This window comes from Lepidochelys olivacea, assembly GCF_965140295.1.
Source record: "Lepidochelys olivacea isolate rLepOli2 genome assembly, chromosome: 11".
In the NCBI taxonomy this organism is placed as follows: domain Eukaryota; kingdom Metazoa; phylum Chordata; order Testudines; family Cheloniidae; genus Lepidochelys; species Lepidochelys olivacea.
The window spans coordinates 31489929-31611824 of record NC_140421.1 but is presented as its reverse complement, the minus strand read 5'-3'; the positions used below and the strand labels follow the sequence as shown (position 1 = coordinate 31611824).

General features: G+C 42.0%; 2 protein-coding genes across 2 annotated transcripts; both read left to right on the top strand.

The window, feature by feature from the left end:
• Nucleotides 1-421: 421 nt before the first annotated feature.
• Nucleotides 422-49816, top strand: ACVR1C (activin A receptor type 1C). Its single transcript, XM_084642674.1, has 10 exons — nt 422-446; nt 26440-26670; nt 32492-32560; nt 39161-39406; nt 43359-43589; nt 44710-44877; nt 45794-45950; nt 47827-47951; nt 48829-48959; nt 49587-49816. The coding sequence occupies exons 2-10, from the start codon at nt 26517-26519 to the stop codon at nt 49710-49712; spliced, it is 1407 nt and encodes a 468-aa protein (XP_084498800.1). The 5' UTR covers nt 422-446; nt 26440-26516; the 3' UTR covers nt 49713-49816.
• Nucleotides 49817-81937: 32121 nt separating this feature from the next.
• Nucleotides 81938-104661, top strand: CYTIP (cytohesin 1 interacting protein; the record flags this gene model as incomplete). The annotated part of the gene is made up of 8 exons (XM_084643922.1): nt 81938-82108; nt 87385-87434; nt 87859-87913; nt 95101-95203; nt 95350-95443; nt 98055-98124; nt 103099-103165; nt 103909-104661. The coding sequence occupies 8 exons, from the start codon at nt 81938-81940 to the stop codon at nt 104376-104378; spliced, it is 1080 nt and encodes a 359-aa protein (XP_084500048.1). The 3' UTR covers nt 104379-104661.
• Between the last annotated feature and the right edge of the window lie 17235 nt (nt 104662-121896).

Here is a 121896-nt window from a genome sequence, read left to right as displayed (position 1 = left end):
GGTCGTGGTGCGCTCCCCGCCGGCTCTGAGCCCCTGCCCGTGCCGCGCTGACGGCGGGTCAGCCCCTCTTGTTTCGCGGGCAGATGAGACGCTCAATGCGTTTTATTATTATCCTTGTCCGCATGTCTGCGCGCACCGGCGCGAGGTCGGGTAGGGTTTGGAATAAGGAGACCAAAGCTACGAACTGACGTGTTCAGTCCAGAACCCTTATGGTAACAGAGAAGTTTGCGCCCTGTGGCTTTAAGAACTGTTGCCTCGTGTGCAGGGATTTGCACATGCCAAGGCACTGCCAGGGCGCCCCGCTTTTCAAAAGATGACTTGAAGCGAATTGTTTGTCCTGCCGATCAGAGTTTTTTGTGTGTATTTGTCTGTGGCTCCGCGCTGTGAACTTCAGGACATCACAAGTTTGCGACTCCTGGTGTGCGCCCACTTGGGATACTTTAGAGGTAAGGTTGCAAGATGTCACAGGTCTGTGTATGTATATTATGGCGCAATGTTTCAAAAGTTACTAGGGACTTTTGGGTGCCCAACCTGAGACATCTTGAAGAAGCCTGATATTCAAACTCAGCACTAGCGAAAAATCAGACCATGGGGTCAGTTGGGAATTCAAAAAAAAAAAAAAAAATTAAGAATCTTCAAGTTGGGAATTCAATTTGGTAGTCACTTTTGAGAATTTGTGCATACTGTTTTCAGTATTTATCAGTTTTTCTCATTCTTTCAAATGTGGATTAGTACAGTTACTTAGAGTGGAGAAAAACATATTTAAATGACTTTTGTATTGCAGTGCAGGTTGCAGCAGATATGCACAAAGAACCTAATCCCCTATTCTATGTGAGCCAGAGTTCCTATTGACTTCAGAGAGAGGTTTGGATACAATACAAATGGGGCCCAGTCTGTTCTCTAGAAATATTTCATACATTTTTTATTTAAGCACACAGAAAAATATATTGCCATCAGTTACAAAAGCTGGCTTTTCTCTTTCCAGTCACCTCTTGGATAGTAGTTTGTTAGGCTGATGTTCCTTATGTTACACAGTAAATGGAGACACATGGTTAGCAAATGAAAAGAAGCTCTACATGGGCTCTTGATAAACAGCCCAGTAATTGAGTTTAAAAGAGCCCAGTAATTGAGTTTCTCTTTCTGTATGCTGGTATGCTTTTTAGTACTATAGTGAAATGAAATGTACTGTGCCTCACCTTTTGGGTTTTCCATTTTTGCTCATGTTTTAATATTTGCCTAAACTTACTGTTCATCTAAGTATGGTATTGAATCATAAAAATTAGGGCAACGAAGGATTGTTCCCTATAGCATGTTTTTTCCTTTAAAACTAAAATGTCTCATTGTATGGCTTTCATCAGTTCCCTTGGGAAGACTATTCCACAGCCTAATAAATCTCACTAGTCTAGATTGCCATCTATATGGGGGAAGTCCCCATACTTTTCTGGACCCTTAAAGTTTAAACTTGTGGTGTTTCTTCCTAATCTTCCTTTCTGGGGACCTGATCAAGAGCTGTGCTTCCTGTCCAACTACTCTTTAGAGCATTGGTTCTCAAACTGTGGGTTGTGACCTCAAAGTGAGTTGTGACCCTGTTTTAATGGGGTCGCTAGGGCTGGCATTAGACTTGCTGGGACCTGGGGCCGAAGCCCGAGCCCCACCACGCGGGGCCAAAGGACAAGGGCTTCAGCCCTGCATGATGGGGCTCAGGGTCCAGGTCCTCCACCTGGGGCTTCTGCTTTTGGTCCCTCTTCTGGGGCGGTGGTGCTCAGGCTTTGGTGACCCTGCCTGGGGTGGCAGGGCTCAGGCAGGCTCAGGCTTCAATCCCCCCTCCTGGGGTTGTGTAATAATTTTTGTTGTCAGAAGGGGGTCATGGTGCAAGGAAGTTTGAGAACCCCTGCTTTAGAGGCTAGATTCTCAATGTAGGGAGCAGCGTCAGGATCATTTTGTGCTGCTGTACCTTTACAAGTTTGAGGTCAAAGAAGTGGCTGGATCTTTGAGGGAGTGGCCTTCGTTCTGCTTCAGGTATCCAGTCTTCACAATCACCAAGCCCTGATCCTGTGCACTTGGCAGAGACACCTCTATAGGTATGTCTACATTGCACTAAGAGCCAGCCCCCTAGCCCAGGTAGACATTCATGCTAATGGGGCTTGAGCTAACACATATTAAAAATGGCCATGTGGATGTTGAGAGCTCAAGCTGCCACCAGAGCCACAAATCCACCCAACTGACCCCCTGGTCTGAGCGCGGGTGATTAGCCCATCTCCACTGGAGCCGGAACATCCCTGCTGCTATTTTTAATTCCCACACAAATTTTAGCTCTGGCAGAGCTAACACAAATCTGTCTACCCAGGCTGGGAGGCTCCTCCTAGATGCAGGGTAGTCATACCCTGTGGGATCAGGAAGAATAATGCATGACACATGCTGCTGACCTGATGAACCTTCCCCCATCCTGTCTGTGTGCCTCGCACCTCAGGCTGGCCCTGTTTTAGATCCCCCTCAGACGGTGACACTGCGGGGAGCACTGAGAGCATCTATCATATTTTTTTTCTGATATTCAGCCTACCTCCTCCTCCTTGTACCCACTCATTGCCAACTTCCTATAATTCTTCTCCATCCATGGTATATACTTAAAAATGTGTTAGAAATGGTTAGCTACCTTCCCCTCTTCCTTCACGACCTGAATAGATGCTTAGTCTCTCCTCATAAGTTAGCCTTTCCAGACTCTCTATTGGTCTTCTTTCAGCAAACTTTGGATTATCAGTATTTATTTTGGTGGGAGTTGGGGGTACGCAGCCTATTGCAGGATTGGGCCCAATATTTGTACATCAGATCAAAGTCCGCTACCTGTTAATATTTGGGGTTTATAGAGTGTCTGAGGCATGTAGTGTATGGCTTATATTACAGTACATGTTGGCAGTGCATGGGACTTAATTATAGAAGTGAATATAATGTATTTATTAAAAGGGATACATTAACCAGATATTTCCTTGCTTTTAAGAGTTTAAGTGCATGTGTAATCTACACAGCTGCTGGGTGTGGTGTTCTGTCACATCTAGTGACATTTAGAGAGAGAGATCAAATTAGTGTGCTCTACAGCCTTAGCTAACAGCGAGTTGGCTTTTAGCTCATGTGGTAGAGGTTCACGCATTAAGATCCAGAGGTGCGGGGTTTGATCCTGCCTGCTGATTGAGGTCTGTTGGCATTACACATGCTCCCCTTAAGACACATTGTTTTTTTAATTAAGTTTTTTTCTTTATAGGAATTAATAATAAAATGTGAAAACCACAAGATCATCCCTGTAGTTGTTATGAAAGACATGGCTGTTTCTGTGGATGCCATTTTGTGTGTGTATATATGAGAAGGTGTGAGTGTAAAATAAACATACAGGAGCAGATCTTCAGTTGGTGTAATGGAGCTACATCAATTTACACAGCTGGAATCTGGTGCACAGTAATTGTCTAAAATATCTTTTTCTTCAGAATAGGTATGTTATTGGCTTTCTTTATGAGAGGACCAGAGGCAGGACAAGCTGCTGTTGAGAATAGTCAAATAAGAGACACATGTCAAAATACCAAAAGAGAAAATCTGTTTGTTATGAAAGAAGTAGCTATGTTGAAGCATTATCACATGACAATCTTTCTATGCCACACGATTGCAGTCATAGTGAGCTTCAAACACAGTGAATCTTGAGGCTGAATTCTCTGTCACACCCCTTGTGTTCTGAACAGAGTGTTACCAAGAAGTTGAATGATAAAATACAAGCTTAAAATATTGAACAAGGAGAAAATATTGTGTCATTTGATTAACAGACTGGTGTATGTATGTACAGTGTGTGAACGAGCCTTTCATTCAGCTTGTTAATTACCTTGCACAATTAGTAATTTCTAACTTGTATTGTGCTTTTTTATATATGATACATGCACAGATATAGCTTACATATATATACACCCATATTTTTTTCCTGTCCATCTCTTTATGTACTTAGAGAGAAGGAAAGAAACTAAAGAACCAAGTAACTGAGCTATTCACACCATGTAATTTACTATTAAAATCAGCTACTACCTTGAGGGCCTTAAAAGTGGTCAGTATAGTGCCAATCTTAATGATAATAATAATTGATAATTAATAAAAAGCTAAGATGAGCTAAGGACTGTAGAGAGTTGGGCCTTACATCAGTAAGAAAATAGTTGAGAAGATAGTTAACTCAAATTATAAGGGATTGTCTTTTTTCTTCTGTGTTGGTAAAGCATCTAACACATTGGGGTCCTGGTCCATGTTCTAGGGCCCCTAAGGGCTACAATAATACAAATAACACTGTGTCTAGATGAGAAATATGAGCATAATAAAAATGAATTAATATGGTCTTTGTAAGGGTAAATTTTGGCTCTTTGACCTATTAATTTCTGCAATCCGGTCTAACAAAATAGTAGATATGAGAACTGGAGGTACAATTTATTCTGACTTTTTTGAACAGGCCTTGGATAGTTGCTTGCAAGAGGTTGCTAAGGAAGCTTAGTATCCTTACCCCCTACCCTCCCCCGCCCCCCAATTTGGATGCAGTTCTATTGATATAAAGGTGTTTATGCTGGAATAGCTATTCCTGTACGGAAAGAGGAATGAGGTATAGCACTGTAAGGCACCTTTGTACCCATATACCAGCTTTCTCCCAACGGCATAGAGCGGCTATATGGGAGACCTTACAGTGGTGCAGCTGAAGCAGTACAACAGTGCTGCTCTAGGGTCTGTAGTGTAGACATAGCTTTAGTACTAGAGTGTGAGAGGTAGACCTGTTGTGGAATAAAAGCCTGTTTAAATGTTAGGAATCAGATTAGGAATAAATGGCTCCCAAGTCTGACTTTGGAGTAGATGTTAACAATAAGCATCTGAAGTAGCTCTACTGCTAACATTGGTGTCAAATATTTTTATTGACAGCTTGGAAGATCACAGATTTTTGTTTCTTTGAAACCTCTTGGAAAGCTCAATATTGGAGGCCATAAAGGCCATTTGGTGTTCTTGCAGGTCAATTCCTATGTTCCTGTGAGAGAGACTGCAAAGATGTTTCATTAACTTCCAAGTTCCTTGATACAACACTGAGGCCCGGTCTACACTGCTGGTTAAGTCGATGCAAGTTACATCGCTCAGGGGTGTGAAAAAAATCACCCCTCTAAGCAATGTTTATATTGACCTAATGTGGTGTCTACACTGCGCTATGTCGGTGAGAGATGCTCTCCCATCGACTTAGCTCACACTTCTCAGGAGGTGAAGTACTGAAGTTGCCAGGAGAGTGCTCTGCTATCGACTTATTGCATCTTCACCAGACCTGCTAAATCGATGTGACTATATCAATCTCAGAAGTGCCAATTTAATTTAGCAGGCCAGTGCAGACAAGCCCTGAGACATCAGACTCTGATGACAGCGTTGGAACTTCTAAAAGAAGGGCTGGAGCTGTCCTGTCAACAGGGATGAAAGTAAGTCTAGGGACTTACCAGTACGAGGCTGGGCTGGGGCCAGCTCTGGCCCCTGGAAGGGGCTGGGCTGGGGCCAGTCCTGGTCCACCCTGTACAGGCAAGTGCCTCCTTCCCCCTCCCCGAGGTTACAGCGGCAGCCGAGGGCTCTGGCAGCTGTTTAAAGGGCCTGGGGCAGTAGCGGCGGCCAGAGCCCTGGTCCCTTTAAATTGTCCCTGGAGCCTGCCGGAGCCCTGGGGAAGTGGTGGTGGGGCTCCGGGGACGATTTAAAGGGCCTAGGGCTCAGCCGCCGCTACTGCCCCGGGCCCTTTAAATCCCCGCCCCAGCCCTGCCGCTGCTACCCCAAGGCTCCGCCAGCGGGGCTGTGGCAGCAGTTTAAAGGGCCAGGGGCTCCAGCCGCTGCTGGGAGCCCCAGGCCCTTTAAATTGCACCTGGGGAAGCCGATCCACGCTGGTACTGGTGCACACCGGCTTACTTTCACCTCTGCCTGTCAAGGAACTTCAATACTTGAGACTAGTATAATAGTCTTCTCTGCTTGCTGTTGGCCTGGTGAGGGGGTAGAAATGCTACTATTGCCAACTGATAGAAATTCACCTTTATCTTAAAGGTAACCTGTATGGGGAAGGGAAAAGGTATCTTTTTTTTTGTTTTGTTTTTCATTATGGTGTATAAAAAAAGACCTGAAATGTGTATTTTTAAAGGTTTTGTTTTCTGCTTATTTTGTACATTAGAAATCAGATCTGATCTAGTCTGGAAGACTGATAACTGGAGAACTAGTGAAATGATGACATAAGAGCAAAGAGAATAAAAGCTGAGCAACTGAAAAAGGAAGAGATTTGCAGACACAGGCCATGATTTTTAAAGGTATTTAGGCGTTGCTGTGCTCAGTGTTTGCAACTCCTACCTGATTTAGGAGCCTAGCTTTTGTTTTTGATTTAGGCACTGGCCCCTAAGTGCCTAAAACCCTTTGATAATGACATTTAGATTCCTAAATCACTTAGCCATGCTCAGCATTGTAGCACCTATGTCTAGATACCTTTAAAAATTTGAGCTACATTGTCTAGAAGTCTTCACTTTTGTTTTAACAAAACAAACAATTTAGCATAGACAACTAAAACATCGAAGAACAAAAGCCTCTGTTAAGGATCCTGTCCTCCTGCCCCTTAAACTGAGCTGTGAGAATTAACAATATACATAATCTGTGATCCCCCAACAAATCTTCCCTCAGAGCCAGTGAAGCCCAAAAATTGACATCTGATTGCTTCTAAAGAAGCATAAAAGGGTACAAATCCACCTTTTTAGAAGATTCTTGCAGGCTACTGCTTTCATTTGTTGTTGTTTTTGTTCATGGTTAATTGTTGTTTTCTTCTTCTGCTTCAGGTGACAGATTTTTTTTTTTTCTTATTTAACTTTTCCATATACAGCTCTCGGCTGACTTCTTTCCTTGAATTTTTCTGTCTTTGATGTAAGCTTCTTCCAGAGGTATAAGTGTTTCTTTTCATTAGCTTAAGACTTCACTCTAGTACGAGCTCTATTTTTTGTGGTAGTAAGGGTGGATTTAATTTAAATCAAATTGATTGAAATCATGATTTAAATCATTCATCAGGAAGACTCTATTTAATTATGGTTTTCTACATAAAAGTGCATTCTTGTTGGTTGTTATAACCTTAATACATATTCTTCACAACTCATCTCAGAGATAGATGTAGGTTTCATTTTTAGAAGGTACACACTATACATTTTTAAACAGTGATTTATTTTGAAAACTTTTCAGATTATTTTAATCTATATCAGAAAACAAATGATTGTTTGGTTATTTCATTTACCAGAGGTAACTGAAGCAGATATTTATGAAGTCATTGGGAGGTGAACTATCTTCAATTCAGCAGGTTAATCATTAATATTTGGAGGATTTTCTTGCCATGCTGTATTAGGAGGAGAACATCACCAGACAGACATTTAAATTGTTGTATTTAACTAAAACAACAACGTTAGGTATTCTGGATTTTTTTTCTTCAACAGCAAACATAATATTTTAATTAAACAAGCATATATCCCTCACTTCTCACATTTATCTCCAGACTTCTTCCCCTTGTCCAGATCTATTCTGCCCCCAACGATCTTCTATTCATTGAACTTTTTGAAACTTTGCACTTTTAGAGAGAGGTAAGGGATTGACTGTGTGTACACAAACTTGCAGAGGGACAATAGAGTTGAGGTCTGTTATTTCTCACCTCTATATATTTATTTATTTTAAAACATTTTTGCTGTTAACAAGCATGTTACCTCTGGAGACACACAACCACAGTTTGAGAACTGCAAAACTAAGCATCTCTGATGGTATCTTGAACACTGAGTCCCATTGGGTAGATAGAAAGACCAACCTTAATTATCTGGACAGAAGCCTGTGGAACCTCATAAGATTGGGTCCCTAATCCATGAACTATTGGATCTCATTTACAAAACTTTTCTTAAACATTACATGAATATATTGTCTCATATTATAGAATTAGAATTTATAATCCCTATTCCATGATGAGATACCTTTGAGCCATAATGTATCTTTAGATAGCTTTTTTCCCTCAAGAAGCATTTTATCAAAAAAATCTGATTTTTTTAATTTAAAAAAAAATCATTGATTTTTATCCACCCTGGCTAGTACCGCTCTCCATCCAAGGGTATGTGCATTTCAGTCATGGATGTAGCTTGTGAAACACTGAGATCCTGCAGGATAAAAGATAAATGCAAATACAGTTTTTCATGATTAAACCATAAAAATTGGCTTTGCGGTGATTCATCTGCAGTTCAGTTTTCTGACTCAGATAGTTGAGCCTTTTGTCATAACCACCACTATCTCCTGTCTATTTTCTATAAGGAAGCTGATTTCTTCTAGGGAAAGCAATGCTTACCAGGATTCATGTCCTGGTCAATTCTTCCATGCACTCACTTTTGAAGTGTATAACCTAGAGGTGCACAAAAACATTGGAAAATTTTCCAAAGCATTTTTTTGCTGCTTCATTTCAGGCTATTTTGGGGGCTTCATATTTTGCTTTTATGCTACATTTGACAAACTAGCAAACACTTTTTATTCTCAGAAAACAGCATTCTTGCAATGGAAAGAAGCCCATTTAAAATTAAAATACATTGAATATGGCATGGGTTTTTTATTTTCAGAATTTTAAGTTACTACAAAAGAACTCAAATATTGAGCGTATTCATCTCTCATTGTGACTATTTCACACACCTTTTTATATAAGCCATTTTAAATTTTATTGAATTCATAAAATTTAGCTGCTTACCTGGTAGCATCTTGTTATAATCCTCCGTTATAATGTCTCTTCTCTTCTTCCCTTCAGTAGCTCTCTTTTCATGGATATATAGAGTTTTAAGACCAGAAGGGACCATAAGATCATCTAGTTTGACTGGATCTAGTCATAGACCATTTCATTTCACATTGTTACCCCTGTATTAGGGTTGCCAGGTGTCCAGTTTTCAACTGGAATGCCTGGTCAAAAAGGGACCCTGGTGGCTCTGGTCAGTATCGCTGACTGGGCCATTAAAAGTCCGGTCAGCAGCACAGGTAGGCTCCCTACCTGGCTCTGCGTGACTCCTGGGAAGCTGCCAGCATCTCCCTCTGCCTCCTAGGTGGAGGGACGGCCACAGGAGCTCTGCACTCTTCCCTTGCCCCCAGTGCCAGCTCAAGTGCTCCCATTTGCCAGGAACTATGGCCAATGGGAGATGGGGGCGGTGCCTGTAGATAGCCCCCAGCTAATTAGGCTGGCAGCTGTTTCCCCTTCGCCAATCAGGCACAAGTTTCTCTAGCCAGCCCCAATTTACCTCTCTTAAAGGGAGTGGCATGACAGAGGGCTGGCTCAGGAGTCCTAGCGCAGTGGCAATGCAGAGAGCCATTTGGTTGTGCCTCTGTTTAGGAGCCAGAGGGAGATGCCGGAAGCTTCCTGGGAGCTGCCTGAGGTAAGCGCTGCCTGCAGCCCACATGTCCTCCTGCACCCCAGCCCCCTATGCCAGTCCTAAGCCCTCTCCTGCACCCCAAACCCCAGCTCCATCCCAGAGCTCACACCCCCAGCCAGAACCCTCACTCCCCCCCTGCACCCCAACCTCCTGCCCCATCCCAGATTCCCCTCCCACACCCTGAATCCCTCATTTCTGGCCCCACCCTGGAAACCCCAGCCCAGAGCCCGTACCCCCTCTGAAACCCCAACCCCCTGCCCCAGCCTGGAGCCCTCTCCTGCACCCCAAACCCCTCATCTCCAGCCACACCCCAGAGCCCGTACCCACAACCAGAGCCCTCAACACCTCTCTCCCCGCACTCCAGCTCTGCCTCAGCCCAGTGAAAATGAGTGAGCGAGCGAAGGTGGGGGAGAGCAAGTGATGGAGGAAGGGGGGTCTGGCCTCAGAAAAGGGGCAGGGACAGGTGTTTGGTTTTCTGCAAATAGAACGTTGGCAACCGTACCCTGTATTGAGCCCAATACTTTGTTTGACTAAAACATATCTTCTAGAAAGGCATCCAGTCTTAATATGAAGATATCAAGAGATGGAGAATCCACCTCTTCCTATGCTAGTTTAGTTAATCACTCTCACTGTTAAAGCAGAAATAAGGCACACGTTTTTAAATTTGTCTGGGCCCTGTGTCCAGTCATTGGTTCTTTCTTATGCCTTTCTCTGTTAGATTTTAAAAGAGCCTGTTAGTAACAGGTATTTTCTGCCTGTGAAGGTGCTTTTACACTCTGATCAAATTACCTCTCAATCTTTTTTTGATAAATTAAATAGATTGAGCTTTTTAAGTCTCTTGTTATAAGGCATTTTCTCCAGCCCCTAAATAATTTTTGTGGCCCTTGTTTGTTCCTGCTTCAGTGTTTCAATATCCTTTTCTGAAATGTGGACATCAGAACTGTATGGCACTATCTGTCTCACTAGTGCAGTACAGAGGTAAAATCAACTTCCTACTCATTTCTCTCTGTTTATTTATCCAAGGATTGTGTTAACCCTTTTTGCCACAGCATTGCACTGGGAACTAATGTTGAGTTGCTCATCAGCTATGACCCTTCAATCCTTTTCAGAGTTATCTCCATCTCCTCAATACATGAAGAGCACTTTACATTCATTTTAGGAGTTTTAAATCATCAATCATAGCTTCAAAAGCCAGATTTAAAAACTTATTTTTACTTTTCAATCATGAAAACTTGTAGAATCTTGAAGAAAATACATAATGTGAGAAGAAAATTTAACTAGTTTTGCAATTTTATTTGACTTCTTTTCTTTTGTATGGTTATTTTATGAGAGTCACATTCTTCCTGGTCCTTCAGCACGTGTGCAGTGATAGGGAACTGTGACAGGGTGCTGTGCTGGGACTCCTGAGCCAGCCCTCTGTCATGCCACTCCCATTAAGAGAGGTAAATTGTGGCTGGCTAGAGAAACCTGTGCCTGATTGGCAAAGGGGAAACAGCTGCCAGCCTAATTAGCTGGGGGCTATCTACAGGCCTAGAGGAAGGAAGCAGGGAGGAAGCTAGAGAGTAGAAGGAGAGGGGTAGCTCAGCTTTCATTCTCTTTGCTCTCTTATGTCATCATTTCACTAGTTCTCCAGTTATCGGTCTTCCAGACTAGATCAGATCTGATTTCTAATGTACAAAATAAGCAGAAAACAAAACCTTTAAAAAAACACATACATTTAAGGTCTTTTTTTATACACCACAATGAAAAACAAAACAAAAAAAAGATACCTTTTCCCTTCCCCATACAGGTTACCTTTAAGATAAAGGTGAATTTCTATCAGTTGGCAATAGTAGCATTTCTACCCCCTCACCAGGCCAACCGCAAGCAGAGAAGACTATTATACTAGTCTCAAGTGTTGAAGTTGCTTGACAGGACAGCTCTAGCCCTTCTTTTAGAAGTTCCAATGCTGTCCTCAGAGTCTGATGTCTCAGGGCTTGTCTGCACTGGCATGCTAAATTAAATTGGCACTCCCTGTGTGCTGCCCCTTCTCCTCGAGACCCCGCCCCTGCACTACCCCTTTTCCCCAGCCCCCACCATTATTCTGCCTCTTCCCTGCAAGACCCCACCCCCCACTTGCTCCCTCCCCCTCACTAGCCCTTGTGATATGGCTTGCCGCTGTGGGTGCGGACATATGTAAAAGATGGCTAGTGGATCATGGGTCAGATCGTAGGTTGATCCTGGTGGATGCTGTGGAAGTATAACATTGTATAAGTATAACATTGTATAAGGGGACATGCTGGATACATTGTATATGAGAGGGCATGCCAAAACATGTTACAAAGTATCTGAGGGAGCACATGTAGGGACAGTTAGCTTTTGAATGGAGAAGCAATTAAGATAGAGCCAGCACATCTAAGAAGCAGGCATCAGAAGGGAAGGTGTGAAGGGCAATTAGTTAAGTTAACTGGAAGCTGTTAAAGGAGATTGTTAAGGGTGGCAGGTAATTGAAGATACGTGACTGGTCTCAGGGATCTCGAAGGGTGGTGACTAAAATCTTTTTCTTCTTTTGTCTGTAACTTCTTTGTAACTTGTTCTCCAAAAAACTGTATAAATTAAGAGACACAAGCCCCACTCGGAGGGCTCACTTCTAAATGTATTAGCAGAGCAGCTTTGCTAATAAAACAGAGTGGTCTGATAAATTGTGAGTCTGAGTCAAACTTTGACAATTGGAGGTCCCACCGAGATGGCAAGCGGCTTCACTGAGGCTGTGTGATCCCTGACTGCCTTGCAGGACGATCGTGGCAGCCGGCGCCTGGACGCTTAGTCCAAGCAATCCTCCACAAGACAGAAAGGTACACAGCAGCAGCGCAGTCTACGCCATTGAACTTGTTGGTTCCCACTCTGTTCGGGTAGGGGTCTTTGGATCCAGCTTCTGGAATCAGACGTCTCAGGTAATTATTATTTTTGTGCTTTAACCGGTTTGAGGACTGTCTTGTCTTTGTGTCTATCCGTCTTCCCCGTGGTGTGTGTGTGTGAATCTGGGAGCCATCTCTGTCCGGAGACTGGCTGACCAAGGGGTCCCCGTCCCCACGGTCTGAATAAGTGGAATCTGCACAGCTGCAGCCGCTGCACCACACCTTGGGTATAACCCCTGGTGTGAAAGCAAGGGCAGTTGAGGCAGTAGCCTGTGGGCTCCTTTCTGTGTGTTGCACCAGTTACCGCTCTGCTGAGCCCGAATTTCCTTCTTGTGTGAGTGCTGTGTGAAGTCCTCCTTGATGGGTAATCAGAAGTCTAAGGTAGAACAGTTCCCTAAGGGAACTCCAGCTTATTTTATGTATTTTAGGAGGGGTCCGGACTCTTGTAGGTTTCTTGAAAAATGGTCCAAATTAGCTCTAGAGAACCCCAAATTACAGTGGCCACTGTTAGGTCCTTGGGACAAGGATCGAGTGGACGCTTTAAAAAGCAAACTCATCCTCCCAAAAACCAAATTGGAGAGAGGAGAAGTAGACTGCTTCATGCAGTGGTGGGAAGAGGCAAGTCGTAGATGGACTGAGTCAAAACTCACCTCTCTTAAAAATTCTATCAAAAAACTAACAGTTCAATTGGATGCAGTCTCTCCCACCACTAGTCCGAGCGCTCCCCTTTGCCCAGTCCTGTGCAATGTTCCGGATCAAACCCGACCCCCACCATACTCCTGCGCAAATAAGAAATCAGAAAAGGAAAAATCTTCAGTGACTACAGATAATGAAAGTGAAGAAGATACCCTCATTGGCCTCGCAGCTCTGCAAAATATTATGAAGAAGAAATCCAAAGCAGACTGCAAAGATTCTCTTGACATTTCTTCTTGGAAAAGAGAACCTGATGGAAGGTTAATGAGACTCTGATCAAACTGTTGTGGCACCCTTACAAGTCCTTAAGATGGGAGAAAGTGAGTCCATATGGGATTATAAGCCCTGGACTCGTACGGAACTTTTATCTATAGTTAAAAGTTTTCCCAAACCACAGGAAAACTCTGTCAAATTTGCTGAGGAGTTTCTGTTAATCTGTGAAACCTATGAACCCTCTGAGACAGATCTCCTCCAACTGTGTAAATTGTTAGCTCCTGCCAGTTATTATGAAAAATGGTTGGCTGTCGCAGACTGGCCAGCTGAGGCACGCCACTCAACCATAAAAAGTACTGGCCCAGATTCGGCATACAGAGACCAGTGTATGGCTCTTTGGAAGCGCTTGCATCAAGCCATTCCCAAAGTGTGGTCTCCTAAAACAAACTGGACAGCAATACGTTGCTGTAAGCAAGGGCAAGGAGAAAGCCCAGGTGACTATAGGTCCCGGATAACTGATATTTTCCCTACAACATTCAGGAATACAAGAGCCCGATGTAAATGGGCAGGGGGCCTTGGCACATGCATTTGTTGATGGTCTTCTCCCTGCCACAGGCAGCATGTTAAAACGAATAAGTGTGGGATGGGAGACTGAAACCATGGACAAATGGGAGCCATCTCTGGGTCGGTCCCCTCTCTGAGGAGCATGCATTCCTCCTCTCTAATTTCACCCCTGCAAACCTTCTGGGACGGGACTTGCTATGCAAACTTGGCTGTTCTATTTACTGCTCCCCAGATGGTGTCTATCTGCAAATCCCTCAGTCTCCCTTATGTGATTCTGTAGCCTCCCTGCTATCTGAAACTTCCCTCTCCACTCCAGTCCCTTGCTGTCCCTTAACTCCGTCCCTAGAGCACCTAATCTCTCAGGTTCCTTCCTCCCTATGGCCATCTCACCCATCTGAAGTGGGCCGATTAAATACTGACACAGTTCGGATTACTGTAGACAATTCCAAACCTATGCCTCGCCTGTCTCAGTATCCTTTGAATCCTGAGGCAGAGGCTGGGATTGCTCCAGTTATATCTGCATTAAAAGAACAAGGAATTATTGTCCCTTGTTCCAGCCCCTGTAACACCCCTATCCTCCCAGTTCAAAAGGCTGATGGCAAATTGTGGCGATTTGTTCAAGACCTTCGAGCTATTAACCGTATTGTCATACCTTCTTTTCCAGTGGTTCCTAACCCTGCTACAATACTAGCGTCTATTCCTCCAAATGCAACCCACTCTACTGTTGTAGATTTGTGCTCCGCTTTCTTCTCTGTCCCAGTTCACTCTGAATCCCAGTATCTCTTTGCCTTCTCCTACAAGGGTCAGCAATATACATGGACTACCCTTCCCCAGGGTAAAAGAAGGGTATACAGAGAGTCCATCCTATTTTTCTCAAGCCTAGCCAGGGATCTCGCTGATCTGGTTTTCCCATCAGGATCCACACTGATCCAATATGTGGACGACTTACTCCTGTGCTCCCCCTCTCTGTCTGCCTCAGAAACTGATTCACTAACACTTCTCACAGCTTTAGCAAACAAGGGTCATAAGGCTTCTCACACAAAATTGCAGCTCTGCCAAACTTCTGTCACATACCTAGGCTTCCTTCTCTCCCAGGGCTCCCGTACACTCTATCCAGCCCGGGTACAAGCCATCCTTAGCTTTCCCCAGCCTTGCTCTCCACGCCAGGTCAGAAAATTCTTAAGCATGACAGGGTTCTGTAGGCAATGGATACCTCAATATGCTTCTCTGGGTAAACCACTCCAAGAACTCACTCGATCCTCTGTACCTAACCCCATGCCATGGCCACTTGAAGCAAATGCTGCTTTCATCTCCCTTAAGCAGAATTTAGCCCCTGCCTTAGGGTTACCTAACTATGACAAGCCTTTTACCCTTTTCTGTCACGAACAATCTGCTTGTGCCCTCGGGGTTCTTACTCAGGAGCACGGTGACAGAAATCGCCCGGTGGCTTATTTTTCTGCAACCTTCGACCCTGTAGCCCAGGGTTTACCCCCTTGCCTACATGCTGTAGCTGCTGCAGCGCGCCTGGTCGAGATGTCTGAGTCCCTTGTCCTCTGCTCTCCTCTCACTTTCATGGTTCCCCATTCTGTGGAAACTCTCCTTCTGCAACGCAACACTGCTCCACCTCTCCTCTGCTCGCCTCACTAGGTATGAACTTTTTGCTGCTTTCAGCCTCACATATCACTATTAAGCGCTGCTCCCGGTTAAACCCTGCTACCCTCCTTCCTTTACCTAGTTGCAAGGCAGTCATGGGGTTCACCATCACTGTCTCTGCTATCACTGTCCCACGCCCCGACCTTTCAGATGTACCTCTCCCTAACTCTGACCTGGTATTATTCACTGAGGGGTCCTGTTATAGAAATGACCAAGGCCACCTTCTTGCAGGGTACGCTGTGGTCTCTCTCTGAGACCATAGAAGCTGCACCCTTACCCTCTGTGACCTCTGCCCAGGTGGCTGAACTGATTGCTCTAACCCGTGCCTGCTTTCTAGCCGAGGGGCTCTCTGCCACTATTTTTACTGATTCTCGGTATGCCTTTGGGGTTGTGCATGACTTTGGCACCCTCTGGCAGGCTCGAGGTTTTCTTACATCTACTGGTACCCCTATCAAGAATGGCTCCTACATTGCCGCCCTCCTGTATGCAGTTTTACTACCGTCTGCGTTGGCAATTAAGTGTACTGGCCACTCAGCGGCAGACACCGAGGTGGCAAAAGGTAATGCACTTGCTGATGTTGCTGCAAAACATGCCGCCACTATAAAACCTTCACCAGAAGCGTTTCTTGGTCCCCTCTCTGTCTCTGTAACGCCACCATCCCTGTCTCATCTCACTCAGCTCCAGGATTCTGCCCCAGAAACAGAGAGAGACTCCTGGAGTGCTTTGGGTTGCTCTTTGCATTCTGATTCCCTTTGGCGATCGCCCACCGGTACCTTTGTAGCCCCCCTCTCACTCTACCCGTCTCTAGCCGCCCTGCTACATGGTGTTTCGCATGTCAGCAAGGAGGGGATGGTCTCTGCTATGAGTAAGGCGGGGTGGTGGGCTCCCCATTTCAGCTCCTTTGCAACCCGCCACTGTACCGCTTGTGTTACTTGTCAAAGCCACAATGTAGGCAAATATGTAAAAGTAACACAAGGGTTCCGGGGTTTGCCTCAAGCACCTTTCCTACACTGGCAACTTGATTTTGTACAAATGCCAAAGTGTCAGAAATATGAATTCATTTTAGTTATAATATGTCTGTTTTCGGGCTGGATTGAAGCCTTTCCCTGTCGCAAAGCTGATTCATTGTCCGTTGCAAAATGTCTGTTAAACCACATTATCCCTACCAAGGGAATTCCTGCCACTTTGTCTAGTGACCGGGGAACACATTTTACTGGAAAAATTGTTCAACATCTAAACCAGGTATTACATGTCACCCATCTGTTGCACTGCCCTTACCATCCACAGAGTGCAGGGGCAGTTGAAAGGCGAAATGGTGTGCTTAAAAATAAGCTGGCAAAAATCTGTAGTTCCACAGGGTTAAACTGGCCAGCTGCTTTACCGCTGGCCCTTATGGAAATTCGGTCATCCCCATCCCAGAGACACAAATTGAGTCCATTTGAAATCATCATGGGACGCCTTATGCGAACAATGGCTACTATTACCCCAGCCCCAGACCTAAACCTAATTCACAGCACGCTCCTCCAGTACTGCAAAGGGTTAATGCAAGCTGTGAGCTCCTTCCATTCGCAGGTGCGAGCAGCTTGGCTGACGGAACCCACCTCTGCTGCCTGTCACACTCTTGAGCCTGGTGATTGGGTCTACCTGCGGCACCACCTTCAGAAGCACGCCTGGGAACCCCGTTGGAAGGGTCCATACCAGGTGCTGCTCACCACCCAGACAGCAGTAAAATTATCCGGCATCGCTGCATGGATCCATGTCTCACAGTGTAAGCCAGCGCCACCTCAAGGGGACCAAGCACCTCTGTAAGACCACGCAGAACCAGCTTCAACCCCAGAAGACAAAGAGGAACAGCCTGCAATACCTTACAATCTGCGCTCTCGTAAGGGTTGCCAGAAGCAGAGGGTAAGCAGACAGCAGGACCCAACAAACAAGAAGCAGTAGTGAGCCTAGCGCCTGCTGCCTGGTGGACGTAAAACCGTGACTGCGGTTCCCTCAAAAGGGGTTGTCGGAACCAGAAAGGGTCCTGCTTCCAACATGTGTCCTTTGAGAAGCTTAGTCCTCAGCTACTGTGTCCTGAGGGTCTGGGGAATCCAGAGTGACAGTGACAATTCTTTCATCCAACAACAGGTGCAGATAGCCCAGATCCTGAATATTTCTAATTGCTGGGTCTGCAGCCACATCCCAGCTCATTCACAAGCTAGTATCCCCACCATGGCAATCCCTTTGAATTCCTCAGAGCTTGCTGGAGAACCCTATCCACTTAAAAGGACATGGAAGGAAAATGACACTTGGGGGCTGGGAAAAACATATGTTCCTAAACTTATAAGTGTGGTGAAAGGAAAGGGCCACTGGTGCTGGGTGTGTAACGGGACAGGGCTGAATCTAGGGAGGAGCAGCTGTCTCCAATACATCGAGTCCCATGGTGTATTGGACTATTCAAACAAGGTTGGAGAATGGCGAACCGGATATGGAAAGATAAACTTCCTCTCAACCTGGGACCAAACCAAAGATTCAATCTCTTGCTCCCCCTACAGCCTCCCTGAGAAAAACGGCACCATCTACAAATGTCATGTGAATGCTACCTCTTCTCCCAGTGAAAATCATCCTGTGCCCTTTGGGGGATACTATTCCTCCTTCGTAAATTCTTACATGTCAAAGGGTTGCGGTCAACCCTTCCCAGCTTTAATGGGACATCATTGGGTTTGTGGGGAAAATGCTTACACTGTGTTACCAGCAAATTGGTCAGGTATCTGTTATCCTGCTCAGCTTTTCCCACCATTCCGGGTGCTTCAATCCCTCCCATGAAATCGCCTCCGTAATTTCAGGTGAAAAAGGAGGGACTTGCCAGATGCTAAATGGTATGTGGATAACATAAGTCCCCTAACTTGGGAAGAAGCTGTTGGCATTTCTTTAGTCCCAGTAGGGGGGGTAATCCACCATGCAAAAAGGCTTTTAAGGTTACAAGCGGTGGTTGAGATCATGGCCAATGAAACAGCAGAGAGCTTAAAAGCTCTAGCCAAAGAAGCAGGAGCGGTCCGACAAGTGGCCCTCCAAAACCGTCAGGCATTAGATATAATACTGGCAGGCAAAGGAGGGACCTGTGCTCTAATTGGAACAGAATGCTGTGTATACATACCTGATAATACTAATGAGGTAATAAATCGTGCTAGCCATCTGGAGCAAATTGCATACCTTCCCCACGAATAACCAAGTTCCTTGTGGAAATGGATAAGTAACTTATTCAATTTCTCTAGTCTGGGAAACTGGTTGTTTCAAGGAATCCTGACTATCCTATTTGGAATTCTAATAATCTTTGTGTGTTTTCAATTGATTTCTTGTTGTATCCAAAACTGCACAAGACACACCATCCATCAGGTTACCCCTAACCAGAGTGCTAATCTAATGTTGTTAAATGTCACCAGTGAAAGTAATGAAAAAGAACGATTGATGTATGGAATCCAGTAAGTCATTGGTCATCGGCGTAGCCTTGACTAAAAGGGGGGATTGTGGAAGTATAACATTGTATAAGTATAACATTGTATAAGGGGACATGCTGGATACATTGTATATGAGAGGGCATGCCAAAACATGTTACAAAGTATCTGAGGGAGCACACGTAGGGACAGTTAGCTTTTGAATGGAGAAGCAATTAAGATAGAGCCAGCACATCTAAGAAGCAGGCATCAGAAGGGAAGGTGTGAAGGGCAATTAGTTAAGTTAACTGGAAGCTGTTAAAGGAGATTGTTAAGGGTGGCAGGTAATTGAAGATACGTGACTGGTCTCAGGGATCTCGAAGGGTGGTGACTAAAATCTTTTTCTTCTTTTGTCTGTAACTTCTCTGTAACTTGTTCTCCAAAAAACTGTATAAATTAAAAGACACAAGCCCCACTCGGAGGGCTCACTTCTAAATGTATTAGCAGAGCAGCTTTGCTAATAAAACAGAGTGGTCTGATAAATTGTGAGTCTGAGTCAAACTTTGACAATGCAGATCAGATGCGGATTCACATTTTTGTATCCGTGCAGGGTTATACAGATCAAGCCTCAGAAACTTCCCCTGGCTGCAGGAACCTCTGCACAGTGTGTGTGTGTGTGTGTGTGTGTGTGTGAGAGGGTTTAGGTGTATGTGTGTGTGAGAGGCTCGGGGGGGAAGAGGGGGTCTGGGTGCGGTGGAGTCCGGATGCGCGGGGGTTGGGTGGATAAGGGGAGCAGCTCCCTGTACAGTGACCTCCCACATGATCCCCCTAAACCCGCACTTGCTGAGCCTCAACCCCTGTGTCAGGAGCCCCCAGAACCTCCCACTGAGCCCCACAAACTCCCACCCTGCAGAGCCTCATCCCCTGCCTCAGGAGCACCCCACCCCACTGAGCCCTAACCTACCAAGCCCACCCCAGCCTCCCCCAAGCCCTAACTACCTTCTCTGGGACTGCCCTGCAGAGACTCATTCTCCTGGCACCCAGACTCCTCACCAAGCTGCCCACACCCACATTGCACCACACAGAACCCTGGTACTCTTGAGGGAATACTGCACCAAAAAATTAAAAAATGTAAAATTCTGTGAAGTTCTACATATTTTAATTGTCAAAATAACATAGAAACACTAACTATATAATCACACCATTTTCAGACAGCTGCTACTCTGAAACTTGCCTACAAATGGCTGTGTGCCTCAACTCCCATTGAAATTAAAGGGACACAATTGCCTTAAAGATCATACTTCTATCTGAAAATATTTCCCTGCTCTTGTTAAAAGTTCCTCCAATGTTTCTATACCTAAAAGATCAGAGAGCCTGTTCTCTGTTTTCGTTCATTTTGTGCATGTGACAGAATTTTTTGTGTGTTCAATTTCCCTGTTTTCCCTGTGTAGGCATGTAGTCAGTTTTCTCCGTTGTTTGTATGGGTCTTTCACAAATCAATGCAGAAGAGAGACAATTTTTAATAATTTTAAAAAAGCTATTGTAAAACTGCAAAAAATGGCTGAGGTATGGAGAAGCTGGTGGTGTATGTGAACTACTATTTTTTTCTAAATTAACTAGAGTTCAAGTTGGTGGTGTCTTTTTAACCTCAGTGAACCAGAAACATAAAATCAGTAACTCTGTCCTGAAGAACAAATATTTAACGACTACAAAATGTTGTCCTTCAGAGAGTAATTAATGATTTTATGCTTCTCTAGCCGGCCCCCCCATGGTGGCCTTGTCCACCAGACTTTGCTGGGCCATAGTACTAATCAGAATGTGGTGTGGAGGGGGATGCACAGGCACTTTATATGACAGCTGCACTTCCTTATTTGCATAGAGGTGTAGGGCTTGGTAGATAAGTGCTGCTAGAGAATTGCATCCTTAAGGAATTGGGCAACCAGGACTAGATGCCAAACAGCTGTTTGAGGCCAGGACATATTTCAGTCTTGTCGCTTTTCTCCTAATTTCCCAAGAACAAGAGAATGTAAAGTTTTAAGGACACATTGTTTTGCTTGCTTTCTCACTTTCCATTACTAATTACATAATCTTTTCTATCAAAGCTGAAATAAACAATTTCCCCTGCTTTGGATTTGTCTTTTTCCAGTTCACAAGTATCTTATTTTGCTACGTTAGTTCTAATGTTGCAAAAATTCTTTTGCTTACATCTCCATCAGTGCACCATCAGCAACATGCATATCAGTATCTATGGGAAAGCAGTTGTGTTGTAGGGGAATGCTATGCATTTGTTTGGGTGATTCTTGGGATGATTGTGCAGGGTTTGCTAGATATAGCTGATGCTAGCACTGAGGAAATAAGCATCGTGTTCAAACCATTATGAAGACAACTCTTCTCTCCCCTTTCTTCCTCACCCCTAGAATTTTTAAAGAAAATGTGTGTTGAAAATTTCCCAGCCTCTCTGTGGAAGTAGGAGATACAATCTGTCGCAGAATTGTTGTAGTTCTGTATGTAAGCCTTTTGCCAGGTGGAGTTGGCAGCAACGGGGCTGGGTTTAGTATGTAGGGGTTCCTCTTAATAATACAGAACAGAACTGGCTTGAGCCACAATCCAGTAATCTGGGAAAATTTACCACCACCTTCCCCACACGCAGGCACTAGTCTGTGTAGAACAAAAGGGAACTTTGATTAGAAGCAAAAAGGAACCAAACATTAGTTTGGGAAAAAAACACTACCACATTCAAAAGCATGCAATCATAAGCAAAAACTTGACCCTGCAGTATATTGGGCAGTGTCCTTTGCCTCAATTTCCCACCTTGTGGTGGGAGAGTCTGACAAATCCCTTTTATACATCACCCATCTCTGCCTCTGCTGCACCCCACTCATAGTTGGCTTCACCCAGAGTTCAGAGGTGTGTTCATAGGAGTTCACCTCCCAACTCGGAAAGGGTGGCGGGACAGTGTGTGTGTGGCATTGAGCAATGTCTCTCTGGTCGCTGAGTGCCTCTGCAGTTGCTGTTTGCCACTCCTCTGCTGTTTTTGTCAGCTGCTGCTTGCTTGCTTGCTGCTGTTGGATACTCACTGCTGCTTTTGTGGTGCATGTTCTGAGGTTCTGCCACTTGACTCAGGTCTTCAGTGATTTCACTGGGTATCAGGGAACCTCACTGCCAGTATGTTTGGAACATATCAAGTGGGTCTAGTGGATCAGTACAGGTCACAATTGCAAACCCTGGCTGTAGTAATAGCTGTAGCCTGGCCACATAAATGTCCTTTCCCCTGCCCCTAACTTGGGTGGCAGGATTTAACTCACCCTCTCCTAGACCATGTGTTGGGTCATTTAGTCTGGTTTTGTTGCATGGGAGACCAGAATTTCAGCCCTTAGCATCCATGAAAAGTGTCAATTTGGTATCTGGGTATTTTGTTAAATTCTAGTCAATAATCCTGTGATTAGAAGACAAAGCAAAAACTAACATTAACTGTGGTAAAAAACAAGAACATCACCCTAGCCCTTTAAGAAGGGAGGTGGGAGGGAAAGGATGAGCTGCAGACTAGAATCTTGTTTTCTACCAAGAGCACAGATATTTTTTTCCCCTTCCCTGAACAGGAAGATGTTGAAATTGATTTTTTGGCTTCACAGTGCTGACAGCTGAATTAACCTTTCTTCCATAACTTTAGTTGTTACGGGCTACTGGCCTCTAGTAATTCTATTGAATTATTATTATAGGCCAACGTGGGGCTGCTGAACTACTTTTTGTTAAGGTTGCCTAGCACTTATTATAAGACCCTGTTTTCAGTTACTTATAATTTTGCCAAACTAACTATTTGGGATGAAAATGTAGATGCCAGCATGCCTCAGTCTCTGTGGGTGTAGAATTTTTTTTTATTTCTTTTTTTAAAATTTCAGTCCAAATTGTTTGGCTGTTTTTGAGAACAAGGCTAGGAAGCATAAGTTATTTTGGCCATGTTAAAAAAAAAATGCAACCTTTTCTTTGAACAGCACGAAGACCCCCATGATTTGGAGCAGGGACCTAAAATTTGGCAGGAGGTGGCCTTTATGTCAGGATGTATCTTTTTGCCATCTCCATAAAAATCAACCCAAGGTTTGGCCTAGTTATGAAAAATCACAGTTTGCACATGCTCAGTAGAGACTTCTTTGATTTCATCAGCTAAAATCTGTGAAGCTTCCATCCTCACTGAGTGTGCTTCACCTCTCAGCTCCTACATATGATTGGACATGCACCATCCTCATGGAGAGACTGAACATGCTTCCTCCAGGTCAGGGCTTCATAGGTGAACCCAGACTTTCCCTGTAATGGCTGCTCCCAGATGCTCTGGTCTGAGTTGGGGCAGGTGTCCTTTCTCTTTGCCCTCTATGACCCCCCCTGCTGGCATACAGGCAGCGTAGAGGAGAAAGATGTCTGATTGGAATGAATTCAGCATAAAACTTGGACAGCGGGAGAGGAAAAGGAGATTTGGACAAGGCCTCTGATGAGCCTGGGACAGGGGAGAGGGTGGAGAGAAACTGGGACCGGCTGTGCAAACAGACTCCGACTGGGAGCTGGAGGAGTGGTGAGGGGAGACTGGGAGCTGGGATGTAGGGGAGGCTGGAACAGGGAGCTGGATGGGGAAGGGATGGAAGGAACTGGTTGGCAAAGATATTGGAACTGGAAGCTAGTGTAGAGACTGGGACGGAGCCAGTGAGGAAAACAAGTTGGGGAGGACGACTTGGGATCCAGTTGGTTGGGGTAAGAATGTTGAGATCAGATTCGGGGAGTAGAAGGAGAGTGGCTGGGACTAGGAAACAGTGTGGGGAAAATGGAGGCAGGGTAAGTCAGAAGTTTGTCTAATTCAGAGCAGGGTAATTAACTTGCATCTTCCACATCCTACTTGTGTGCCCTAACCACAGGCTATTGGCTATTCTGGGGTGAGTCTCTCTGCTTTTTTGGGAAATATTTTGGAAAGTCTCTGGTTCATCTCTGTGGAATGGGAATCTTGGACATTTTTGCAGGATAGGAAAACAATTTCCTGCATATTTCTAGTCCTATGGCAGACTGAAGCAGTGCCTGAAGTACGGCAATAGAAAATACCACTTTGCAAGTAGTAGCTAGAACAAGTGCTGAGGCAAGGTCCTTAGCTGCCCTTAGAACTATCTACATGATTTCCAACCAGCTGCATTTGGAGTCATACCCCAACTGGTGCCAAGTCTTTGGTCAAAAGGAGGAAACTGGACATTGTCCAGAAAGGGAACTGTGCAAGAATCACAGGAGCAGCTTTGTCCCATTCCCAGTCTCAAGCAACCATGGAAATGCCAGGACATGAACGAAACCATCCATCCTCTACTTCAGATTACAGCAATACAACATGTTCCCATCCTATTTTTAGCTTCAGAGAATTAGGAATAAACAGAGCAGGGCTCCATCTGAAACATCTGAATCAATTGCTAAAGAAGGCTTTCCTTTCACATTCCCATTTTATAATCCCGCAGACAAATGTTTCATTTTGCATATGAAGGCCATCTTTTTTTATTTTCTGTTTCAGTCATTACCACTTGATCTGATAAATGCTACTGGGGTCTCTTCCAAGATTATGGTTGAGTTAATATTGGCTTTAAGGCAGAAGGAAATTCACGTGTATTTCCTCCTGCACAATTTTTCTGATCAGCCCTCCATACAGAGAGAACACTGAAATGAAAACACCATGTTCTTGGAGCATCTTGAATTCAGGACAAACACAAACATATAATGCCAAGGAAGTCAGTTATGGCCAGGGGCTGAGGATGACTACTCTCATGAAAATGAAGGTGACCATAAAAGAAAAGTGACATCAAAGAAAGAAAAATCTGGTTCTTATTGAAGTTTATTGAGATTGCTGATCTCACACAGACCTGCTTCAGTGAACCAGAGTTCATATGAAATTTAGCCAGCAATTCTTATCTCCTTTGCATCTCACTCTATCACCTCTGTTGTCAGAAATCAAGGTTCCATTTATGTTCTCAGATTATTAGATTTTTTTTTTAAAGAGGTCCATCCTGTAGTGAGCAAGGCAGAGCTATTCTTATGTCAGATGCCAACTGGGGGCAGTGGAGGGGGCTCATTTGAGTCCCAGTTCAATCCAGGGAATGGTGTCAGAAAGGGCACAGTATCCACCCTAACCTAATGATTCACTGATGTCTCGGTGCATTATTCCCTCCCTGTTTATCAGACTTGTTCTGATCATGCCATCAGTGTGTCTGATGGAGTTTTCATAAACAAAAGAAGAAGAACCCTATCTGCCCTATCGCTGAGAAAAATCAGCTTCTCTTATCCTGAGTAGAGCAAAGGTTGCTATCTCTATGTGTAGTGCCCACAGAGGAGGAGATGAACACCAAGACCTACCTGGTAAATGTTGAATTAAGCAGAATGGAATCTGTACTCCAAACTATCTTCACTCATTGTAAGTCCATTTGATGGGCTAGTGATTGACTCTCTGTTTTTGGACACTGCAGTAAAAAGCCCTGAGGCTTCTCCATGCGTCAAGAGCTGGGATGTGATGTGGTGAATGATCTCCTGCAAAGATGGGCAATGTCTCTGCTATATGCCTTTCCCACCTTTTCCAGTGCTCCCCAGGACCATACAAAAGATAAGAAAGAGAGAAATAGTGGTACTCTTTCAGACTTTCTGGCTGAAAAGGCTATGGCTCTCGGGTCTGATTAATCTAGCCCTGGACCTTTTGAGGTCTCCTTCTTTCAGAGGCCTGCTATTGCAAAAACCAATCCTCCAGACAGGTTCAAAATGGACACATGAAAGAAGTGATTCATTCTCATGTTCCCTAGAAGGAAGTCAACAAACATAACATATTGTTCCTGTGATACAAAGAGCATAGCTTAACTACCAGTGCACTTGCATAAGGATGTCCAAGCTTCTGGGGACAACGACTGAGAGAACTGGAGCCTCTTGTTCCCCCCCGCATGCTTGGCCCTTGTTCCCAGAAGCTGAGCCCTGGCAGAGAGTGAGAAGCCGCTGCTGCCCCTCTCAGGCAGCTGGCTACACTGCACAGAGCAGTGAGTGAGAGCAGTTCCATCCCGCTCCCTGCCCGGGCCTGGCTGCTGCGGGAGCTGCTGACCATGTCGCGGGGGAGCCAGCGCAGTAGGAAGGCAGAGCCCCTTTCCTCTCCCCCTGCCAGCAGGTAATGTGGGGCGGGGACAGCACGGGGGCCCCGGGCTGGGGTTGGGGCTGGGGTGGAGACACGTGGGGAGGTCACAAGTCCTCCCCTTTAGCTTGTGCCCCAGTATGGGGAGGCACCAGTCATCTATGCCCAGGCTTAAGTGTCTTGCTGAATGTGAGTGTACTTAAGCACATGTATGAAGTTAAACATGTGCTTAAGTCTTCTGCTTAGTGATGGCTTAGAAACCTTGGCAGAGGTATTGCAATGAATCCATGGCACAACTGAGAATAGAAATCAGGAATCTTGACTCCCAGTCTCCTTATCTAAACAAAAGTCAATCTTCCTTGCTCTGAATTACTAAATAAATGTACATTGTATGTGATGAAGTTCTATTGTGTTTAGTGAAAAATAATACTTTTTAAAATATTTTTCAGGTCTGAAGTGTGTGTGCCAGTTGTGTGAGCATACAAACTTCACCTGCCAAACTGAAGGAGCATGCTGGGCTTCCGTCATGCTAACTAATGGCAAAGAAGAGGTGATAAAGTCTTGTGTATCCCTGCCAGAGCTGAATGCTCAAGTCTTCTGTCATAGTTCTAAAAACATTACAAAAACAGAATGCTGCTACACCGACTTCTGCAACAATATAACACTCCACCTGCCCATAGGTAAGCAGTATCTTATGAATAGGCTGTGTTTGAATTATCATGACAGGAGAAAAGATATATTGCAATTTTAAATAGGTCCACATTCTTCCCTCGGACACTTGTGTAGCTCTCACCGTAGCCAGTGGAAGGTGTGTGCACAGCTGACAGTGGAACGTTGATGAAGGAAATAAAAGAAATTTGGTTGCTTAAAAAATCTTTCTGATGGAGTATCTTAGTTTAGAATTCAAACTGCTTTACTGGTGTCCTATTGAGACCTTTCCTAAAATTGTAACCAGTATAATGGAGACATTGTACTGTGTAGCAGCAAAGAAACATATTTTTTGTCTGTGAATTAAAGATTGCTTGGTCACAGAGAGCTGTGTGTATGTTTTGCCAAGGGAATGGGCCCTGCAGAAATTATTTCATTTGTGTCACGGGTGATAGTGTCACAGGTGATGATACTTTACAAATAAATGGTAAGACTGAGTTCCTGTCCCCAAGGATTTTACAGTCTAAACTGGACATACAAATATTTAAAGGTTGAGGTCTAGAATTAAATGTCTTGGATGTACAAACAGGATAGAGAGGTTGGAAAATGTTTGTATGCTTCCAATTAGGGGGATAATTAGATACCCATTTTTATTTTGCTAGTTGTTAATTCTGTGACTGAAAGTCCCCTCCCACCTGTGGGCAGGGGGATATCTGCATTTGTTTTTTTATTCTAGCCATTGGTACGGGCCGCTGTCAGGACCTGTAACATCTTTCTCCTCATTTTGACTAGTTACTTCTAGAGTCCTGTAATTTTAAGTAGTATCTCATATTTGATATATGTGGTTGAGAAATTAGTAAAGCTCATGTTGGAGTCTGTTAATATAAAGATCAGAAGGGCAAAGATGGGAGCAAGTGTGTAGTATTGCTTTCTGTACAATTCAGGGCCAGTTTTGCGTATTATGTTTATTTGGGACAATAGAATCACCTTACATTCTAAGACCTCGCTGTTCAGTACATAGTGTAGCATATGAGAGTGAAATCGTTTCTTTCTATAGCATTGGCAAATTTGTTTGTAAGTCTTGAGTTTTCAAATTCTGCAAAAGGCTTGTAGCAGCTGATTGAACAGTTTTTAGCCAGTGTTATATTGGTGTCATTGAACCTTGCCAAATATGGATGGATTCGTGGTTCCAATTAGAGAGGCAAGCGTGAGGAAAAAGGTTTACTCTTCTAGGAACTCTATACCATAAAATTGGTGCCATATTTGAGTCTGGCATTCTCAAAAGTTATTTAACAGTGAAAAGATTATTTATTGCTTTTTCCATTTGGGATTTAGTTACAGAAAAACATTGCACTTTTCCCCTTCAGTTTTTAGTTAATCCACTCCTATTTCAATAACCTTTCAGGTAGTATAGCATTTATTTGTAAAGCCTGTTACTTTTATACAAGATGTTCACATATTCATAGTGTGTATTATAATTAGTCATGTCTGTTGTGATGTTACACAGCACTTTACTCAGCGAGTTGGATAAGTCTATTGCTCGGAAGATTTTGTAATCCAGCATAAAATGAGATACGGGACAGCACTTCAGGGAAGGCAGAGGAAGGAGGAATTACTGATGAAATGAACAAAGAGGGAAAGATTCCTGGAACCTGTGGGTTAAAGATGTAGTATGAAGGAAGTAAGGTGGGTGGTTTCCAGGGAGGCTTAGTAAATGAGAAATGGGAGCTCCATGTATAGGGAGCAGCATAATAGAAAGACAAAGATGAAAGTATGTGATAAAGAAGGGAGTAGTAAGAGGAGTAGAGTAGGAGAAATGTAGGGAGAAAGTGGGACACTTGGAAATAAGACCAGAGGCAAGGCCTTCTAAGTGAGGATGAGGAGCTTGTATTTGATTCAGTAAGATGAGGCTAATGCACAATCAAAAGGGGTGTGTGTGATCACTTTAGTAGCAATATTTTGGACACACTTAAGGTGAGTGGGAGTATTTCATGGTTTTCTTACGTAAAGATGTGTGAGGATATAATAAGCAAATCTGACCTCTGGCCTTTTCCACACCAGCATTTATACCTCTGCTTTTCCAACCTCCACCATCTTTCTGGCTCTAGCTGTAGTCTATATGCTTGGGAGATGTCTCCTATAGAATGTTTTTCCCATTTCGTCTGGGCCTGCAGGTCATCTTTGTCTCCCGAGAGACGGGGTTTGGGCAGACAACAAGGAAAGCAGATGCTGTTGCAGAAGTTTTCACCTGCAGAAGAGAGAAAGATGGGGCAGGATTCTGTAGAAAATTCCAGAAGGAAGCAGGAGTCTTGCAAGAGGGAGGTGCTGTCTTCCCCAGTAGTTTAGGGGGAGAACTTTCATTTGGAGTTGAGGGAAGGAAAAAGAGCTTTGGAGAGGGAGGTGAGATTGACTGACGAAAGAGGAGAAGTGATAGGTGGGTATACTTTTCTCAGCTCCCAGTCAATCACTCAAATTAGAACCTCCGGAAGAAAGAGTATATTCCTTCTTTGGGAGTCTGAGATAAATCTACTTAAATTTACATAAACATTTACAGCCCTTAAATAACGACATGTTGCAGGAATGATCCTTTTCAGTTGATGCTTGCAGATAGCTATTAGTAGTAATTATGTTCTTGTCAGCAGCTTTACTACATACATACATAAATACATAGCACAGAGAATCAAAATACTCTTGATTTAATAAAAAGTGCAGCTATTGGAAAAATGGAACAAATTTAACAATATATTCATAGATGTGCTTTCCATAGCCTTTGTGTCTTTCCAACATTTGAATGGGTAGTTGCAAAACATTTGGTTTCTTATTACTGTTAGCAGTGAGGGTAATCTACTTGGGCTAAAAACTGAGCCCTTTGCCCTACACATTTTGGAAAGTTCATGCTAGTTGCAACTACAGAAGTGCCAAGGTTACTTGATTGCTAATCTTTTCTGACAGTCCTTTTATATATTCTTCATATTACAGGAAGAACATTGTCTAGGTCCAAGTGAAAGCAGGTTTCTTGGAAATTGCTGATTTGTAGGCCCCAAACTCTGGATCCCTTAGGGCTGCTTTGCTCCATATTTCTGGTGCAGTGTGTCCCCAAAGCTGGTGTGTCTGTCCCTGGAAATATTAGAGACACAAGGTGGGTGAGGTTATATCTCTTACTGGACCAACTTTTGTTGGTGAGAGAGACAAGCTTTCAAGCTAAGAGTTCTTTCTCAGGTCTGGGAAAGGTCCTTAGAGGATCACAGCTAAATAAAAGATGGAGCAGATAGTTTAGCATAAGTAGTTAGCATGTATTCTAAGGGTATGTCCACACAGCAAAGAAAAACCCACAGCTGGTCTGTGCCAGCCGACTTGGGCTTGCAGGGCTCATACTGTGGGGCTATTTCATTGCTATGTAGGCTTCTGTGCTCAGGACAGCTCCGCAGTCCAAGCGCTGGGAGCCTTTGTCTGCTGGCACAGGCCAGCTGCAGGTTTTTCTTTGCTGTGTAGACATATCCTAAGGGACCATTCAAGGTGAAGTGGCCCATTAATACTCCTGTAGTCATAGGACAAAAATGGGGGGTTAGTGGGTTTCAGATTGTTATAAGAAGTCATTAAACCAGTGGCTTTATTAAGACCATAGTTTTTAGTGTCTAGCAAAGTTATGAATTTATCCTGGCTCTTAGACAAGCCTGGAAGCTTAATGGCTTTTGTGCCAACCATGTTCCTGTGGCTGGCATAAGGAGTGTGTCCAGGGGAAGGATGTTGCTGGAGTTTCCCTGAATCTTAGCTATTTCCAGCTGCCATAATGACACAATGAAACCACTGGCAGTTACTGTGTAAAATAGCTTCTTACTCAGCAGATCTGCAGACTTCTGAATGCAAAGCAATATTTGTTTTGCCTCCATGACTAAAATAAACATTACTGGTCTTTACTCCCATGAGCATGGCAGAACCTACACTGCTGAAAGAGTAGAACTTTTAACTCTGAGGAACAAGTACCTAAGAGGTTGAGGGCTGAAAATTTACAAATACTTGTGAGAAGTTTAAAGGGAGTTTGGTGAGTAGTTAATATTTTAAGATGATTAACATTTTTGTCACAGTATCAATAGGAATTGGCCATTGTCTGCTACTAATTTTCTTTTTGACTATGAAGGCTATTATTTAAATGAATGGGGAAAAGAAGCTGTTTGCATAGTGCAAATGAGAGCATAATCAGGAGCAGGCATATGTTAATGATCAATTTGTCATTGCTGTGAAATTATGAACACAGTGTTAAAATAAAAAACAAAATTGGGGATAGTTTAATGGTTTGCCAATGTGATTTAGTGCCCAACTTGTGCATCCACAAGACCTTATTTCCATTGGCATTTGGCATTTACTGCATGCGAATATTTGTGTGCACAATTTCATGCTTAATTACACTTTATTGAAAACTTAAAATGTATTCTTTGAAATTATAGCCCTGCTTGTAACCATGCAATGTCACAAACACATAAATGGGTATGTTTTCAGATCAAGGTGGATGGGGTGAACAAATTCTCATTTAAACAAAAAATTTAAAAGCAGAGCACAAGAAATATATAAACTTTGCCCACAAATATAAGATTAGTTCAGTAGGAAGAACAAGTTTTGACTGATGATGTGGGTATGCCATACTTCCTACATCAAAAGCTCATGTTCTACATATGTCAAAAGTGGCTTTTTAAAAAATTGTGTTAACTGATGACTGATGTGTTATGAGGGATGCTTACCAGAAGGCAGTTTGTTTACTTTGTGCAATTTGCCTGTTCATGAATTTCCTTAGTAAAGGCAAAAATGGCAGCATGTACTGTTCAACAACAGAATCTTTGTCAATTCTCTCATTGTTTTTCTTCCTTTTGGCTGAGACAGACAACTTGATTTTCTTGCATGAGCCAAGACTAATAATTCTTCTTTTGCACCTGAGGAAGTGGAAAGGTGTGACAATAAAAATATGCAAACACTAACACATTCTGGATAGCTAAATTTTGACAGAATAACAGCTCCTGGCAGTGACTTGATTTATATCCCTTTATAAAATTTGCCCTGGGTTAATGTTAATACAGTGCAAAATTAATTTGCATTGATCAGTATTGTCTAGGTTTTTATGTTGCTTGGAGTTTTTTGCTTCTGCTTAATATTTCTAATTCTAGTTTTTCCTGCACAAATCTGTGACTTGAGTTGACCTTTCTCTGCCAATAGGTAGAGTCCAAACAAATCTTGGTACACTGCTTCCTGATTGGTCTTCTTTTGCTTCTATGTACTTTCAGTGTGTAACTGGTTATTTTGAGGAATTGCTAATAAGATCTGTGAGGGGTATTTTTGTTGTGCTTTTTTCCCCCAGGTTGCAAACTCAGTTAATAGGTGACTGACCTTCCTAGTTTATCAGGTCATATTCCAACTTTGCAGTAGTTGATGTACAGCTACTAGGCTAGTGTATAATTTGGAGAGACTTTTGGCCAGGTTGATGTATAATTGAGGAAGAAAAAAATCTGTGACATGGGAGAAAGGAAAGAGAAACCATGTAATGTGCATCTCAGATGTACTAAATATGTCACCAGATCATGGACTGATAGTACTTAGAGACGTGTTCACTGAATAAAACCCATATTCCCTATCATCAAAGATACTTGGAATATTAACTGAGACAAGGCTTTGGTAACTTGTCTTGCTGCCATGGTTCAGGGGCAAGCTGCATCCATGATCTTTCCCCCCAGTGTGTCCAGTGGGCGTTGTTTCCAAGTGACAAACTGCTGGGTAAACACCATTATCCCCAGTTTACGATGGAGAAATTCATGCTCAGATTTGTGTACAGGTTTGCAAAATTGTCATGAAACTTTATCTGCCCAGGTGCAAAATTGACTGGCTTGCCCTTTTCCATGATGACAAGAAAGAAAAACCCAATAACTTTTTGGCATGGTAAGTTATATTAGTATTTCCTAACCTAATATACTTGTGTTCATAGTAATAGGATAGATCGGTCTTAGGCAATGTATGCAGCTTGTAATGTTATCCATTTATGATTTGGTGACAAACTCACACATATGATGAGATACAGACTCTACTTTTAAATGTTTAGTTTCTTCTTCCCCAGACATGCTTCTGGGATTCCAGCTTCAAAGAGGGGGGAAACTGGGAGAAAGAGTGCAGAAAAAATTGACAGCTCTCATGTGCACTTTTTTGCTTGACATCAAAGCACTGAAGGGAGACAGGATATCTAGCTAGACTTTGTGCTTGGAACAGACTTTTTGCAGAAATTACATTTTCTGTCCTGTGTCTCGGGTACTACAATCTAGGAATAGAATAACGAGGATTTATTGGATGAGATTAAAATAACAATAGTGTCACAATTTCAGGGTAACTGCACCTGTATCACCACCTCTGTGGACAGGGCTGGCCTTATCATGAGGCGGCCACCTCAGATGCCGGACTGTGGGGGGGCACCACTAGGACCCAGAGTTTCAAAGCTTTGGCCCAAGTGAGGGGGCACTGGGGCGTCATTTGAGCTCCCCGCCTCAGGTGCAAAATGTTGTGGGACGGCCCTGTCTGCGGTCCACTCTAGGAGTGCCCAGATAGGTCTAAGAGTTCCAGCCATCACCTGTCTCTAGGCAGGAACCCTTGTTCCACTCCCTTCTTACTGGGAGTTTTATCCCTTGCAAACCAGTCTGCCTATGAGCCAGAACCTGTGTGCAGTTTTCTCTCCGAGGTCTATGAGCAGTGTATTGCCAGCATTTACAAGTTACCACACAGCTCTTGCTAAGCAAGCACATTTATTTTTAAGGTAAAAGCATTTTAGATAATACATAATAAAAATAATAGATTTAAACACCCACACTAAACATACGAGGAATCACCCTTCAGTCTTATGGGGCCCTAATAGGTCAAAATCTTTTCAACCCTTTGGCAAAGGGTGGAACCCTCCTTGGACCAGAAGGTTCTGTCCATTCGCTGGATTACAAGGGAGGCCATGAGTCAGTTTAAACACACAGCTTTTCTATGTCAAAAGCTCTTTTTTTGTCCGCTGGTTTCTGGAAAATTCAGTTTGATCCTATATACGCAATTTTTAGACCCACAGCCCAAGCCCTGAGAGTCCAAGTCAGCTGACATTGGCTAGCCAGGCCGCTAGTGTTTTATTGCAGGGTAGATGTGCCATTAGTCTAGTTTTCTAATTGTCTGGCTTGATGGAATATTGTAGGGAATGCTCCTACTCTTTATGTACTGATATATGGATGATCCCATGAAGTATCCAGCTCCAGCAATGTTGTGACTGTATTTACTGCATTTCCTATGGGATCCTATTTCTCATTCCCTGAAGGAACTTCCAGAAGTCCAGTTGTTTCAAGGAACAGTGAGGAGTTGGTTTGGGGACAAAGAGCTGATTTAGTAGTTCTTTTGCTCTTCTGATACACTTCTAGCTGTGGCTACAGTGGACCCATTTGTGTTGAGTTTCCTGAGATTTTATCTTAGTTTACTCTGAATACACAGAATGAGATGGTGGGAAGTGTGTGAGCATGAGGTGGGGGGTTGGGAAGCTATTATTTGTGGACTGTTTGTGTTGCATGGATTTTTAAATGAATTTTTTGTACATGCAGCCAACACTTTGTATTGATTAACTTTAATTAATTGATATATTGAATATATTGAAATTTGGGGCCCAATCCTGTAGTCCTCAGGGTTTTGTGGACATTCTTCAAAGGTACATTATGAAGTTTACTTGCTTTTGATATTTATAAAGTATAAGAATAAAAATTGTGTATTTTCAACTGTTTAATATTAAAATAGCATTCTCTTCTGTTGCTTAAAAATGCCCTTTGTTAACAAAAGTGGGAAGATACCTCATAGCGTAGTTTGAAATCATTAGGCAGCTGCCAGATGTGCTGCTCTGTTTCATACATATTAATTTATAGACAGCTTCTTTTTATATAGTAAGTAGTTGTTTTAAATAAGGGTTGCAACTTTTTGATTCAGGTTCACTTAATGGCTTTAAACAGTTAAGAAGAAAATCCTTTTCTTAGGTTCCCGAAGAGATTAGCATTACACATTTATTTTGTCCATTTAGGTTAGAATTGCTGATTGCGTCGTCTTTTTTCCACATATATTTTGAAAGTTTTTGTATTATTTGTCCTATTTGTGTGAGTTCATACCCATTGTGCTCTTTTTCTTAGGACCTGTCTGATAGACTCACTGTGTGTTTGGGCTTACATTGGTTAAAATAATTAACCAATCATTAAGTTAATAACAGACTGAATTTTGCACTTCCCATCTCTTGCTTCCTGGTTGGCAGCAGAGGCTAGTTTCATTTCTCTCTGATGCAACAAGTAGAAGAGAATAAGGGCTTGTCTCCACTAGAAAATTGTATCACTTTAACTATACTGGTAACCTTCCCACTCCCCCACCAGTGTGGATGCAATTGCGTGTAGTTGGCAGAATTCTATTTTTATTTTATTTTTATAATTTTGACTGATAATATAGAAGTTTATTAAGCATTTTAAAATATTTTTATCTCTTTAAATTTTCAATCCTACAAAACTATGGGTTTAAAATATTTTTTTTCTATTTTTATCAGTTTTCACAGTTGTGGGAAATTATGGGTGATCAGAGAATTATTTAATGATAGATGTTAAGAGTCAAAAAGTTAAAGCTTTATAACTTACCTTTGTCTCTCTCATAGCTACATACAATATAGATATTATATATTTTTCAAAGTGGGCCAGCCAGCTTCTCCCTCTATCTTCATCTCTTCCCCTTTATCCTAAGATTTTGGATGTACTGTATCCTGAAACCCTGAGGTATAATTTGCGCTGTACTGTATGTGTACCTTCACATTTTCATAAACTGAGATCAAGACTTTTGTCTCTAAAACTCTAAATGCTATAAATGCCTTAAGATTCTGGTTCATTCAGTGCTCTTTGTCAAATTTTATCTCTGGGGGTCTGATCAGTGCTTTGGTTCTACAACTGAGCGATTAGCTTATCTAATGTCACGGCATACCTGGTGGCTGAACTCTGACTTTGTCCTCACCCACAACTATTTCACATTTGGGGACAATACATACCTTCAAGTCAGCGGCACTGCTATGGGTACCCGCATGGCCCCACAGTATGCTAACATTTTTATCCTCAGCTCTCGTCCCTTAATGCCCCTACTCTACTTACGCTACACTGATGACATCTTCATCGTCTGGACCCATGGAAAAGAAGCCCTTGAGGAATTCCACCATGATTTCAACAATTTCCATCCCACCATCAACCTCAGCCTGGACCAGTCCACACAAGAGATCCACTTCCTGGACACTACAGTGCTAATAAGCGATGGCCACATAAACACTATCCTATACCGGAAACCTACTGACCGCTATACTACCTACATGCCTCCAGCTTTCATCCAGACCACACCACACGATTCACTGTCTACAGCCAAGCTCTACGATACAACCACATTTGCTCCAATCCCTCAGACAGAGACAAACCCCTACAAGATCTCTATCAAGCATTCTTAAAACTACAGTGCCCACCTGCTGAAGTGAAGAAACAGATTGACAGAGCCAGAAGAATATCCAGGACAGGCCCAGCAAAGAAACAGAACGCCACTAGCTGTCACCTTTGGCCCCCACCTTAAACCTCTCCAGCGCATCATCGAGGATCTACAACCTATCGTGAAGGATGATCCCTCACTCTCACAGAACTTGGGAGACAGATCCTCGCTTACAGACAGCCCCCCAACGTGAAGCAAATGCTCACCAGCAACCACACAACAAAAACACTAACCCGGGAACCTATCCTTGCAACAAAGTCCATTGCCAACTCTGTCCACATATCTGTTCAAGGGACACTGTCATAGGACCTAATCACATCAGCCACACCATAAGAGGCTCGTTCACCTGCACATTTACCAATGTGATATATGCCATCGTGTGCCAACAATGCCCCTCCGCTCCATGTATATTGGCCAAACCAGACAATCTCAATGCAAAAGAATAAATGGACACAAATCTGACATCAAGAATTATAACATTCAAAAACCAGTTGGAGAACACTTCAACCTCCCTGGTCACTCAATTTCAGACCTAAAAGTCGCAATTTGCCAACAAAAAAAACTTCAAAACCAGACTTCAACAAAAACTGCAGAATTGGAATTAATTTTCAAACTGGACACCATTAAATTAGGCTTGAATAAAAACTGGGAGTGGATGAGTCATTACACAAAGCAAAAACTATTTCCCCATGCTATTCCCCCCCCTACTGTTACTCACACCTTCTTGTCAACTGTTTGAAATGGTCCATCCTGATTATCACTACAAAAGGTTTTTTCTCCTGCTAATAGCTCACCTTAATTAATTGGTCTCGTTACAGTTGGTATGGCAACACCCATTTTTTCATGTTCTCTGTGTGCATATATATCTTCCTACTGTATCTTCCACTGCATGCATCTGATGAAGTAGGTTTTAGCCCACGAAAGCTTATGCTCAAATAAATTTGTTAGTCTCTAAGATGCCACAAGTCCTCCTTGTTTTTTTTTTTGCTGACCGAGACTAACATGGCTATGATGTTATCTATGATGACATTGTTTACAAAAGCTGAGCTGTTGACAAAACTCTGCTGCAAGGAATTTGCTAGATTTAGGCTAGTAGGTGTCACTGTAGCAATGTATTTTCTAGGCTTGTTTTACTTGAAAAGTAAGTTGACCTATAACTTTGGACTTTGGCCTCTCAATATTTGTGTTGCATTCATGAAAACATGCATTTTACACGTTTTAACTGTATTCTAAACATTGTTATGAAGATTATATATACACTACAGTAGCATGTACTACACTTTCCCCTTGTGAACATATACTTGTGTTTGCAACTTCCCACGATAAGATTGTGTCTTCCCTCATGTACAAAATTATGTGCAAGTCTACAGATTTATCATAATTGCAATATCTTGACATGTTATTTTGATGAGATTTTTTTTTCTACGACTATTGTAAGAAATTTATAATGGCATAAGTTTATAAAGCCTACCAGTCTGCAGGCTCTTAGAAGTTATAAGAACAGTGCTTAATAGCTAGAGTATATTACAAAAGCCTGTAAATTGCATCTTTCATTGAGTGCTTGGTGCAGCCTTTTGCTCTGAGATAAATTTCACAGATGTCCGAATGCTTAGGGTATGTCTATGCTGCAATTAGACTCCCGCAGCCGAACCATGCCAACTGAATCTGGCTCCTGGGGCTTAGGCTAAGGGGCTGTTTAATTGCAGTATAGATGTTCAGCCTCTGGCCGGAGCCCAAGCTTTAGGACCCTGCGAGGTATTTGCAGTGTAGACATACTCGGTGTGACACATTCTACTGCTAGACGCATCTCATTGATTTGGAAGGGAATTGTGTAAATACATCCAAGGTCAGAATTGGCCACTACATTAAAGGGCTCTGAGGGGAACCAGGGTGAGAATTTTGCTGTTAAGAGTATTCTGTACAACTGGCTTTCATACACATGCTGTAGTGATTTTTACTGTGGTTACCAGGATTTATATAATTCTAGAGTTACAACTACAACCTATGAAGATGCAAAATTGTGATGTTGCCTCTGTATTTGGAACTGGATTTTTTTTTTAAACCAGACAAGTATTTGCTCTGATTCTGAGTAAATTAGAGAACAGACACATTTTTCTGGAGTAAAAATGATTAATACATTGATCCAAAATAGGAGATGAAAATAGTGTTGGGAGAGACAGATTAAATTTCACCTTACTTTTTACCTCATGAGTGACAGTAATTTTATATAAACTTTTCTGCACCCTTACATGTGAATGTACATTAACCTGTGATGATGTAATTATAGGATATAAGTCTACAGTGCAATGTAAACCCTGGGTTAGTAGAACTCAGGTTAGCAGACCCTGGGTTTGTTAAGCTTGGGCTTGAATGTCTATACTCATTTGCAACCCTATGTTAGGAACTGTTGAACCCTGGGTCCCCACCTGGGGCTCCAGTGTCTACACTGCATTATGCAGGTCTGAGTCTAGCCACCCATTTCCAAGACTTCCCAGTGCCCTCCCAAAATGTGGCTGCTCTAGCCCTTTTTTTGTGGTGCAGTGTAGGAGAACTTGACTGTCCACCAAATATGAGTGTCCAGAGGACCAAAAAAGTCATCCAGCAGGACTATGGGATCCTGTTGGTAGACTCCCAGAACACGAGTCCAGTGGGGCTGCATCTACACTGCATAGCAATAGGGCGCGACTCAGGCTCTCCACCCTCATGGGGTCCTAGGACCCTGGGTCCGCGCCTGGGTCAGTGTAATTTGTGTGTAGACAGAAAGGGGGTTAGGTCTGAACCTGAGTTTGAACCCTGGGCTTCCACTGCAGTGTAGACACACCCATAGAAAGTAGGGCTTTTACCCACTGCCCATTGTGTATTCAGTAATTTGAAAAGACACTCTTATTGACTTCAGTGTATTTTGGGTCATGCCTTAAAAGTAAAATTTTAAAACATTTACAGTACACTGTATATTGATTTGTTGTAATGTAATTTTTCTTTAAGCTTCAGAATCTTCAAGCAGACCAAACCTAGGACCTGTGGTGTTGACAGTGATAGTTACTGTGCCAGTTTGTATCTTGTCTATAGCTGTAATGCTGACTGTATATACATGTCAAGGCCGTCATTGTACATTCAGAAAGAAGAAGCGACAAAATATTGAAGAACCTCTATCTGAGTGCAACCTAGTAAACTCTGGAAAATCTCTTAAAGATCTTATTTATGATATGACAACATCTGGGTCTGGATCTGGTATGTATGCACTCCTAAGCAGACTAAAACGTCTATATTTATTAATGAATAGCCAGGAGAACAGAATCACAACATTGTGTTCCTTTTTCGTAGTTCAATAGGCGAAGTGATGGCAGTTAAAGTTTCCACTGTCAAGTACAGTACTATTGGTTTGTGTGGGTATTCCTGTCACTTGGAATGGGAAGTACTACTAGAACCTATAGTATCTTTCTTATGATAAGGAGGTTAAAAAACTGTGCCCACTGCATGAAATGTGTTGTCTTATGGAAAGAAATGTGTGTCATAGCTTTAGGAGTTTGTCAAGACAAAGTATTACCTAAAGAGATTTCATGTTTATCAGGGTAATTGCATGGTATGCTAAGTCAATTGATGTGGGGATCTTGTTAAGTTAAAGTGATATGAAAAGATGCCACAATGCCAACGCTATACTTCATAATTATCATATTGGGCTGTTGTCTGTATGGGCCAGATTTCTGTAACAAGAATGGTTTGTTTAGAATTGAAAATAAATAAATGGTGCTTAAAAAAACAGATTTAATAAAACATATATTTTAGACAGCTCGTTGTTGAGTGCAGTCAATAGACTTAGGCCTTGTTTACATTGGGGATTTGTCACAGTTACAGCTAGCTTTGGCTAGCTAATTGTGTAACTATTATTGCAAACCCCTAACACAGAGAGAGCCACAGTATACACTGGTGCAGCTTACCACGCTTTCAAACAAATAGCAGTTTTGCCTGTCCACATTATAGGGTGTTCTCCAGTAGCTGGCCACTCACAGCTGTAACGGGGGGCAAATCTTGAGTGTAGGTAAGGCCATAGCAGTTATGGCATGAGAGCGGGATACAGGGGTAACAGGGAACAGGCAGAAGAAAGAGAATCTGAACCAATGTAAAAATTACAGCTGTTTAAACCTAAATGTCACTGTTTCTAAAAACAGGCCTTTGATACTGTTCCTCTGGAAAGATTGGAATACTTGGTACAAAATGTATTCACACATTAGAAGCATTCTTATGTGTACTGCCAACAAAAATATAGTTTTTCATTGAGGTTAGTCAGATTAATGGTGTCAGAGAGAGTGAATCTTTTGATAATCCAAGAGAAATCTGACAATAAACCAAGTGAAGCAGGAGTCACTGTTAGACGATCCAAACAATAATAGAATTTAAAGGTACTTTGTAAGGTGATTCTTTTTGTATGCATGCTTATGCTTATCAAGGATATATGTCCTAAATTCAAAGGTCAGTCTCATGATGGTGATTCTTGGGTGTTTCTTGAGCAAAACAACCAAAACTATATTGAAATAAATATAGTTTTAGATTACTAAAATTGCTTAAATCTAGCTCCACAGTAAGACCAGTTTGTCATTCTTTTATTATGGGCGGACCAGGTAGCACCTCCTATCATTAAGGTAGTTTGGCTCTTCCCATTATAAGACCCAGTTTTTGGTTGCTTATAGCTTTTGCTGGATTTTAATCATTTTAGGCTGAAATTTTCCGTGCTGGGTATCTCCATCAGGCTGATTTTTTTTTTTAAATTGTAGTCAAAATGGTTCAGCCACTTCCAAGAAGGTGGCTAGGGAAAAATACATTGTTTTACCCACGTTTTTTAAAAAAAATGTGGCCATTTTTTTTTTTTTTTTGGTGGAAAAGCTCTAACCCTGCTTCTTCCCACCCTCCAGTTTGTAGCAGGGACTTAAAATTTAGCAGGGACATGGCCTTTATGTGAGGGACATGCCTTTTCCATTCCCTTCAAAATCCATCCTCATTTAGCCAAGTTAATATTGTAGTTTGCACATACTCAGAGACTTAGATTTTAACTACTAAATTCCCAGGAGGAGTCTGTCTCACTGAGCATGCTATCTTCTGTGGCCAAGCAGGACTTTCCCTGCAGTTGCAGTTTTGGGATATGCTGCAGGCCATGCTGGGTCTGGGCACCTGCACTGAGAGCAGGGAGACTGTTTCTCTTTTGCTCTCAGTGACTTCCCTACTAGGCCCAGGCAACATGGAGGAGGAAGCTGCCTGATTTGAATACAAAGGGGACAAGAGCTGGACATACCAGAGTGACAGGGGGAGAAGGTTGGGAGATGGAGTTTTGTAGAGGAGACTGGCACTGGAGGCTGGTGAGGAGAGAAAATTTTCCTTTTCCCCACCAGGACGCAACCAAGACCTTTTTGAAGATTTATGTGAAAAATGAGGCAGGCAGGCAGACAAGCCCCATCTCCAGAATAGCCAACAGGTTGGTGGTTAGGGCACTCACTGGATGTTGAAAAGGCAGGTTTAAGTTCCTACTCTAAATGAGGCAGAGCAGGGACTTGAATCTTTCTCACGTCCAGGATGGAATTTCTGATAAAAAAAACATTCTCTGTGAACATTTTGTTGCAGCTGGTATGTACCCGTGAAAAGTTTAGTATCAACGAATCAGTGTTTTCTGCTGAAAAGCTGTTTGATTGAAATATTACTGACCAGCTTTACTTATTTTTGAGCCAAATGATTTATTGCATTGCTGCTTCAGCATGTGGACGTCTGGAGTTAGTAACATCGCTAGGATAGGTTTCAGAGTAGCAGCCGTGTTAGTCTGTATTCGCAAAAAGAAAAGGAGGACTTGTGGCACCTTAGAGACTAACCGATTTATTAGAGCATAAGCTTTCGTGAGCTACAGCTCACTTCCTCAGATGCATATCGTGGAAACTGCAGCAGGCTTTATATATACACAGAGAATATGAAACAATACCTATTCCCACCCCACTGTCCTGCTGGTAATAGCTTATCTAAAGTGATTTCCAGCACAAATCCAGGTTTTCTCACCCTCCACCCCCCCACACAAATTCACTCTCCTGCTGGTGATAGCCCATCCAAAGTGACAACTCTTTACACAATGTGCATGACAATCAAGCTGGGCTATTTCCTGCATAAATCCAGGTTCTCACATCCCCCCCACCCCCATACACACACAAACTCACTCTGAAGGTCGCTATCTTAAAACAAAAAAACTTCAAATCCAGACTCCAGCGAGAAACTGCTGAATTGGAATTCATTTGCAAATTGGATACTATTAATTTAGGCTTAAATAGAGACTTGGAGTGGCTAAGTCATTATGCAAGGTAGCCTGTTTCCTCTTGTTTTTTCCTACCCCCCCCCCCCCAGATGTTCTGGTTTAACTTGGATTTTAACTTGAAGAGTGGTCAGTTTGGATGAGCTATTACCAGCAGGAGAGTGAGTTTGTGTGTGTATGGGGGTGGGGGGGATGTGAGAACCTGGATTTATGCAGGAAATAGCCCAGCTTGATTGTCATGCACATTGTGTAAAGAGTTGTCACTTTGGATGGGCTATCACCAGCAGGAGAGTGAATTTGTGTGGGGGGTGGAGGGTGAGAAAACCTGGATTTGTGCTGGAAATCACTTTAGATAAGCTATTACCAGCAGGACAGTGGGGTGGGAATAGGTATTGTTTCATATTCTCTGTGTATATATAAAGCCTGCTGCAGTTTCCACGATATGCATCTGAGGAAGTGAGCTGTAGCTCACGAAAGCTTATGCTCTAATAAATCGGTTAGTCTCTAAGGTGCCACAAGTCCTCCTTTTCTTATCGCTAGGATAGTTTAGAGAAAGAAGTCATGCTTATCCCTATGTCCATATGTGGAAGATTGCTCACATTCTTATAGTAAAGATTCAACTGAAAATCATAAAGAACCATGATAATATACATACAGTTCAAGGAATGTTTGAGGTAGATTTACAATCCCTCACTCTGTCAAGGATTGTGCATAATTCATGCCTTCTCTGTTTATCCACTTTGGTTAGTCAGAATTGGAAAAAAGTAGTCACAGGAAAGTATGTGTATGTTACTTGTAAGGCCATGGTAATTACAACATATTAGAATATATGTTTTTAATTTGAATTTAATAATAATTACTAATGCACTCTTTTACAACTATCCTCATTCTGTTCATTAGGTTTACCTCTACTGGTCCAAAGAACAATTGCAAGAACAATTGTTCTTCAAGAAATAGTAGGAAAAGGCCGATTTGGTGAAGTCTGGCGTGGAAAATGGTGTGGGGAAGATGTAGCTGTGAAAATCTTCTCCTCAAGGGATGAAAGGTCTTGGTTTCGTGAGGCAGAAATCTATCAGACCATTATGCTGAGACATGAAAACATCCTGGGTTTCATTGCTGCTGATAACAAGGGTATATAGTGTTTCCAAACATAGTTTCACAATGTTTGTTCTCTGCACTATGGCAGCCCAATGAAGTTGATTTTTCCACAACCCCTGCTCTATTTTGCTAAAACAGAGGGATGTGTGTTTAATGATTTGAGGAGCTGATTAGAAAAACTTATTTTAAATCTGATCATTAGGATTGTGAGATCAGTTTACAATTTTTAGGCTGCAGTCCTTCGTTAAGCAGACCTCTGTATCTGCATGGAGCCATCAGGCTCTGCTCAGATGCAGGCTTGAATGGAGTTCAGTGTGGGATTAGGGTCTCACTGATTTAAGTGAAAGTTTAAATGAGTCCTATTTCTATAAGGTAGTTCATTAATTAGAATAATGCTTGGTAAAATATTACTGAAAGATTGACTATTTATGCTATCAACTTGATAATCAAGCTGCAACAATGCTTTATACCCTCCACTTTAAGCCATACATCTATAAAAATAGATCACTTTATACAGATAACATTATAGGAGGAAAAGAACTAAATATGGCAATACATCGGAGGAAGTAAAGTATGATATGAGAATGTCTTGAAATTCAAGATTGCTGTACAAAAACCTTGTAAAAACATTAGTTCATCTTTAATTCCAAGAGCTACAAGAATTGATGATGATCTTGCTATCACTGGAAAACAATGAGCTGCATTTCCTTTGGTTCTCTGGTTGTTGGTACTGTCACCAGCTCTTGTGGGGGGAAACAGAGCACCCCTCATTTTTGGTGGCCATATATTCAAAAGGACTTAGCTTCCAGAAGCTCCCGTTGTTCTCAGCAGGAAGACTAGTGCTAAGCACTTTTGAAACTCAGGCCATTAATCTGCTGGGATCTCTGTGCTGCATAACATACCAAATATACAATGTAAAATGCATGCAGTGCAGCCTCCCTTAGCGGGTATGCATATCCACTTTGAAATTCTGGATTTGAAACCACTCCTGTGGCATGGGGGCTAAAAAAGAGTGGTTAAATAGGGGTGGTTGTTTTTTTTTTAAATCGGCTCACCTTGAATATTCTGATCCTTTTGTGTTTTATATATATATATATATAAAAAATTTGGCTAGTTCTTTACAATGTTAAATAAGATTATTTTCTTTTGGTAGATAACGGAACTTGGACTCAACTGTGGCTTGTATCTGAATACCACGAGCAAGGCTCCTTATTTGATTATTTAAACAGAAATGCTGTGACCATTGATGGTCTGATTAAGCTGACACTTTCAATAGCTAGTGGTCTAGCACACCTTCATATGGAGATAGTTGGTACACAAGGTATTTGTATTTCTCTTTAATATATCCTTTTTTAGGAAATATGAGTGGAAACTTTGGGTGGTATTTACAAAAATGCTTTAGCTTATTAGTCACAAGGAACGGTAAAAGACTTCTTTTACAAACAGCTTGCTATCTTAATAGCTGTCTTTAAAGATTGTAAAATAAATTAAATAGAACCCTAAATGTAGATGGTGCTTTATAAATAGAGACAATTAAAAAAATTACCTTATTAAATAATAAAATTAAAAAATTACATTTTTAGTGGTGCTTGCAGTCTACACAGCCACCAAAACATCTAGCAGTACAAATTCCACAGCACACTGAAAATAGAAAATTCTGGAGTGGCATAAAATTAATTGAATTTAATATCAAACAATGTAAGGAATATTGTACTGATTTTCATTTTCATTTCATTGTCATTATCATTTTAATTAAATTACACAATGGAGGTTTTTATTTATCTGAAGCTGCCACAAGTTCTCCAGTCCACTCCACTGGAGTGTCACAGAATCCAGGGGATTTTGCTGTAGAATTCAGTTACTTGAGGTTTTGGAATATACTCAGCGGAGTCCATCTGTCTCCAATGTTGACTAGTTTTTTTTTTTTTTACACGTCCATTGGAGAAGCTGGGATATAAGAGGCATGCACCAGCCAATGCATATCTGAGTAGAGCAGGAGCATGGAAAACAGGATATTTTTGGTTCCTGAAACATGACTACAGTTTGGGAATAAATGAAATGTATGAACAAAAGATGCCTTGGTTAGGCTCCTCTGGTTAGCATTGGCACATGTCCAGAAACTATCTTGTGCTAAATACAGCCCTAATGTTTTTCTATGTTGAGATGGGAGATGTCAATAAACAAGCTGTGTTTTAAGATTCACAATAATGCTTTTAGTTGCCTTTTTGTCTTAACAGGCAAACCAGCTATTGCACATAGAGATTTGAAATCTAAGAACATCTTAGTGAAAAAAAATGAAACCTGTGCCATTGCAGATTTAGGACTTGCTGTGAGACATGATGCTGTATTGAACACAATTGACATACCTCAGAACCCTCGAGTGGGAACGAAGAGGTAAGACATCTTAAATAGACAAGATAAGTATTTTTCCTTAAATATTAGGAAGATCTTTTCAGCCTGATTTCCATTTCTGTGCAATTTCTGAGCACTGTATGAAGCAGGCATGCTCCTTCTTTTCCCAGCCCGTTCCCCTTTCTTTTTGACCTCTGCCTGCAGCATTTTGCCAATTGGGGCAGATCTTAACCCTTAATCTAAGATATCCATGTTTTGTGATAGAGAACACAAGGTGGAAATGGTCCAACCCTTCTTGTGGACATAAGAGTATTTTGGGACCTCTCTGGATTTAAAGTAAAAGTTTCCAGTGACTTGGTTATGATTCTGTTTACAAATTCAGACATCAAATTATAGGTAGTCAGGTGCTCCTGGTTTGCCTGTGCGCCCCATGGCTTTAAATATTTGGTTAATATGAATATTAAATACTAAAGTTAATATGAATACCAAAGCTAGTGAATGACTAGTTGTTAAACACCTTATTACAGGGTGACACTGGTCCTTTAAGTGGGAGCCAGGCCTGTGCACTTGTGCCTTATCAGCACACTGCAATTTGACCAGGGCTAAGAGGGCACCTCGGTGTAGAACAAAGAGAAAAGAGACTTGGTGAATCAAAGCTGCCTGAGTGGGAGTCAGGGGCACGGGAGAGATGTCTGTGGAAGGTCGCAGAAGGAAGCAGAAGGTGTTTCCTGGGGGAAGTCTGAAGGCAAGGAGAGCCTCAAGAGGGGTTTGCTGGCTGGCATCCCCGAGCCAGAGAGCCAGGGCTGAAGGCAGGAGCCACAGCAGAGGGGAGTTTCCTGCCTGCTAGCTCTAAGCTGGAGAGCTGGAGCCAGGCCAGAGAGGGTGGAAGGTGGGGGAACAGCAGAAGAGCTTACCTGCTGACATCTCCAGGACTGGACTTAGGAGCCAGGAGCGAGCCAGGGGAATTGAGGGATGCTTCCCTGGCAAGGATGCTCCCAGCAGAGAGGCTCTGTGTGGGGGTACCTGCTGGGAAGAGCAGGGTTGCACTCCATTTTGAAGGCCTGGAATTGCTGTCATGGTACAAGGACAGAGGAGAGCTGACACGGAGTCCAGCCATGGTCAAAGGGGCCAGTGTGTGATATGTGGGGCATCAAGAGACAAGATGTCTGGAGTTTTAATGACTGCTTGCACTGGCCTGAGAAATGTACTATATGTTTGGGACTTATGTTTTGGACCATTTGTTATAACCAACCCTAAAGAAGGTGGTGGTGTAGCAAGAGAGCCTGAAGTAGAGTTAGGGACTCTAAAAAGGGAAACTGAGGCAGGTGTACCTGTCATGCTGCAGCCTGTTGCAGGACCACGCTCCAGGCAGGGCTGCCGCCTTATGCACACCACATATCTTTAGGTCCTCCTGCCCGTGGTGATGACAGCCACATTGCATCCTGTCAGCACTCATGGGGGTAGTAACTGCAACATGTTTTCACCCTTGACTGCATGCTCAGCTGCTACCTTTACTCCACTCTTTACTGTGGTTAGAATTCATTTTCATTCTCTCTGAAGTCTTTGATGGTGCTTTTCCACACTAATTTCATTAAATCCAATTAGTTTGTTTTGTAGAGCACAGTTTATTAGTGAAAAGCAAAATAAGCATTGAGATGAAATATAAATGGAGGTAGAATAAAACTCTTTGGCTGGAGTAGCTACCTACCTCTTGCATTTTCATGGCTATTAGTCATTTAACAACATGTAAGGATTTTCATCATAGAAAGTCCCTTGTTTGACACACAAGTCAATGACATGCAAGTCAATGGAAATTGAGGGTGGCTCTCCAACATGTTCCAAACCCTCTCCATGTCAGATATTAGAATTTTTGTTAGAACTTTTGTAAATTGTGCACATGTGTGTGACTTTTTTAAAGGTACATGGCTCCTGAAATACTTGATGATGTAATGAACATGAGCATCTTTGAGTTCTTCAAACGTGCAGACATATACTCTCTTGGTCTGGTGTACTGGGAGATATCACGAAGATGCTCAATTGGAGGTAAAATTTTTGGCTGTTTTATGTTGCATTCCAGACTTGATAAAAATAATTTAAAGGAATTTAAAGGAAATACGTTCATACAATGTATGTACCAATTTTAACTGAATTTTCCATATTGTGGAAGGAGAAAGAGTTGCAGGACTTAAAAATTTCCTGTTGAGCAATTATTGATATGAAAGAGTTAACAAGTGAATAAAGTACAGTTAATGCCCATCTGATTTAATTATTCTGAAATATCAAAAGCAACAAAACAGATATGTAAATTATTTTTCAGTTCCCCTGTCAAAGAAACTAATGTATATAGTAGAACTCGTTAGAAAACCAGTTCCTCCCATGCAATTTCCCTATTGATCGGTTTCCAGTCTGCAGGAAGTTTATCTTTCAAAATCTTGATCTGAAAAAATCCACAAAACTAACCTCAGATAATGATGAACTTTTGTGCTGGCAATATGAAAATAAGGGACCCATATTGTCAGGGAATGCAGTAGACCTGCTCACATTCTGTAGTGTTTAGGTCGCAAGGGTTGGCAACAAAGAAACCTCTACTAGTTTGGATTTTACATGGTTTTGAACCAAGAAGATGAAACTCCATTCTCTCCGCACTTCCACCAGATCTTCTTTACTCCTAAGCTCCCTTCTCCCAAGGCCCCAAGACCACTCACCTTATCTTTGTTATCTTTAGTGGCCTTCTTCCCAGGGCTGCCTCCAACCAGGTCTTTTTGGCCTACCCACTGCTGCAATTCAAAGGGGGTTGGTGAAGGGGGTAAGGCTCTTCTATCCTAGAACTCCACAGGTGTATCTAAATGAGTGAGCACAAGGACAGTGATGTTTAGTATGGAACCTAGTTAGGGAGTATGGTTTCTTTTTTCTCTTGTAGGAATCATTGAGGAGTACCAGTTGCCTTATTATGATGTTGTGCCTTCGGATCCCTCCATAGAAGATATGAGAAGGGTAGTTTGTGAACAGAAACTGAGACCAAATATCCCAAACCAGTGGCAAAGTTGTGAGGTGAGTTTCCCCAACCCCCATTTTTAGAAGCATATTTAAATTTATTCTTTAAGGCTGGGATTTTCAAAGTAGCCCAAGGGAGTTAGGTGCCAGACTTCCTCTCTATTTCAGTGGGATTTGAATGCCTAGCTTTTTAGCTGGCAAAAGCAAGGAGCTTTTGAAAAGCCTGGAAGAACTTAAATGTGCAGGTTGGGTCACTCTGGAGCCAGTCGCTAACCCGAACCCCTCTCTGTAGTGTATGGGGAGGCAGCAGGCCTTAGGGAGGTGGGCAGTCCTACCTCCACCTTGCATGCACTCTTGTACCCCTTCTCCTGCTCCTCCCACAAATACCCACCGCTGGGCACTGTGTGGCATCCCCTGATGCCCATTCAAAATCCCTCCCCTGCTGAGTGCAAGAAAGGGGCACTTTTAAGGTGAATATGGTGAAATGGGCCTGACGGCACTGCATATCAAAGAACTCTTTTTCTCTTTGACCGAACCAAAACAAACCTTTCTAAATTTCTGTAATTTCTGCTGGAATATTATTTCAAAGTATTCTATTATATCTTGCATTGGAGTATTTTTAATTGATGCTGCACTGAAGCAGTGGATTTTTTTAATCCTAAACCTCTTTTTCTTTGTCTTAAGGCACTCCGAATCATGGGTAGAATAATGCGTGAGTGCTGGTGTGCTAATGGGGCAGCTCGACTAACTGCGCTCCGCATTAAGAAGACCATTTCGCAGCTCTGTGTAAATGAAGATTCCAAAGCCTAAATGGGTGATTTGGGGGAAAAGAAGGAATCATTCTCTCCATCTTTTTACATGCAATTTTTTTTCTGTCTACCTCACGTATATACAGTGCAGTATTTAAGTGCCAAAACCACAGCACTGAAAAATAACTTCATAGTTGGCTACAACCAGCTGCAACTTTTGGTTGGTGTTGCTGTTTTTATAAAGCAAATCACCAACTCATGTTGTTTTTTTAAATTAAAGTTCATATTAGGAAAATAGCAGAACTGAACTACGAAACAACATTCCATATTTAAACTATTTTATTATTCTTAAGCTTTTTATTCTAGTTAAAACCAAAATACACTGTTGATGGAATGCATGGGTTTAAAGACAGGTATGTAAAAGAAACCACATCTGTGTTATCCTCTAACTAAAACCTGACCAAATTCATTGAGCTTCTTAGGTGTTTTCCCATAGAATCCTGTACAATATTATGACAATGAAGTGCATTTATATGTTGTATTAATCATTTAGTAACCAATCAATTAAGAATATTCCACTGAAAATGTGTACTGTGAAGCTAAACATGTGAGTCAGTCAGTCTCTCTCTCTCCCACCCACCTCTCTTTTTTAAAAGATTTGTTATTACAGCTCAATTTGCAACACCGTAGTTAAGGTTTGGCAGTATTTTTGTTATCTACCCCTATTTCAGGGATTAATCAAACTGCCATAAACACCTTCTCTGAGCTAACTGTTTCAAAATCTCAACCAAGGACCAGTTTTTCTTTTTATCAAATTGGAGGAAAAGTAATTTGGGCAGTATTTCCTGGTATTTGTGGGGGGAAATTATAGGAATGCTACAGTGTAATCTAAAAAGCATGTATTTTTTCACCAACCTTTTTATAGACCATTAGTCAAAGTTTTATTGTCTTTTGGTATTTTGCAGAGTGAGAAGATCTAACAAAGTTATTTGCTGTAAAAGCACAATTTATTGGGTGAAATTGATCCAGATGCAGAGACTCATACAAGCTAACCTGTACCCTGTGTACACCAGCACAGATAGTTGTGTTTGAAGGGGGCCAAGGTGAAGTCCACAAGATTTGTAACTCTGAACCAGCAGTTCCCACACTGAGGGTGAGTGGTATAGACAGTGCTCACAGAGATGGTGCTAGCCCATTGGGGCCCCAAGGCAGGAATATTTTGGCCCGCCCCCACACAACACATAATAAAAAGTGAATAGGAGCACCCCCTTGATCTGCTCAGAGCACTAAGCAATTGCTTAGTCTGTTTAAGCCTAGTGCCGGCTCTAAACGTTCAAGACTATAGGCTGGAGCAGTAGTACTCATGAATGGTTGTATTGCGGTTCCTGTGTTCTGACCTGGCTTTGGGGGATGTATTTCCCTCCCACAGACCACTTCCCCCATACTTAAAATATTTTTAAAGAGTCCAATCCACTCTGCAGACACAGGAACTTTTTCAATGTTTCTAGCACAGGAATGTAATACGCATGTGCAACAGTTGAAGAAAATCTGTGGATTTAAAGGGCCAAAGACAAGGGTGCCAGAACCTTTGCAGAAGTGTGTGTGTGTGTGGGGGGGGGGGGGAGCCGCACTGGTGCAGGAACTGGAAGGTTCCGGGGACCATGCCCCCCGCCTCAACTTTTTAACATGAGTATAGTTTGGGGGGCAGGGACAGCATTTCTTCCCCCCCCCCCCAAACACACACACACACACAGTAAGCCTGGTGCAGGTGTAGAGCAATGCTGGCAGGGGCTGCGCTTTGTGCTGCTCCAAGCCTGCCCAAGGTTTGCCTTTGAGGGGGCAATGCCACCCCTACCCCTCCAATTACACCCATATTAAAAAGTGTGAGGGGGGGCACAGCCCCCTGCCTGTCCCGGTTCCGGCATCATTCTCCACAAGTGCTCATTGACATAAGGCTGTACTGGCTTCTTCAGAAGGGTCAATCAAATATGCATCTCATTAACGGCCCCAGGGTATCAGGTAAACAGGACATCAAAATGACCCCTAAATAGTTATTTTCACAATAATGTTAGCTTACAAAAGCGTAGTATCAATAGGCGTTTTAAAAGGTTTGTAAATATTCTGGTATTTCATGATTTCCTGTAATGGATTGGCAGGCATGTGGATAAGTAACTCTCATACACTTTGAGACAGATTTTGTTCATATGTCTTTGATTTTGTTTTATTACAAAAATAATTTCTTATACCCACTATAACCACAGTTTAAAAATATATATATCAAACCCACATAATCCAGGAAATACAAAATTAGATCTACAAATCTCTCCACTCATCACTGATTTTGGGCAATATGGTCTTTTATTATGGTTTAGGGAGAGGAGGAAGTCTTTACAAGAGTGGGTGATCTTACATAGCATAGATACTTGATAGTTTTTGTGAGTGTGACTAATCTCTGTCATTGGGTCTTTTGACTTCTGGTTTACGTGGTAAAACCAGGAATGTAGCTTTCAGTCAGCAGTGTCAGTGATCCATGTTTTATCCTGACATGTTGACTTCTGGTGCAGTGGATGTTGTTTGTTCTTTAAATCGATACTAGTGAGATGTAGCATACATGTTTGTAGAACTTATACAGTCACTTTACACTGCTTAAAGTGAGGTGAAGATAGTTATTTGTGGCCCTTTAATTAGATTGTAGGTTAGACCCCAGATTTGTAAAGGTATTTAGGTGTTGCTCCACTCAGCATTGCAATGCCTAAGTCACTTTTTAAAATAATTTTTAGCATGAGGTAGCAGGGTCTACATGGTCAGATAGTGCATGGCAGGCTAGACCATTGTAGATTTACACCTGGGCTTGCTGCACACTAACTGGCGATGTAGATAAGCTCTAAGTCTCCTTTTAAAAAATGACTCAGTCAATGGGACTAGGCTCCTAAATCAGTTGGGTATTGCAGTGTGGAGTAGAACAATGCCTAAATACCTTTAAAAATCTGAGCCTGTCTCTAATGAATAGCTAGTAAGTTTTATTTCTGTATGTTTTGATTTACAGTCAAACTGAATATATATTTTTAATATTTTTATATCTTCTATATGTATAAATTATACCAGGCAGTTTTGTCACATACACACACTTTCTAATGTACAATATTTATTTGAAAATTAAATGAAAAGTAACCAACCACTACAATTCTGTTAAAAGATAATCTTGTTAGTCTTGTGTTTTATCTGTTTACAAAATTTAAAGATGATTTGGATCTTTTTAATATCAGTGAATGTGCAAAAACAGAAGAATCCAGCATATGAGCTCATATACTGTAATTCAAAACTATCTTGCATTTAAAAACAAAAATTGTCAAGGAATTTCTTTGTGAAAGGGCCTGATCCACCTCCCACTGAAGTCAATGAAAAGGCTCCCATTGACTTCAGTGGGAGCTAGATCAAGCTCAAAGTACTTCCAACTACTTTTCAGATACGTTTTTATTTATATGAGGCTGTATTTTCAACAGTGATCAGGGCCTGCAATTGGGGCTAGATTTTCCAAAGTGTTCAGCATCCAGCAACTCCTATTTATTATTTTCACTATTCCCTTAGGCGTTATCCATATAAAAAAGAAACAAAATACTTGTGAATTTCCACTGCAACACACCTACACCAAGTGAAAAAATTTAAAATGGTCTATAGCATAAAAATAATCTATTAAAATATATTTAAAAGATGTCTAATATTCTTACTCAAAATCACTTTTGGTATTCTGAAATCCAGTGTAAACCCAATTATTTGAAGTAACTTTAAAAAATGGTTCCAATGCAATTTTGGATTCCTACTATTCATTCTGTACTAATATTACTCTTCTGTGTACAGTATCTGATACTAAAATAAAAACTGAACCCACAACTGCCTTCCCCATAAGTTTTGATCTTGCAATTTCCCTTTTTTCATTAACAAGAGGTTGTGCTAGACCTGTTGCTGCATCAAAGCTAGGCAGTATTTTTAGTTAATTTTTTAGTTAAACTATGGAATTAAATCATGCACAGAGATAATTTTAAAGAAACAAGGCTGCTGCTGCTATTCTTTGGAGTGTGACTTAGATGTGCATTGAGTTCTACAGCTAATGAAGATAGTATCCCTGCTAAGGATTTTCTATTCTAAGTAACTGTCCTTCATACATAAGTATAACTCCCATGTTAGAGTTCTGTTATAAATATTATGTGCTTTTTAATTCTATGCTGCAGGTTGACTACTAAATGCTATAAAATCTCACCTGCCCCAGTCTAATTTCTACCCCACAAAATCCTAACATTTAGACTACATTAAATACAGTGATTCATAGAATAAGATTACAGATGGCGCCAAGCACTTGCGGGATTCTGTAGTGCCCTAGTGAAAATATAGGCAACAATGAATTTATCGTGACATAGTAAATGAAAGGAAACAAGTTTGATAGGAAAATTTCTTAATACAAAGAAAAACAAATAATTATATAATTCTACCTTTCCCACATCTGCTTTCATCTTCCAATGTGCAAAATAAATTGCCCTGCCTATTACCAACTCATTTTATTCAAAATTGGTTTTCCAAGTCATGTCACTTCATTTTTTTTTCATGCTCTCACTCTCCATAAAATTATATCTATCTATCTATATAGGTTTATCTCTTTTCTTAGCTGCATTTTCATGATTCTCTATTTGTTTCCCTACTTCTTCAGTTTTTCATCCTCTTGCTCCTATCAGTGTAAGTCCTTCTTTATTTATTTATATTATTTTCTCCTTTTTGTTTCCATTTCCCTTATGGAAAAATCCTATAAAGTTTAATAGAGGATTAAAAACGTTTCTGTAGAATTATTGAACTATCCTGGAATTTGAATTATATTCCTCCTACAGAATTGTATAGGTTGCTTCAAAAAGATTTCATCCCTAGTAAATCCATATAGAAGTTTCCCATGAAGGTCCCACTGCCTATGGGGTCATGGCCTCTACTCAGCATTCCCTTGGACTCAAGCATGTAATTGCTTTTTGCATCACATTTATTTTGATTGTATGTTCTGGGTAAACTGGCCTTGAGCCAAATAGCATCATATTAATTGTTTTGATAACTGTAGTATTGGTTTAAAAACATTTCCATTAAAACTCATAAACCATACAACTTTCCTAAATTTCCAACCCAAGAGGAGACCTTTTTTTCTTTTTTGGTTTCTGCCCCAAGGTAAGCTCATTCTCTCGCTCTCTCTGTTTTTAAATCTGAGCCGATTGTGTATTATGTTTTGAGTTACAGTGGGGAAAACACTACTTGTTTGTGGGAAATGATTGATTCTCCTGGTATTCCACATTTCTGGGACAGGGACTATCTCAAATAAGTAGAATATTTCACAACTGAAAATTTTTTTTTAAAGTGTGGCTGACATAAAGAGGCACAATTTACCATTTTGTGCTGCCTGTTTGTGGACCCAGGGACTCATTTTCCTTTGAATAAAAACCCAGAAAATGAAATGTAAAAACTTACATCAATGCAACATTAAAGTCGCATGGTTTAAATCTTACCTGCTGCAGCACCTGGCTCTTTTTTTAAAAAAAGTTTCCTCTGTGAATATTAACTCTGCCACACACTAAAACCCTGACAGTGTTTTAATGTGGGTCTTCCCCTCCCCCACCCCACTTTGCTATCTTTATTTGTATTAAACCAAATTTATCTGAATTAATCCTATGTTGAGCCTATACTTTCAGCCCTTATTAAATACTAGCCTTCTCTTTGTTACTTCACTGTTCTCTGTAACAATTCTTTATTATCTCATTTCAGTAATTATAAATAATCTAGGAATGAAGAGTATGGAACTTGTATCAAAACATTTTACAATAATAATGTGAAATTCTTCTCTCCAGTTTGTAGTGTGTGCCTTTTACCATAGCAAAGGTCTGCATTGCTCTGCAGCTAAACAATGTAGAATATACAGTAGATATTCACATTGCAGATTGGACAGAATCTGGCCCCATTTTCATCAGCATTTGAAACACGGTCTCAGACTTGCCTTAAAACACCCTCTGTTTAACTTTACAGATGTTTACAACATTACAAATAAAAGGTTAACTCCTGCCCACCTCGGGCAAAGCTCCCAATTCTATGGAATTCCTTAAGAGTTTTTCCTTTGACTTCAGTGAGGCATGGATCAGGCTGCTACTGATTGCCAGGGCCAGGGCCGGCCCATTTTGGCATCTGAGGTGGGGAGCTCAAATTACACCCCCATGTCCCCTCGCTTGGGCCAAAACTTTGAAAAGTCTCAATTCTGCCTTCTTCCTGTCCTACTTCTCTCATGGTACTGGTCTGCTACCTACCCCAATAAGGGAGAGCTAACAAAATGCCTTGTTCAAAAATTTTAAATAACACTTAACTTTCAAACACCTGAACAGCAAATGTAATTTATCTTGTCTGCGTAGTAAACACTGGCATTTTTATCTGTTTGAATAATCAAAGTGGTGATTTCCGTGCCGCCTTGGTTGCAAAGATTTGGACTGCTTCCTGAAGGTCCACAGTCTGGTCCAGCTCATGCACTATTGAGATGGTTGCAAGGCTGACCAGCCTCTCCTGTGTCATTGTGGAGCGTAGATGTGTTTTTATTAACTTCAGCTTGGAGAAGTTGCGTTCTCCACTGGCAACTGTTACAGGAAGTGTTAGAAGTATGTGCAGAGCAACAAAAGCATTTGGAAAGAGGGTGGTCATTTTATTTGTGCACATATATTCCAGAACAGCCTTTGGAGTTGATCCTGCTGAAATGTATTTTGAAAGGGCTTTCAGTTCATCACCTAAATCACTTGCATCAATATTGCACATGTCGTCATGTGTCAACACTGTCTCTAGTGCCCCGCATTGCTGGTGTAGGTCTTCTTCAGGTATAGTGAGGAGTTTCGGAATATCATACAACATCCCAAATATAGTGCTGTGTTCCTTGAGCTGCATGAAACGTTCTTCAACTGACTGTATTGCACAATCTAGCACCTGGTTAAAGAATTCAACTTTGAATTGTTGTTTGGGGGTCTCTTATGGGATTATCCCGTGCCTCGTAATCAAAATGTCATTGTCTTCTTCAGTGACTCTTGTATTCTTGAATGGGTGGGAAAATAGCTTCAGTGTGAAGTTCCTCTGCCAACTTCTGTGCACTCTTCAGAATGTTTTGAAATCCCTCATCTGACCGGTAAGACTGTAGGTCTGACTTCGCTTTGTCCAGTTGTTCCATTGCGCCAGATATATCAAGGTCAACACTCTGGAGTCTCTTGCTTACAACATTTATTTCAAACAGTATGTCATGCCACAACACTAAGCCACACAGAAATTTGAAGTTATGTATGTTTCTGGTGATTCCATTTCCCTCTGCCACTGTTCTCCCACGAACAGTTCCTGTCATAGCATTATCCTCCATAATGACAACTATGGCATCATCTATCTTCCCAATTTGGCGTTTGATAGGCTTTATCGCCTCCACTCGACTTTCCCATCTTGTGGCACTCAGTGGTCTCAGTGTCAGAGAGGATGTTCCCAGATGTTGCTTCAAAATTTGCCATTGATGAGTTGATGCAGAGAAAAATACAAAGATGCTTTGAATTGCATTAAAAAATTCAGCAGCCTCACTAGAAGCTGATGCTGCATCACTGACCACCAAATTCAATGAGAACTTCATGGAACAAAAAAAGCTTGAGGGTTTAACTCTCGGATCCGTGCCTGCACTCCTCTGTTCTTTCCTCTCATGTTGGCACCATTATCGTAGCCCACACCTCTCATGTCAGCTATCGCAATTCCCGTATCTTCCAGCTTTTTAAGAAGCACATTTGTTATACCAGCTCCTGTAGTATCATCAATGTCAATAAATTCTAGAAAATGCTCTCTGACAGTCACCATTGCAGGGGCATTTTCACTAGTTTCTGTTACAAAACACACCATTCGAGCCATTTGTTCCATATGGCTGATGTCAGGTGTGCAGTCCAGAATAACAGAGTAATATCTTGCTGACTTCAGATCTGCCACAATCTTCTGTTTGACTTTTGTTGCCAGTAACTGTATGATCTCATTTTGAATTGTTTTTCCAAGGTAGTGGTGTGTATACATTTCTTGGGTGGTGACTCTTCTTATATACTCCTGGAGTACAGCATCAAACTCAGCCATCAGCTCCACAATTTTAAGGAAGTTTCCATTGTTTGGCGCACAGGGTTGATTTGAAGTGCCACGCAGTGCTAGGTTTTGGGTAGCAAACATTCTTACAATGGCAATGTACCTTTTCAGAACATTTTGTCAGTAAAGAGACTCTGATGCAATCTTCTCTTGATGCTGATCACCTTAGTGTCATCTCAAGCTCTTTCCGCCTATGGAATGCTCTCTGATGATTTGCTGCCTTCCATGGCATGCTAGATTTCTAGCCAGATTTTTCCAGTCCTTTGTTCCTGTAGAACCCATATGGCTGGAACATTAGACTGGAAGAGTTTGCAACAAAAACAGTATGCAGCATTCTGGGTTTTTGAGTACATAAGCCATCGCCTCTCCACTTTGTCACCATGGGGGATTTCAAACCAGAAATGTGTTGGATGGAAACTTCTATTTTCATTGTCTTTGGGGAACATGAAGTTTTTTCTCTTGTTGTGGCCCAGGCAGTACAAGGAAGTCCCTCAGGCTACTGCTCAAGTGGGTCCACAGTCCTGGATCTTCTAGACTTAAGGAACTAAACTCAGCAGCAGCTGTTTCTTGCACCTCCACCACACTCTTCTCTGATCTACACTTTGCTTCAGGAATGTGCATGGTTACATCCATTTGAAATGGAGATATGGATGCTGCAGTAGCTGCCAGGTCACCTGCACTCTGACTAACGGGAAGATCAGGCATCTCCTCACCACTCATATAGTCACTGGGGCCGGAAGGCTCACCATGAACATTTGTGTCTGTGTATCTCAGGAGAGCTCCTTCCTGCTTAGATAGAAAAGCTTCCTTTGCTTTTTTTCTTTTTTTGAATGCTGCCCCAGAGGGGCATTTTCTTCTTTCACTCATGACTACTGTTCTGTGCCAGCTATAGTGGCTCTCAACACTCAGTTGAAGGGGAGAAATAAGCAGGCTGGTAGCAGGGCCTGAATGAGGGAAGATATCAGCATCTTAAGGGCCTAACTGGCTCCTACTACTTCAGTTGACTACCTGTTCTCCTCAAGTGGGTTCAGGGAAGCAGCAGGAAACAGGAAGCTCCCTGAGAAGCTGGAGTTAATCAGTCCAGGCTGCTGGGGTGCTAGAGAGGTACATAAGAGGCTCCTCCTCCTCTCTGTCCCTGCAGCTCCTGCTGCTTTCTGTTATTCCCTTTCAATTTTTCTCCTGCCTGCCTGTTATGTCTCTTGTGCCCTCCTTCCTCCAGCACAGCACTCCACCATCTCTGTGCATCTGGAGCAGAGAGAATACATATGTACCAGCAGCAGACACAATTTTCTACACTCTGGGACCTCGTGCCCCCCCCCCCCCGTCCCTCCCACAGTCTGGCACCTGAGGCGGCCGCCTCAGTTCGCCTCATGGTAAGGCCAGTCCTGCTGATTGCAGTAAGGTAACTCAGATGCAGTGAGCAAGGTTTGGCCCAAAGACCTGAGCTGTCTTCAGGCAAATCTTTCACTAAAATTAGTGGGACTGATTGTGATCTCAGTAACACCAGCATACATCAGGAGCAATTCCATGGCAGTTAACAGATCAGAATCAGAATCTTGTATAAGATCAGAATCAGACCCAATGGGAGGCTTTTGAGTAGAGAGTTCAGGATTGCAACCTAAATAAAATAGAATTTACTGTGAAAATGATGCCGGCAGAATACATCTCTATATATGTGAAGATTGTGGCTCACAAAAACCCCATTCTTCAGGTTCTAGTTTTATAAAGTTGTTTTTGCTGGTTTCTAAAGCATCATGCTACCTATGGTATGTTCTATATAAGAAATAGAACTAATTATTAGTTACCTTGTATAAAATAAAACCATCTTAACTGCATATTGCAAGCTGCATATTTGTGATTTGAAATACTGTGGTAGGGATCATCTCTTGAGACACATTTGTCTTCATGAAGTTTTTAGAAAGGAATGTAAATGTTCCTTTTATTAGACTGCACCAGTTATGAATGTACAGGGAAATAAGCATTAAAAAGTACAAAATATTTCTACAGTATGTGACGTGCAATAAATTGTATCCAAAGGCTTTGAATGTATTTTGTGGATAAATAGACTGAATGCATTTTAAACATAACTCTTGAGTTTTAGTGACTAACTTTTATGGAGCTCAGTCCCCAAAGAGAAATGTGCAGTATTTGTCAATGTACAAGTCTCTGTATAAGCTGTGCATTTTATAGAAATATTAATATGTTATCTAGAAGTAACAGAATATTTTAGAACTTGGTATAGTACTTAAAAGTGATTAAATCAACCTTCACTGTAAAATATTTAACCTAGCATATACTGAAGCAAGTACAAATATTTATTTTTTAAAAAATTGGTTAATGTTATTGCTTAATATTGCAGCTGCCTCTGGATGTAAATAATTTGTTTAAATGTTGTATTTTATTTGCATAATTCACATATTTTCAGAAAGTGGCAATTGTAATAAATTAAGTACTTCACCATTGTTTCTGTGAAGCATAAAATTCTATTTTAAATTAATTTTAAAAAGTTGTATTGTCTAAAGCTTGGATAATGCTTTCTGCGTTGTTGCATTCTCTTTCAATAATGGGTCCTGGAAGCCTTCTTTTTACTCAGCAGGCAAAGGTCTTAGGAGTCTGAGCAAACTGGCATGGGAAACTTAAATTAAAATATTTGTATAAGGTGCAGTGTCACCTGTCTTTTTGCCACAGCTTCCTCTCTAATAGAGGAGATTGTGTATTGGGCCCCACACACCTCACTCTGGTGGATCCTAAAGCTCATGCTCTGTGCATACCCATAGATTTTAGGCTCTAAATGGGGACGCTCCGCTCTTCCCCAGGCTCCAGTGGCAGATTGGCTAAAAAGGCTGCCAAATTGCCACCGGCTGCCTTTCTGCCCACTCTCTGTGGTCTCTGAATGCTGGGGGTGGGTGGGTTACTGATGCAGTGAGCAGCAGTAACTTATTATTTTGCTTCCTCACTTCTGGGGGGGGGGGGGGGAGGGGGCGACGTGCTGCAGAGAGTGGAGGTTCCTGTGGTTCTACCACTCCTTTCCCACTCTGCTCTTACCTGGAAATTTGTATAGTGGCCATCAAGAGGACAGACAGCTCCACATTTGGGAGACCAAACCATGTATCTGCCTTCCTTTCCATGCAGTATCTTCTTTGTGATTAGGGCTCTTTGCTCCTCTCTGTAGGTCATAAGTGGAGGGGAGAATGTCTTGCATTAGGCGCTTCTTGTTTTAGCCAAGGTATTCTACTTTCCCTAAAGCATCACCCATGAGTTTTGCACATTGTTTGGGCTTCAGTATGAAGCTGATGAGCCAAATTCTCTTCTCAGTTATAACAGTGTAAATCTGGCATACTCCATTGATTTCACTGGAGTTGCTCTGGAGTAAGAGTCTGTTTAGCAGAAATTAGCCTCAATTTAGAAGCACTTTTTAAAGTTTATGCATATGAGTCCCTGGACTCTGACACTATTGTCCCTGGTTTGTACTAGGAAGAATAAGCAGAGAAGGGGCCCATCCGTGGGAAAGGAGAGAACCAGGAGTAGCAAAGGTTAAAGAAGGTGTGACAAAGTCAGGCTGGACGGCTGCAAGAGGGCGCTGGAAGGCCAATCTGTTAACCCTAGAATGTTAAAGGCCCTTTTCCCCTACAAGCTGAGAAGGGGTTACCTCAGGTCAATTAGGGACACCTGAATCCAATTAAGGGCTGCCTGAGACCTTTTAAAACCCCTCCTCTGGTGAGAGGAGAGGGAGAGAGACAAGCTGTGGCCAGGTTAGTGGCAGCAGGGATATAAGTTTCTCCAGGGTGAGAGACACTGCTCCTTCTCATTGGGGAAACAGCCAAGCCTGAGTGTCTGTTATGGGAAGGACTGACACCCCGGGGGCAAACAGGATAACACTCTGCCCCCAGTGAGGAGACAGGGGAAAAGATATCCCCTTGTGTTTTTGTGTTTGTGAGGCTGTTTCCTTTTTTGTTTGGTGCAGGATCACCCCTTAGGCTAGCGTTGTCAACTTTCTACTCACACAAAACCAAACACCTCTGCCCTGCCCCACCCCTCCGAGGCCATGCCCCCCCACTCATTCCACCCCCCCTTCCCTCTGCTGCTGGCTCTTTCCACCCTCACTCACTCACTTTCACTGGGCTGGGCAAGGGGGTTGGGGTGTGGGAGAGTTGAGGACTCTGGCTAGGGGTGCGGGCTCTGGGATGGGGCCAGAAATGAGGAGTTCAGAGTGTGGGAGGGGGCTCCAGGCTGAGATGCGAGAGGTGATGAGGGCTCCAGCTGGGGTTGCAGCCTGTGGGGTGGGGCCAGGGATGAGGAGTTTGGGGTGCAGGAGGGGGTTCTGGGCTGGGGAGGTGGAGTGGAGGGGTTTGGAATATGAGAGGGGACTCTGGGCTGAGGCAGGGGGTTGGGGTGTAGGAAGAGGTAAGGGCTGGGGGTGCGGCTTCCGGAGTGGGGCCAGAAATGAGGGGTTCAGAGTGTGGGAGGGTACTCTGGGATGGTGCAGGAGGTTGGGATGTGGGAGGAAGTATGGGCTTTGGGCTGGGGGTATGGGTTCCAGGGTGAGGCCAGAAATGAGGGGTTTGGAAGGTGGGAGGGGGAACAGGCCTGCGGCAGGGGGTTCGGGCAGGGAGGGTGAAGGTTCCAGCTTGGGGGGGGGGGTGGACTCTGATCTGGGGATGAGGGATTTGGGGTGCAGGATGAGGCTCTGGGCTGGGGCTGAGGGGTTCAGAGTGCAGGAGGAGGCTCTGGGCTGGGGCAGAGGGTTAGGGTATGGTGGTGTGTGAAGGGGCTCTGGCTGGGGGTGTGGGTTCTGGGGTGGGGCTGAAGGGTTTGGGGTGCAGGAGGGATCAGGGCTGGGGCAGGGGGTTGGGCCTGGGAGGGCGTCAGGAGTGCAGACTCCATGTGGCACTTACCTCAAGCAGCTCATGGAAGCAGTTGCATGTCCCCCTCCGGCTCCTATGTGGAGGTGTGGCCTGGTGGCTCTGCACGCTGCCCCCTCCACAGGCGCTGCCCCCACATCTCCCATTGACTGCGGTTCCTGGCCAATGGGAGCTGCGGGGCTGGTGCCTGGGGCAGGAGCAGTGTGCAGAGCCCCCTGGCTGCACCTATGCTTAGGAGCCAGAGAGGGGACATGCCGGCTGCTTCCTGGGAGTTGCGCAGCGCAGGAGGCTAGCAGGGAGCCTGCCTTAGCCCTGCTGTGCCGTGCCACCAACCGGACAGTCAACGGCCTGCTCAGCAGTGCTGACCTGAGCTGCCAGGATCCCTTTTTGACCGGCTGTTCCTGTTGAAAACCGGACACCTGGTCACCCTACCTTAGGCCGACATTGATGCCCACCCTGAAAATACTGCGAAAAGGGGGGAGACACACACTGTCCAGAGGTGGGGCTGATTTACCCCAGGCCTGCCACTGCCAGAGGGGGAAATGCTAAGTCTGGTGAGATGAAGGAAGTGCCTTGCCACAAAGGGAATTGATTTACTGACTGTGGAGGCTGTGCCTATGAGTGAGTGACACTAATGAGGCATGACCCAAAACAAAATGCAGAACATTTAGCATGGAATTCAGTGAAATCTGCAGAAGCATGAGAGTAAGGATAATGAGTAGGTACAATAATGACAATTTCCAAGTGACAACAAAATATGATGGAACTTTGTAATTGCTGGCAAACATGAACTAAGCAACGTTAAAGAGGCAACTGGTGTCAAAACGTTTAAGGCAAAGTTTTTCAAAAATAGCCACAGGATTTAGGAGCACATGTCTAATTGACTTTCAATAGGATTTGTGCTCTTCAGCCCCTTAGGTACTTTTGAAAATTTCCCCCTAAGTAACTATTGTGACTGCCTGCAATTATCCATGATTTTAAAAAAGTCTAATTCAGATTTGTAGAGCTTGTGTGTATGTGTAAATATGTATTGTGGTAAACCCAGGACAAACACCTACAAAAGGGGGGTAGTAATTAGTTCCAGGGGATTAAAAGACCCCTCCCTATCCACCGAGGAGAGAACCAAGGGGCAATAAGGTTCAGCTGGAAAAGGGGTTGCTTGGGAAACAATTAGGTTCAGCTGACTCCAGCTACTTGGGACCTTTTTAAACCCTTCCCTGGGTGGAAGAAGGCAGGGAGTGAGAGGAGCTGCTAGTGGGCTGTTTGCAGCAAGACACCAAACCTTCCTAGCAGGGAGGCTGCACTTGCTCCCCAGAAGGGAAGGAAAACAAGCACAAGGGACTGACTGAGGAGAGGAGTAGCAGAACCCTGTGCCACCTATAAGGATTCACCTTGCCCCAAACCTGAATCTCCAAGGCTAAAAAGGACTGAGCCTACTGAGGTGAACAAGATATTTTGCCACAGTATGTCTGTATATTTACCAGCTCTACAAATTTATATGTATGTATATAAAAACAAAAAGGCAGGACATAGCTCTCTCTGATATCTGGAAAATGCCAACCATGCTCTGGGCACTCTCCACACAATCATAGTAATAATCACACCCTACATATTTTAGGGAACTCTTTGCTTGCCATATATGCCTCTGTTTTAAAAACCGTTTTTTAAGTTCTTAAATGGAGATGGGAGTTCTGAACAGTCTAATCTGCCTTTGGTAGCTTGTTAGTGAGAGCAGTCTGCCATCTGCTGGACTACAGTAAGATGTCATCCTATCTGTTTTCAGACTGCTGTTGGGTTAATGATGGATTAAAAAATCTTGTGTGTAGAGGAAATCAAGTTTTGCCCTTTCACTGCGTGTGTAAATTCTTTCTCTTTCAGATTTTTTTTTTTACCATGAAGAAAAAACAGTAGCTTTGCCGTTGGTGGAATGAAGCCCTACGCTGTTGTAGCGTATGTATGTATGTACAATGTTTTTTCTGAGTATAGCTCCTAAAGCAAAATAATCTATACTGGAAAAAACATTTTTGGTGGGATAGTTACATCTATAGTGAGGGCTTTTGCCTATATAAAAATGTCATAAAAACCATCATACACCTACAGACATTACTATACCAGCAAAAGTTTTAAGTATAGACCTGGTCTTAATGGTTCTGCATGTAAAGTGTTTGTGATGGAAGGTGTTGGAGAGGCTTTTTTTTTTTAAAAGGCTGAGGGGCTGTGTACAATTGTGTGCCCTAAAGTAGTGTATGCAACCACAAATCAGGTATGTGTTTGTCAGTGACCCTGAGGTTTTAAAAACTGTCTATTATTAATGCCATTTTTGTTTTTCTTTTAATTTGTATGGTTTATTTTTCAGGATTTTTCAGGGACTGATGGATAGTGGGATTTAGGGAAGTGTGCAAGCTTAAGAGTGCCAGCAAAAGAAGGAGGCGTAAACCTCCAAAGAAAATACAAAGGGACAAAAGAGCAGAACTAAAGCAAGAATTATCCAGAACCAATGGGTCTATACGATGTCTTTATTGTGCTCTGGATATGGATTCAATTTTCTTTCCTCAAAATTTATTTCACTTGCTTTTAAATGAATTGTAGCATTTCACTATGGGCTTTATAAATGCCTCTGTATCCTTTGCTGAATTTAACTTATTCCAACAATATAAATCACAAGACAGCAACTTATGAATTTGTCTCTTGGCCAGTACACTCTCCTATGCCTTTGGAAGTTAGAGTCGGGTGACTACATTTTAAGATTTGGTCACTTACTAACAGAGTTCAGGGACAGGACCAGATCCTGCACTCACTTATACCGGTGTGACTAAGAGCAGGATCTGGCCCATAGTTGTCCCGTGTTTGGGACCAGAAGAAATAAAAACTAACTCGAAAGAGAAGGCAGGAATTTTCTTTAAAATCTTTCTACACTTGTGGTTTTCTAAAGTGTAATATTAATTTCTTCCAGAGGTTTAAGTGAATCTGTAATAACTTAATTAACTCAATGTTCCACATACTATATATTAAGTCTTGCAAAGGTGTTCTTTTAATATGCCACAACCTACCTTTTTAATAGAATAATCTCTCAAAGGCAGGTTTCTGAGCACATGGTTGGCACTCAATAAATAATCATGATGCCACTGAGTTGAAAAATTCAGAGCTGAATCCAGATCGAGCCTTAGGGAATGGGGAAGTGTTTGAAGTTGGATTTGGCTCAAGCCAGTCTGAGAAACTGAGGGATGGTCTGTTGAAAACTGCTCTCATGGCACAGGTATGTTGCGGCATCAACAACAGCATTAAATTTCCTGTTTAGAAATTTATTTCTAGAGACATAAGGATTAAAAACGTAGTAGGAAAAAAGAAAAGGAGTACTTGTGGCACCTTAGAGAGACTAACCAATTTATTTGAGCATAAGCTTTTGTGAGCTACAGCTCACTTCATCGGATGCATAAATGTGGAAAATGCAGTGAGGATGTTTTTATACATACAGACCATGAAAAAATGGGTGTTTATCACTTCAAAAGGTTTTCTCCTTCCACCCCACTCTCCTGCTGGAAATAGCTCATCTAAAATGATCACTCTCCTTACAATGTGTATGATAATCAAGGTGGGCCATTTCCAGCATAAATCCAGGGTTTAACAAGAAAGTCTGAGGAACGGGGGTAGGAAAAAATAAGGGGAAATAGGTTACCTTGCATAATGTCTTAGCTGCTCCCAGTCTCTATTCAAGCCTAAGTTAATTGTATTCAATTTGCAAATGAATTCCAATTCAGCAGTCTCTAGCTGGACTCTGGTTTTGAAGTTTTTCTATTGTAATATCGCAACTTTCATGTCTGTAATCGCATGACCAGAGAGATTGAAGTGTTCTCCAACTGGTTTATGAATGTTATAATTCTTGACATCTGATTTTGTGTCCATTTATTCTTTTACGTAGAGACTGTCCAGTTTGACCAATGTACATGGCAGAGGGGCATTGCTTGCACATGATGGCATATATCACATTGGTAGATGTGCAGGTGAACGGGCCTCTGATAGTGTGGCTGATGTGATTAGGCCCTGTGATGGTGTCCCCTGAATAGATATGTGGGCACAGTTGGCAATGGGCTTTGTTGCAAGGATAGGTTCCTGGGTTAGTGGTTCCGTTGTGTGGTATGTAGTTGCTGGTGAGTATTTGCTTCACGTTGGGGGGCTGTCTGTAGGCAAGGACTGGCCTGTCTCCCAAGATTTGTGAGAGTGATGGGTCGTCCTTCAGGATGGGTTGTAGATCCTTGATAATGCGTTGGAGAGGTTTTAGTTGGGGGCTGAAGGTGACGGCTAGTGGCGTTCTGTTATTTTCTTTGTTAGGCCTGTCCTGTAGTAGGTGACTTCTGGGTACTCTTCTGGCTCTGTCAATCTCTTTCTTCACTTCAGCGGGTGGGTATTGTAGTTGTAAGAAGGCTTGATAGAGATCTTGTAGGTGTTTGCCTCTGTCTGAGGGGTTGGACCAAATGTGGTTTTATCGTAGAGCTTGGCTGTAGACAATGGACCGTGTGGTGTGGTCTGGGTGAAAGCTGGAGGCATGTAGGTAGGAATAGCAGTCAGTAGGTTTCCGGTATAGGGTGGTGTTTATGTGACCATCACTTATTACCACCGTAGTGTCCAGGAAGTGGATCTCTTGTGTGGACTGGTCCAGGCTGAGGTTGATGGTGGGATGGAAATTGTTGAAATCATGGTGGAATTCCTCAAGGGCTGCTTTTCCATGGGTCCAGATGATGATGATGTCATCAATATAGCGCAAGTAGAGTAGGGGCATTAGGGGACGAGAGCTGAGGAAGCGTTGTGCCACTGATTTGAAGGTATACATTGTCTCCAAATGTGCAATAGTTATGGGTGAGGACAAAGCCTGAAAGTTCAGGTAACGTTTGTGACTTTGTCCTCACCCATAACTATTTCACATTGGAGACAATGTATACCTTCAAATCAGCAGCACTGCTAAGGGTACCCGCACGGCCCCACAGTATGCCAACATTTTTATGGCCGACTTAGAACAACGCTTCCTCAGCTCTCGTCCCCTAATGCCCCTACTCTACTAACAAAGAAAATAACAGAACGCCACTAGCCGTCACCTTCAGCCCACATATCTATTCAGGGGACACCATCACAGGGCCTAATAACATCAGCCACCCTATCAGAGGCTCGTTCACCTGCACATCTACCAGTGTGATATATGCCATCATGTGCCAGTAATGCCCCTCTGCCATGTACATTGGTCAAACTGGACAGTCTCTACGTAAAAGAATAAATGGACACAAATCAGATGTCAAGAATTATAACATTCATAAACCAGTCGGAGAACACTTCAATCTCTCTGGTCACGCGATTACAGACATGAAAGTTGCGATATTACAATAGAAAAACTTCAAAACCAGACTCCAGCAAGAGACTGCTGAATTGGAATTCATTTGCGAATTGGATACAATTAACTTAGGTTACCTTGCATAATGACTTAGCCACTCCCAGTCTCTACTCAAGCCTATTTCCCCTTGTTTTTTCTACCCCTTCCCCCCCCCCCACCCCGCCCCATTCCTCAGACGTTCTTGTTAAACCCTGGATTTGTGCTGGAAATGGCCCACCTTGATTATCATACATATGGTAAGGAGAGTGATCACTTTAGATAAGCTATTTCCAGCAGGAGAGTGGGGTAGGGGGAGAAAACCTTTTGAAGTGATGAACACCCATTTTTTCATAGTCTGTGTGTATAAAAACATCCTCACTGCATTTTCCACTTTTATGCATCCGATGAAGTAAGCTGTAGCTCAAATAAATTGGTTAGTCTCGCTAAGGTGCCACAAGTACTCCTTTTCTTTTTGCGAATACAGACTAACATGGCTGCTACTCTGAAACCTGTCAGTAGGAAAAAAAGTAGGGTTAGATAGCTGCAGGCCATCTGGTGGATTGACCCAGGCATTGCAGCAGTAGTTCTATACAGAGAAGTTAGAAGAGTTTAGCTCAAACTAGCTTCAACAGGGAAAGAAGTGAGATGAGACAGGCAAGGCTTGTGCACGGTCATGCTCATTATGCATTTTGTAATGGTATTAACATTCTTTGAATACCCACAATAACATCAACAGGCTGGACTGTAATGTGGTTTTTCGTTTCAACCGCACAAGGAAAGGAATAGAGGTAATGGTCGAATAAGCCAAGATCCAATATGTATAAAAGGGCAAACACCTTTTGGTATTAAGCCAGAATTGCTGAGTCTGATTCACTAGCAACAGAAAAGAACATTAACAGGTACACTACAGCAGGTAAGGAAATCCTGAACACCATATGAAAAACATTTTGTTGGCATTTGCCCATGAACACAAAGCTATTTCCTCCTTCAGCTGACTCCTAACGATATGGTAAAATCTTCAATTTCCTGATCCTGTTTTATTTTCCAAGTTCCTTCTTGAGTATCTGGTAGGTATTTGCTAAGACACAAATATAAACTTTCCTGCTGTGGAAGTGAAACTTCAAATGACTAGGAGACTAAATGGAGGGCAATTTTTTTCTTTTTAAAAGTGCTACACTAAGTAATGAAAATGAGTATCCACATTTTCTATTCTTAATATTGTGTTATATAGCAGGTGCTAGAAAATATAACTACAGGAGAGGAAACAGCTAAAAAACTTATATGGGAAGTGAAAGATGGGGTGCAGAAAAGTTACATGAAAAATTACTGGGGTTGGTATGAAATTCAAGTTCAGATGGACTTTCATAGCAGGGGAAAATTCAAATATATTGAGTTAAAAATAAATCTATTTACCTTTCAGATGTTTCATGATATTTTTTTGCCATAATTTTCATGGCCCATATCTTACTGTATTTCCACCTCATCACTCAACTTCTCCTGTTTTGTCTTTCAATCAAGTCACAATGCTGAATCATTAGATTATATTCTTACATTGAACTAATGTCAGGGACACAGGGCTGTGACAACACTGCAAGAACAAATAGGAGAAGGTGGACACTAGAGGAAAATTTTTTTTGAAACATTAATATACAGATACTATATATAACACAACAATACTGAAACTGACTCATGACATTCATCTTGAGTAAACATTGCAATGAACTAATGTGTGTGTGTGGAGGGGTGTACATGTGCACACATGCTCTTGCCTGCTCTTGGGTGGAATCAGAACTGTTAAGCCATGTGTCAGTAGGTCTATACTGCCAGCCGCTGACACGGATTGTGGTAGGGAGCTGTGCTTTTAGACCAGGATCTAAGTTCTATCCCTGCTGTTAAAAAAATGGTTACAATCTCTCGTCCTTTCTGTTGAAGTTCAATGTAGCCATGGCGTGCAGCATAGTGACAACAATCATGAAGTTCCTATGTGTCTATAGATTTGTTACAGTATTAGTTTGCTCCACTTTGGAAGCCTTTCTTTAGCTTTATACATATTTTACTTGGCAATTTCTATGAGATGTTCTAAAATCATTTATGAATTGTGAAATCATGATACACTGATCAAGCTTTCACTCTGCAGCATTGATCTAGATTCTCGATTGATTTCAATGGTGTGACACCAATTTATACCAGCAGGGGATTTGGGGGGTTGCGTTTTGATGCAGCTGTTGCCTGTGGGTGTAAATCATCCAGAAGTTTAATTATTTCTCCAAGTTGTGCACTTGAGTTGGTTTGTATTAGTTTAAAACTGAATTACACGGGTTGTGTGAATTGCTGCTGAAGCCCTTGGTAAAACCCCGTCTTAGATTTATTTTGAAATGACTTGGTTCTTTCTTTTTAAATGTAAAGCTCTGTTTAAAATTCACTTACCATAAAAGACCTGACAAAAACATCTCCTTGTACTTTTATAGATATTTGAAAATCTGAGATGTAAACATAAACCAGAGTTGTGTGGAGACTAGTGACCTGATTTTCAGAGCACCTGCAATTCTTATTTAAGTTAATAAGATTGAGGGTGTTCTGTGCCTCTTGAAAATCTGGCTATTTGACTCATATCTGTTGTTGAAAAGTTCTAAACTTGATTGGGAAAGAAGATATGGCTGCAGATGTTAAATATCTGTTGTAGAATTAGTTGGCATGCTCTGGCCTGAACTGCGTGCCACTTGACTTACTCATTTAGGTACTTAAACCGTTATTCTGAGTCATTGCATAGCTCATATGTTACTTATGAGATGGAAAATTTTGTGGTCCAAGAGACGAGATACCACTTTTTGTAAAATGTGCTTCTGAAGCTGAAATGTGACAGTTTGAGTTTAGATTTTATACATAGACAAAACCTTATAGGACACTTCTGTTGGTTTTTTTTTCTACATTTAGAACATGATACATGGAAAATAGATATCTTTCTGATGTTACACAGCAGTTTTCAGCATATATCCACTGCAGCAAAACTAGACTGTTTGTTTCACAATGGATAGAATTTTTCAGACTAGACCAACTAACTGGCACATTTTTATTTTACCTTTCCAATAAGATCACTTAGGAGCTGAATTGTTCTTTCAGTTACAGGGTTCAACTCAAACTGAAGTCAATGGGAGTTGCACCTAAGAAGTTTAATGCAGAATCTGGCCTCTAATGTCCCAATATTTCTCAGCTTTGTTGAGGAACAACTAGAAATAAGGCTCAGTAAAGAAGACCAAGGACACTGGAGAAAGAAAAGGATGAGCGAGAAATAGAATATGGATGGGACAATACAGGCAGCTGATCTAGAAGTAATGGTACAGAGAAAGAAAATGATAGTTCTTTTGATATACTTGTGATAGAGCAGCAGCTGGTTGCAGCTGGCTACTGGTCAATATCAGATTATTTCAAAGGTTTCAGATTCCATAGTTTACCAGGATTATATTTGGCCCCCAACCCTCCAAAATAGGGCTGGCTACAGAAATCAGAGCTGGTCCTGCAACTGACTGGACTCTGACCTCTGGCACTGCAGAGTCTGTAGGATTTAAAGCTTCAGACTATCTGGAGCGCCCAGGAAGCGCCAGATGCAAGAAATTGCTTTAAAGTGCATCTAAGGAGCCCTGAGGAGCTAGCAACACTTGCAGGTGATTGTAGGAATTGGAGTTGCCACAAACAGGACTAGATGGGACAGCAGGAGATGACAGAAATCACAAGTAGCCTTTTGAACACAGAAGACACACTCAGAGAAGCCTGAACTGATGGGAAGGTCACAGTGTGTCAGGGATCATTATGAAGAAGTAGGGTAGTGCAGAAACCGTGTGAAACAGCCAGGGCTGTGGAGAGAAGAGAGAAGTTGGAGGGCGAGGGGGAGAGCGCACACAACCTCGGAGCATCCAGGCAAGTGTAGCTGGAGAATCAGATCTCTGTGAAAGAGAGAAGTAGTTAATGGGTGAGGCTTGGGGAAACAAACATGTTTGTGACTGATTTTGATTTTTCTCTGTAGTTGGAATCTGCAACAACACACACAAACTAATTGTGGAGCCAGACCAGGGCTAAGATGTCAAATTTGCTTCTCGTAAAAAGAAAAGGAGTACTTGTGGCACCTTAGAGACTAACCAATTTATTTGAGCATAAGCTTTCGTGAGCTACAGCTTATGCTCAAATAAATTGGTTAGTCTCTAAGGTGCCACAAGTACTCCTTTTCTTTTTGCGAATACAGACTAACACGGCTGCTACTCTGAAATTTGCTTCTAAAACTTCTAGAAAAGAGAATTCTTTCAGGATCCACCATGTGTGTGCGCAAACACACACACACACACACAGCAATGAAACTAAATGATTCTGAAAATCTTAATGTCTGTATATTTGTGTTGCTTAGTTACTGGGCATTTTGTTGTCTCCCGTTAATACTGAGTTGCCAGAGTTGCAAGTTGACCTAACTTATGTGTGTGTTTTTCTGGTGGCAGATCTTAATTTTTTTTCTCCAGTGTGTCAGGAGATGAGTCACTTGGTTTTAAAAAGGTAAAATAAAATCACTTAAGGAACTGAAATGCAGTTTGTTTGCAGAGATAATCAGCAAAATAATGACAAAGAGGAAAAATACAAGAGGTTTGAGTCACAGAGGAACTGTACATTACATGCTAAAAGCAAGATAAGTAAAGAGATGTCATTGCTGAGATAACTATCTAGTTTGTATTAAGAGAAACAGGCTCTTTCTGGTCTATCATAATTTGTTTCCTTTTACTCTAGCTGCATTCATCTAATCAAGTGGTGTGGAGGAGGAAGACTGGAAGATGTGTAAACTGCTCTTAATAAATGTAAGTGGAATGAGTGCTGGTGAAAGGAACTAGGATGAAGAACTCTATTAACCACAGAATAGGGCCAGCATGGACAGTGACGATGAAAGTTGTTTCACCCCTTCAACCCCAATCTTGATCTAGAGAGACAACTTCAGAGATGGGAAGTAATTTCAGCTTTTATGCTTACTCCTAATACCTGTCACCTCCCTTTTCTGGGGTGAAGGGCCTGAATCTGATATTTTATTTTGTTTTGTTGTATAACGTGCACGCTTGTCCGCTAGAAAAAGGACAGAGACCACAGTGAGTCATTACACAGCAGCCATTGATCAGCCATCCAGATGCATTTATACAGTGCTTTTCATTTGGAATGATCTCAAACACTTTATAGCCTATTGATATACAATGAAATGCAGCAACCTCTAGGGTTGAACACAGCCACCACCGAATTGTAAATCTGATTGAAAATGTTCCATTGGAACTGTTTTGGGACAGGAAATGGATTTAGACTAAATTAATTTATTTTTGTGTGTGTGGAAAAGTGTCTGCTTTCCATGGAAACATTAGGTATTTTGGTTGAAAAATTGAATACCTGAAAAACAATATTTCAATTTGGAAATGCAGCTGCAGAGGCTCAGGGGAGTTTTACTTTGGATGCCTCATGTTCCCCCTTCTCCTCTATGGGCTGGGCTGCATCTTCCACCGTGACCAGGGTTTCCAAGGTATTTCATTTCCCCTCTCCAAAAGGGAGCCCATAGTGCTTCTTGGGAGATGTAGTTTGACGAGGAACCCTGGTGTATAGAGAAGAACAGGAATTAAGGATCTGAACTATAACTCCCACTAGGTCTTGCAATAGCACTTCCAAATTGAAATATTTTGGGTTTTGGACAAAATATTTAGGTTTTCAGTTGAAATTGTTTGATGTTTGAATTTCTGTAAAAATTTCCCATTGGAAACCAACCATATTTCTGGCCACCTCAACTTATTAATGTAGAATAATACTATATAAACCTTTAAGAAAAGACATGAAGAAAATGATATCCAATAGGAGCTTCAGGGAGATTTAGATAAGCAAAATTATCTAAACTAGGACTTGATCAGGAGACTAAGGCTAACTCCCTGGTATTGGGAAAAGAATGTATAGGATGATTAATGAACACAGGAAGGACTTCAATTTTATTTTTCATTTGAGAGATGCACTTCCTTCAGCACACAGCCTCCATACACCAATCTGGAATGTTATTTTGGCAATGACTTAGAGGGAAGAGTTCTGTTTCCATCTAGTGAATCACCAACACGGTTTTCTTTATAACTTGGGTTTTCCTTAGGCCCTGTCATGACTAGAATTTTGGTCATGTTTTATCTCTAGTTAACTGATTTCCAGTTAACTAGCACTATTGTAGACAGTCTACAAACATTAGTTCTATGACACGCAGATTTGTTGTGGGTCTGTGGTTCATGTGGCCCTAGCTAAGCATGAGGATGATTCTCAACTAGGAACAAACCTTTGTGGAGTGTTACATTTGCATTTAGAATCAAATTAGTAAATTCAATAAGATTGAAAGACAGCAAATTCAAAACCAATAAATAGAAATGATTTTATGCACACTAAACGATTAGACTCTGGAACTCATTGCCATAGGATGTTGCTGAAGCCTGCGCTTAGCACGATTCAAAGTGATATTGGACATTTATATGGATAATAAGAATATCCAGGAATAAAACCCTGTATGCTTCAGGTTTTAAATCAATCTCTAACTATTATGGGTTAAGTGGAGACTCTCCTGGAGGACAGATTATTTAAAATCTGTCTATAGCATGTTATCTTGCACTTTCCTTTAAAGCATTTGATGCTGGCCGCTGTTAGTGTCAAGATACTGAACTGATACTAGCTGGATCTCAGATCTGAGTCAGTAAGGGAATTTGTATGTTCCTATGAGTTAGACATTAACACAAAAATACAGGTTAGACAGGACCATTAGAAGTTTTCCAAGTAATGAGTTGTTCTAACCTTGCATCACTTGTGAAATCTGACTAGGTTGCATAGGAAAACTGTGGCAGAGCCAGGAACAGACCTCCACTCCTTCTGCATTCTAGTGCTGTATCTTAATCACAGATGTATCCTTTGTCTCCATCTTGTTTTCAGAGTATAGTCAGGGAAAGGCCACTTCTGTATTAGAATATTAGCAGGCTAATTATCTAATGGGTTTTAAACTGAATGAAATGTTTGTACTCTGGGATAAATTAAGATCTAATCAGGATTTGTTAGTTCAGTTTGCTGCCATTAATGGACCTATATTTCCACTAGTTTTTGACTGGTTATTTTTCAGTGTTTCATTTATTTCTATTTACTGTTTGTATTAAGATAACATATAGGAGCCCTGTCATGGATCAGGACCCTATTGTGTTAGGGGCTGTACAAACACAGAACAAAAAGAGTCCCTGCCCTAAAGATGTTACACTCTAGATAATTGTAGAATCCAGCACTACTGAGAGAACAGCATTCATTCAGACCCATCCTATCATTGATTTTTGTTGGTCCACTGGCAAGGACTGAACACTAAAAGGACTGGTTTTTTTAGACTGCTAGAAATCTCTCTAATCTGAACTATTAATACTATGCTAAGACCTATAGAAAACACGTGGAAAAACCTGGAATGCCAGCACCAGCACTTTCTTCAGAAGATCCTCAACATAAAATGGGAGGATCGCCGCACTAATGTCAGTATCCGCACAGAGGCCAACATCTTTGGTGTTGAGGCCCTGATTATCCTGCGTCGAATGAGGTGGAGTGGGAACCATGTACGCATGCCTGATGTACGCTTACTAAAACAACTGCTGTGCGCCCACCTCACCAAAGGAGAAAGGAAATAGGGAGGCCAAAAGAAATGCTTTAAAAACATCCTCAAGATAAACATCAAGAGATGTAAAAAGAAAAGGAGTACTTGTGGCACCTTAGAGACTAACCAATGTCATCGACACCACACACTGGGAGACAGCAGCCGAGGATAGGGATAACTGGCAAAGACAGAGAGGGAACATCCACTTTTGGGGAAAATCACCTTGCCCTGGTTGCAGAAAAACACTAGAAAAGCAAGGACCAACTACTCTCATGCAGCAATCGTGGCCCAACCCTGTCTTCCAACACCACCTGCAATATCTGCCTGTGGCTCAAGGAGTGGACTCCAGTCACCAAAGCACCCATGAAAAATAAAACCCGTGAAAGAGATTGTGACATTGCACTCCATATGATTTTATGAAATTATAATGAGTGTGAATATAATGTAACTGGAATATGCTTATGCAAAAGGTCTCTTGTAAGGTATCATTACAAAGCTTATAATCTAGTGAGTGTGGTCATCCTATTTGTATAAATGTATCATTCTTGTATCTGAAACTAGAAATATGAAATACAACTCTGAGGTCCTATTGTAATTATGCAAAGTGTGGGCCATTAATGGTGGTTTGGAATCTTGTTGGCTCCCATCAACTAGGACAATTGGTTGAAAATGGCTCTGTTTACTTGCAAACCTTCCTGTTAGTCAGACGAGGAAGAATGAAGGCTTGCGGTCTCACAGGACATGTGGCTATGTCACCTGGTACTGGAATCCATCTTAAACCTGGTGCTTTTCCATTTAGAAGGAGAAAGACACAAGATTCCCACCTTGTGCCAAAAGGGGTAGAATACAACAAAGAAGTTTCCAGTCATGAGAACTCCCTTAGTTATCACCTGAGCTGGAGCTAACGAGAACTGTACCAGGGGAAAGGATTGGGCCCAGAGTAGGAAGGAGTACAGTCTGTGAAAGAAGCTTATTGGAACATCTGTGAGGGTGAGATGTATCTGTAATCAGTTTCTTAATGTATTAGGCTTAGATTTGTGTGTTTGTTTTATTTTGCTTGGTAACTTACTTTGTTCTGTATGTTTATTACTTGGGACCACTTAAATTCTGGAGTTTGGAGTACATGGAGTTTACCCACTTCTCATTTGGTGAATGTGGTGGTTAGGTTAGGTTAATTTACTTGCTGCTGCTTTTACCACTATGCTACTGAGTAGTAGGTATTATGGTAGAGCCTTACAGCTCTAACCAAAATTAGGGTACCATTGTTCTAGGCACTGTGCAAGTAAGAAAAAGTCCATGCCCTAAAGAGCTGTCAGTCTAAATATATGAACCAGACAATGGATGGGAGAATGGAGTGGTTATTATCTGGGTCCGGTTCTTGTATAGCCCAATATGGAGATAAGGGTTCACTGCAAAACTCAATCCAATCTGGATCCAGCTTGTAACCCCACCAAAGTTCTGTGTTCTGCTCTGGGCAATGATTTGGGCCCATCTCTATCCACATTATACATAAAGGGAAAAGACTCCATCTGCGCCAAGTACAACAATGCCAAGGTTAGAACACCATGAAGAAACTTAAATCTGCAGGAAGGGTTTCTGTGACACAGTCACCCTTTGGTAATGCTGGGAGAGCGGGAACTTGTAGAAGACAGGGACTATGAAGTGGCTGAAACAGATGAGCTGTATCGTGCACCTGGGGAATATCTGATTTGCTTCACACATTTTTCTGAATTAAAACTGCAAACTTGGGCATAATTTTGTGAAACTGGTTAAAAAACAAAACCCCACAAGTAATTGGTGGATTTCACCACTGTGCAGATCCAGCATCTGGGCTTGTGCAGGAAACTTAAGGCCTGATCCAATGCCAGGGAAAGTCTGTGGAAAAATTCACATTGGACTGGGATGATGGAGTTCAACCCCCAACTCATGGGCAGGGCATGGTACTGTAGTACAGTTATTCCATGGTCTCTGTTTCAACCTAGGGGTTGGAACAGCAGGACCTGTGTGGAGAATCTGGGTCAAGAGCAGATTCATTATCATTATTTTTGTTTATTTTGGCAGTGTTAGGGACTAACCAAGATCCAGACCTCACTGTACTAGGCACCATATAAACACAGAGTAGCAGACAGACACAGAACGGGGGAAGGGGTATAACACACAAGCAGAGTGAATAATAATATGGCAGCAAATGTCATGATAATGCCACCATTTAAAAACAAATTTGGGGTCGGGTTTGGAGCCAGCATAAAGACCTCTTCCATGGCACATAGGGATCTGCTTTGCACCTTTTGCAGCTGCTGTGCAGACCCTGCATGGGACTTTAAAGGGTGTAGATGGTCTTGTGTAGGCTATTAGTACTTGGGGAAATCTCGCCCTTTTAGAAATTTTACATTGATTTAAATAAAAAAGTCAATTTGTGAGGATTCTGGCACCTTTTTCCAAAGCATCAGGAACAGGCCGCTTGTAGCCCACTGGTAATTTTACCAGTCTGGCAATTCCTATGGGTCTGAAATCTGATTTCACGGTTTTGTGACCTATTTTGGTGATTTGACCACCTGCCTTTCAAAAACTTTGTGCTACTGAAACTTGCCTTTGCTGGTGTTCGTTTTGAACAGCACCAGTATACAAGCACCACAGGAAAGGATTTGTCAATGTGAAGGACTTTAGAATAATGTCTGGGAAGTGGCTGGGTGAGGCTTCAAACCTCTTCAGTACGTAAAATGAATGCTAGGTAGTTCAGGTCATACTTCAAGCCATTCAATGTTTCCTGCCTAGCACAAAAGATTGTGTGCTCTACATTGCTGCAAATTTTAAAAACAATACAGTAATTGTCCAAAAGCATATAATGACACACTTGTAACCTGCCATGTTTTGTACTACTATTGCAGAACACTGTGGGGTTGTCCTGAAGTCACTGGGAATTTTGCTTGAGAAGGAATGCAAGATCAGGCCCTATATTATTTTTTAAAAATTAGAATAAGTGTATTCCCTAGCAACCCTAATGGTGATTATGTGAAGTAGATGTTTCCCTGGCTATCCATTAGAGCATGGTTCTCCACCTTTTTTCATTTGCAGACCCCTACAAAATTTCAAATGGAGGTGTGGACCCCTTTGAAAATCTATTGTCTGTGGAGCTGAGTTCTGTTCGGTCAGTTTTCAGTCTATCTTTCACAGACCCCTTAGACATAGTCTGTGGTCTCCTTGGGGGTCTGCAGACCACAGGTTGGGAACCACTGTGTTAGAGTAGCTTGAAGAATTCACATACATGCTGCCGTGCAAAGAACATCTTGAAGGCGGCCTTACTGCTCTTCATGCTCTGGTGCTTGTGGCCAGTTGTCAGTTGATTCACAGTTGTACAGGAAACCAGAGCTAAGGCAAATCTCCTTTTGAGCTAGACACCGGAAACAGCTGAGTTCAGTATCAGGGGGAAAATGGACTTCTACATCTGAAAAGAGATTAACAGCTAAGAAAATGAATTGTGCTAGCAATTACATTCTACTTGCTTTATATTTTTGAAAGGGGGGCCCCTTTCACCACTTCCCAAATACATTGTTATTGATTATAAGCTTCTGTTTTGTCGTCCTAGTTTTCAGGATGATAAAGGGAGCAGGTCTCTGCTTAAAAATGAATATATGGCTGCTGTGTACTCCACAGTGCATCATTTAGAGTCAGTTATCTTTTTGAGAGATTCCACTCTCGCTCCACTCCCACCCCCAGGGTGTTTTACTAAAACTGAACAAGTAAAAGGGAAGTACAAAACAGATCTGTATCATATCCCCCCTGCATAATATGGACACTAAAAAGAACGCACTGAAAATCCATCTGGCTAGCAGAAGATGAGAGGAATTAGAATCTATAATTTCTGCCCTATTTTGAAGTTTTGGCAGAGGTCCTCTAAACTTTCTTGCACTTTAATTATCCATATCCACCACTATCCATATTCTGTGTGATCCATGACTCCTGTGATTTTATGTGCTGGAATTTCCTTTTGATGGCTGGGAATTCAAGACATATATAGCTTTTTAAAGGTACATAGGAAGAACATGTTGAGAAATAAATATATATAACTTCTGAGATTCTGTGATAGTCTGAAGCCCTAAATCTTCTGTTCAAGATCTCAAGAGCATGCCTGTACTAACCACTATAGATGACAAATCCTGATGACTTTAATGTTCGTTTGACACTCATTCATGAGTCTCAAATGTTCATCTTCATATACTGAATGAAAATGAAAGTGAATTTCAGAGAACTTCCATCAGACCATTCAGACTCCCACAGAGGCTGGTTTTGGCCATCAGAAAATGGCATTCTTGGCAGAGCAGCAGCAGTTCTGTGCTGGCAGGCTAGATAGGATTTCTTGTGTTAATCAGCTTCAGAACTCTGAAGCATAGGTAACTCCTTGTTTTCTCTCACACTCATTTTAGGCTGTTAGGGTCAAAGGAGGTGAGGCTGGTGGATCTGGCAAGCATTTCAGGCTTGTGTTATACTTGTATTGGCATCTTCACACTCCATCTTTCTGCTTTGCTGATGTCTGAAAGTGGTAATGTCAACTTTTATACAGGAGCTATAAGAAACACAAAGAGCTGCGTGTTTGGAAAGTTCCTGTATTCTATCTCCTTTCTCTTCTTGAACTGTTTAACTGTAGCCAAATGGTAGCTGGTCTCTCTCTCAAATTTGGATTTATGGCACGTTATTATTTGCCCCTTTTCTATTTGTGGCATACTTCTGAAATTGTGGTCTATGGACTTCTTTGTTTGCCCATAGAATAAAATATTTGGAGAACCAAGCAGTGAAGAAGCTGCACTAAGACCTTTAAAAAAAACAACAACAAAGAGAACAAAAAACCCCCAAACAGCTGTGACCCATTCACATGTCCCAGCAGCAAGTGGAAACAATACCAGGGAAAATGTGCAAGGAAAAGGAACCAGTCATAGAATTCCATCTTCGAGCTATGGATATTTATAAAAATCAACCATCTGTGTGGTGGCCTACGTAAGAATGGATGGTGGTCCCAGTCCTGCTCTGACTTTACACTAGCGGAGACATCCTCTCTATCAGGTGAATTCTCATCTGGCCACATACAACCAGTATCGTGCCCTTTTGTATCACGAGAGAGGCATAAAGGAGTCAGATCAGGGGAGAGAGTCTGACCCATTGTTTGCAATATGGTGCTCAATATCTTGTGAGTATGCAGTGTGTGTAGTGACAGACTGATGGTTGATATGTGTGGTAGAACCTCCTCAGAGGTGCTGAAACTAGGGGTGTTGGCGTTGCTGTTACACCCCATGGCTTGAAGTGGTTTCCATCACATACAGGTTTTATAGATTGGTTCAATGGCTTTCAGCACCCTCACTATACAAATTGTTCCATCCCCCCCTGCCTCTGGGACCTCTGGAGTGCCTTTATCAGCTACCGTGCTGCCTGTCCATTTGAGCCCACTTGCTGGGGGACCAATTTGGAACAGTTTTCTGACTTCCTTGTCTGTCTGGCTTGCCTGGTGTCACCATCTTTCTGAGGCCCCACCTACTGGCAAATTGACCGTCACCTGTGAAATACCTCACTTCATTCTCATGCCATGGCCCTCTCTGACTGCGAACTGACTGGCATGCTCCTCCTCCCCTCATGGCTCTGTCTATGGGCTACCCGGTATCACCTTTCTGCTTGCCTGGAATTACGTTAATTTTTCTTTTTGGAACAGAATTGATAATTAATTAAAAGCAAAATGCAATTTCTCTTTTAAGAGCATCACTGAGCTGGAATAGTGCTTTCTTGCAGTGAATACTTTCTGACAAGTCCTTTTAATTCTTTCTGATGTCCCTAACTCTTCACTGAAGTCATTATTTGCAAAAGCACGATTTTTTTTGTCAATGATAATTTGAGGAATATGAAGGGACACAGAGCAAATGTAAGAATGAATGTCAAATTCAGGGACATTTTTAAAGCAAGATGGTCTTTTAAACACAAACCATCACAGAACATAAAAACTGCATGATGTGAGTTCTGCTTGTATCCAGGAGTGGAAAAACAAGCTGTTTTCTTTAATTGCAAAATGCATCTCCTAGCTCTCCCATGAGCTTAAAAAAAACATTGAGTAATGTTGCGATCTGCAAGAAGTGATTTATGTAACATGCACCTAAACCACAAGTCACATGGGCTCTTTCTGTTTGCTACTTTTGATTGCTTGGCTGAGGAAACAAACTATAACCTCCTCTACAAGCAATGTTCTTTAGCAATGCCAGTCTAAGTGCCCTTCATCCAACATGTCCTTAAGAAAGCTCATTCAGCAAAACCGCAATGCCAATTTTGTGGGCTACTGTGTTAGTCCAAGTTACACACCTTACTTGGATCCAATGTGCAGTCCCCAGATGGATAATAGAAGAGTTCAGAGTCTGGCAAACACAGTGGGGACATTACCCAGGGGACGCAAACAGGTACGTTTTCAGTTTTTGACATTGTGGAAGGTCCGATTTTTGCAGGACAGATAATTGTTTTTCTGTGTGGTTTTTTTTTATTTCTAAATGTATGCTACAAGGTTATCAACATGTGATTTTTAATGGTTGTTGTAGAATGTAGCAGGCCACATTCAACCTTGATTTAACTTTAATACAGTCAGTGGAATTACACCAGGGGGAATTTGGCCCGGCATGTTTTCTTGGATTGTGATTATAAAACCTTTAAAACAAAACACCAATATGGCAAGTTTTTAGGGCAACTCGGAACATAAAGTTCTTTTTCAGCTAAAGAAAAGGAGTACTTGTGGCACCTTAGAGGCTAACCAATTTATCTGAGCACAAGCTTTCGTGAGCTACAGCTCACTTCATCGGATGCATGAAGTCACTAACTTCTAAGTCACTAGCTGTGCTGCATTAGGGTTTGTTCTGTTTACAGCTGTGTTGAGAAGACTCTCTTGATTTCTGGGTGTTTCTGATCATTTAATTCACTCTGCTCTGGTATAATGGCTTGTTTAGGGCTTTTGGTTCCCTCATGAACTGCCTTCCCCATTTATGACTGAAAGCACCTCTCATTAGTTGTGTCCATCTGGTTTGAAGTATTTTGCTAGAAGCGATTCTGATTTGAATTGTTTCTCAATACAATATTCTTTGTTTTTCTTTCTTTTTCTTTCAGAGCATGACAGATTTCTGTTTGCAATTGGCTTTTAAGAAAGCCCGTTTCTGTTCTTGCTAATGCTGTGAATTGGCAAATAAGCACTTATAGGATCTATCTAACAATCTAATGTAAAGCAGTCTAAATTGAAAGTACATAAGACATATTAACACAAATTATCAAAGAATTTGTACATACTGATTGTGCACTTACGCATTCACTTTGTATAACAATATAAGTGCACTTAATCCTTCTCTTTGTACAATCCTGGAGAAGATAAAGCAGAGCCAGAATTAGACAGATTAATGTATTTCTGTGGAATACTGTTGTTGATTCTTTGTTCAGTTACAAGTGCTTGTGATAGGCACGGTTTTCTATGGCAATCATGCCTGATTTAGAGAGAGAATCTACAGTAATGGTTGTGACATGACCATGTTTGTTAAAAATAAATTACAACACATGTATTTGCTCTGAGAACCACCCTCTGCAAAGAATTACATATCTGATGGACACTTTAGAGAAGTAGATCAGTTTAAAGTTATGTGCATATTTAACTCTCACAAACAGCCTACAGTTTGCTATAAGTACATCTAATGCTCTTCCCCAAAAACAAATACATGTTTCTGAAATAAGAGTGGTACAGAGATGGTTGTTTTACAATGGGGCACAGTTTTATCCCTCTGAAGTGTGTATCATATGTTTTATTACATTAACTTGCAGTCCATAGACATTTTTGTGATACAGGCCAGTAGTTCCTCATTTTTAATCTACATTTGGCAAGAATCTTTGCTTAAAATTAATGTTAGCCCTTTTCAGAATCCTTCCTGATTTCTTAAATACTTTTCTATTTGCCTGAAATATCAAGTTATGGTTTTCTGGCATCGTGAATGTGTGTATGTTGTTGGATTCCACCATGCATAGAGATAAGAGTAATCCTCATGCGTGAGCAGGTATGGAGGGTCTGTGTGACACCGCTCATCGTTACAGGAATAATCACTCCAATAACGCCCGGTGAAACTTAGATCTGCTTTTAGAAATGCTGGAATTAGCATTAGCAAATCAGCATTTCCTTTGGTATCACAGCACTCCCGGAAGTACCGCTGTGTGGATGCAATACTCCTAATGTGGGGTTTTCAAAAGTGCTCTGCATTGGCCTAACTCTCCTCCAGTTGAAGACGATGGAAATTTGACTTCAATCGGAGCAGAGTTAGACCAAACCTGAGGGCTTCTGAATCCCAACCCAGGTGGTCTGTTCTCTAGCTGTATCTTATTTCTCGTTGGTGTCAGTGGAGAAAGTAACGGGCCCATTTGGCTACTCGTGGATGAATGCTGGCAGAGATAAGAGTGGCTTTGCGGTAAAGGCACAAGAGTGGGAGTCAAAAAGATTTGAGTCCTACTGCAGGTTCAGCTGGTTCTTGTGTGATCTTGGTCAATTAATTCTTTGCCTCAGTTTCCCAGTTTGTAAAATAGGGATCATTCTACTTGAATTTCTCACGGAGCGAGATATGGTGGGTGAGGTAATAACTTTTACTGGACCAACTTGTATTGGTGAGAGAGACACACTGTTGAGCTCTTCTTCTTTTCATGGGCAGTTAAGTATTAATGTTTGTAAAATGCGTTCAAGTTCTCTACTGGAAGGTGCCAGAGAGGTGTAAAAAGTATTTGTGTTGTTAACATACACTGTTGGCACGATAAAAATATTAACTCTAATTAGAACTACCTCCCTCCCAACATCACTCCAAATTATTCATTTGTGATACACCTACAGCCCCCTAGAGGTAAGGTAGCATGTCTGGGGCCCATAGATTCCGGCCATGCGTAGGCTTAGGCTGTGCCTGATTACAAAGAGCAGGGTTCAGACCTGCACAGCTCAGACTTCGATCAGGCTGTACATTTTCCATAGTGCACAGCAGTAAAGCTTCCACAATATCAGTGAACATTAAGTGTCTTCTATCTGAAAGTTCCACAAAATACCGTCACAAGGCATTCTTTCTTAGGTTTCTAGAACCATAGGAAACACTTCAGCTATTCGACCAGTGCAGGGTTTCCCCCTACAGAGTATAGTCTATTGTCCTTTCCAGTTTAAAATGCTCCAAGAAATTAAATTCGCAGCATTTCAATTACGGGGTGGAATCCACAGTCAACCAGTCTCGCTCTCAAAAAGATTTTCTTATTATTCAGCTTCAATTTTCACTCTTCATAGTCTCACCCCATTACTTTTAATTACAACCACTTGCATTACCCTAAACAACCCCTTCCATTATGTTTACAGCCTTCAAACTCTTCAGCAGGTATCACAGTCATTGCTTAACTGTGATAACATGGGATAACATGGTTTTGGTAATTAAATATTCATGGTAAATAGGCCCAATGGCCTGTGATGGGTTTTTAGATGGGGTAAGATCCAAGTTACCTGGGAAAGAATTTTCTGTAGTATCTGGCTGATGAATCTTGCCCATATGCTCAGGGTTTAGCTGATCGCCATATTTGGGATCGGGAAGGAATTTTCCTCCAGGGCAGATTGGAAGGCCCTGGAGGTTTTTTGCCTTCCTCTGTAGCATGGGGCACGGGTCACTTGCTGGAGGATTCTCTGCTCCTTGAGGTCTTCAAACTACAATTTGAGGACTTCAATAGCACAGATATAGGTGTGAGGTCTTTTTTAGGAGTGGTGGGTGAAATTCTGTGGCCTGCATTGTGCAGGAGGTCAGACTAGATGATCATAATGGTCCCTTCTGACCTAAATATCTATGAATCTATGAATCTATGAATCTTAACCAAGTTACATACCCCTCCAGGGCTTTGGTTTTTAGAGCACCTGTTCCCGAGCTTTTGAAAGTGGATCACAAAGGTCCTAGGTGCCATTCCCAGTACAAAAGTGTGCTGTGAGTTACCTCATTCTTGTATTGGCCAGTGGTAATGCAATGTATCAATGGGTTTAATCTTTATCCTATTAGCAGCAGGATCATGCCTGACATTTGGCCATACAGATATTGGAGAGTTTTTTTTAAAATAAGGCTTGATTCACTGCAGTTTTCCAGTGGAGGACTATTGCAGATTTTACAGTGGCATAACACTGGAGTCACATAATGGTATATCAGGTGCAAAATGTTTTCACATGGTAGATTCAGAAAGTGTGCAGTATTTCCACTTTATATCAGAGGGTCTGGAAAGATCATACTAAGTGACTTTCACACCCATTTGGAAATGTTGCTCCTACCGGTGACTTTCTGTATCATAACAATACTGAAACAATGTATGATGATTGACCTGTAAAACCACTGAGTGTTGCACATGAAATGGTAAGTCAGCCCTAGAAAGCAGACAGGTTTATATACTGACAGTTGTTAATTTGACAGTTGTTAATTAGAATTAGCCAGCCAGCTTTAAAAAGATGGATTTGAAGAGGAATGCAAATTGGTTTACAATCTTATATTTAGCTTCTAAAACTGATGTTCTACAGTTGTCATTTTCATCAGGTTGACCAGATTTACTGTTTAATTAAAACTTTTATTTCAAATTAAACCCAGTTTGTTTAGTTTACCTTTCTGTCATTCAACTCCATCACTATGGACCTGGAGGCGGCTTAACAAATGAAATCTCTTCTGTCTAACCCGCTCCCACTTGCCACTGTGTATTTATTACTGTGGCATCAAAAGTGCCTTTGTTATTGACTGATACAACACTATGCAGTCTACCAAACATCCCAGAGACATGTCTCTTCCCTCATCATTCCATTTGGAAATGACACAGAGACTGGGAATGGTATGGAAGATCAGAGGGATTTTGTTTATAACAGTTTTATGGAGAATACGGAACCTTGCTGTTGAATTCATGCATGCCGAACAGACCACCCAAGTGCCAACCATAGGATGGTGGTACCAAGGCCTTGAACGGGACCTCTCTATCATACCCCTTTCTGGTCTTCCCTTACCCAATATAGTTTTAGGACTAGATTCATCTGAGGCTTATATTGTTTCTTTTAGGCATTACCTAAGGTACAGCACCCGCAAAATGAAGACTGCTGGGGAGAGGTTGCAGTAGTGCAAAGTGGCTACAAACTCTCTCCTCTACTGAGGAACCTGCATGCAGCCAATGCTATCCCCAAGTGGCCAGGAATGGCTGGAGAGAGTGGATGTGAGATGCCCTGATTCAGCACATCCCCTAAGCACTCTGCACCTGCTCCTACACCAGGGGGAACACCAAGGGAGGTTAGACAGCAGTAACACCTTCTGTTCTCCCGGAGGGTACAGAGTGCCAGGCTGGTATGAGTGGAGGTATAATTTGCACCTTGCTGAGTCAGCGAGAGAGTATCTTCAGCAGTTATATACTCTTGAAAAGTGGCGCAAACACTCTACCAGGTGTCACTTTCTTCTGTCCCTGTCCCCCCTCACCACACACCAGGTTTTTCACACAATGCTCATGTGATAGCAACTTTGCCAAAAAAATAATATTCTCTTGGGAATAGACATTCACTAACACACAAAGGTTCAAGGAATTTTCTCTGTGGTGTACTTTTCTATTAACTTGTTGATTTTATTCATTTTATACGTAAAGTTAAATGTATGGACCTATTAACAATGGCAAACTTTATTTCTGTTTCCAGCTTGCTTTAACCAGATCAAGTTCCTTAGGTGACTCTTCTGGGCCACAAAGGTAAAGAGATTTGCTTTTTACTGTGATACTTGCTCTGATTTTATATTGTGCTGTAGATGTATGGATAGTAAAAAGATAAAACAGAAAATGAAATAAAAGCCATTCCCTGAAGAGCTTACAATCTAACAGCAAGAGTAGGTACAGCACAGATACCAGGCAGAGAATGGTGGTTCGTTCGTACACAGTAGCTAGTGAGCAGTGTAGAGCAGGTGGGTTTAAAAAGTAATTTGAATTTTGAGAGGAAGGGCTCCTAAGTTGTATGACTGTCTGTAAATGTGCATGCCATGAATCCAGACTGTTGATGGGGTTGATATGTCACAGTTGGATAAATAGCGGCATTTTGCATTTCTTAGTAATAAATAACCCCCCCCCCAAAATAGGGTGCTGTGTTCTTTATGTGCAGATTTATGTATTTTTTTTACAGACGCCTTCTTGCTATTGTCAAAGAAGATAATGAAACATTTGGATTTGAAATTGAGGTGAGACTTCAGCACTGTGAATATAGATTATCTAATTCACTGCCTATGATAGGTCTGTGTTCATGATGAATTGAAGTGATGGACCTGGAATGTGATGGACTTCAAAGGGTTTACAAATATAGAAGGACACAGACCAAACCCTATGATCACCCGCCACTACACCTGAACTTTGGAGAGATTCAGATCTGAATCCAGATCCAAAATTTGCAGGTGGCCCTATCTTTATTATGGGCCAAAACAAAACTCTAGTTCCAGACACCCTCAACTTCCATGGCTCTTCCTATTCCATGACATAGTTGTTTTAATCCTCCTTCTGAATCCACAATAAGCTTCTTGTTGCCAAAAGCAGGGGGTGTTGTCAGCTGATTAGAATAGAGGGCTAGAAAGCAAGAGGACTCCTGATATCAATTCACACCCCTGTGATTAACTTCTTGAGTAACTTTAGACAAGTCATATAATTTATGCTGGCCTAAGTTTACCCATCTGAAAAATGGGTAACTATGGCATTTACCTGCCTCATAGAGATGTTGTGAGAATTAATGGTTTTAAAGTGCTTTAGATTAACGCTGCTATACAAGTATTCTTGACACTTATGTTACCCAACTCAGGGATCGCTTCAATGTGTGTAGTGTATCTAACTTGTATGGGATTTCCTCATGGACATTGAGGGGGAAAAGCAAAAAGTCCTTTATACAGAGCCCAATGCAAACTTGGAAGGGATAAAAGAACAAGTATAGAATATAAATATTTGAGTCCATTATGGGAAAATAACACACACATGCTCTCTTCTGAAAACACTGTACTATCTTTTTAAAATCTTTTTAAACTTTAAGTAGATATATTTTTGGAAGTAAGTGTACAGAGGAAATACATTAAGAAATTTTTAAATAATAATGAACTTACTAAGTTCAACTATTTTATTTTTAAGTAAATCGCATGAAAAGTAACTGTGTGTATATATAGATTTGCAATGTATGCATGTGTGTATCTATCTTTCTCTCTGTTTTTATGTATAGAGGGAGAGAGAGACACATACAAGAGTTAATATTAACACATCAAATAATAAAAATAAAATTACTTATGGTTCATAATAAGTCAAGAGCTTGATCCTGTAACCTTTACTCTAGGATTACAGGGGCAGGCCTTTGCAGATTTCTTATATATTTTGGGAGATATAAATCTTTGCTATTCCTCTTTCAGCTGACTACTTTAATACTTTGACCTTGATCACTAGAAAAACAAAACTGATGCAATTTTCAGGACAGTTGTCTAATACAAGTATTATAGAACACCTCCTCATACTGTATTTCTAATCTGTACAGACACACATTTGTACAGTATTTATTTGTTTATATACTGGTAGTCTTTATCTGTGTCCATTTATTATTTTGCATAATTACTCTGGGTGGCTTGGTTGTAGCTTTAAAATAAATCACTGATGTTAACAATGTGAGATAAATAAGATAGATATTTAGCAGAGTATATAAATAATACATTTAGAAATGTTCTCAAGGAAACATCAGGTTTTTAGGCTTATTTGAGGACATAAGGATCTGATTCCCCACTTGCAATACATAGGAATGAAACCACACATTTATTTACAGTGCTGTTGTTGTGCATCTTTGAAACATTTCTCAAATTTATGCACAGAGAATAAATAACATTTTCAGACAAATTAGTGTATTAGGAGACGCATAACTTTTTCTGATTTAGTTCTGTGACTAATGAGTGTGTAAGTATTTGGGTCAGGAATAGTGGAGAGCTTTTAGAAGGGAAGATAATTGAGTCAATTACTGTGCTTTTGTATGAATTGAGAGGGCAGATTTTCATTATTTGTGGCATTCAGATTAAAAATAATTATTCTTGGCATATCTTCCTCCTGAGTGTACATTGTCTGTGAGCCTCTCACTTGATAGCCTGGTCTATAAAAAGCCAGTATCTGTTTGGTATTGAAATAGGTTGACTTAGCTCCAGATTTTGACAGTATTTAGGTGTTAACTCCACTTGCCATTGCACTACCTAAGTCCCATTTTCAGAACTGATTTTAGGCTCTTAGGAAGCCTAAATCCCATTGACTTTCAATAAGACGTAGGCTCCTAAAAGCCCGAATTGCTTCTGCACATGAGACTTAGGCTCCTCAGCATGGACTTCTCCCATGCTGCCCCTTTCCCCTGAGGCCTCACCCCATGCTCACTCGTCTCCGCCCCCTCCCCCTTTGGCTCTCCTTTACAGCCAGTAAAAAGTGGGAGGGCTTTTTAAAAGTGATGGGGCCATGACCCCCTGGCCCCACTGTCCCAGCACTCCTGCTTCTATGCCAGCTAGGCCATTACTGAGCTGGAGGAGTAACTTCCAGCTCAGGTAGACACACCCATGCTAGAACTAGCTCTGATTAAACTAGCATGCTAAAAATAAACATGTAGCTGTAGAAGCATGAGCCACAGGATAGACTAGCCGCCTCGAGTACATACCTAGGGTTTCAGATGGGATTGTGCTCGGGGTGGCTTGTCTGTCTTGCCACCGCCGCTACGCTTTTAGTGCGGTAGCTTGATTAGAGATAGCATGTGTTTTTTCTGCCTGAACTGGAAATTGCATCTCTAGCTACAGTGTGGACATACCCTAAGGCTTTGCAACGCTGACTGGAGCAACACCTAAGCATCTTTTTAAAAAGCAATCTGGCCTGAAGGGTTTACACTGTGTAGATGTGATTATTTCATTATTATAGTATGAGTTTAGACATCCCTGAATAGGACTATATGAATCTCTCTATGCTACCATTTGCAGGTGGTTTATGAGAATTACAGTGGGTGCATTTGAAAGTTTCTGCCCATTTGACTGATTCTACCAGTACTTCCCATTTATGGCCTCAGTCTGTTGTAATCAGATGACAGCAATCACTACTGTTGTAATGGGACCATGCATGTGCCTAAAAAGTTACTAATGTACGTACATGTATGTGCAAGTTTGAGGCCTAAATAGCTAGATATTACTACTCAGGCTGGTATAAACTTTCAGTCTGGTAGGAAAATGTTAAATGGCATATACTGGTGTGATTCTGGAATATTGGGTTTAGCTGAAAGCATTAAGTTGTGCCTAATGTTGAAATCACTGAGTTGCATAGTTTCTTCATGAATAAGTAAATCAGCCCAGGTTTGCTAGAAACTCATGCCAGATTTGCTCATCATTTGATCCATGTTGTGATTAGAAAGATTTGTGAATCTGCCGAGGATTTTAGGGTTGTAACGAAACTCAAAATTGAGTGGGTTTTGGCTGTCTTAGTTTCACTATTAGAGAAACAAGGTGGGTGAGGTAATATATTTTATTTGACCAACTTCTATTGACGAGAGAGACCGCTTTCAAGCCACACAGAGCTCTTCTTCAGGTCTGAGAAAGGTACTCTGAGACAGAGTGCAGTGCTTAATTTGTGCCAGGGCTTGCCAGGACTGAGCCCGGGCACCTCTAGACTTGGCAGTTCATAGTCCCAGCACCTCTGGGCTTGCTGCATCAGTTGTGAATGTAAAAAATTGCTTAAGCCTTGGTACCTAATTGCTTGAGCCCCAGTATCTCTTTCATTACAAATTAAGCACTGTCTGAGTGTGACAGCTAAATGCAAGGTGGAACACATTGTTTAGCAAAAGGAGTTAGCACATATTGTAAGGGACCAGTCAAGACAAAGTGGCGCATTAACAATTCTGACAAAAATGGGGGTAGCCGTGTTAGTCTGGATCTGTAAAAGCAGCAGAGTGTCCTGTGGCACCTTATAGACTAACAGACATATTGGAGCATGAGCTTTCGTGGGTGAATACCCACTTCGTCGGATGCATGCATGCCACAGGACTCTTTGCCACTTTTGTGAAAAGTGTTAACCCACAGGTGATGGGGTGTTTTAGCATTTTCCTGGGTGAGCTCATTTGAGAGTGTATTGATTATCTGGTTTAACCCACATTATTGTTCGCGCATTTAGTGCACTGAATGAGGTACAACACCTGTTGTGATAGGCATGTGTAGGACCCATGGATCTTGAAAGTTGTGTTGTCGGGACTGTTGATCATCACAGCTGTGGAGATATGTCTACAGGTTTTGCATCTGTTCTGGTGGGGTCTGGTGCCGCTTTGAGTTGGTGTATCTCGGTCTGTGGGGAAATTGCTTCTGATGATGAGCTTGGAGAGGTTGAGGGGCTGTTTAATGGGGTATTTTTCAGGATGGGATCCCGATTGTGTATGGGTTGTAATTGTTTGATACCCCGGTTGGGTTCCAGAGTAGGGTGACAGGTGACAACTAGGGGTATTCAGTCAGAGAGGGTTTTATTTCTGTATTGAAGCAGATTCTCTTGGGACATTTGGGTGGCCTGTTCCGTGATTGATCTACTTCTCTGGTGGAGTGTCCTTGTTTGGTGAAGATGGTTTTAAGTGTGTTAAGGTGTATATATCCTGGGCTGTTTCCTCAGAGCATACTTTGTTGTATCTGAGTGCCTGGCTGTAGATAAGATTTCTTGGTGTGTTTGAGGTGGTTACTGGATCTACGAAGGTAGGTGTGGTGGTCTGTGGGTTTCTTGTATATGGTTGTCTGTAGGATTCCATTGTTGAAGCTGGTTGTGGTCCAGAAAGTTGATGATAGTATGGGAGTGTTCCAGAGAGAGTTTAGTGGGTGGGTGGTGGAAATCTATGAGGGAGTTGAAACAGTCTGTCCAAAAGATGAAAATATCAGGTATATCACTGGTTTTGTGCTTTGTTTGTCCAAAAATTCTTTTTCAAGGTGGCCCATGAAGAGGTTGGCATACTGGGGACCATTCTAGTACCCATGGCTGTTCCCATGGTTTGGACACAGTGTGTGTTGTTGAATGTAAAATTGTTATGGGTGGGTATGAAATGGATGAGTTTGCTGATGACTTTGGGGTGGATAGCTGAGGGTAGTCCATTATCTTGTAAATATTTTGAGGCAGGCAATGATGCTGACATTGTGAGGCATGTTGATGTATAGGGAAGTGACATCCGTGTTGGCAAGGATGGTGTTCTGAGGGAGGTTGTTAATGTTGCAGAGTTTGTGAAGGAAGTCAGTTGTGCCCTTTGTGGTGAGTGGTTAGAAGATGGTTTCCTATGAGTCCCGATATTCCTTCAGTAAGAGTGCTGTGGCCAGAGAGGATGAGTCTGCCTGTGTTCCCTTGTTTGTGTATCTTGGGAAGCATGTAGGAGGTCCTTGGGATTAGTTTGTGGGAAATGAGTTTGTAGAGTTACGCTTGGAATTGTTTGGGGAAGGATTTTATGATATCCTGGGTAAATTGTGGTGTGGGGGTCTTCTTTGAGTTCTTTATAGTAGGTGATGTCAGAGAGTTGTCAGTTGGCCTCAATAACATTTGCCTGTACCCTGCCCCTCCTCTATGGCCGGGGCCATGAGACCACCCCCAGAGGAGTCCCGAGCACTCCTCTCCCTTGGCTAAAGGATCCCCGCACAGGCCAGAAGCCGGAGCACTCACCCCATTCGGCTTCAGGCATCTTGGGCCAGTCGAAGACCTGAGCCTTCCTCCCTTTCCACCTGCCTGGAGGTGCCCCGAGCCCCCTCCACCTGCACAGAGCAGACCCGGCCCAGCTGCAGGGAAAAGTCTCTCACTTTCATCCGAAGAAGCTTTACATATGCCCCATGCAGGTTCTGGGCTGGTTGAGGAGGTGGTATTTGCTACTCAACTTCCTGGATTCATCAGTCCAGGGAGGTTACTGATGAACCCAGGAAGCTGACTAGCACATACCACCTCCTCAGCTGCCCTGGAACCAGCATGGGGCATAATAAAGCAAAAACTTCCCCCCAAAGCACCACAACTGGGCATCCAGCAACCATGGCAGAGCCTCCCCTGGCTTTATTATATCCACCACCCACGTCAACGGTGTCCCCTTTTGTCTACTGTTTGATCACTCTCTGGCGATTAGATTAGCTGTCCTCTTGGTGGTGGAGAAATCATGGTAGATGCGAGGTTTGTTAAGGATTTCACAGTCAATTTTTTCCCTGAAGTGGACATGGTAATTGTGAGTGGTAGTGTCGTTGTTGTTTCACTATTAACGTTTCGCACAGCCCCAGTCCTGACTTGTGGTAGGAAGATGCGGTTAAATATTGATATTGCCAGGCAACCAACAGGATTGGTTATTTCTTATGTCTTTGCGAGATAACAGAGATTTTGATTAGGTATTTACAGTTGCATGATCTGTCTGGCTATTTTTCGAAGTACATGTGACACAGATGATGGATTTTGCTGGATTTTTTCCTCATTATTTAATGAATATTCATTTCAAAATAAAAAAGAGGCAGCTATTTTTTTCTTGGAGGAGGTGTGGACACAATGTTATGCCTTGGGACTCAGAGCTTTTACAGCTTAAAAGATGACTTAGGACAAGAGCAGGTTCAATTTTCCTTACTTCTCAGTCATCTCATAATAGTCTCTTGTCCCATCTAATATTACCTGATGGTTAAAATGACATTTGAAATACGGTAGCATAGATGGGCCCAAAATTTTTAAAACCGTGTTCCCAGGCTATGTCAGACTCTACCGTGTTATAACTGGATCCTACAAGATGGTAGATTGTTGTAGTGTAAACAAGAGAATAATCTATGTCCAGGTAGGCTAGAACCAGAAAGTTGTTCTTGTCTACAGTTAATGTGTAAATAGGCCTAAACTCTTCTTGTTGCTGTTTAAGAGCCATCTTGGTTTAAAACTATGTTGTGTAGGAATGGTACATATTGTAAATAAAATGAACAAGGATAATTTATTTATTGTTTTTCTGTTTCCACTCATTTCTCTCCTAAGAAGGAAATATCCTATTCCCATTGTCTCAGGCTTCTTGACTTCTCATTTATGATAATAACAAAAGTAATAAAACATATGCAATACAAAAAAAAGGTTTCAGAGTAGCAGCCATGTTAGTCTGTATTCACAAAAAGAAAAGGAGTACTTGTGGCACCTTAGAGACTAACGAATTTATTTGAGCATTTATTTACTTCATCGGATGCAAGTGAGCTGTAGCTCACGAAAGCTTATGCTCAAATAAATTCGTTAGTCTCTAAGGTGCCACAAGTCCTCCTTTTCCTTTTGAAAATAAGATGAACGCTGACTGTACACTGATTGGGCTGTAAGGCAATATTTAACTTTTTACATTGATTTTGAGGTTTTAATATTGGTAACATTGTCAATTTGATATTTATAGACACGTAGATTACAACACCAAAATGCTTGTTCCCTGCAAATATGCACTTATGTCTGCAAAATAGAAGAAGAAAGTCCTGCCCATCTTTCTGGCCTGCAAACAGGTAACTATCATGTTTTTCTATGGTTTGTGGCTCTGTCTGTTTGTTTTCCCATTTATTTCTGTGTCATTTAGTTTTTGTTTTTAGAGACTGTGGAAAGAATGGTGTGTACCTGAGATGTTCATTTTACTTTTATTTAAATTTAACAGGTGATATTCTAGCCAATATCAATGGAGTAAACACTGAAGGTTTTAGTCACAAGCAAATGGTGGACTTGATAAAATCTTCAGGGAATTATTTAAGGTAATTAAGTGTTTTTTCAAACATTTTAGTTTAATCCCTTCTCACACTATGAGCCTAAGAAGAAATGTTTACTTGTTTCCTGATGCTCAGTTTGCTGTTTCTGATGCAAAGGCAAAAAGGATTAAATCAAATTCTGCTGATGAAATAAGATCCACAGTTCTGCCTGTAGGCAGGAACACAATAGCAAGTTCAAAATCGTAGAGCCACGCTACACGACAGTTTAGGACAAGACATGCAAAGTTACCATAGCACATCAAATATGCAGAATGTAATTGCCCAAATTAGAACTGAACCCTGCTCTAGCATAGGGTGACCATATTTCCCTATGCTGAATATTGGACAGCTTGTAAAATTACTCGTATTCAAGGGAGTTCAGCGGCAGTCAATCAGAATGATGCAGTAAAAATGTTCAAATTAACATTAAGTTGACTGAGCTCCTGTTAAAAAAGAAATACTAAGCAGTTGGAGTCTTTTTATTTATCTTCTTATCTTTAAGACTTTAGGTTTGATACAGGGAGGGGTGACACACAAATCCCTACCCTCCCACACACACACTGGGAGAGGTGACGTGCACATACTCCCATACACCTCTCATATACGGTGGGAGACAGGTGACCGACTGACTCTCCCCTCCTTGCCTGGCACTCTCCGCCCTCCCTGCCTGGCTGGGCCCTCGTGACACACCCGCCTCTCCTGGTACCTGGCACCACATCTTCCTGAGGCAACACGTTGGGGGGGGGGAACACTCAGGGTCCCATGCCCCTCCTCCCCAGATTTCTGCCAGGATTCATACCAGAATGTGGCCAGCAGCAGCCTTTTGGCACTGTGCTGGAGGGAAGGGACGGGAGTTGCTTCCAGTAGCAGGGGAGGAGGAGTGGATGGGGAAGAGACGACCTGGCCTGTGTCTTTGCAGAGTTCATCTCTTCTTCTCTCCTCCATCCCCAGTGGCTGGAAGTAGCTTGTCCCTTCCTGCCCACACAGTGTCAAAAGGCAGCTCACACCTCCAGGCTGCTGCTGGCCACTGACATAACCCAGCCACCTCCTGTCCCCCGTGTGGGCAGGAAGGGGTTAAGCTCTAAGGATGCATTGTGCACCAGGGCCCAACCTGACTGCAGGGGCTTCAGCAGCCGCGGAGCCCGGCCAGAGATGTGGGTCAGCAGGGAAGGGTGCCTAGGTGCCAGAGCAGCCTCATGCCCACTGGGGGGCAGGACCCAGGGCAGGAGGGTCTTGGACTTTCCTGGGGTGCTGGCCCAACCAGAGGCAGTGGGGAAAGGAAGGAGCCTGCCAGCTAGGGTGACCAGACAGCAAGTGTGAAAAATCGGGAGGGGGTAAGGGGTAATAGGCACCTATATAAGACAAAGCCTCAAATATCAGGACTGTCCTTATAAAATTGGGAAATCTGGTCACTGTATTGCCAGCCAGGCTGCTGGTGAGCTGAGCGCTCCAACCAGTGGCTGGTTCTCTGCACATTGCTGGGAGTGAGACACTTGGGAGGATATGGAGTAGCAGCAGGGTTGGGAGAAGGGGCAAAACTGGGAGAGAACAGTGAGAGGGGGAGCATGTAAAGGGCCGATGGGTGGGCAGCACAGGTGACATGTAACCAGGCGCTGCCTGGTGCCTGCCCGCATTCGCCGGCCACTGCAGTGCTGGCCAGAAATGGGGCAGGGCCCTGCTGGCCAAGAGCCAGCATGCAGTGTGGGCTGCACTGATAGACCACCAGGGGCGTAGCTGGTCCCACACACTGAATCTTCACCCCCCGCATCAGCCTTGCACACCCACCCCTATTGTTGGCCACAGGACCCCTCCACTCACCACTGGTGGGAGGGTGACTGGCAAGCAGGGATCAGGCCAGCAGCAGGACCTGCCAGTACTGATGAGGGAAGGCAGAAAATACGGGACAATTTGTTTTTAAGAAAAAGTCAGGACACCTGCAGGAGGGCTTAAATACGGGACAGTTCCTTTAAGAAGGAGACATCTTGTCACCCTACTCTTGCAAGCACTATTGAGCATGAGGTAAGTAGGTTTTTGCAGTGGATCAGCAAAAAGCTGTTTATCACAGGCACTTATAGAATGATACATTGGAAGAATTCCCAGGCCATTACAAGACCTTCTCATCTCACACTCTCACACTTTTTGATCTTTATGGTAAGTAGTATTAGTTCTCTCAGTGCTTGTTGACATAAAACATTTAGGAACACTAATTGGTCAAGACAGACACCTACCTCCTTGTCCCCATTGGCCCTAGGATCCCCTTTTTTATATTTACCATTCTTTGGAAGTTGGCCCAATACTCTCTCTTCACCCTCTCCTGCTTCTCCATACTCATGTGTTTGGAAATTTCCAAGTGGCTTGATTCCTCTGTAACACAGGAAATACATCACTCCTTAAAATAGCTGATTCAAGAGAGATAATACATCCTAACTGCATCCCTTTCCCCAGACCTCCATATTCCACTTGCCTTTTAGATTGTGAACTCTTTAGGGTATTTACTGTGCCTACTCCGCTGTGTGCTACTGCAGTATAAACATTACCTAATAGTAGTAATGTAATACCTATACATGCTTAAATGGTCCTTGTACATTTCAGTCATGAAAACAATTGTTCTTTACAGGTTAGAGACTGTTAATGGAGCCAGGATTGTTAGGAGAATGGAACTTGAAACCAAGCTGCAGTTATTGAAGGTAATTTAATATGTGTTTTTTAAGTGCAGTATGTCTCTTGTAAATATGTTGCACGTAAAAAGTGCCAGATTGATTTCCTGAAGACCAAAGTCATCTATTTATCTGCAGACAAAGAAGAAACAGGCAATGGAAATGCAACATCTCGCATTGCCTTGCCAATATGCATCAGCCCCTCCTGCCTCAAGTGCTGAGAGGCTAGTTCATTTTCTATGTCTTTGACCTTGCAAATTCTACTGCCAGCGAGGATACCAGGTGTGTTGGCCGTCTTTGTGAAGAGGATGCTTCTCCACAAGGGGAACCCCAAAATACCCTAGGCCCTCATTTCATCATCTGCGTAAGGTTATCCAGCTTGGGACATTGTTCATACATAGTATGTGCGAGGAGTAGAATTAAGGAACGTTGGCTGACTCAGGATAGCCCAAAGCTGCTGGATGATGATTTCAAGACTGATTGAGAGGAAGGATTGTATTGTGGTTAGGGCACTAGCCTGCCACTTTGGGAATTGGGGTTCAATACTCTGCTTTGCCACAGACATCCTGTGTACCTTGGGCAAGTCACTTAGTCTCTCTGTCTCAGGTGCCTACCTAAAAATGGGGATAGTAGCACTTCCTTACATCACAGGCTTTTGTAAGGTGTTCAAATACTATGGTGATAAGAGCCATATAAGCACCTAAAATATGTAGATGATAGAATTACTTCTACTTCTGTAAACCTATAATAATCTCTGCCATGTGAGTGTCAGTAATGGGCAAGTACGAGGTATTATGACACAGACCTTGATTCATTCTTTATTAACAGAGTTGGTATGATTTTTAATTTGATTTGTATTTAGCAAATACCACCAGCAGTTTTGTACCATGCCATGGAATTCATAAAAAGTTTAAAAAAAACCCCACAAAAAACAAAACCAAACCACATGCTGAACTTAAGCGTGTGTGTGTGTACGTACATCTGACTCCAACTGAGTGAGCCGTGGCAGATCTGAGCAGTGGCCCATGCCAGCTGACGCGGACTTGTCGGCCTCCAGCTGTTTAACTGCAGTGTAGACATTCTTGTTCAGGCTGCAGCCTGGGCTCTAAAACTCTGTGAGGTGGAAGGGTCCCAGAGCTCAGGCTGCAGCTTGAGTCCGAACATCTACACCACAATTAAACAGCCCCACAGCCCACACCCCGAAAGCCTGAGTCAGCTGACACGGGCCAGCTGCAGGTTTTTAATTGCAATGTAGACATACCCTATGCGTACACGTTAAGACATCAAGTTGATCCAATTAACATACCTGTCTGGTGTAGTCAAACTATTTACTAGTGTCCGCATAACTGGAGTTGATGTTCGTGTAGTTGAGAGCAGAATCTGACCCATCCTCTTTACTGTTTTTCTTTTCTTTTAAACAATTCTGGGCCTGATTCACCTCTCACTTACACTAGTGAAACTAATGATTTCAGTGGAGACACTGAAAGGAAAAGGAAAGTACTCGGCCTTTAAAGTGTTTTGTAATTTAAACAGATTAATTTTAGTGAAGAATTTAAATTTTTAAAGTGTCCCAGAAGTGGTAAGTAGAAAATGCCTGTTTAAAACTATTAAAAATACACCTAACCTCCCAATGAATTACAGCAAAGTTGGGTTTTCTTTGGGATTCTCAGAGCAGGATGGTCTAGTGGATAGAGTACTGGACTAAAAGTCAGAAGACCTTGGCTTTGTTTCCTGTTCTGCCACTGGCCTGCTGTGTGTCCTTGGGCACATCTCTGTGCTTCTGTTTCTCCTTTGTCTTCATTTAGAATATAAAGGCAGGGACTCTCTCTCACTCTCCTTTGGGACCTCTGGGTGTTATGTAATGCAGCTAGTCTAATAATAATATTTACCAGGTGGTTCTTTGCAAGGCTGACTCTGAGGCAAAGCTCCTTCTTATACAGTGCTGCCTTTATGCAATCTACCATGTTCTGCCCTGTTCCTCAGTGTTAGGAGATTTAGAAAGGTAGAGGGAGGTGGGGGAACTATACATGCCCAGCATGCTGCTTACATCACATGGGGCCACCACCTGAGTTTGACCTCCAAATGACCCTAATATTGGAATGGCAACCCCAACTTTGATTATATCAGCTAAGTATGCAAGCAGTCACCACCACTTAGTCCAGAAAGAACTAGAACTAAGTCAAATCATGGAGCCAGACATTTCATTGCTGTGATTAATGAGACTGCAGTAGTTGATTATTATGTTGGCAGTAACTAGTACCGCTACAGATTCCATTACTGTTAGTTGTACAGGCTGGAATAAGCTGCCTGACAATTGATCTCTTCCCCCCCCCCCCCCGATAAAAGCTTTGAAAAGCATCTGAGCCTAAGAAAAACATCATAAAGTTACTCTGCTTTGTGATATACCCATGTACATTTTGATTCGACAAACGGCAGGTGGAACAGAGCTACTTTACAGTGATGGATTTAAAATATCCCCAACCTGTTTTAGCAACCAAACTCTAGCCCTGCTAAGTGGCTTTGTAAAATATGAAATTCATTTCTCTCCTTTCCCCTTCCAGATTCAGAATCTAACCCCATTCCCCATCTTTCAGCCCTCGTTCAGAATTTAATTAAAGCAGTTATCTGCTTCCAAAATGGCTAGTCCCCTTGCTGCAGTGCGGACCACATTGTAATGTTCCATGATGGTGCTAATAGGGCTGGTCATTCTGAACATCCTGTGAGCCACACAGCAGAGACCACAGCATTTCTAAGCTTAAGTCACTGGTAAAGCAAAATTGCTGCATCTCTAATCATATGCCCTGTTTTCAAAAAGGGGGTTAATTTACCAACTAGTTTCCCAGAAGTGCAAAACCACTACCTCACAAAATAGTTGTCATATATCAAAGTATTGTGAGAGTGTGGGCCTGGGCCCACCGGTTTCCTATTAGTGTGGTTACAATGGTAAGAAACCTACTTTTGTTTATAAAAGATCAGTCCCCCAAAAGCCTTCTATAAATGAGACTCTACTCACGTATGTGATAAGTAACTACAAGTATAAAGAGTCATAAAAACAGAATTAGAGAGACAAAGTGGGTGAGGGAATAAAAGATATTCTCTTTTATCTCACCCATCTTGTCTCTCTCATATCTTGGGACCAACATGGCTACAACTATACTGCAAACAGAATAAGCACATTTAGAGTTTAAGAATTGTTTGGGTTTTTGACATAACCTGCCAGATTGATACAAATAACCTTTTTACAGAACCAGGGACCGAACACGTAAGCACATTGTCATTGAGAGGTGTTCTAAACCTTTGGGCCAACAAACTGAAGAGAAGTCTAGCTAACATTTTGGCAGCAACAGATGGATGCATAACAATTTTTTGAGAGTCCAAGTGCTCCCAAATTTCAGTTAGGTGCCAGAAACAATAATTAGGGGATGGCTGGGACTCTGATGTAGCGATAGTGAGAATAAGGAAAATCTTGGATATTCTGAACAATCAATCAAAGGTGTCTTTTGCTGCCCTCTTGAGAATTCACCCAAATTTAGCCAAATTATAGGCCTCTGAAAATTGCCATTTGCAAAAGTTCAATAGTGCTAGTTGGAAATGTTAGCAGCAAGCTTCTAAACTTTTTTTTTTTCCTCATGGTTTTTCACTGCAGCAAGAAAGAAATTTTTCAGTTTGTTTGTGTTGACCTGAAACTAATTTTATTTGGGTTTTTTTGGGTTCAGCCACCAAACTAAAAATCAGTTATCCACTCAGCTCCAGTAATGAAGAAGGGAGGAGGTTGTCTAATGTGACTGCCCTTGAAACAACAGTCCACACAAATGTCTCCACACATGCGGTATTAGCAAAAATTTGCATTTGTATTCACTATCAAGCTTCTGCATATGTGAACCAGGAAGTGGCGTGCCTAGCTACCTATTTATAGATGCACTGGGTTCATTTATATCATTGCAGATGGCCGTATTGCATCCACCTTAAAGCAAAATGGTACAGGTTTTATTGTTTTAATTAGAATATGTAACTGCATTTGAGATGTGTCGAGATAAGCATGCAGCAGGGAGGAAGCCAGCATGTTGAGCAACTTCAGGATAGACCAGCCTTTGTAGGCATCAGACTGAAAGTGTTGTTGCTAACCATGACATCAGGACATTGCTCATGGCAGAACAAGCAACAGAAGCACATGTGCCTTGTTTTCAAGAGCTCAGCACCCACGACTGGGGACAGATTTCTAGAAGAGATCAGTTCCCACTTGGACGCTTAACAGGGCAACATTTTGAAAAGCGTTAGGCTCCTGGTTTGCTGAGCTTTTTTGAAAAATCTGGTTCTTCAACTCGGTGACTAAATGGTAGCTGAGCATTTTTTAATATCCAGGCCACAGGGCCCAACAGCCCATGACCCTGGCCTCACAGTGACATGACTGGCAGTTTGAATACAGCAACCAATGCTGGAAATTCTGAAGATCTTCTTATTCCAAATAACTAGATAATCTCTCTCCCAGCCTTTCTTTTGGCAAATGAGTTTCACTAGATACTGTCCTTGCCAGTGATTATTACATAGTTACTGCACTACAGTTATGGCTTTTGCTTCAAAGATGCTATCTGCTTCTATTATGGGATGTGCAGATAGTATTCAAATGTTGTTGGTACAGGTAATTATAGTATCATGCCTCTGAACTTTTGCATACTCTTCTTGTTAGAGATAAGCCTGGCTTCCAATAACTAGAGTTATCATATCTATGGGTAATAAGAGAACCCAGATAATACTCCATAGTAGCATGTGTTAGGTGCATCAGCAAAAGTCAAACAAAAATTAACAGAATAATTTGTTTCTGGGAGAAACTTACTAATTTTCAAGCAAGCTCTGTTAATACGACTGGTAAGAGAATGTACGCTTTATTGAAAGTACCTGCTTCCTAGAACTAAGCTGCAGTTTTTCTGAATACACCATTTCTCTAAACCAGCTTTACATTGTGAAAGTTAGTGCTAATCATCATTCATAATTTACCCTTCACAGCAAACTATGCAGGAAAAATGGGTGGAGTACCGATCTCTGCAATTACAGGAACAACGCTTGCTGCATGGTAAGTTTTGATTTCCTGTTAGGAAACCACAGTACGTTTCATGACCATCACAGCTGCTTCTGCAGAAATTCTGTGTGCTCAGTCGAAAGCAGGTGTTTGCTTGGGTCTGGTTTTCATTTGGCTTCTTTTTCCCTGTTAATGAGGGTACTGGGTGGAAAAACTGTTTCAGGGATTAATGAATGGGGATGTCTGTCTCCTTGGCTGGCGCAGAACAAAAGGTAATCTGCATGAATTCTAGAAAACAGAAGTTGGCATTGGTTACACCCTTTTCTCCTCCCTTCCTTTACTGACTGACCCAGGGAAAGGCCTTCATTCTGTTTATTGAGGGGGAAGTGATAGGTACATAGCTAATACACCTTCCTCTAAAGTATCAGTTATTGGCCACTGCCTGAGACAGGACACTGGACTTGATAGATCAATGTTCTAAACTGGCATGCTAAATCCATGGGGGTCTTCCCCATCTTCCTGGCTGGAAAAAAGCTGATGACAGGTCAGTAAGGAAGAACAGAGAAGGGCTGAGAAATCTAGGGGAGACCAAATAAAACCGTTGACGTGCCTTGTGTAGATCTCTTCAATCAGCCAAACATGTAGGCGTGAATTACCAGTAACATCTCTCTCTAATGACACTTCGGGAAATTCAGATTGCGATGTTGTAGATTATCTTTGATACACAGATTTCCTGTGCTCTAGTCTTTACGTGATTTACATTGTATAATTCTGCTGCTTTTATATCTCTTTTCTAGGGGAGGTGAATGACAACTCTCTGTTTGACATCCAGGAATTGGAGTCCAATTTATTCGGTAGTTGTGCTTCACCAAGGCCTGCCTTCCCAATTAAACCCCGATTCTCCAGCGAAAGCAGCTGTAAAAGCCGTCTGAGCTCAATGACGGTGGACAGTGAGGATAGCTTCTACCAGAGTGGTGTTTTTGAGGATTCTGCTCATGAGACTTTGAGCAGGCAGTCAAGTACAGATGACGATTGCTTCTTTTCAAGGGACAATGATACTGCAGTAGGGAAATATTCACTGAGGAGGAACAGAAGCATTAGTGTGGCTAGCAGTGGATCAATGTCGCCCTCATGGGAGGGAGGCAGTTTTTCAAATATTTTTGGAACACTCCCACGGAAAAATAGGAGAGGAAGTGTCCGAAAGCAGCTTTTGAAATTCATTCCAGGTCTTCACCGAGCAGTGGAAGAGGAAGAAAGTCGGGTCTGACATCTTAAGTATCTTCTTCAGCAAGGACTGTGTTAGTATCCATAGACAGAAACTTCAGCAGTAAAACCACATGGTGCCTGGAATTCATACTGACTCACCCAGCCACACATTTCCCCCCAACATAACATTACGATGGGATTGCCGTTCGTTAAAGTGCTGGCTTTTTTTTCATTCTTCTTGAATGCAGCTAGCACACTGTGGACCCAGCTTTGTTAGTATAGAGCAGATTTTCAGGGACTAACTTTGGCATGTGAAAAAGCTTTGCAGTGTCTCCTCATCGACCCTTGCGTTACCAATGTAGTCCTCTCTGTGTGAGAGTTACAGCTATTTATTTCCTATGTTAGCCAGCCAAATATTATATTCTTCAAAGAACTTTAATAAAGGGCCTGCTGCTGCTGAAATCATTGGCAAAAGTCCCATTGTGAGCAGGATCAGGCCCCACATATACAAATGTGCGCACCACAGAAGAACAAAACTGTGAAAAGAAGTGCAGTAACTAGAAGTCTGAAGGATTTATTTGTATGTTTGTTAACCTTATATTTTGCCTGTGCTGTGGCTCAGACTAGGGTATACTTGAGTTTCTGTAGCAGAGACTAGGGATTTTTATTTAAATGCAATTGTATTTCCAGTCAATAAGCTAGAGACCACGTTTCTCCAGTCAGTCAAGCCCATAGGACAGCATGCAGACACTGCAGGGACCGTAGCAGTAACTCCTAGGATATCGTTGGAATTTTTCTTATCTCTTCATACTATTTATATTTTAACACACATCATGACCTATGGCCCACACTTTATCAGACCTGTCTGCTCCTCATGGCTGAAATCACTGATATGTCATGCTAAGTCTTTACCATCACAGGGAATTTGAACTCTAAGGTTCACCCACAAACTTACATGATTCCTCAGCTAACAAACCAAAGCTTTTCTACTATGGCAGCTCATTCAGTACCATTGTCTGTTGTTTTTATACTAGACTGGCCACAATAGCTGAGTTACTGAGTTTTTAAAACGTGGGTGTGTGTGTTTCATTCATCTGGGTGGGGGACAAACTGGGGCCATTGAACATAAATGAACTTGGGAGTCAAAACATTTCAGTTTTCTTTATTAAAAAAGAAAAGAAAAAAGAAAAAAAAGGCAGAGAAAAGCATAAAGGATTATTGGCTTAAAAAAAGGAGGGGGTATCTGAAATATGAGAGATTGCAGAGCCACACTCATTGGACTGTGATTGAGTATGTTTGGGGGAGGTATTCAGCTGAGGTATGTTATTTGATCTGCACCTGCATGGTAGTCTAGAAAGAGAGAGGAAGGGTTTTCTGGTGCTGCTGGTATCGGATTGACATTACCTTCGGTAACATGAATTGGCCTTGTACTTAGCAGCAGTGATGACAAAGATCATTGAAATGGTGAACACCAAAGAAATACTGGACAGGTGTTTACAGAGCAAAGTAACATCCACTGCAGTAGTTTGGCAACAAAAGGTTTGAAATAGATTTCAGTGGTTTGGAATGAGAAGGAGTCTTCCAGGGTGAACTGATTGAAAATGGAAAGGAAAGAAAAAATGGAATGGCAGCACAAGGTTCTGGGAAACTAGTGATATAGTCTGACTGCTTTTGTGTATCTTCCACTTCAAGACCCTGCTATGACAGCTCAGGTGGGCCTGTGATCCCTGCTTATAGTGACATGTCTCTAACTCCTGTCACTTGTTTCTGAAATTCTAATCAGGCTTATTGAAAACATATTTCCCTGTACTGTGCATATGTCAGGCTCAGTAACAAGTAATGTAAAGGTTATGCTTCTTCACTGTCACCAGTTGAGATTATTGCAGTCAAAGAAGCATATCAGAATTTCAGCAGTCTTGAGAAAATATTGATCAGCGAACAAGATCTAAATATAGTACATCAGATGAATTCTCCTTCTTCAAGGCCCCATAGAAATAAGTACATCCCTTCCTATGCCATTCTCATGGGATGTCCTGCAGTTACCAATAGGATTTTGTTTTGTTTCTGAATGGAATGCAAGATTTCAGTCTCACCTTTGAAAACTCTTTACAAATCAGTGTCAGGGAAGTGCCTTTTTTGGGATTCAAACCCCATAAACAAGCTTGCACTCTTAAGGACTTCATGGAACCCTGTATACAACTCTCTATATAGTATTTTGGTGTACTGCTGCTGGAACAAAAGGGTCAGCAATTATCTAGGTTTTTTAGGATTAAAGATTTCTATAGCATATGGAGTGAAGATGGAAGGGATAGTTTACCCAAGATTGATTATAGGAAATTATTTAATAAGTTTGGATATAGAATGGGAAGGAAAGGAGACACTTTGTGTATATCAGGTATTATATGTGCAAAACACTTATAATAGATCAAGCACAAATTAAGTCCTCTAAACTGTGGGCAAAACTTTTCAAAACATAGCATAGATGGAAGACGTGTTAATGTAATTATCTTTAAGAATATCTTTTGTTTTACATGACTTGGTTTTAACTGACCAAAAAAGAGCATTAAGAGGTAGTTTATACTTCAGACATTACTCTACTCTAACAAGATTTCAGTTGTGTTTAAAACATCAAAGTCAAACCAGCAACTTTCACCACCACAAACAAACAAAAAGTCAAAGAAATATGCTCCATTGTACCCAATATTCCTTTAGCTGATAAATTTTGTTTCAAAGGCACACCTTCCAAGGTGATTTCATCACCCAACTCTTGCTAGGCCAACAAGAGCTGTGAACCAACATTTCAGATAGTTTTTATATTTTTTTCTAAGAGGATTAAAAAGATTGTAGTACAGCAATTCTCCATGTGAAGTTGAGGGAAGGGAAACATTACATGAACATGGGAGAAGCTTTATTGCTCTGTTTATTACAGGAAGCACATTCTTTTGTTTGTTCAGTTTAACATATATGTTTATTATTATGTTAAAAATTGAACATGTGTTTTAAATTCAACCCCACTCCCATGTCTCTGGTGGTTCAGAGTTCAAGCCTTGATCCGGCTGAGCTCTGAATTTCCTGACTGGCCCTTAACCTGAGCAAAACCAAACCCCTTGATTCAAATAACCCCACACCTGATCCAATCTAATTTTTGCATCTGGAGTCCATTTCTGAATCAACACAGTAAATCACAGGAAAAAAGTTAAGATACATCGCATGTATTTTCAGAAATTGCTTTCTTGTTTTGTTTTTCCCCACAGTTATTTTTAGACACAATGTCACTAGGAGGTCTTGTGGGAAAAATTAGATGCTTAGGTGTGACTGTGGGCACAGTGATGCTCTAGTGAAGGCTGGATTGAAAATCATGCCCATAATACCACTCTGAGAACATATAGGACCTGACACTTTAACCTAGATCCCAAATTTTCAGGTGCAATTTTGCAAATACAAATAATTGGGCCCACATCTTGCACATGCAAATAACTGCAGTTGCACATGGTAGCACCTAGACATCTAACAATCCAATGTATAGGTGCAAATATGCAGGCAGAGTTGTTTGTGCATATAAAATTGCACCTGCCAGGTTAGAAGCCATCTCTGAAAATCAGACCTTTTAAGTATAGGACGTTCCTAAGTGAAAATCCTGCATTGAAGTAAATATTTTCTTTCTTAGCATGTCTACTGTACATGTAGGTGGAATCCTGGCTCTACTGAAGTACATTGATTTCAACAGGGCCAGGATCTCACCCTATTTAGGAACAGGAATTCCATAACTGTGTTAAAATTTGACTCTCAAGTAATAAATACCATTTTATATTAAAATCATAGAATATTGTTGCAGGAAAAGGGCCTCTGATTTGTGCTGAAGTACATGCAAACTGGGAGGTAGTGAATATGCAACTGATATGTGCAAAGGTGGGTTTTGCATAAGATAATTTGCACATACGTGGATCGGGGCCCTTTGAACAAATGACCCTGTGCAGTTAAATCCCTTCTCCCCAGTGGATCTCTGAATGCTTTAGGGGATTTACCTGCATCCTTGGTGGTTATATATCAGAGCAATGAAAATGGCTTGAGTCAATCTTTTAATTTGGGCTTGATCAGTTTAACAGAACATATGGATCTGAAATCTGTGCCGCATTTTAGCAGCAGTGACGAACTAGAGTTAGGCCAGAACCACAAATTTCAGATCCAACTGTGGATTTCAAGTCCTTCAGAGGTTGTTCCACATGGAGCAACCCAACCTTCATCAGAGCTCCTTCTCCCCAAGGTTTGAGGGTGTTTGGAGCCAGGGTTTTGGTCTGAGACCATCTCCACAAGCAACAGATGTTCTCGGACTTTCCTGTTGGACCTAAAGGTGAAAATTTGTACCCTTGCACTGTAAATAATGTGGGTAGCTAAAGGCTGACTGTGTGCACTTGGTAAGCACCCCCTCATAAGCCAAAGTGACGAGATATTAAGTACTAAGTTATTAACCAACCAGCTAGGGAATTCAGCTGGTCAGGTGAGGATGTTTAAAAGAGAGACAGGAGGGAGAGAGGAAGGCAGGGCAAAGGAGCCCATTATCTCAGAGAGGTGAGATCTGTCTCTCCCTCCTGCATTTTGCCTTGGTATTAGGTAAAGACCTGGGGAAAAGTCTTATGCTGTGGGGAACAAATGTTTACAAAGCACTTGGTGTTGAACTTGCTACTGGTGTGTATGAGGATTATTTGCAGTAAGGATCCAAGATAAGGGAACCCTGCCCTGTGACAATAAACAGACATTTTATTTGTGTTGAGTCAAATGCAACCTCAAAGTCTAAACTGTAGCTCTTTGTATTGTAAGAACATAGACTAGACAGTAAACCCATGGAAATTGTTTAAAATAAATATATTTTTATTTCTCTTTTTCCAGAATTCTTTTATAAACAATGTTTTGAATGAAAATATCATTCTGACTGTATTTACAGAGTCCAGAATGATTTGGACTAGAGGCGAGGGAAGAAGGAGAGGCTTGGTGTTTTGCTCAAGCATTATGTCAGCATGATAATTAAAAAAAGAAGTCTATTTAAAATATTCTATAGACATAAATATTTAAGTCCAGATCCTCAGCTGCTGTAAACTGGCATATCGCTATGGCCCATAGTATTTATATGCATTTCAATGTGAACTAAGCAAGGTTAATCGTACATCTTTTAGATGCAACAGAGGAGATGTCATTGTGCAGGTCTAATGATTGTCTACCTTTTATGTAGTCAACCCAAGCCTTATGGAGGAAATCCAACATGCTGAAGAAAGAGAAAATTCTGTTACAAACACCCAAGCCTATAGTGAGCAAACTTTGGTGGTGGTTCTCACCACAATCTGCCACTTACACCAAGCTCTTCAGGGCCACAAGATGTGCAGCTGATCAAAAACAGGATGTGGGTGATAGAGATTCATGTGAGGCTGCCTACGTGCGTTTGCTGAAGATCAAAGATGGCCTGACAATTACAAGAAAAAAGAGTCTATATGTAATCTAAAACAAAGAAAACAAGGATGTTTTCTAGACTACGTTTCTCCGCGTAGAATGCATTTTAGCCCATGTTTTGAACCTTCACGCAGCTACTGACATGCTTACAAAACAGAAATGGCTCTTTGCACTGAATAACAGGGGGTAGGTACATGAAGATGATGACCTGGGAACATGGCCAGTGGTACGCATACTCATGAACAAAGAGAGAAGCAGCCCATGATCACTACTGCCCTTGTAGTCTGCAGTACTTGCCACACAGCAACTGGCTGTTGCTCAGGATTCAGCTCCAAACACACATAAGTGCAGCCTCTCTACGTAGGCTGTGAGCTCTTCATGAGGCTGTCCCCTGTATTGCTATTTATTGTTTATTCCCACACAAACATAAATGTTCATAGCATCTGGAAGGAGTTTGTAGCCTATATTATGTAAGTAATGTGCCAGTAGAATACATTACTGAAATTATTATAAGCATAACACACTTCTCTAATGGACTGTTCCTGTGTCCACACAGGGAAAGGCAACTTCCTATTGAGCCACTTGGGATTCCCCAGCACGCTGAGCTAGTTTGGGCATCATTCTGTGGAGAGTGGGTACAATGTATCTGGAGGTACTCCACGCTTGTACCTCCCATAGCACCAGTTTCCCCATGAAACTGGACAGGGAGGGGTCAGGGCAGAGCTATGGCCTGTTCCCCTTTGTAGCAGCTAGCAGAGTTGTCCTTGTGCAGTCTGGCCTCAGTGCCCCGTACAATCCCCACATCTCATCTTCTAAAAATGTGGCTGTTAAAATTGCTCTCCTATCCCATTGATGTGGCCACATCACCCCACACTTTGAATCTCTCCTTGGGATCCCTCCCCATCCCTGTTGACCCTCCACTTCAAGGGCTTGCATAGTTCTTCCTACCTCTCTGGTCTTTCTCCTTGACTCCCCCCACTCTTTTTGCTCCACTAGCGATGCTATCCTGAACACCCCAAATCGTCTGTTCCCCTTACAAGCCTCTCCATGCTGACCCCTATGCATGGAATTCCCTTCCTGACCTAGCCCGCCATGGTGCCGCCCTTTCCTCACTGACCATTAGAAACAAACATGTTTTTATTTGTAAACTGAGCATGTTTTATAAGGAGCCATTCAGAGACAATAAGCATCGAGCCCCTCAGTGTCATCACTTTTCAGGGTGCAACCATACTTTAAGCTGAGGTCACTCCCAAGTTAGAAGTTAAAGATCCTGTAGTGTGTGTTTTAAAAGAGGCGGGGACAACACCAGTAAATTTGCTGACATTCCTCTTCTTCCTAATGTGTCTGACTAATCTGTAAATAAATGATTGCTGAGCAAATAATGGTTGCTTTGTTGACCTACAAGGTAACTGTATTACCAGAGTGAGTTTAAGTGATCTGGCATATCTTGAATATGAAAGAATCTATATTAAATGGCATTCTGTTCTCTACTCTAGTGGTGTCACATCAGTGTGGGTAAGGTCCAGTCCAGGGAATTTTTCAAGGTTAATTAATGTTCTGCAAGAAACGTTACTACTTCTACATCTGCAACTCTGTTACTTGGTAATGACAATGACTGATGTATAGTCATTGCGTGTATAGTATGCACAGTAGTGACTTTCATTCACTGGGATCCTAAAGCATTTAACAAATGATCAATGTACCATACACCACATAGGAACCACATCTTCAGCCACTACTGAAGTGCAGTCACCTCTGGGTGGGACACAAACACTGTCAACAGTGCCTAGCAACATCAGACATCAGTTTAGGATAGGAAGCGAAACCTGCCTGATTTATTCTATTTAAACCGAGGAGAAAAAGGTAGAAAGTATAATAATCACCCAAATTGGTATTAGCTTGGGGCACTAGAGCTCACTGGCTCAAATGTGTCATGAGATCACTGTGGCGAAACCCTTAGTTTTAAGTTTTATTTGAAAAAAAAATGCCTCCAGCAGCACAGTGCTCCCTCCACCATTAATATGGACTCGGAGAGCAGAACACCACTGTGCTTTTACTACTTGCAACATGCTGGATGTTCCTTGGAGATCTCCTGCTCAAGTCCTAAGCAGGCATAACCCACCTCAGTTATATGAGATCTGGCATATTCACTGTCCTAGACTGTATGGCCTCACATTCACATGGTGTACAGTATCACAGCATACTAACTTTAGTTTAGGAAGCTGTAATTTGGGTAATTTAGTGCTGAGTTTATTTGTGATGCATTTTAGACAATTCCTGTTTAGCTTTTCAGTATCATTTGCCCTAGTGTTTTAAAAGAGCAGCTTGTTAGAAAACATAGTGGAGAAATAGCACATTTGAATTTGTCAGAACACACAAAAAACAGAGGTTATCTAGCTGTTCAAAACCAGCTTTCACCTATGTCCATAGTTTGGACAAACTAGCTTTGCAGATACCATATAAGAATTAGGGGGTATGAAAGACAAAATGCCATAGAGCATAACTAAAAATAGTGGTAGCAGTTTCAAAGTAGAGAGCTAGGTAGGGGAAGTCCATCAACCAACTTTAGCCTATGATTTATGAAAACTTATTTTGAAGTTCTCAAAAACAGCTTATAATAATGACACCTTGAAAGCAGTTTTCCAGTTTAGAAACACAATGCAGAAGGGACATCAAACAAAAAGTACACTGTCCCATTGTTTTCTCCCACCAGTAAGACTTTCTCACCATGGATTCTACATTCTGTCCCAGCACTGCCGTCAAGTGCTCCATAGCAAATGCAAAAAAAGGGGCACGCATGCCTGTGTGTCAGGGATGTGAATACCCAGGTGAAGTGGTTGATGCTGTAAAAAGGGGATATTCATCCAGCAAATGAACCTCCAAATTGAAAACTTTCTTCATGTTAAGCATTAACGGCTAGGGTGAAGGTTTTAACTTCTTGAATCACAGGGGAAAACCATTGAGCATGCCAAAGAAACAGGTTGTATGAACTGCACCTATAATTCCCTGCCAGAGGTTTAAGCTGATTGGTTAATGTTTTGTGGCATGGGGGTTGGCTATAGGTCTGTAGAACGCATAGCCGTGAGTGATTCTTTACTTGGCTTTTGGGGTAAGAATTAGGACCAGGCAGTTCAGAGGGTCAGCAGGATGCTGTCATTTGTATGAAAGGCACACCGTGTGTCTTCAGAAAAGGAGAAGCTTTAATTGATTATAGGTTTTAATGGCTCGCTTGATTTCCTAAGAGTTAAGGGATTACTTTATACTCTGCTTATCCTCTGCGCATAAAGAGGGCAACTCGAGTTTACTAAAGAAGGAAATAAGAGCTGCTGGTCTGAAAGTATGAAATTCCCTATAAAATAGAAAACTTGTTTGTTTAATTTGCTCGTTGCTACTATGCCTGACCCTATAAGAGTTCTCATCTGCTTAACTGCGATAGCCTGTTGGCCCTCAGCTAAGGCATTGTTTACTTTACTTTGTAAACCTGATGTAAAACTGAGAGGGAGACAGAATCATAGTGTATAGCCTCTGATTTCAGTTACTTGGTGGCAACTAGGCTGAAGAAGGCTGACTTACCAGAGGTGGCAGGAATAGACAGTTCTTAAAGCTTTTGGGCTAGATTGTAGAACAAAACATTAGTTTTTGGCTTTTTCTCAGACTAGAATAGTATCAGTGCCTAAATTTAAAGGATACAGAGGACAAAGTTTATTTTTTAGGAACAGCACCCTACAAGGTTTCCTTCTTGGTACAAAATCAAACATTTGTATGGTATCACATCAGGCAGGCCTTTGCTGAAGTGCATTCTGTAGTGATAAGAGAAGCAGGACGTTAGCTTCTGCTGACATCCAAAACCCATTAAAGTCAATAGGAGTCTTTACATTTTGTGTAATGGACATCCATCAATTTACAGGACAAAGCCTATAGTAAGAGCACCTTCTGTTGCTCCCCAAGCACATATGATCCATTATAAGACTGGTCCCCAGGTTTTCTTCACTCAGCAATAGCTTCTTTCTCTCTAGCTAGCCTGGATGTTCCTCATGACCCTCATAGCCCCCTCGGATCCTGTTGGGCTCTTTCAGTCTATTGTCTCTATTACTGAAGTTTGTCCAAAGCTCTCTAAATGGACTCAGGCTTCTGATGAGGACATTTAAGGATGCAAACAGAAAATGAGTCTGGCTCCATGTACATGTTCTTCTAAAAAAATTTATTTCTCTTCCCACAATTAAGATCCAATCTTACGAAGTACTGAAAGACCTGAGTATACTTCTTTCTAGATTTTTTGTTGCTACTCCATATCAGTTTTCCACTGATTGTGCTGCTGTCATTTTACAGTGACCATTTAAATGCCTGCCTCTCATGGATTGCTGTATCTATAACCTACCTTACTGCTTTCACTTCTGTTTTTTTAATTTTGGCTTTAACACCCGACACTTACTTCCTCGTACTGATGTTTTACAAGTACCACACACAGTCATCTATCACTTGGCAGGCAGATATCTTCACTCAATGGTCTATAGATATAAAAATTCACAAGCATTAGATATAGTAATACTCACTTAGAGATTATTTTGGAATTCAGCATAATCACCTCGCACAAATCAGCAGATTACAGTGCTTCAATATGCCTGCAACACTTACTCTAATTCTGCAGTTTCTAGGAATAAAACCAATTGTTGCTGCAACATAAAATGTTGCAACCACACTGGCCAGCAACCTGCTTGAATTGTATCTTCACAGTAATAGCCAGAAAAGAAGAGAAATTGTTTCCAGTGCAGTTGTGCGATGAATCATGCACACAAAATGTTCATCCACCATCAAGGAGAATGCAGAAAGCATTCTGATGTGCACTTTGGAAAGAATACAGGGTAAGTATAATTTGAAATGGCCCAAGAAACCACCCAAAAATGACACAGTAATGAATCACATGGAGAAGTGAGCATTCTAATGTGCACATGTCCTTTCACTTCTGATAGGAGCTTTAGTCTTTCTGCAGCCACACTGTGTGCATAGCAGGGAGCAGCAAGTGTGGTCCACCTAAGTCTACAAAATGGAGCTGAAGAAATCCCCAGGTGCAAATGGCACATTAGCAAAATTCAGACCCATAGTCCACCATCAGTGAAGTGGCAGTGGTGAAATACCAATGTAGAATGGGCTCATACACTTTTACCACCGTATCTTCTAGCCCTGAGCAAAATGACCAGAATCCCACTCAAACAACCTCTCAGATTCACAGAGATAATCAGCAGGTCTTTTGACAAAGAACAGCATGAGACCTATGCTATGGAAAGGAATATACCTATCTGATAAGAAATTACTAGTTTTCCAGATTTGTAGAAAATGTTTTTCCCACTAGTCAACAAGTGATAGAAAAGTTAAGGACATCCTTTCCCATGTTGGCATTCCAGAAGAAATAGTCGCTGATGATTGGCCCCTAATTTGCCAACTCTGAATTCTAAGCATTTGGGATACACTAAAATTTCATGTATATTACTTTCAGCCACTCCCCACCCCCATCACAGGATGGACTACATGGATTGCGAAGCATTGACAATAAGCAAAGGCTCCCATTCCAGCCCAGCATGTGTGTCACCACAGTATGCCCACTTCTACTGATTGTGGGTTGAAAGATCAGAACAACACTGCCAGCCTTAACAGTAAATCTTCGCCCTAAGTGACCCTGCTTAAAGAAGCCTGAGATATGCCAAACCTACAAAGTCTCAGGTGTCCTCCTTAAACCATCAGGCTGCACTGCGTCTGGGGCTTACCTTAGGTGAAACCAGTCAACCCAGTTCTGATAAATATATAGGGCCAGACTTACAAAGGTGTGTAGGAGTCTAAAGATGCAGACAGGCAGGGCCGGCCCACAATATTTTGGCACCTGAGGCAGGGAGCTCAAATGATGTCCCCATGCCTGCTCGCTTGGGCCAAAACTTTGAAACTCTGGGTCCTGGTGGCGCCCTCCCCACCCCACAGTCTGGCACCTGAGGCGGCTGCCTCAGTTCGCCTCATGGTAAGGCCAGCCCTGCAGACAGGCACCTCATGGTGCTCACAAAAGTGCCTAAGCAGGTTAGGTGTCTAGCTCCCACTGACTTTCAATGCGTCTTAGGTGCCTAGCCTGCTTAGGTGTTTTTGTGACTCCCACCAGGTGCCTATGTGCATCTTTGGGCACCTACACATCTGTTTAATTCTAAATTAATTCTAATTTAACTACTGGCAGTGCTATGCTATTAATAGATCTGATATATAGCCTTTAACTTTATAAATCAATACTTTTGGTGGAAAGACCTTAAATCTACTTCTCCATGTGAGTTTAATAACGCTATGAATATTTAGGTGCTAACATAACTTTCCTACCACTTGTCACCATGACAACTAAAACCCAGCTGGTGGACAGTTAATCAGTTCCTGTGCAAAGTTACTTTGAAGGGCTGAAGAGTAAAAATGGCAAAGACAAATAGCTCAAAACAAACAACTGCTGTACTTTTTACATTAGCAACCACATGGAAACATACAACATATAACCAATGATTTCCAGGAGGAATGTTGTGTTTCTCTGGTTCCATTTGCTGTCAAAGATTTAGCTACCTGGCATATTTAGGCATTATGGCCTAACGTATCCCTGACTTGATGCAATGCTGAACTCCTAGGTGTCCAGCCACCCAGACCAATTGGCAACCCTGAGTTAGGCACCCAGAGTTAGATGCCTAAGAATGGGATTCTCAGAAGCTAGCAAGCTGAGTAGGGAACTACTGAAAGTATCCAGGAGTGAAATGCGGAAGACAGGGGAGCGGCTTAGGAGCCAGATCCACAAAGGTGTTAGGTGGCTAACTCCCAGCGATCAGGGCATTAGGTGAAAATCTTCATTCGAGGATCTCCATGGTGAACCCACGCCTGAAAGTAGGTGCCTACACCAGGTCAAACTTTCTCGCAAAAGAGTGAGACCCCCCCTCCCTGTTATAGCCCAGTGGTTAGGGTACTCACTTGGGACACCTATTTTCAAATCCCCACTCTGCCTGTTTGGGGCAGCAGGGCCTTGAACAAAGGTCTACCTACATTCCAGTTGACTACCGTAACTGCGAGGCTATTCAGTATGTTGCAGGTACAGACTGTCCTGATGAAGCTGCTTCACTTTGTATTACATAATTAAAGGTTCATTGGGCCCTAGAAAGAGAAGAAGGGTCATTCTCCCTACACCTCTGATTAGGGCCCTCACTGTGATTTAGGAGAGTCAAGTTCATGCCCCTGCTCCAAACAAGGCAGACTGGGGATTCAAACCTAGGTCTCCCGAGTGCCCTAACCACCAGGCTATTAAGTAATCTAGGAATAGGCAGTTGACACCTGGACAACCCCCCAAATTTTCTGTCCTGCTTGCCTCTGGCTGCCTTTTGTGTGGGTTAGGCTTGCTATGAGCACAATTACTAGATCAGGTCTCACAGGTAAGCTAGGCAGAGGAACACCTAGTTTGAGCAACCTGACAGGGCTTAGGCCTGAGCGAGGACTTGGAGCAGTTTGTTAGTGCGGGGTGGTGTCAGGACTTAGGTGGCTTTGAACATGCCCACCATAGAAATTTAGGTGCCTGCAAGGTTAGGTAGCTGCTGAATGGTGGTTTTGTGAATGTCAGTGGCACCTAAAGGTTGGACTTAGGCACTAACGGAGAACTCAGGTACCTAAGTCCCTTTGTGAATCTAATCCCAGGTTCTCTTTTCTCTCGTTGCTTCAGGAGTGTCATTTACGAGACAAAAAGGGGGGTAGATAAAATTGTCCCCCAAGACTTGGGTTTGGTTGCTGGAGTAAAAAGTTTAAACAAGCACAGGTAAATGTCTTGTCCTACTGTTCAGCTGTAGTGTCCCTGATCTTACCAGATCTCACTGAGCCTACTTGTTGTCCATATTGCTACCTTGCTTAAATAGCACTAATGACCCCCAGAAGGCTTTGCTCAGAGCCAGCCCTAGACCAAATGAGGGCCACAGGCGAGGAGTGTCTTCGGTGCTCCCCTCCCATTTGTTAAGATTTGACTACCTTCTTTTTTATTGCATTTGAAGCCTATTTTATGACTTTGATGTGCGATTTGCATGCATGATTTATCACTGTCATATAAGACGATAAATTTGAATGCTAGGATCTGAAAATCTGTATTTATTCATTTCTTATAAAAGCAAACAAAAATTCATTTTCTTAAGCTTATAGAAACTTTTTAGACTAACTGAAATGTAACTAACATCAAGCAATTGAACTGTTCACCAACATTGGGTGGACCCAGTATTAATTAGTATTACAGTACGTGACAGCCTTAGAATGTTAACCCTGTCCTTTAGTTCCAAAGGTGCCTTTTCTTGCCTTTGCCCTCGCAAACTGAAACAGTATCAGAGAAATCCAAAGACTGGCCACTGGCATTTTCAAGCGATAAAATTGCAAGCGATATCACTCTCTGATAGGCAATTGTTCACTGAAGTTATGTCTTAATGGATCTGAGCTTTGAAAAGCTGCGCTCACCAGTTGCAACTCCTGAGCAGCAGCATGAGCTGAATCCTTAAAGCTATCCACATATTAGGAAAAGTGTCCTTCAGCTCTGCATCATAAATCATCAATGGCTATTCGCCAGGATGGGCAGGAATGGGGTCCCCACCCTCTGTTTGCTAGAAGCTGGGAATGGGCAACAGGGGATGGATCACTTGATGAGTACCTGTTCTGTTCATTCCCTCTAGGGCAGCTGGCATTGGCCAATGTCGGAAGACAGGATACTGGGCTAGATGGACCTTTGGTCTGACCCAGTATGACCATTCTTATGGCAATAAATATGTCTCATTGATTGCTATTAATGCATAATAATTATGTTTCAGAGCAATCAGTTATGCCTCAAATGGAGGCTTATGAAGCCCTTTAAGTGGGTACCAGGAACAGCTAATCAGCATGCTCCTAAGTCACTCTGTGCCATTATGGTGGGGAAAGCCAGCTTAACCAGCATCCTAAGAATTACACCAATGTGGAGGAATCCCTGGGTGACACAGGGCTGATGCAGTGGCAATGTGCCACCCTTTCTCTTGACCTTTGGCCTGATGGGCAAAGCTAGAGAAAAGGGCAGGGCATCAGTGCACTATGGCAATCTCTACCTAATGGAGTTGTCCCTTGGGTCCATCAGAAAACCAAAATCCTCCTATCCTGCAAATAGGTTCCGAAGTGTAAAAGAGAAGTAATGGGGGAGAGAATGGAGAAAATATGTGATGCAGCAAAATGATCTGCGCTGAGACCATTTCATGAGGAAAACCACACTTTAAAGCATGTTGAACAGATGAAAAAGTAGTGTGGTGATCCAGGCGGCACTGGAGAAGGAAAGCTTTAAAGTCTGAAACAAAGAAAGAAGGAAAAGGAATAACCAAAATGGAGCAAACAGAGTGAAGAGGGAGTGGAAGATTTTCAAAACTGAGGGGGGATGGAAAGATTGAGGAGAGGATGTTAAACACAGGCCAGATATCCCCTGAATGGCCATGGCCTCCTGCAGAAACTGAGAGAGACAATGGAATTTCCAGCCCATCATTCCGAAGAAGGCACCTTGAGGTAAGGGAAAGCCTGGGCCTATTGTGACCCAGTGGAGAGACTTAGCCCAGTCTTCATCGCCTGGGACTCTTTGAGCATAAGGGAACAGGGCTGGTTAAGTTCTCTCTGCCCTGCTGATGCTAGAGCAGGGACATGCTACTTGATAGCAGTGAAACTCAGCAGTGGAACTTTGCTTTGAGTTTCTGAGTTCACCCAAACTGAACCTCACAGTAAACCTTCATGGGTGCATACCTGTGTGAACCCCAAATCACCCTTACTTTTGCAATAGATGGCTGCAGAAATGCACTAATATTTCATTTCAAAAGCCTACTGTATATCTGTAGGAATTGTAAAAAAGTTAATAGGAAGAGGCTGGGATAACTTCCGTTGAGTAAATTAAGATGCAGGAACTTTTTCCATTTTAGAGGAAACAATCAGCTTTTCACAGCCGAATCTATTAACTGCTCAGTGCCATGGTGACAGCACATTAGTGACACAGAGTGAGATGTCCCACTTAGAGGAGTTGCAATGAAATATTGATTCTCCTCTACTTTTATTATTGTGATACTCTCCAGAACACACAGTTTGGAGTAATTAAATAAAGCAGCTGAATCCACAGACCTCAAAGGCAATCTGTGATTTCATGTAGAGACAGGCTGGATGAAGGTGAATGTGGACCAGCAATCTAAATGTAATCTTTTCTGCTCTAATATGGCTGGAGATTTATTATGACCATTGAGTTTAAGTGAATTTTCCTCCGTTACACTTTGATGAATTGCATCTTAGTTAAATTCTTAAAGATAGGCTAAAAGAAGCTACATCTGTTTCTCACCATACAAAAGCCAGGGGTCACCCAATGAAATTAATAGACACCAGGTTTAATACAAATAAGAGGAAGACTTTTTTCACATAATGCTCAGTAATCTGTGGAACTCATTGCCAGGTGATGTTGTGATGGCCAAAAGTATAACTACATTCAAAAAAGAATTTGAGAAGTTCATGGAGGATAGGTCCATCAGTGACTATTAGCCAAGAGGGTCAGGGATGCAACTTCTGACTGTCAGAAGCTAGGATGGGAAGAGGGGGTGGATCACTTCTACTGCCTTATTCTGTACTCTCATCTCCCTGAAGCTCTGTTACTAGCCGCTGTTGGAGACAGGCTATTGGGCTAGATGGACCATTGGCCTGACCCAGTATGGCAGTTCTTATATTTTTACATCGACATCACAGTCTCTCAGAGGGGAAAACTCCAAGCACAGGGTTTCCATAGACAAATATCTTTACACTTGGAAAACTGAGTAGGTTGCAGGGGCGTGATATTCAGAAAGTTGCTGTTTTCCAAATGTATGGCCTGATCCAACCCCCATTAAAATTAACAGAAAACTTTCCATTGACACCTCTGAGTTGGGTCATTAGGAGACAGGTCTTCTGGGAGCACCAATCTAGATACTGGGGTAAACGCAGGTATGGTAAGTTTTAGCAACTGAGAGATGGGGTAGGATTCTTGTCTGGTGTTAGTGTCATTTCAGCAATCCCTGTCTCCCCGCTGCTAGAAACTCTTCCCAATTCTCTGGCCATTCACTCCCACTGCCAGTTCCCAGCCACACCCTCAGCTTGTGACCAGAAGTTGCAGTCCAGTGTCATGGTGGGAAGTGGGGGAAGGAAGGTCAGGGATGGAGCTGGTGAGGCTGTAGATTGGGCACTTCTGATGGGAGGTGGGCAGATACAAGTAGATCTCTTTTGGATTAGTGAGTGAATTGGCAGGGGATGGGCCGTAGGCAGGTTGGGGGTTGAAAGAAAATAAGGATTAAACTGGGAGACTGGTGGATCTCTTGTTGAGGGATGGATGAAGAGCTAAGGATGACTATCTGATGTACACTGTGCATTGTTATTTCTTAATATTTGGGCTTTGTGGAGCCAAGATCAGGGATCACTGAACCAAGACAGGAAAATCCCCTGAACACAAACTGAACCTATGGACGTACAGATAGGAATGATACAACAGATGTCCCTGATTCACTTAAAAAGTGGTGCTATTTCTCTTCTCCTCATTTTCCCAGGGTATATTCAGCAAACACAGATGAGGCATGTGCGGTAACATGCAAGATCTTTAAAACCTAGAGAGATTCACTGAAGAGCTGCTTTTAAGAACCTATCACAAAAACCAGAAATTGGGCTGGGGCGGGGGGAATTAATCGTAATCAGGTATCAAAGAATTAGCCAAAATATCCTTCTGATTAGTTTTAATATCCCTGAAAGGAGTTTGGATTAATACCACTCTAAGGATTGGCTTTATGTTAGTAGCTGAAAGAGTACCACTTTCAGATTCCCATAGTGTCCTAGTACCTGACATAGTGTGGGGACTATTTCTGAAGTAAACAAATAGATTCAAAATACACCTATGGTAAAAACTCCCAGTAGAAAATGATGGGTGTAAAAAGATTTAAATGTAAACAGAGATCATTCAAACAGGGTTTTCATACAATAGTCTAATTCGGGGAAATGTGAATAAAGCAGAATTAATGTTGCCACCAACAAGTGGCACTAGTAAATAGCTAAATGTGCTACAATAGCCTTTTGCAAGAAACACAAAATGGCATCCCTAT

Excerpts from the sequence above, each read along its gene's own strand:
- ACVR1C (XM_084642674.1), top strand. The coding sequence starts at position 26,517 with ATGCTAACTAATGGCAAAGAAGAGGTGATAAAGTCTTGTGTATCCCTG. Across the intron at positions 26,671-32,491 it reads AACACTCCACCTGCCCATAG|GTGCAAAATTGACTGGCTTG; the intron begins GTAAGCAGTATC and ends TTATCTGCCCAG. Across the intron at positions 32,561-39,160 it reads CCCAATAACTTTTTGGCATG|CTTCAGAATCTTCAAGCAGA; the intron begins GTAAGTTATATT and ends TTTTTCTTTAAG.